The sequence below is a fragment of the Arvicola amphibius genome, chromosome X, assembly GCF_903992535.2.
Source record: "Arvicola amphibius chromosome X, mArvAmp1.2, whole genome shotgun sequence".
Lineage (NCBI taxonomy): Eukaryota > Metazoa > Chordata > Mammalia > Rodentia > Cricetidae > Arvicola > Arvicola amphibius.
The window spans coordinates 51219155-51341050 of record NC_052065.1 but is presented as its reverse complement, the minus strand read 5'-3'; the positions used below and the strand labels follow the sequence as shown (position 1 = coordinate 51341050).

The 121896-nt window shown below is 42.6% G+C and overlaps 1 protein-coding gene across 1 annotated transcript; it reads right to left on the bottom strand.

The window, feature by feature from the left end:
• Positions 1-5708: 5708 nt before the first annotated feature.
• Pcyt1b (phosphate cytidylyltransferase 1B, choline) lies at positions 5709-70690 on the bottom strand. Its single transcript, XM_038317221.1, has 8 exons — positions 70574-70690; positions 44784-44883; positions 38716-38832; positions 28365-28516; positions 25993-26071; positions 19751-19893; positions 16454-16642; positions 5709-5921 (listed from the first exon to the last, which is right to left on the bottom strand). The coding sequence occupies exons 1-8, from the start codon at positions 70688-70690 to the stop codon at positions 5709-5711; spliced, it is 1110 nt and encodes a 369-aa protein (XP_038173149.1).
• Between the last annotated feature and the right edge of the window lie 51206 nt (positions 70691-121896).

The window sequence follows — 121896 nt, the reverse complement described above, 5'->3', positions numbered from 1 at the left end:
GATTAAAAATGGAAAAGTGCTTGAATGGGCCACTTGCCAAAGCTTAGCTCTACTTGAAAGGCATTCTATTTTCAGTGTTTGAGGCGTTGACATACTGATTTCCAGAGTGGTTGTGCCAGTTTCTAGCTTATATTCCCACCAACAGTGGAGAAAGGGTCTCGGGTCTCATCCCCTCCAGCATTTGTTATTGGTTGTCTTAATGGTAGCCATTCTTACTGACGTGAGATGGTAGTATGTCAAAAAGGATTAATTTGCATTTCTCTGTGGCTAAAGATATTGGACACTTTTTTCAGATATTTAATGGCAATTTATATCTATTTTGAGAACAGTTGAGTTAATTCATTAGCCCATTAATTGATTGAATTATTAGGGTTTGGGTGTTTGCCTTTTTTTTTAAGTTCTCTCTCAAAAAGACAACATTACATGTTCTTTTTTCATATGGAGAATCTGTTCAGCATTACAGCTGTGAGGGAAAGGTATCCTGGCAGTTGGGAGCCAATGATTACCATAAAGTCACACCACACAGCAGACCTCACTCAAGAGATTTATTGGGAGGGCAAACCCCAGGAGAGTGGCTACCTCTGCTCAGGCTGAAAAGCAGCAGAGAACTGACCACAAAGAAGATAGGAATTATATAGCATTTCTTGTCTAGGAGGGAGCTTTTCAAGTTAAGGATTGGTGGGACTTCAAGTTCTGAGCTTGGGCTTTTTACTCTGTGGGGTAGGGGCTGGATCCGGCTATTAGGGCAGTTGGAGTGTTCAGTAGGTGGAACCTGGCAGTTGGAGGTCCTCAGGGGAGAGGCCTGGCCACTTGTGTGCCTTGAGGGGCTTATATAATCTATATGTAAGTTTACATATGTATTTGTGTGTGTGTGTGTGTGTGTGTGTGTGTGTGTGTGTGTGTGTGTGTGTGTAGCCCAGAGATTGACATTGGGTGTCTTCATTAATTCTTCTCCACCTTATTTTTTGAGACAGGGTCTCTCATTGAACATGGAGCTCATATAGGGGGAAAGAGACTTAAAAGGGGGAGGAGAAATAAGAGAGAGGAATGGAATACATGTGCCAGGAAAAGAGAAAAGCAGAATGGTTGGAAAGAAGAAACTAATAAGAGTGGGAGGGGAGCCAGGAGAGTAGGGGAGGGGGAACAAATAGGGACAACATATGATTATATGCATAGAATTGCATATGTGTAGAATTGCCATCGTGAGGAGCTGGGGAGACAGCGCAGTAGACTTTGAGCCCCAGAATCCGTGTTAAACAACAGCAAAACCAGATGTGGTGCGCACATGTACTGCCAGCACTGGAGAGGCGAAGACAGCTAGTCTAGTTTACTGGTGGGATCCAGAGCAGTGAGAGTCCCTGCCTCGAAAACCAATGTGGACGGAGTCTGAGGAACACGAACTAGGCTAATCTCAGGCATCCACAAGCATGCATACACACACACACACACACACACACACACACACACACACACGCATACACACACGTGCATGGGCACCCACATACAAATGAACATTCACACACATACACACAGAGTAAGAAATGCTATAATGAAGTTCATTGCATGCTAATTTTACAAGTTAAAGGAAAAAATAGCAAGATAATAAAGTAGATGGAACCTGAGAGCCTTTTATCTTGAGGCTACCAGTGTGGGAACAAGATCACCAGTGCTGCTGGCTGTGGGGTCCCAGGAGGCGTTCTACTTTGTGGGGAGTAAGCGCTTTTTCTTGGTCAGTGTGGTAGCTTGGAAAAACTTGGGGACAATGGAGGCTACCTCGTAAGCCATAGTGCCGCATCAGCAAAGGAGACCTCAGAAGGTAATACCTCAACCCGTCGCCTCATTTTATGAGAATCCACACCGAGGCTGGAGAAGTGAAGTGGTTTGACCAAGGCCATGAAGCAAGCGAGTGGGAAGATCTGTAATTCAGTCCTGACCACCCTTCTGGTGGCTCTGTTCCTATGTTGTAAGTAAAGATGCGGGTCACTTGGTGACTCCAAGACTTGGCTCCCTTTAGCAGAAAGCAAGGTGGGAGCCTTCCAGGTGCTGAAGCCACAGCTGGCCAGGCAGTGGCCCAGGACAGCTGCTACAATGTGTGTATTTCTCACACTGAGTTTGAGCTCCTAGATAGGAACACAGCAACACATGGAAAACAGGGCAATGAAAGTGTGACTCTGTGTCCCTTTATTTAGAAACAAGTTGGGAATACTGTGATCCATTTGGGAGCAGGGGAAGAGGGTTTAGGAGTTTCGGCGGTGGGGGTGGAGTGATTCCAGTAGTTTTCACTATTCAGCACCAGAGCAAATGCTTGGGCATAAGGTCATTCTTGAATCCAGACGAGTCATCGTCTTAGATATATGTACAGTAGAAGTAGATAAGCTGTTCTTATGGCTTTGTCCCCGGACACACTGCAGTGACACAACAGAAAACTAGAGAAGAGGCGGAGTAGAAAATGCCCGATAAGCTCACTCATCACTTTCTGCTTTTCCTTTCTTTCTCCCTTCCGTCCTTCCTCCTTTCTAATCAGATGGTCGGAACAGGACTGGTGCTAAACAGATGTCTGAAAAACAAGCTCATCTGTCGGGTAGGACTGGGCATTAAAGTAAGTCCTGAAGATGGAGGAAAAATTCACTGTGTTCTTCCTGTGCCCGCAACCCACCAGGGTAGCTGCAGTATCTTGTAGCCTAGGTTGTAGCATGCTCGGGGCTCCTGAACCCACAGCAGGTCAGATCACGCTCCATCTGTCACAGGGCTGCTTCACCTTTGTCTCTTCCCTGTAGATCCTGACAGGGAAGGTTCTCGATGGAACTGGACCATTCGGTGTGATTATCACATTACAACTCCACCCCTGTTGCTTGCACGAAGGGAGTCGGCACTTGGTTTCAGGGGGCGCATGGGGGTTGCTAATACGCCGAAGAAGCTGGAGAGGCTGGGACCCCACCTGCTGCATGGGGAGCCACTATCCACGGAAATATTTGATAGGAAGCCTTTCTCCTTCACCTGTTAGGGCCCCAATGATGTCTGGGAAAGTAAAAAATCCGAATCCTCCCATACTCACCAACTTAGTCTCATTTTTCCCATCTTCCCTTTCCCAACCTACTCCATTCCCTAAGTTACTTCCATCACTTTCTGGAGCAAAAAAAAAAAGCGTTTTCCTTGCCTTTTTTTTTTTTTTTTTTGACATTTCTGCTTACTTCCCGGAGCTTGGAGCAGAGTTTATGCTCTCATTGCATTCTTAACTCACTTTTGGTCCTGAGAACTGACCGATTGACTCAATCCCAGCTCCTGCTGGGTATGAGAGAGGTAAGGTAGGATAAAGACTGGCAAAGACAGAGAGATGGCCAAGAAGGGCTGAAGGTTGGATAGCAGACTCCCCCATTTCTTTGTGGAAGGCTTTAGGAAGGCGAGGAGGTGCTGATGGAAATGAGGAGGAGATTTAAACCCACTTATGGATTGTTTGGGCCTCTACCTGGAATGAGTCCAGTGTTGGTCATTTCCCATCATTCATAGCTACCGTGGTAGTCTTTGATGAGTCAGGATGGTATATAGGGCCTGCAAAATTATAGTCACCTGATATATCCACCCTACACTCTCTGCCTCAGAGCAAAACTTAGGTAAAAGTGGATCTCTCCTTCCTGGGTCATGAAGTCAGCTTGTTAAAAAGGCCTCATCAAAGACAGCTCCCCCTCCCCCATGCAGCCTGAAGTGTCTTAAGACAGCAGATTTCCTTTTATCTTTCTTTCCTCTCTCTGAGATCCTCTCTTCCCTTCTCTTGTCCTCCCTATCTTTATTTGCTTGGTTCCTCTATGTGTCCTTTCACGGGCACAAGTGTCGGTTAGCTGAAATGGAAGGATCCGTGCACGACTTGTCCTGGTGGAAGGGCTGAGATCAAACAGATATGATGGGAGAATGGACAGAAGCCCTTGCCTCTGGACAGTGATGCTCTGAGAGGGCCTTGACTATGAAAGGAACTTTCTTTCTCCTAGGCCGTGTTCCCCACCCCCACATCTTCCATGCACTTTACCCAGTTCTGGAAGAACTGCCCAGAACAAGGAGGCTCCCAGCTGGTTTAGCCTCAGAGCTTGGCTTTGCGAGAATCACCACTGATCTCGCAGGTGAGCGGGGAGGTGGCTCAACCCCAACACAAAGGGAAAAGACAGGGTGCTTTCTCCACTGGTTGCCGTCCAGAAGGTGTACTCCAAAGCCTCTGAACAAAGGGATGCTTCCGCCACAAGAGGTGATGGGCTTTGCCCACAAGTCATAGATTATGGCCTTCATTCTGTCAAGTCTCAGCGCTGTCTGACTTTACCAGGAAAATCAGGAACTCTTATTTGTACCTAAGAGATTGACTCTAAACTTTAGCTGGATCTGCACATTCCCTACACATGATTGGGGAACACTAGCCCCAAACGTTCTCCAGTATTCGGAGAGTCTCCATCCCATCCAGAGAAGCTAGGGCCAGACATAACCAGCGTTCCTTAGACCGTTCAAAGGATTGAGCCTCCAATTCTTTGCAAGACTCTTCAGAGCTTCCCTTTACCCAAAGTGGCATGGGTGAAGAAGAACAGGAATTTTCTGGGACAAAACATTTCTACAGGAATCTAACATTTGATTGAGCTTTTGACGAGGCGCCCAAGTCATGAGGGGACCGGTTGGTTCTTTAGATAAAGCATTTCAGCAGGGGGTCAGGGAGAGAGCGGGAGGGGAGTAGATAGCAAAACACCACCACCATATATTCATATTGCGTAAGGTCTACACCCTGGGCTGGCATAGTTGGAGGATACATAGAACAGACACGTGCAGGTAGCACCCCCTATCTGTATACTAAGAGTTTGTTACATCGAAATGTTACTCAAGGACTATGAACTGTGAAGTGGTCAGAATGGAGAGAGCCATCCTTTAAGAAGCTCCAGGAGATAGTTTCTCTTCCATTCATGGAGCCAAAGCAAAGCAGCCCCTGGTTGGTTTGGTGATTTCTTTTTAGACAAGACAGGTTTCCTTCTGTGATTCCGTCAGTTCGGAGAATTTCTGGAAAACAGTGTTATCATGCCAGTGATGGACAGTACAGCCAGAAGCATGGCAGGCCTTAGGTGGCATTCACCTTGACACAACTGTCCTTCGAACGAGAAGTTGAGGTTCACAATTTTTTATCTAGCCAAAGCGAAGCTGGGTGAGAGTCATGGCCCTGGAGTGGGAAAGAGTTGACAGTTGCTTCATCCGCTCTTAGTGGCTGCACTAAGAAGGCTGCAGTGTCGTTCATGTGCCCATTTTAGAAGCACTCAGCCACCTCATCTGGAAGGGAATTCATTCTGGGAGAGTTTGGGAGATAGGAGGCTGCGTGCAAGGCTCTCAGAGGGCCGGAGCTAGCAGGGTGAGGCAGCATGGCTTCTGCAGGTGGCTTATTTGATACGGATGAATGTGTGGACCAAAGCAGAAGTCACCCCACTTCATGGAGTGCTCTGCACCTTTCCATGGCAGGGCTAAAGTAGGGGTGATTCTATGATGCTAAGAAGGTTTGTACGGGTTTTCAGGTTGGGAACCTCCATGCTGAGCCCAGGCCAGGCTGTACGGAGAAGGAAGAGGAGCTGGCCCCAGTTCCTTCCCATGGCTGAACTCCCATCTCCCTGCTGAGCGGCAGCTCTCAACGCCACCCAGGCAGCCCAGGACCCCTTCCCATCCTGTGTGCTGTGGCTCTTCTTGGCCAGGCACCTTTACTTCTCATCCTCATCCCCCTCACTCATGCTGCTGATGGAGGCTGAGGCTGCTTTGGGTGAGGAGGGGGGAGAGGTCTTGTTCGGGAGCCATGAGAAGGTGGGAGATGGTGAGCGGGAAGGGGACCGGCTCCGGGTTGGGCTGCTCACGGGGCTCTGCTTCGGAGATAAGGCCTGTAGCATCCGGCTGCTTCTCTCCTGGAACATCTGCTTCTAGAGAAAAGATTGAGAGACGGTCTCTGTTAACACAAGGATTTCAAGTGCAGTTATGCAGAAAGGAAGGGCAGGATGGCGAGCCGCTTCGCCAAAACACCGGCACCCACAGACTCATACGACATTCCACGTTAGCAAAGGCTATAAATAGGGAGAAATGAGTGGAATCTGGGGCCAGTAAGAAGTAACCTAAGGTTACATTTCCTGCTGATGGATGAGACTTTGCTCCTCTTTTATCTGTACAATTTAACTGCCAGGCAAAGTAGCAATGTCCTAGTTAGTGGTAGGGTCTTATAAAACAAAAACCTTTGCCTTCATGAATATTAGGAGAAATCACACAATGAACAAAGCATGTGGTATAGCAGATGAAAATGTGATCCATGAGAAAATAAGGCAAGAGAAGGTACCACGCCAGACCTGGTGGCTGACACCTACATGCAGATTGCTTGGGAGTCTGAGGCAGGTGGAGTTTGAGACAAGCCTAGGGCTACAAGAGACTATCTCAAAGAGCAAGGTTACCACACTGGGGCGCTGGGCTGCAATTGCTAATGAGCTTCCCGTGGAGGGGCTGGCTGAGAAAATGCTCTCTGGGCAAAGACCTGCAGGAGAGGAGGGAAGAAGGACGAAGCTCTCCAGCAGCAGAAATTAGCGGGAAGCCAGTTCCAGACAGATAGTCCCAAGAAGACAGAAAGCCACAGAGCCAGGAAGAGGAAGCTGACCGCAGGACTGGCGGGGTCTGCTTCCTGGAGAGAGCATGAGGAAAAGAGTTAGGTGGAGATACTGGAGAAGTAGTGGGGGGCTGTCATGGAGGCTCTGGCAACCATTATGGGATGTCTGCATCAAGCCCGCTGTGGAGAACCACTCAGGAGTGTTTAAAGGGACAGAGGGAGGAGCAAGATTGTCCTTCCAGCAACGGAGAGAGCTAGTGGGGAGGGGCGAGTGGGTGGCCTAGGGGAAGTGGTGGGGAGGGGTACTGATTCCCTCAGGACCTTCTCTGAGGGAAAGAGAAACTTCTGGAGCCTTGCAAGCAAAAGAGGAGTACATTTGCTTCAGTCTCTTCCAGTGACCTCCCTAGCTACTGCGCCCGGAAGAGACTGCTGTGAAGACTGTGCTGACATGGAGATTAATGAGGAACCCGTCGCAGTAAGAGTCTAAGACCATGATGGCCCCTGGCTCGGCCTGGTGGCTGGGAAGATAATGAGGAAATGGCCAGCATTTCTCCGCACACTGAAGTGGAGGTCTGCGAAACCCTCCTGTTTTGTGTGCATTTGTGGGAACTCTGACACGTCGTCACAGTTGTGTGACTACCACTACACTCTAGGCATAGGGGACTCTCAGGGCCCTTTGTCACCCATCACCGCCTGTCCCACTCTCAACACAGACTTATTTTCTGTCCCACAAGTTTTGACATTTACCAGAATGGCATTTTAAATGGAGCCCTACAGTATAAGCATGCGGTCTAATAGGTGGGATGCGGCACATAGGAGGAAGACGTCTCAAAGTGACTCTAGTTTCTGCTGCTGGAACTGGGTGGAAAGGGTAGGAGAAAGGAAGATAAAAAAGGCAGAGGGTATTATAAAATGAACTAAAAATGGCCAGCCTCACTATAGTAATCAGAGGATCAGAAGGAGCCACTGTCTCAGTGCCATGCTCTAATAACTGAGCTAATCAGCCAGGGAAGAGACACTTTTTACTGTGTCAGATTGCTAACGTTTCCTTAATTTGTAATGGTGAGTGTGAATGGGCGCACAGGAAGGAGCCACGCTGCTGCCGCTGGGCGGACGCTAACACACACAGCATCTTCCCGGGAGGCAACAGCAAAAGCTTCGTTTTCCCCAAGGGATTGGAGATATAAGTAAATATTTATGAGTATAGATATTGTAGTAGTATAACAGATAAAATTTTAAACTCATGAAACACATTGGACAAAGAATATTTAACTTCAACATGATATACTAAACAGCTGACCAAAAACAGGTTCTTTTTTTTTTTGAAAAAAAAAACCAATTTATTCATTTTATTTAATGTGTGTTTCTCTGCATGTGTGTGTGCACCACGTGACTGCCTGGTGCCCTCAGAGGTCAGAAGAGGGCTTCGGATGCCCTAGAACTGGGGTTACAGATGGGGACGGTTGTGAGCTGCCATGTGGGTGCTGGGAATCAAGCGTGGGCACTCCACAAAAGCACCAAGTGCTTTTAACTTTTGAGATGTCTTTCCGGGCAAGAAAGTCAGGTTCTAACAGAATCCTTACTAATGTGAAAAGTGCTCTGAAAATGCTCTAGAAAACAAGATGGTTTTGGATCACATGGCCTGCATTCCTTCAGTGCTATAGAAGAAATGCTGGAGAAGATTTGTGCAACAGCACAGACCGCAAGGGAGCTTTTTGTCTCTTAGTCTATGTGTATGTGTTTGGGTGCTCAGAACTGAACCCAGAGCCTCACACAAGTGAGACAGGTGCTCTGCCACTAATCTATAGCCCCATCTCCCCTTATATTTTTAGACAGGATCTTTCTGTGGTGCCCTGTCCTGGAATTCAATATGTACACCAGGCTTGCCTCAAAGTCACAGAGATCCATTTGTCTCTGTTTCCAAAGTGCTGGGATTAAAGGTGTGTGCCAACACACCTGGCTTTTTATTTTTACTTTTTGAGACAGGGTAGCTCTAATTTGCCCAGGCTGCCCTTGAACTTGTGATCCTCCTGCCTTGCTCTCTCACATAGCTGGGATTATAATACTGTGTCTCCAGGCCTGTCAAGTCATTACCTTCAGAGTAGTTCTGTAATGAATAAACTCAGTCTCTCATGTGTGCTAGTTCCACATCTGTGGCTTCAACTGTCTACAGATCAAACATGGCATGTACAATGACCATGTACAGACTTTCTCTAGCAATTGTTCCTTGAACAATATAGCACAGTGCCTAATGCATTTACATCATATTAGCTATTATAGGTCATCAAGATCATTTAAAGTATACGGGGGGATGTGTGTAGTTTTTTTGTGCCAACACTATGCCATTTTACCTAAGGGGTTTGAGCATCCCCAGGTTTAGGTATCTGAAGGAAGCCCTGGACTGATCCCCAAGAAATACAAAGCAGTAGGTTCTGCATGTTGCTTTTGCCTTCATAAAACGTATTGTGATAGGAAGAACGAAATTCAACTAGCCTGGCTAGGGAGGTCGGGTGGGCATTTCACTAGTGGTATAGCCGGGAAGACATTAAGACTTGAAGTGCGCCATTAACTCCTCCCCCCTGCACTCATTTTCCTTCCTAAGCCATAGTCTGGCACTTTTTAGAGCCTAAAGTTTCCCCTGGAAAATATAATAGAGAAGCCGTGCTGATCACTGAGATTCTTCCCAGATTGAAAATTCCACCTGTCTACAAATACAGCAATTATTTACCTTCCATTAAGAGCACTGATAATTCTGCCAAAAGACAGCCAACCCCCGTGAAATCAAACAGGAAAAAAAATAGTGCCGCACAACAGCATTACCTGAGATTAAGCCCATTTGTGAGACAAAATCAAATGCCAAAAGGATTGGGTAGCCTATTATTAACAGTAACATTAAAAAAAATCCTTGAACTTCTAGCAGGCACTTTAAAATATGTGTTTTTATTACTATAATCTTTCAGCATATTTTTAGTGGCAGCCATTAGCCCTCCTGCTGTTAATGGATTGTCAGCATTTCCATTAGAAGCCCACTTTCTAAGAAATCTACATCTTGTCTACTGTAGTTTGAATCAAGCTCATAACTTGAGACTATTCCGCCTAAAGGGATGAAAGAATTTGAATCTTTAATGATAAACAGTGGTGTCAGCCTTCACAAAATGTGCTACCCATGCAGAAGCAGCCGGGCCTGGACTTGCAGGTTCTCCGATCTGTTTCTGCTGGACTTTCCAGGGTGGTTCCCCTACAAAGGAGCTGAATTGAATCCAATCAGGAGACAGTTCATAATGAGCTTCCTGGGAAGAAAAGCACTTTAGAAATATAACAAATAATGAAGACCATGGCATGACATTTTCAAAGAGAAAAGGTATTTCAATTCAATCTTTTATTGTATTAACGGGTTTCCATTTAGAAAGTTTTCCCCAAGAAAATAATCCCATTTATAGTCCTGTCCATGTGAAAGTAATTTTCTGTTTGCCTCCTACAAAGTTTTCCCTTTAAGAAGTATTTAGCATCTAGTGTGGCGGGGAATTCTTGCTGAATGCCTTTAAAGGCTTTTGTGTCTCCTATACATCCTGACATGTGAGTCAAAATGAAGTAAAAAAAAAAAAAAACCTAGTATAATCTCGCTTGGACTGCTGGTAAGGAAGATAAAGCCAAGAAGACGGAACAGTTGGTGTTTCCACTCTGGCCAGATGGATAACACCATCATCTACAGTGACCAAGCCTTCGCCGTGGCTGATGTGGTCTTGGTGTCAGGCTCTGTTATGAAGAAATTGTTATGAACTGGCTTAATCCTCTCGACTCACCTAGGAGGGGTAAAGTTGACTTTCCCCTTACAGTTGCTGTGACTGAGGTGCGGATATGGGCTGGGGTCGGGGCTGGGGCTGGGACTAATGTTCGTCATGGAACACTGGAGTAGCGTGTGTAGCACCAAATATACTTTAGAGAAGGAACTCACAAAAAGAAACCATTCATAAAACAACAACAACCACAAAAGAACTTGCCCAAGGCCGCACAGCTAAGAAGTGAGTCCATGCTCGTGAGCACCTCTCCTGTGATTAGGCTCTTTCAGGGCTAAAGGCTTTCATGTTTGCGCAGTCTTTACTTGTATATTTGCTTAAAAATACATTTGTTAGGACTATCAAGTCTTGCGTGGAAAGGCTGGGAATGTGGCTCACCAGTAAAGCACTTGCCGGGTTCTGGGCTCAGTCCCCAGCGTAGAAAGAGGAAAATGTTCCTAATGAGAGATCTAGTTCACACACACACACACACTTCATGTTATCTCTTTTATCAAAATCAAAATGACCCTAAAAATTAGCAGTGTGCCTGAAATGATGATGATCACCATGTGACCCAGCAGTTTGGTGTCTATGTTTGTACCCAAGAGACCTGAAAATGGGGACTCAAAAGGCTATGTGCCAAACACCGAAGGGTTCGTTGCAGCATTATTCATAACTACCCAAAATGGCACAACCCAAGTATCCACCACCAGCGGGATGGACAAAGTAGATATGGTATGTACACGGTGGGGGGGGGATATTACTCAGCTTTTAAAAGCTTCTACAACATTGATCCATGCTACAACACAGGTGAACCTTGTATACTTTAAGTATAATAAATACTGTATGATTCGACTACCTAGAGTAATCCATCAAATTCAGAGAGAGAGAGAGTAGGAGGATATTTTCAAGCAGCTTTTGTGTAGGATGTTTGTGCTTATAAGGTGCAGCATCTTTTTGACACTGTAGAAACATTCTGGAGATAGGTGGGGATGATGCTTACATGCTGGTATGAATGTACTTAATGCCACTGTTGGCTTGAACATGGTTAAAATGGGACTGGTCATGTAGCTCAGTGGTAGAGCACTTATATAGAATGCATGGGGTCCTGATTTTGATATTCAAGCGTGTAAATAAAAAGTTAAACTGGGTGATGGTGGCGCATAAATTTAATTCCAGCAGAGGGAGGCAGAGGCAGGTGAATCTCTGTGAGTTCAAGGCCAGCCTGGGCTACAGAGTGAGTTCCAAGACAGTCTCCAAAGTCTACACAGAGAAACCCTATCTTGAGAAAAAAAAAGTTAAAATGGCAAATTTTATAAATACATATGCCATAATTTAAAAAATAGCAGTGGATCATGCATTATATAAATTCCCCACTCCCAAATCACCTCCATAGTCTTTTTAAAAAACAACAAATAATTGCATGTAACAGATGGCACAGTCTGGTTGGCATGGGATCTACTAGACTAGTCTGGGCCAGAGGATAAGCTCCTGGTCTAAGATAAACTAAAAGTTGCCATTGGACTTGAGACCTTTGTCTTTGGTTATTAAAGGATTCATATCACTGTAAAGCAACAGGGAAGAATTTTCTTTTCGAAGTCAATGAAGTAATATAGTGGCGGACACCAGCCCATGATTGAGGCGCTAATATTTCAATCAATGTTTCTGCTCTGTGAATTGAGATGCTTCAAACAAAAGTAGTGGAACTGCTTTAAGAAGACCAATACCCAAAGCAAAGCCTGCATGCTGGGCCAACATCTCTTATCCCAGCATCCTGTACTAACTGCCATTTTAGAGACAAGCAGCATCAGCCCCAACATAAGCAAGCAAGTTTCCAAGTTAAGTTCATTTAGAGCTCTTCTTTTGAGACAATCAGTCATTAAAAGACAGTCCTCACAAGGAGAGGCAATCCTGAGTCTTTCGTCTGAAAGGTGCTACTGCCTGGATCTGGACCATCTTCCCAGCTGTCCATGTATTAAGGGTTTGTCCTTGCAGACTGGGAGGCTGTCCAGGAACCTTCCAAAAAGAGGCCAGATGAGAAGTCTTCTCATCATTGTGGCTGAACCCTCCTCCCTCTTCTTCCCTTTTGCCCCCTTCTCTTAGGTGTCACAAGGTAAGTGGCTTCATCCCACACGCTTCCACCATGAAGCGCTGCCCTACCAAAAAAGCCCCAAAGCCTCCCAAACAGTGAGCTCAGAGAATTTCTCTCATGTTTTCCTCCCTCTCTTTTTTCTTGTTCTCTTTCCCATAAAATGGCTTTATTTACTATATACATCCTAGGAATGTATTACACATGTGCACATGTTAAAGACAACGGCTACCATGTGTGAAAACTAAGTTTAAAACTTCTGTATAGTTTGGTATTAGTCCTAAAAAGTTCATGTATGATAAATTAAACTCACTTCAGTAGTGTGCATGAAATCAACTTATCTTCAGTAGTCTTAGGTGTTTCGTTACAGTAGTGTAAAACACAGTAACACAGAAGGCTTCTCTTGTCATTGGGAATGGATTATAGACCACCTTCTGAGTATGACTTGATAAAACTTAGAAAAATCAATTAATAGTAGTTAAATAAATAAAGTGATGTAAGTACAAAAAACAAAATAACGATTTGGGCCCTAATCGCCCACCAGTCAGGCTGAGTAAGCGGGAATGGGAGAATCTATTATTGCAGTTAATAGGTTGCTGGTTTTAAATTGTTAAAATTGTCTTTGTGGCAGACAGCCTCTGACAATGCCTCCTAGGGTCCCATTCCTGCTATTTGCATCTTTGTGTAGTGCCCTCCCGTGACAACAGCTAAGGAACAAATTCAAATATTCCTTTGACCCACCTCTGCAGTGTAAATCTATGAGTCAGGTTGGGGGAGGCAGAGGAAGCAGGGGAAATAAGGTCATGAAGAGCTAGCAAGTCCGACTCTTCCAAAAAGAAATAGAAACACCAAGACAACCAAGTCCGTCTGGTTTTGTTTTGGTTGGTCTTTGAGACAGGTCCTCACATGGTAGCCTAGCCTGGCCTGGACGTCACATAGCACAGGCTGGCTTGGAGTTTATTGTAAAGTTCTGCCTATTGGATTTGATCTACTAAACAGTAAGCTGTGTCCAGTGCCATAAGCGAAGGAAGACTGTGTGTGGAGAGTTTGGGCCTCACTGCATCCTTTGCAGATGTGAGGAAGGTCTGTGACTAGGCACTTTTCACAGTCCGTTCCCTCATGCAGGCACTCAATGAAGAAAGGCCTGTGTGGAGTGCCCACCGTGAGCTGCATGCGAAGCCGCATATCAATCCTGCTCTACCAAATGTTGGACCTTAAATCTTCCTATGTTGTGCCTTTCTAAGTCGGGCTGCTTTGGATCAGTACTGTACTTGCAGGTAATGCAGATCCCCTGTTTTAAGAAATGAGTTCCAGTCACAAATCCACAAATAAAGAATTATTATAATAATAGCATATTCATGAAAAGCAAATTACTTATCTTGGCGTTTAACATCCTTGTAACTATTCCTGTCAACAGAAAAAAAACTAATGTCTAAGTTTGGCTGATACAGTAAATTAATGTTAATAACAGTTTTGACACTAATAGCAAGTTTTTCAAAGAAAAAACCTCCAGTCTCTAAGCTGGGTTCTATTTCTTAAAAATCACCTCCGCTCGCTGTCACCAGACTTCCTAAGAACAATTCCAGCTACGTTTTTGCCTTTGCCAGGAGCCTGAAAAGCCTGGGGGTAGAAAGTTCCCATGAAATGATATCCTTGCCTTGCCTTTGCTCACCCCAGGTGGAGAAAGCATCCACCCAGTGAGTCACAAGACGAGGGCTTCTGGCAGAGTTCCTTTTCTGAAGCGCGGTGAGCAAATGAGCTGCTATGTGGCGTCATTAAAAACCACTCACTGGGTCTTCAGAGTCAGAAAACTGTGAAAAAGCCAAGTACGAAGGCATACGCTGGATCAAAAGGGCGAGTTCAGAATTCATATACTAATGATCAGAGAGCAGGGCGTTCACTTGGTCTGTCTTTGTGCTCTTCCATAGTGCTGTGCACAGACAAGAGCACTAATAAATCTAATCATCTGAACTGAAAATGAACCAAAAAAGTGAGGAACCCAGTGCGTGGTTTCTGCTCTCTTGCCAGTCCTCACTGGGAGGTCTTAATGGCTCAGTTAGCCCGTCCCTTTCAAACTCAGCCTGCAGATAGAATATTGGTGGCTTATAACAACTTCTCTAACATGGTCCAGTCCACTAGACTTTAAGCATCTCTTCCAACTCTCAGAACGTTGTTCTTTTCCCATACTAATTGAGTGTTTTACTTTTAGATAACCCTATAATGAATGAGCTCAAATAAGCAAAGACACTAGTAACAATCCATCAAATAAAACAATTAAATAGACATGGATTTCCTTAGAGACTCCTCATATCATAGCAAGAAATCTTGGCTATTTAAGATTAAGGAAAGCAAATGGAATCACTTCTTTGCATTTTCAAAAGAAAGTTGGCTTGAGGCTAGAGAGTCCCAGCAATGTGTCTTGTCTCTCCACACTAGAATGTGGGCTCACAGCCGTGTACGGGATGGCTGGCTCGTTACACAGATGCTGAGGTCCAAACCCAGGTCCTCGTGATTGCATAGCAAGCACTTCTATTTGCTGAGACGGGAGGGTTGCTGGTGTTTTCTGGCTTCCATCTTAGCCAAGAAAACAGGAGTGTTGTGTTCAGGGAGGAACTCTGATTTAAAGGAATAAGTGAGGGGGAGGAGGGGAGGACACCTGACATTTTCTACCTGCCTCTGCACACAGACATCCATATCCCACGCATGTACACGTGTACACATATGAACATATACATAGTATTTCTTTCTAAAAAGGAAGTAAATTTAAAGGTATCTATTTGTCAAAACCCTCATCAGCTCTGCTAATAGTACTGATTATTTAACTCATGGAGAGCATTACCAAGAGAAATACCATTGTAGTTTCCAGAATTTTCTTTTTCTTTTCTACAGTTAGGAATCACAATTGCCTAAAGAATAAAAATGCCTTTCCTTTCTTGAATCATGGCCTCAGTCCCTTAAGACTTTTGGGACCTATACGAACAACTATATAACAAGGGGGAAAATAGAAAATCAAGGTTTTATCAGCACAGTTACAAGGGGAGATTCTGCTGCTTCTCTTTCTCTCTAGTGACAGAGATCTTGATAAGCCTTCTACCTGGGAGCATTGTGCCCCAGGCATAGTAACCTCTATGTACTTAATTAGAGCAGATGCTGAATACCCCCAGGAGACTTTCGATGGCCCAGACTGTTGACACATAGAAAGAGACCAGGAGGATGGTCATTAGACCCTCATCCAAGATTCTGACCATCCCTCCCTGCACCTCCCTGCCAATTGTCATTCTGCCCCGGCTACCTGTGGTCTTGAGAACCGCTAGGATCTGTAAAGTGTGGAAGGCCACCTGAAAGGGAACTGTACCTACTCAGCTATAGGAAATTTGTCACCCAATCTGAGCTGGGACTTTGGCTGATGTACATGTCTTGAAGTCATTCACACACCTGTTAGTAAGCCCTCACTTATTCTCGTTAAACCTGATAAACTCACTGTTTCAGCAAGCCAGAATTGAGCCGAGTTGTTACTTTGGTCTGTCATTGGTACTCTATCTGGGGTGAGTACATGTTTATTCATGTCTCTCCCGAAAAATTTTATGCAACACCTCCCTCGACACGAATGCCTATAGTTGATCTAAGAGCCCTTGGACTTGACTTCCAACACAAGCTCCATGTTGCAGCGACTCACGTTACCTTTAGCCCTAAGCTTTGCATCACCTCCAGCTGGAAGACTGGGATAAACAAAACCAATATCTGTAACACAAGACACTCAAAGGCAAGTGAATGCCTTCCAGATTCTGAAAACAGAAACAGAGAAGACCCCACTTTGTGTGCTATTTGGCACCATTCTGAGGGATAAATCAGTAACTGAATACGGACATGGCCTTGGAGTGACTTGAGATGGGGTCTGAGCAGAGGCCACTGGATATGGGACATCCTTGAGTAGTTCCATTCAAGGAAGATAAGCTGAAAATACCCGCCATATCAATGCCAATTAAAATAGCTACATACCCATGCGCCGTCTGGCCCAAACAGTTCCAGGAAGTTGCCAATGAACTCTCTTGATTTTTCTTCCCACTTTTGAATTAGGTCGTGACTCTTCTCCTCTACTCTGTTAACAAATTCCTTTGATCTTTCCTCCACATTCTTGACCTTCTCCTTCATCTTGTCCACCTGGTTCTGGAAACGGTACTTCTTCTCCTGGTAAAAATTGATGGGATAGATTGGTTCAAGAGGACAGCAGGGAAGTCCATCTCTATTGGTTACGTTTTATAACAAGTTGGGTTTGCTCCTAATATAAAGGGTAGATGTCATTTTCCCCAAGGGCTAGACTTTCCCAGGCACGTCTTGCAATCAGTCTATTTGGATCTATAAAGGGAAGTACAAACGTTGTACTGTGCTCAACACCTATGAGTTGAAATCGTATGAGAACAGAATACAAGACCACAGAACTACCCTTCATTGAGCAAATACCCATACTCAGTTCTTTTGGAACATAGATAAAATGATGCGTTGTATAAAGATCAAGGTCTGCCTGAGAATTCTGTTTTACTGGGGTAGTGCTAAAACCAATACTGTTAATATTAAGTTGTCCACTGACTGGTCTTAGGACCTATGTCTCATGCTAAAATTGTCGTTATCATATTTTTTATGAGGCCAATTAAACTGCATTGGTTTCCTTGGATATAAAGAAAGCTTTCATTTTGATCGCTTCTCTGGATTTTGTGCTTAGAGACTTTATACAAGGATGTTGTCTACCTATGTTCCAGGAAACCATATTGTGTTGAGCAAAACAGTAGTCACCTCTAAGCTTCAGTTTTCTCATCAGTAAATGGGGGTGATAACATCCCTGCCTCGCAGGGTTGTTGTGACAGTCAGGTAAGGTCACGCATGCAGATGTATGGCTCAAAGCCTGGCATTTGTTTCACGTGTGTTGGCTCCGTTGTTGTCATAAAGCACCATGGACATTTATCTGCATTACCTACATTTTATCTCAGTGACAAATATAATATCACACAAAGGGTCTTCCCTTTTGAAATCTCAATATATTGTCTCTAAAGGAGTCATAGGATATTTTTTTCTTTTTGTACTTTAGAATTTTGTAAAAATACTTCAAATATTATGAAACTAGGTCAGAATTCCCCAATTTAGACCTTCCAAAACTGCATTGCAACCTCAGGGTAGGATTGGCTATGAGCGGTGTGTGTTGCTACTGAGCTATACAGCACACCTATGCGCTATAGGAAGGTACTCTGTCTTCTGTCATTTGCAGTGTGGTCTGAGGCGAGCTGTTTAACCTTCTAGACTTCTCCTTTCTCACCTCTAAGTTGGATAGCATCATTACACGCTCCCAGCGGGCTTATCGCCAGTATTTCATGAGATAACGCAGGCAAGACACTCAGATGGGCATCTGATGGGCTCTTGATAAGTGTTAGCTATTGTCTTCATATCGTGCTCTTCCATGTTTTGTTCAGCACTGCAAATGGCTGTTTTGTTTAGTGCTCAATGACAGCACATAACAATAGAGTGAGCACCGGGCTGTGAGGCACGAGATTTGGAGGGGTACCGCCGCTCCACCTCCCCCTTACCCTCCCTTGGCCTTGTCTACTCTCTGGGCTCTGTTTGCCTTATCTCAAAGTCAAGGGACATGGATTGGATGACTGGTCCTCATCAGGTCTCTGCCACTTCTGAGGTTCTGTGATTCATTTACACGCCCATCCACCACATTCAATTTCCTCTCTGAGCTGCAGCCAGGCTTGTTGTCATAGAAAGGCAGTAAGCACACCCCCACTGTCCTCACGGTTCCCTGAGCTAAGTGGCTTATCTAAAGACCATTTAAGAGAGTGAGCAATAACTTTTGGAAATGGCTTGCTATGCTTGGATGGTTGACTGAATTCAATTTAAAAGAACAGACAGTTTAATTTATTGAAATAACCAGGGCTTTATTCTCTCTAAGATACCAAATCATCACGTTAGCTGAGTTCTTTTCAGCCACGTGTTTGGGTGCCACTCGAACCCAGCATTTTCCATTTTGTTGCCTGGCTTGTATGAAGTTAGAGGGGCCTGAAGTCCAACACTCCCTGCTTTATCGGGACAATGAATAATCACCGACTTACAATTAATGAGCCCCTCCTATTTTGAAGGTACCAATGATCAGTTGTGTAAGATGCTGGATAATTAGAGCTGCACATAATTATAAATGCCTCCTTTTGCAGACAAATCACTCTTTGAGAATACAGTATCTATTTGGGGGCTGGAATTCGGTATGCACGGAGAGCGTTTGTTTGGATCAAAATCATGGGCTCCTTGGAAGCCTGGTAACCTCAGTTGTCCAGACTCACTAACATCACCCCCAACCATGCAGTTCCTCTCTTTGCCTTGTAACAGCTTGTTTTGCTTGTTTTAAAGATTGTTTTAACAGCGCTCTATTATTAAACTAACAGCAGCTCTGTGGGAACAATAAGGTAGAAATACAAAAGGAAGCCAAAGGCTTCAGGCTTTATTTAAGCAGCTGTAATTTCTCCGGACAATAAAAAAACGGCTGTTAAGGTTTCTAATGAGCATCTGTAAGGCCTTAATAAAATGAAAATTGTAAAACGTTAAAACAAGAAAGCATTTTCTCCCGGCTTAACATCTCATCGCTTCCGCCCGCCTCCCTTTCCTTTGAGAAGACAACACTTGCCTTTCCCAAGGGGCAGATGTTCCAGAAACCCTTTGCCACATCTGAAAACTAAAGAGGGGTTTGGGGGGCAGGAGAGGGAAGCAAGGAAGCTCCATTATAAAATGTGAAGCTGCCTATGCCCCTTGGTTGATGAATGGTCCCTCTGAGGACACTGATTTCCTTCATTGTGGCTGCCTGCTTTTTTTTTTTTTTTTTTTGGTTTTTCGAGACGGTTTCCCTGTAGTTTCTAGAGCCTGTCCTGGAACTAGCTCTTGTAGACCAGGCTAGCCTCAAACTCAGAGATCCGCCTGCCTCTGCCTCCCGAGTACTGGGATTAAAGGTGTGCGCCACCACCGCCCTGATTTCCTTCATTGTAAATAGATACATCATTACTGAGCCAGGCAGGTGTGGTGGCGCAGGCCTGTGTATCTAGCACTTGGGAAGCTGAAGCCGTCTGGTCATGATTTGGGGGCCAGCCTGGGCAATACAGTGAGACTCTTTCTCAAAAGCTAAAACACACCATTGGGTTTTTGATGTGGATTAAATGTGACAATAATGACATTACGAGCACTACCCAGCGCACAGTAGACAGCAGTCACCATAGTATAATACAGTGGCCCTCAGAGTGCACGGGGAGGCGCACTTACATTTATAAAGCTGACGTTGAGTTCCTTGGCCGTGTATCCTCTCTGAAGATTGCGCCGGGCATACACATCATAGTCACGGACAATTCTGGTGATGATGTCTGATGTTGAGATGCCTTCTGTTCTTTGTGTTGGAACAAACATGCCTGTCCAAGTAAGAATAAAAAGATAAAGGGAAGATCACCTCATTCAGCCTCGTTCCTCTAATGATCCTTTTTTGCTGGATACAATTGGAGCTTCTGGGTAGCCAGGGCAGCCTTCTTTTCTGGCCCCAGCTGAATCTTCAGTCTCAATACCGCATACTTCCTTTACCATGGCACTGCGCAGTCATCATCCCAGGCTTGGTCTAGGAGACACTATCCACTCACCCGGCAACTGACATTTGCTCTTGCTCAGCTCTTCCTTTCTATCCTTGGCACCCATTTCCCACCCCCACCGTCCACAAGAGTTCTTCCTCACCCTCGGCGGTTCACCTTCAAAGCTGTACGTCCGTGATGTCTTTGCTGAAATCAACAAGAGAACTCCCAGAATTTGGAACACAATGGTATCTTCAGTGACCAAAACCGAATGTCTAATACCTGTCTCTGTACAGACATTTGCTTGTGTGTTCTTTGTAGTTTTTTTTAAAAATTTTTTTGCTTCTTTAAATCAAAACAACAATGGACATTTTGAATGCAGTAATGCCTTAATGTCCTTCGCATGGCCAGTGCCCAGAGCAGTCCACAGGAAGATGCTCAGCAAATGCAAAGCGAAGGAGTAGTAACAACTGAGTCAATGAATGAGTCAGATCCCAGCAACGCTTCTTCTCTCTGGAAGTCTGCCTCACTTTATCTCCGCAGGAAAAGAAGGAGTCTTTGTTGTCTCTGCCTAAGGATATGTGTGTGAGGCGCTAGATGATTTTATCTCCTTTAAGAATAGCCTACTCGCAGGTGGTGGTGGCGCATGCCTTTAATCCCAGCACTTGGGAGGCTGAGGCAGGCAAATCTTTGTAAGTTCGAGACCAGCCTGGTCTACAAGAGCTAGTTCCAGGACAGGCTCCAAAGCCACAGAGAAACCCTGTCCAAAAAACAAACAAACAGACAAACAAACAAATAAATAAATAAATAAATGAAAAAATAATAGCCTACTCTGCATGGTGGTTTCACCCTTTCATCTGGAATATGTGGAAAAGCGTAGAAATAAACAAGCCCAAGGGTGCCAAGTTCTAATGGCTACAAACATAGTAAGAACTGGATTCATGCTCAAAATTCTGTTGTCAACCAAAATCATGTGTTGGCAATTGAGATCTTTCTAGTCCATATCATTCCAGTCACTTAGATCTGTCCTGTATCAGCAGCAAGGTAAAGCCGAGGACAAGGGTTCTCAGTTTACAGCAAGTCACTTAAACTTCTGAAGGCAAGCTACTTGGCTTTAGTTTCCCTCACCTAAGAAGTTAGTTACACAGGGTGATCTGGGCTCATCTGGGCCACTTTTCTTCCTCAAATGCTTCCCTAATTCAACCACTTTTCTCCATCTTTAGTCAAACCACCTTCCTCAAAGATTACATCAAGAGCCTCAAAAAGAATCCTTAGCCATGCCTCTCTCTCTCTCTCTCTCTCTCTCTCTCTCTCTCTCTCTCTCTCTCTCTCTCCCTCTCTCTCTCTGCGTGTGTGTGTCTCTGTGTGTGTGTGTGTCTCTGTGTGTGTGTGTGTATGTATACGCGTGCATGTGTATGTGTACATGCATGCAAGCCATGAATGAATGCAGGTACCCAGGGAGGCTAAATGATTCCTGGATCTGTCATTATAAGCAGTTGTGAGCTGACTGGCATGGATGGTAGGAACTGAACCCAGGTCCTTTGCAAGAGCGATATGCACTCTTAACCACTGAGCCATCTCTCCAGCTCGTGGGATGATGTTTTTGTCCACTTAAACACACACAGCCAAGATCCACAGAGTCATCCTTCTAAATGCGTGTTGCATGCCTGCCCATTCCTTTTCCTTGGCTGGCTACGGTGTTTAGAATAAAGCCTTTAACTTGGTTCTGCCACAGCTTACACAGTCCTTTCCTGTACTTCCTTCTCGTCTTAGTCTCATCTCCCAGCCCCTCTCCTCTTTACTCCCCAGTCAAGGCTCCTGCACTCCACTGGGGACTGGGATTGTTTTGCTTGTAGGCTGTGGTAGTTGGAATGTAATTGGCCCCAGTAAGCTCATAGGGAGTGGCACTATTAGGATAGATGCCTAGGTGTGGAGTAGGTGTGGCCTTCTCAGAGGAAATGTGTCACAGTGGGATCTCATTTTGAGATCTCCTTTGCTCAAGCTCTACTCTGTGGGGAACAAGTTCACTTCCTGTTGCCTGCAGATCAAGATGTAGAACTCTGTCTTCTTCAGCACCATGTCTGTCTGCATGCCACCATGTCTTCTTCCACGATGATAATGGACTAAAACCTCTGAAAATGTCAGCCACCTCAATTAAATGTTTTCCCTTTTAAGAGTGGCCATGGTCGTGGTGTTCCTTCGCAGCAATAGAAACTCTAACTATGAAAAGTTTATGAAGCTGGGCCGGTTCCTAGCGACCCCAAACTTCTTCAGTGTCCTAAAACTATCAGCTCTCCTCTTCTCTGTCTGTCACAGTCTCTGTCTGCTTAACTTAGTCACCCACTGGGTTTCAGGTTTAGTGTCGAGGAAATTAAGTCTCAACTCCCAAAGCAGATCTTCCTGTTTGTCAGCCCCACTGCTCTTTTCCTTCAAATATTGCAAGGGCTTTGAGAAAACACCTCCCTGTGCAACTGTCTTTCTTGCCTCTGATCTGTATGAGGGACGAACCACACTCTTCTTGCTTTCCTCGGTAGTCTCGTACCAGGTGACTGGCAGGCACTATTAGACTATTTTGCTGAATGAGTGGCAGGATGAAGACTGACGCTGAGCATCCTTCCAAAGCAAATCCTCTCTGAGTGCGTCTGTCTGGCTGCCCCACAGGGTCCCTTCGGGACCTTTAAAAACATGTCATCTGCACACTCACAGCGTCGACAGCAGGATGATACTGCTGCTCTTGGAGACAGAGCATCGAACTCTGGCCCAGGGCTAGGAGGACAGAGTTGGAGTTGGCCACTAGGTCTGAAACTTCTCTGATCATTTTCTAGAAGGGTGAAACCAAACGCATGAAATGAAAGGTAGAAAACACAAACATATAACCACAGGGAGGCAAAGAGAACTCCAACTCGACCAAGTATGGGAGCAGGGCTTTGGCAGGTGGTGGCTCCCTGTGTGACCCCTGAGTCAGCAGGTCTGGGACAAACAACATCCTCACCTTAACTTGGACATTTGGAGACTGTCTGTGGAAAACCTATCCTGTCTTTCTTCAGGATTGATTAAGTGTGAAGGTTCTTAAGCTAATAATTGATTTTAGCAAGTCACTTACACACCGGGGATACGATCTTGCCCTGTCTGAAGTCAGAGACTTGGGTCTTTACGACAGAGTAACGAGAGCAGATTTGGAGCTGGGGGGATTTGCTTTGGCTGCTTGAGAGGTAGGGCTCTGAAAGAAGCCAAGCCCTCTGTTGACATAATGAGGCACCCAGCTTCCTCCAAATCCTAATTATTGCTCTGCTAAAAATATTCAGTAATGAGCATGATCAGAGAACCGTTTTTATCATGCTTTTCAGAACTGCAGCGTTTGGTTATGGAGGCTATTTTAAGAAGCAGCAAAGCACATGTTAATAAAGCAACTTTCAACAGTCGTAGGCACTATCGGAATGACAATGAGTAACGTGGGCCTCACAGTCTATTTCGTCTCGGCACCATCTTCCTGTCCTTGCTAGAGGATTCTGACGCTTGGCTCTGACAAACAGAGCCCAGTGTTGTGCTGCTTAATTTATACCCATGATGTCTCTGGCTTCTTTTAAAGTGATTTTTGACTTTCCAAATAGCCTGCAGAGTAGAAAAAGCTGTACATGGGTGCTCAGATAATAATTTCTGAGACGCTCTCTTCTGCAGTGGCCACTCTATGGCCTTCTCTATGTATATCCCCACTAGACCTTCCTCCCAGTGAGGAGCCACTAGAGGAGATTCCGGGACCACAAGGAAGGAGCTCTGTGCAAACGAAGTCACATACCCTTACTCAGTCTTAGGCACGCACTTCCAAGGAAACAAAATGCCACCTAACTCTTCATTTCAGAAAGTGAACTGTGATGAAGGGTCACAATGGCAAGCTGCCCATGTTCCATTGCGTGACCCCATGAGCAGCACCATTTGGACTCAGTGGATTATAGTTTTTAAACAGGAAGAGGACATGAAGGTAGAAGATGAGAGTATTGGGGGCCTTGGAAGGCTGTGGAGAGTATTTGGCTTGGCCATGATCAAGATACATAGTATACATGTATGAAACTCTCAAGGAATAAATTTAAGAAAGCAAATGTTTTAGAAAGAGATACACACATACACAAAAGAAGAATATAGAAAAATAACTCTTAAAAGAGGCCCACACTCCTTTGCCCTTGAATTTAGGTTAGCCTCAGCGACTTGCTTATACTTAAAAGTTATATAGATGATGGCCACCGGAAGCCTTATAGAAACGTTAAATTGGCTTGCTCTCTAGACAGTCGCTCCCAGCCTTCATGAAGCTCAAGTAACATGGAGACAATGTGTTTGTGTCCCAGTGACAACCAGAGCTGAGCTCCTGGCTTACAGTTAGGTGAAAGCTGCTTCTTTCAGCATCTAGCTTGAAAGAGTCAAGCAAAAAGCTGTCAGCCTATGGTAGAGGTGGTAGGGGGTTTACCCAGTGTATGGGAAGCTCTAGGCTTAATCTCCTGTACTACATTTTATAAAAACCAGACACAACAAGCATGGTGGCCCATGCCTTTAATCTCAGCTCTTGGGAGGCAGGAACAGGCCAGCTCTGGGAGTTCTAGGCCAGCCAAATGTACATAGTGGTTTCTAGGCCAGCCAGAGCTACAGAGTAAGTCTGTTCAAAAAAAGAGATAAAGATAAAGATAAAAGAAGCATGCAGCCAAGGCTCCTGTTAAGACCCTGCCCCACAAGAGTCATGAACAAAACCAGCATTCTAAAATCACTATCGCCAGATGTGGTGACGCACAACTTTAATCCCAGAACTCAGGAGGCAGAGGCAGGGGGATCTCTGTGAGTTCGAGACCAGCCTGGTCTACAGAGCAAGTTCCAGGACAGCCAGGGCTATTACATAGACAAAACCTGTCTCAAAAAAACAATATCTCTATCTATCTATCTATCTATCTATCTATCTATCTATCTATCTATCTATCTATCTATCAATCATCTATCTATCTATCTCTATCATCTATCTATATCTATATCTATCTATCTATCTCTATCATTTATCTATCTATATCTATCTATCTATCTATCTATCATCTATCTATCTATCATCTATCTATCTATCTATCTATCTTTCTATCTATCTATGTATCTATCTATCTATGTATCTATGTATCTATCTATCTATCATCTATCTATCTATCTATCTCTATCATCTATCTATCTATATCTATATCTATCTATCTATCATCTATCTATCTATCTATCTATCTATCTATCTATCTATCTATCTTTCTATCTACCTATGTATCTATGTATCTATGTATCTATCTATCTATCTATCTATCATCTATCTATCTATCTATCTATCTATCTATCTTTCTATCTATCTATCATCTATCTATCTATATTAAAATCACTACCTTGGGAGTCATTTTGTTGTTATTCCTCCTTTACTGAGACCACTCACGCGGGAAGGAAACTACTACCAGATACTGAGTTCTTGAGCAGCAATACAGTTAACCTTGGGGGTCTCTTAGCTGATCCCAATCCCTGGTCTATGTGTCTGCTGCTATTTTTAAGGAAGGAAGAGTTGGCTTGCAGCTCAGACCTTAAGAAGGTATTTGTCTCCCATGCCCTGACCCATCATGATGGGACTCATGCACCAAGCAGGTTTTCTCTCCCTCCCCTCTGCTGTTCTTTCTCTGCTTCTTTGCAGCTTTCCAAGTTGGAAATGCATGAGATCTCTTCTCTTTGAACTCCTTGCTAGCAAAGTTGAGACCGAAAGGTGGCAGGCCCCCAGTTCTTACCAAGTTCTCCTGAGTTCTGAGGGAGTCCTTGCAAAGAGGAAGGTACAGACCTGGCTGCTCCAGTGACAGCGGCTGTCCCAACACTCTGGATATACACGTTGTAGGCCTAGAGCAGCTGTCGTCTTAGGCTTGCCTGCGTGCTGTAGTGGACAGGAAAATGCCTCACCTGCTTCCTTTATATGCTTATAAACATCGTCAGAGCCAGCAGAGGAGTATGGGATGTCATCATGAGCCACAAAGTCAATCTGTTGAAGGAAGACCAACAGGACATTACCACTGGCACGGAGGGGTAGGTTTAGAGATTTGGAAGGGGCTGGTGACTCCTCCCCTCTCTACCTCAATGGGGTCCCAGAACGCTGTCCTCTGGGCATAACAAACCATGACCATCTTCATCAGAGCTGCTGTGATGCCAACAGCCCCTCAACACCAAGAGCCCCTCAAGATCAGCCTCACAGAGGCAGTCCCTGTCATCTGAGTTGACCCCAACTTCCATCTGGACTTCCTCTCCAAGCTGTCCTGTTGTCAGGTGGGCTGTCCTCCTGGGGTGACTAATCTTTCTTATCAATTCAACAAGATCTAGACTCACCCTGGAAACATCTCTGAGCATGTCTGTGGGGGGGATTCTTGGTTAGGTTGACTGAGGGGCAAGACCAACCCTGAGCGTGGGCGGCACCATTCTCTGGGCTTGGCTCCCGAACCAAAGGAAAAGGAGAGAGTGAGCTGAGCCCAAGCTTTCACTGCTCTCTGCTTCCTGACTCTGGATGCAGTGTGGCCAGCTGCTTCCTGCTTCCTGCTTCCGCTTCCACACATCCATCCATTGTCATGAGGAACTGCATCCCCTGGAATTTACAAAATAAATCCTTCCTTTCTCTCTCCCTGCCTCCCTCCCTCCCTTTCTTCTTTGCTTTGCTGAGATACTTTGTGACAACGATGGGACAAGTAACTAATATGCCTTCTTGAACAATTTTCCTCTGGTCCTCATGCCTGCTAATTTTCACCCCCGTTTCCAACCTCACCAAGTAAACATTTTCTGCACAACTTTTAAAGCTGTTAACAGTGGGCCTTTAGTCCACCTCAAGAAGCAGTTTTGGTTAATAGTTTAATTTTCCAAGGTATCATTCCTATCTAGCACTTACAAGTTATAAAACCCATAAATGGGAAGGAGGAAGTTAATTAGGATTCCTCAGTCTCGATACCGGCAGGGGTTAGGTAATCTGGGGGGGTGGGGTACAGGTGTCCTATGCATTGGAAGACGCTGAGCAGCATCTCATACCTCCACCCACTAGATGTCAGTGGTACCTCCTAGCAATGACAACCGAAATACTTCCAGACAGTCCCCTTTGGGGTGCAAATTCAAAGAATTTCTGTATTAAATGATATGTAATGGTGCTTAAAAATAGAAACCGATACATGGCAAGCACTCAATATCTATTTTATTACCGTTGTTGTTACTAATTGTCTCCTCCATACTCAAGCTTAGTTCCCCCTCTTCAGTGCATAATAATAACAACTCAGGGTAGCCATGACACTGAACCCACTTTTATAATAGCAAAGTCCTTTGCATAGTGTTGGGCATATGGTAAATAATAAATGACATTCAGCATGGTCATTATTAGTATCCTCTAAATTGCCTGTCATATACTGAATATACAATATATGCTAAGTAAAAAAAAGTATGATTGCTGGTAGTAAATCATATTGTAGTTTTTCCTCCTTTCTTTTCATTCTCACCAGGAAATTGTCTCCTCTGCTATTACCCATGCACATTTATCAGTGTTCTCTATTCTCTTCTGCATTGCAAATTTAAAAATAGAAAAGAAAATTCTTAGAACAGCTTAATCTTATTTTTTTGTACTGCTTATAAAAGGAAAGAATAGCTCCTAGTGTGGGGCTGGGAGGGAGATACAAAGAACATAATTTGATGCAGATCAAAAGAATGTCTCATGTTTTCAACTAATAAAATTCTTATGTCAGTAGGAACCTCAGAGTCACAAAATCATAGCTATAAAGTTCTTTCCTTAAAGCCTCACCCCTGACCTCCCAGGTAAGATGTGTGTACATTCGTTCCACGCCTAAGGATGCCTGAGAGTACCAACAAAGATGCTGTTGATGGTAGTAACAATGGCATCCTTGGAGCGCCTGCCATGGACAGCCAGCTTTCCAAGTGTTTTACTTGGATTTTTTTCATTAGCTCCTTAAAATGGTACCACAAGGGGGACAGCAGTCTCATGCAGTTCTGTAGATGAAGTAACGGAGTCCAGAGTGGTTAAGAATCTTGCTCATGGTTCTTTAGAGGAAGAGGGAGGCAGCTTTTGGACCTGGCTAGCCTGGCTCTAAAACCTGCACCCAAGGCAAGGAGAAGATAGCAATCCTTAGCTCTGGACAAAAGAGAAGTGTTACATCAAGTGATGCCACATGTCAGCTCCTAAAGCTTCCCCTTTCAGAAATTGGGAGAGTCTCCAGGTTTCCTGCAGGCTCAGTTACAGAGCCAGGGCCCCTAATCTGGTCCCTGGAAGAATGTGGAAGGAAGAGCGGTACCTTGTGTTTTTCCAGGAACTCTGGCGTGAGAGTCCACGGTGCATCTCTGATGACTTCATCCACATAGCGGCAGTGTCTCAGGGCTTCGTATCTCTCTGCCTCGTTCATCACAGTAAAACCTTTGAACTTGTGAGTAAGGTCATCACTGCAGACTGAAAGAGGCAAAGGTATTAAATGCTGTTGCTACCCAACCTGTGGTAGACCTGGTTTCTTTGGCAAAACAAAAGGAGTGTGCTTTCACTAGGTATCTGACATCAGTGAACTTGGGTTGTTTTAGTTTTGTTTTTACAGGAACAAAGGATTATAAGAGGAAAGCAAACCTAAATCCACTAGGAATTCAGAGTTTCATTTTACTGTTAATTATAGCTGCATTCTCTTCTGAGGCTTTTATCAAAATTATTCTGCATGCTATCTAATGTGACTTTCCTATCTTTTCCTCCTCCTAGCTCACCCTTTGGTGAATGTTATTGTTCAGAAATGAAATGGCCATATGAAACCAGATGAAGAGACAACAGAAAGAGAGAAGAGGAGCCAAGAGGCCTGCACCACGGCTGGACCAATCAATTTCAATTCCATACTTTAACAAAATTGTTGTACTTAGTAACCCAGTTAGGACGGACGGACGGACACACACACACACACACACACACATGGACACACACACGGACACACACATAGGGAGAGAGAGAGAGAGAGAGAGAGAGAGAGAGAGAGAGAGAGAGAGAGAGAGAGAGAGAGAGAGAGAGAGGAGGGAACAGCCAGAGCTACACACAGAGAAACTATGTCTCAAAAAATTATTTTAAAATGAACTAAGCAAAACTCATACTTATTCGCTTACATTTTGGTTAGATAAAGCAGTTTTCCTAATGTTCCCTGTGTACCAGGAAGAAAGGTCACAACGCGTACAGGTCCTGCTGAGCATCTTGCTGAAATTGGTCAGAGCTGCCCTCACTGCTTCTTGTAATGAGATTTTCCCACCCTTTGAAGTATTATGTACACATAGTAAACTCTCTGATCTTAAGGGTTAAGGTGACATTTAAAGATAAAAGTACCCTTTTTTTCTGGAGCTAAATCATGTTCTGTCCCCTGAATCAAATCTGGCCACAGAGTAAGTGTAGCCAACTGCCGTGCTCGGCATCCAGAAAACTTGCCTTTATAGCTCCTTCACATATCTAATGTCCAAGTTATCATTTATGGAAATATTCTTCTGACCTTGGTGCTCTTGATTAAAGAATGCAAAGTTGCAGTTAGATTGGAGGAACACATTTTAGTGATCTCGTGCATTGCACGGTGACCACTTAATAATAAAGTTTGGTCTACTTTAAGATTTCTTTTTTTAAAATATTTATTTATTATGTATACAATATTCTGTCTGTGTGAATGCCTGCTGGCCAGAAGAGGGCACCAGACCTCATTACAGATGGCTGTGAGCCACCATGTGGTTGCTGGGAATTGAACTCAGGACCTTTGGAAGAGCAGGCAATGCTCTTAACCTCTGAGCCATCTCTCCAGCCCCCTACTTTAAGATTTCTAAAACAGATTCTAGATGCTCTCACAACATCAACAAAAAAGTGAGACAGGTAAGGTGATGGATATGTTATCATATGGATATAATTACTATATAATTACCTTGATTTCTATCATGTACATATAGATCAAAACATCAAATTGTACCTAATAAATATACACAATTATTATGTCAATAACAGTCATGTCTCTTAATAACAAGGGCAAGTTCTGAGAAGTGCATTGCTAGTTGATTTCACGGCTGGACAAACACTGATGCATGCATTTATACAAACTTAGATGGTACAGATCAATAACTAGATTCTGCCTTTTGATGCAACCAAAAGACACAGTAAATACAAGATGCACAGGGCTTCCCGTGTAAGACTGAATAATGATTTACAGTAAGCTATTTAAACAAGTAGCTATACTCTAAATTAACAATAGAAAATAGAGTATAACCAGGGTTTGGCGGTACATACCTACAATTCCAGGACCAGGGAGGCTGAGGCAGGAGGATCATGAATTTAAGGCCAGCCTGGGATACAGAACAAAACCCTGTCTCGAACACAAATAGTTGTTTTATACAGTGTATAGACTTTATTTTTTTTAGGTGGGAACTCAATGTGTAGCCCAGGCTGACTTTTACCTTGAGGTCCTCTTGCCTCAATCTTCCAAGTTTTGGGATTATAGGTGCACATCACCATGGCCCGTGTGGCTGCTTCAGGTTCTGATGAATAGTGCCTGGCCAAAGTAGGTTCTTAACAAAGATTTCTTGAGTAAATTCATGGTATCTGATGCATAAAGATGCTCAATAAATGAATTTTTATCAGCAGGTACACTTTAACAACACATATGCACATGAGACTAATGAATCTGTAGGTATACACACAAAAAAGCTACATAGCTTCTATATGTTTATGTCCTCTGTAAATACTTCCTGAGATGCTGTCTGTTGTAGCAGTTTAAATGATCAAAACATCACTGCATGGCTGAATCACTGTAGAGCTTATTAAATAGAAGGATGTCTGAGTCAGCATTCTGGAGGCAGAGGCAGGAGGATCTCTATGAGTTCCAGGCCAGCCTGGTCTACATAGTGAGCTCTAGTCCAGCTTGGGCTACATCCTGAGACCCTGTCTCAAAAGGTAAAAATACCTGTGTGATCACTTATTTATCTCCCATTAATTCACAATGATCCTTTGACTCCAAAATCCATTTCTCTCTGTTTTGAAGATCTCAGAGGAGTCAATGTCAGCTGACCAAAACCACTTTGTTTCGGTCACTTACAGAGGGCCAACATCAAAGCCATGGTGCAGTCTATAAGACTATCTAACTGAGTGTGCAGCAGAGGAAGTAAAGTAGAAGTCGTTAGCAGGGGTGTTGCCTATGGGCCAACATTGCTCCCTTTGTCAGTGTGTGGGACTCTATAGTCCTTTCAATCAAATGGGAAAACAATTTGCATATTATCAGTGTTTTAGTTAAAAGAAAAGTTACCCTGGAGTGAAGACCAGTTTATAATGGCTGTGTCTGTTGTAGCATATTGTCATAGCTGCATGTGTCATATGTATCATGGAATGTTCTTTAGCTGGCCAGCGTAACCTAGAGGCAGCACTTCTTTGCATGGTTAAATAAATCTAATGAGTATTTTTTAAAGATTCTCTCTCTCTCTCTCTCTCTCTCTCTCTCTCTCTCTCTCTCTCTCTGTGTGTGTGTGTGTGTGTGTGTGTGTAGCACAAAACTAGGTCTGGCACAGATCCCCCTCCTTTCTGAACCGCACCTGAGCAGTTTCATATGACTTTTACATGCCCAAGATAATGGCCTCCTGATAGAGCACAAAGAAAACAAGCATCCTGTTTGTGGTAATACACAGCTTCTCTCACACTTGGGAGTGACCTCAAGAAGCAGCTGAGTGTGCCAACCCCCGTATTGTCTAAACATTAATTACGCCCAAAGCAGCATTGTTGTCCTTGAGTCTTGGCAAATGCACTCTGACAACCAGATGGAGAACTCCAAGCAGTGGGATCCCATGGATGCTCGATCTCTGGAAGCTCGGCTGCCACTAACCTAGCCTGGCAGCTCACTGTGCTCCCAGTGAAGCACCTGCAGGAGAGGAAAATAGCATAGGACTTGGATCTGGAACCCCCAAAGACTCGGATTCTAATACCAGCTCTGCTCCTCTCCTACAGGGAAAGTTCTTCTAATAGTCCGGTCTTTGGAATAGGGTGAAATTTTAAGAACTCAGTTTGATGATCCATATGAATGAAGAGTGATGCTTTAAAATATTAGCCATTTATTAATAATAGTAGTAATATAGGGTCATTAGAACTATTCCTTTCGGCTTTGTGCTGTCTTTCCCTTACCCTAACTCCAATTGCTTGTCCGGGTTCTGGCTACAAAGTCTGTGGACAAGTGCTAATGATCGGGATGCTGGCAGACATTGGCTTCCTGGCTAGAGCTCCTTGGCGGACTTGTATAGGGAGAAGGTAACAGAAGAGAAAATTCCTTCAGGCAGTGAGAAAAAGGTCAAATGTCTATGGAAAGCACAAGAAGCAGGGCTAGTGGCAAAACCTTAAGAGAGACGTGGGATGAATGTCTCTTGTAATTGGTGTTCACATTTGGGTGCAGGCTTCAGGTTCTTCCTTTGTTTGAGGCTGGTGTTTGGTGAGACTTAACCTTTAAAAAAAAAGTTCAGGCTTGAGGTTGGAAACTTGACTCTGTGGATAAGAGAGCACTGGTTGTTCTACCAGAGGACCCAGGTTCAATTCCCAGCAGCCACATGGCAGCTCACAACCGTCTGCAACTCTAGTTCCAGGGGATCTGACACCCTCACACAGATACACATGCAAGCAAAACACCAATGCATATAAAATAAAAATAAATAAATAAAAAAGAAAAAGAAAAATGTTTAGGCCTAAAAAAATCCTATCTGCTGCAAAATTTTAAGTTATTGAGCTACACCTTAATATTAAAATGGATAAAAAAGTACTTTGTAAGTAGATATTCTCAGTTTATTAAAATGTTGCCAACATGGTAAGATTGTACAGAAAAAAATTTCAATCATTACTGATTGTGTGCTTAAAATTATACATGCAAGTATTGTAATTGTAATGAAAATATGGAAGTGTCTGTTACTCAAGTTGAAAAGTAAACCTCAGCACTTGTAGCTTCTGGTCCTTTGATGCATTATTTCTGGAGGCCAGTGAAGTGGCTCAGCAGGTAAAAGCACTTGAGGCCACGCCTGACCATCTGAGTTCAGTTTCTGAGACCTCTATGGTAGAACCATCTGCTGCAAGTAATCCTCTGACCTCCGCACATGTGCCATGGCGCACACATGTCCACATGGGTATGCACGCACAGACACACACAAAATAAATAAATAATTTCTGCTGAACACCAAAGACTTCCACCAAGAACCTGTCCGTGTACTTGGACAAACACAGTGGTTTTGTGAATGAAGCCTTAGCTTAGCATCACCCAGAGGAAATGGCAGATGTAATTCATATGACCCACCCTTTCGGTTCGCCACAAGCATCTTTATTTGTTCACACATAAACTTGAGAGTCACCCATTCAACCAATGAGACAGAATAGCTTTTCTTTCAGTGTGTCCTAACTTTCCTGGGGCTAGAGCTGTCTGCTGTTAAGTTAGCTTGTGGCACTCTGAAAAGACAATCAAAGACAAAGGACTCTTTGTACCGGGTACACATAGCCTCAAGGGCCTGCAGAGGTGACCGGGTACTTGAGAACAGGGAGCTTTAAAGGAGCCAATGTCCAGAACATCAACTTCTAGCAGTATAATTTTTTAAAATGAATATGCCAGGGAAAGTCTTTAGATCTGAAACTGCCGTCATCGCAGCTAGGAAAGAGGCATATGCAAACCTCACTATGGAGCCTTGCAAAGGGGGAGGAGCAACACAGTAGCACAAACCTTAAAGACCATGGAGAACGCCAAGAACCTACAGAGCCATGCTTCCCAACCTTGCTAATGCTGTGACCCTTTAAAACAGTTCCTCATGTTGTGCTGACCCCAACCATACAATTATTTTTTTTTTGCTAACTCATAACTTTGCTGCTCTTACAAATCACAATGTAAATATCTGATGTACAGGCTATCTGCTATGCGCTCCCTGTGAAAGGGTCCTTCAGCTGGCGAAGGGGTGGCGACCCACAGGTTGAGAAGCACTGCTCTAGCGCCTCCTTGTCTTTCCCTCCCGCACGCATTTCTATTACAGGTGAAAGCTGCTGTTGGGAAGCAAACAGAGTAGAATGGGAATGATGCAAATTTTGGCCTAACAATTTTGCTTCTGCTTCTCTCATGTATTACCAAAGAACACATGGATCTTGAGGGGCAAAGTCCAGGAATTCAAAAAGCAAAAGGAGCACTGGAAGGAAATATTGAATGTGAAAAATAGCTTTTTCATGTAGTTAACGGTAAGCATTTTTCTGGCTATTCTCAACACTCATATTGAATCCTAAAAATGGCTATTCTCTTGTAGTTAAGAGTAAGCATTTTTTCCAGCTATTCACTTCAAAATCACTTTAATAAGCCAGAGCTGTATGGGCTGGTACTGCTGCATCTCAAAAATATATCTGGAATATTTTCCAGAATTATAAAAATTTTAAGATACACTGGAATAAAGTCTTGGGTAAAACATTTACATTATCTTTATATGCATTACATTATATTTTACATGCATTATTTTAAAGGAAGATAAAAACCTATTTTATTAATTCCCATCATAAAATATTTCATTTAGAGATAGACTTTACTGAATTTTACCTCCTAAAATGTTTCTTTTCTATCTCATCATGATAAAAAATAAAGTTACCTACAATTGGTTTTTAGTAATATGCCTCTTTCTCTCTTTAAATACGTAGTAAACTTTTAATCATGGTACCTAATAAAGATAATTATTTCTGATTTTTATATTTGATTTTATGGAATTATTCATGAAAGCCAAACATTACAATAAGACACACGCACACACACTGTTTAAAGAATGACTAACATGCCTTTTATTTTACTTTGTTTTGTTTATTTATTTATTTGAGATACGGTTTCTCTGTGAATATCTGGCTGTCTTAGAACTCATTCTGTAGACCAGGTTAGCCTCAAACTCAAAGATCCACCTGCCTCTGTCTCCCAAGTTCTGGGATTAAAGGTGTGAACCACTATGCCTAGCTCAGAATAACATGCCTTAAAAAAACATATTTCTCACTGGGTGGTGGTGGTGGCACACACCTTTGATCTCTGCACTAGAAAGCCAGAGAGGCAGGTGGAGTTCGAGGTCACGCTTTTCTACAAAGCGAGTTCCAGGATAGCCAGGACTACACAGAGAAACCCTGTTTCCAAAAACCAAAACTGAAAAAAAATTTCATGTGAGACTCTGTCTCCAAGGTGTGTGTGTGGGGGAGGGGGGGCAAGCAGGATGGAGAGATGGCTTAGCAGTTAGGACCAAGTACTGCTCCTGATTCCCAGCATCCTCATCACGTGGCTTACAACCGGGCTTGCAAACACCTGTAACTTCTGCTCTAGGGACATGCAGCACCTTTGGCTTCCACAGGTGCCTGCTCTCAGGTGCACATACCTTCCCCCCATATATGTACACATCTTTAAAATAGGAAAATAATTCTTAAAAAAGAATATCCATATTTCTCTTTGTATAAATACCCTATAATCTTATCTGTGCATTGTATCACACTGCAAAAAATTAAGGATGCTGGCTCATTGCCTTGTTTATAACATTTGTTGCATCTTTATTATTTTATCTTGAATGATTCTATTTTATATAATATATGTTATGACCATTTCTCAGTATTTTTCATAAGGCTTCCTGGAATGTATTAATAGAGTTGAATTAAAAGTCATTATGTTGGTTTCCAAGTTTTAGTAAATCTGATAGCAAGGGCTCTGTTGTGGGATATTTGTATATTCTGTGAAGACGTACTGCTGTGATTGGTTTAGTAAAAAGCTGAATGGCCAACAGCAAGGCAGGAAGAGGTTAGGTGGGAGTTCTGGGGACAGAAAGGACTCTGGGAAGAAGAGAGGTAGAGAGATGCCAACTCTAAAGAAGTTAAATATATAGTACGGATCAGAAGTAACCAAGCCACGAGGTAAACATAGATTAAAATATGGGCTAGTGAAATTATAAGAGCTAGTTGAGGAAAGTCCTAAGCTAAGGCTAAGCTTTCATAATTAAAAATTTCATAATTAATAATTTCATAATTAATAATTTCTCCATGCCATTTGTGAGCTGGTGGCCCAAAGAAAAATCTGTCTATGGGACTTATTTTGCCAATTAGATTAGAAGGTATGTTCTAATTTGAAGGCAAATTCAGTAGGCCAAAATCCCAACCCCAACACTTTGATTTTTTTAAAAACAAATGTTATAAAAGTAAATACAAAAAAAAACCATTCTTTCAGCAATTGTTAGATCAGCAATGGTGTAACACAGTTACCCATACTTCCATTTCTCTCTCATTTTGCATGTATCTGCTTGAATAAGTTGCTTTCAAGTAGAGACGCAAGGGTGATAATTAAGAGCCATTTGATAAGTCTTGATAAAACATATTGTTATAAATTCCCAGAAAGGGAAAGAATAAATGATTCTAAAAGCTTATAACAAATCTCTTTGCAGGTCAGAGCCATTTTCAGCCCATTCTTTGCGACAAACAAATAGACTGCTTTCGTGATGATAATAATAAAATTGTTTTTGTGAGTTAGGGCAAATAATTCAAGGAGCTGAGTGATATCCCTTTAAACAACTCCTTGCACTCCTACCTGGACATTTGTGGGAACAAATATTTCAGTACTTAGTACAGTAATGGAAACATAAACAAAATTCTTGTTATACTTTGCCTCAATCTGGCAATAAATTATGTTCACCCATAGGTACATCGATAAATAAGAATATCCTATTCATTTTAAGAGAAAATTGCTGATCAAATTTATCTTTATGCTTAATGATCACTTATCAAAATGCATTCTGTGGTACTTGGTTGTGTTCTGAGTTACACACATATTCCTCTTCTAGAGACTATGACAGAGGCAACTAAAAGATTTGCAAGAACTGAAGTATCACACTAGGAAAATTATAGGCAAGAACAAACTTGAGGAGAAAAGGGGAAATTTATAAAGTATTCAAAAATTAATTTTTTTTGTATTCTGTAAATGTATAATGGCACATTTCAAAGTTTTTAGATTCCACTGGAGGCATTTAAGTGATTGAGAAACAACTTTATTTAACCAAATTCATTTAATTGTTTTTAGATAGGCAGGTTTTATTGAGTAGCTCAAACTGGCATGCAACTTGCTACATAGCCCAAGCTAGCCTAAAGCTCATGATTCTCCTACCTTAACCTCCCCAGTTCTGGGATTACAGTTATATACCAGCATATCTGGCTCTGTGTGAATGTTAAAGAGTTTAAATGTCATCACAGGGGGCTGGAGAGATGGCTCAGTGGTTAAGAGCACTGGCTGCTCTTCCAGAGGTCCTGAGTTCAATTCCCAGCAACTACATAGTGGCTCACAACCATCTGTAATGAGATCTCGAGCCCTCCTCTGGCATGTGGGCATAAATGGAGGCAGAATGTTGTATACATAATAAATAAATAAATAAATCTTTTAAAAATGTCATCACAGCATTGTTAAAAGTGTATATGTATATATGTACTCATGTGAACCCATGGGTCACATAGTAAAATGTGACCTACCCATACCAAACCACATCTGAACTCAGATCATCTAAATGACTTGAGCCCACATGCTGCAGACATCTTCCCAGGGCTCCAGTAGCCCAGAAGATTCCAAGTGGCAATATTCTCTCTGGAGACAGGACAAAGGTAAGTGGGAACAAAATAGTTTCTCCTTTGGGTCCCTTCATATGACTTGCCTATTAGCCATTGCTTTTACCAATGTGTCAAAGAATTCCATCCAATAGTCACATGGTTAGCACCCTTATCAAAATCTGCAAGTTTTCTCTCTGAAATCGCTAGAAAATAGTTTAATACTTGCATAACATAACATGATATTAGACGCTAGATTGTCCTGGCTGTACGTGTTTTTCCCTCTTGGAGATCTCAAGGTTTATAGTGCCTAGTCCAATGCAGCACCACAGAAACTGATCCCAGTAGATGGTGATGAAACTAAACACAATGAATGGATGTACTGCTTCAAGAGCTACAGAAGTGACCTGCAAGTCTCCACAGTCAAGTGCTACATTTTCACCAAAATTGGAATAGGTAAGCCTTCTGGAGGATGAAATGTCAGTCCACATCAAGCCATGTTTCTCTTTCTGTACTCTCCGGAAGTATGTCAGCTCCTTCATTGTGATGCTCTGGATGTATAAAGCTCCATTTCCTTATTACACTGTACTTAGTTGTACAGTTAGGCCTCTCTTATTAGCATGACACTGTCCTAAGTGCTACAGGTCACACACAAGTAAAATAGATAACAACTTGTGCCCCACCAATCATCCTAAATCCCTCTAGTTCTCCAAGATTTGAAATCAGAATAATACTGCTTTTTCCTTTATCCTCTAGAAAACTTTGGAAACATAAATTGGATCATGTCACAAATACCAGGAGTAATGGAAAATATGAGGTGGCTACCCTTGGCAGTATCATTAATATCTCTCTCTCTCTCTCTCTCTCTCTCTCTCTCTATCTCTATCTCTATCTCTCTTACAATGGTACACAATCTTATGATGTAATTTCTCCTATAGTTATAAATGTCATTTTAAATTTCAAGTAGTGAACAAGTAAGGAGGTATAGGCTGAACTTGAAACATTAACAATGTCAGATTTATTATAAGGGAGGGTCTGGACAAAGAAAATGCACTTCTTACCTCCTACCAACAAGTAGCTGTTGGGAAACAGTGTTTTTGCTTGCATAAGTGCCCTTGCATGACCTGAGTGGAAGAGGTCAAATATGCCATCTGCATACACTCTAACAGGCCTGTCAACTGTGGAAGAAAGAGACAAGGTTAACACAAACGCAGGATAAGGAAGTCCCAAACCTTCCATCACTACAGTACCATAAGTTTGCCTACAGAAGACACAATAGCCACACGTTATCAGTTTAACATGAGTGCATGAAATTGACTTTTTAAAAATAGACTTTTCTAAAGGTGTCAAAATACAACAAAAAATTAAGAACCCAACACACAGTGTTATCTTCCAAGGAAGACAAACAAAGCACTGGCGGTTCTTTTCACCTCAGATAGACTCTAGATGTCTTGTAGACAATATTTCTGTCCTGCCCAATCCTGTAGCCATTCAGTCCCAAAGAATCATACAGAGGCTTATATTAATTATAAATTGTTTGGCCAATTAGCTCAGGCTTATTATTAACTAGCTCTTATAACTTAAATTAAGCCATAATTTTTATCTATGTTCAGTCATGTGGCTTGGTACCTTTTCTCAGTAAAGCATTCTCATCTTGCTTCCTCTGCATCTGGCTGGTGACTGACTCTCTGCCTTTCTTCTTCCCAGAATTCTCCTAGTCTGGTTTCCCTGCCTATACTTCCTACCTGGCTACTGGTCAATCAGCATTTTATTAAACTAATACAAGTGACAAAGTTTTACAGTGTACAAGAACATTAGCCCACACCAATGTCTGAACCTGTTACTGGGAAAGCTGAGGTTCCCTTTTAGAGTTCTTTATCTTGTTAATTAAAGATTTTAGAAATAACTCAGAAAGAGACCTGAGGACAATGTAGAGTTTAGGGGGAAATCCTGTCAGCCACCAGGAAGACAGATGAAGAAGTAGTCATGCATTTTAAGAGGAGAGTGGGATAGAAATAGATGATTATTAAGAAAGGAAAAAAATCACCCTCAAGAATGGAAGTGAAGGGGTGGAGAGATGGCTCAGAGGTTAAGAGCACTGACTGCTCTTCCAGGGGTCCTGAGTCAAGTCTCAGTAACCACATGGTGACTTACAACCACCTATAATGAGATCTGGTGCCCCTTCTAGTGTGTAGGAGAATATTGTATACATAATAAATAAAATATTTTTTAAAAAAGAATGGAAGTGAACTAATGCACTGAATAGAGACCCCAAAGCATCCAACCATGTAGCACATGGTCTTTTTGAAGTTCCCTCCCCTCTCATTTGTATCTGAGGCTTTATTTCATACAGGCTCTGTCCCTTGAACAATGGCAGTGGTGGGGTAAGAACAGGCTTCTAATTTTCCTCTTCAAACTCTGTTTTTCATGTTAATTTTTTAGATGGGCTCTTTCTATGGAAGCTTGGTTGGCTTGGAATTCACTGTGCAGACCAGACTGGCTTGGAACTCACAGAGATGTGTCTCTCTTTGCCTCCTGAGTCCTGGGATAAAGGCAAGCGCCACCACATGCAACCATGTTTATTTGGATATAGCTTTTAAAGTTCCTACACTTTCTCACATATTTGTTGGGAAATCAAGGCCTCAGGAATGGAAGAACTTGAAGAAAGACCCGAGTCCTGGTCTCAAAGACAGTGATGGTTGTGTGTCTACTCAGTGCTCAGATTGTTGCTCGGTTTTCTTTCCATTGGTGGCTGAAGTGAACTGTGGTAGGGATGTTTTCATGCCAGAAATAGGCAAATGCTACAAAGCAAGGCTCATTTCACCTCAGAAAGCAAAATGTGTCTTAGCATTTTGTGGTATAAGAGAAAAGGGGAGTCATCACCCAGACACAGAGGAAGCAAGATGAGAATGCCCTACTTAGAAAAGGAACCAAGCTATATGGCTAACACAGACAAGAATTATGTGTTAATGTAAGATATAAGAGTTAATAAGAAGCCTGAGCTAAAAGGTCAACCAGTTTATAATTTAAAAAGAGAGGGAGAGAGAAAAGGGGCATGTGGCCCAAAAGAGAAGGCAGTCAATGTATCAATTTTGTATATAGGCTGTATACAGGGTTGGTGCTCTGGGTTAGAAACAACCAATCAGTACTCTAGTCCTCTTTAGTCCTGTAGGATGCTATTGCTGAGCCAGACCAGAGACCCATATTTACTTCTAGTCAGAAGGGAATGCTGAGTGGTTGGGTTTCACCAACATAGTGTATAAAGTGGGCACGAAATGGGGAAGAGTGTTGTTGTTCTTTGGTATCATCATTCTGATGGCCAAGGAGGAGGAGTGAGGAAGAGGAAGGAGAAGGAGGAAAAGGAGAGAGTACATGTATGCACATCACAGTGTGCATGTGGAAGTCAGAGGATAATGTCAGAGATCAGTTCACTTCTACTGGGTTTTAGGGCTCAAAGTCAGTCAGCATGACAATGCAGCAAATATTTTTACCAAATGAATCATCTCACCAGCCTGCTGATTTTCTGTATAAACCTAAGAATTCTACTGGCTTTTAAAAATATAAGCATTTATTTTATTAATGCTATAAAATGAAATATTTAAGGGATGAAGTATGGCCTCATTGTAGATAGAGTGCCTGCTTTGCATGCACAAGGGCCCGAGTTCAAACTTCAGCACCACACACCAAAAAAATGGGGAATCGAAAAAAAAAAACATTGCAAAGTTCTATTAAATGATTTAGGATTTAGATTTATAATTGTGATTAGTTATTGATATAACCCAACCTCATTAATTTAGAACATAAAGAAATATTACATTAATAGATTCAGATGGTACAATGTTGCTAATAAATTAAATTTCTTCAATAAAAAATATGGAGATTTTTATGTCAAATTGAGAACTGCAACTATTTTCAATTATATACTATTTTGAACAAACAGAATTGCTTTCGCAGGATTCTACTGTATTCTAAATAAGTCGCAGTAAACAGAAATGCTCTGAAATAACAAACTGTCTAATGAGGGATCTCAGATTTCAATGCTCTTATTCAATTGCGATTCAATTGAGGAAAATTTGTTTTAAGATCTAAATGCCACAAGAAAGCAGATGGCAGTTTTGTGGAAGTTTTTTGTTAATGATTCAGAGGTGATCAGGATAAATGAATTCAGGAAGCAGAGAGGAAGAAAAGTGAAGAAAGATGATAATTACTGGGGAAAAGGCCATTTGGTAAATTTGAAGACTATCTGCAGAGTTGATTTTGCAGTAAGATCACTTTTTAAAATTGCAATGTGTCAGCAACTTCCAGACTGAGAAACTCCTAAGGCGAAGAGAGGAACCTGGTTTCCTGGTCTCTTCAGGGGGGTGGGGGGAGAAAGAGAAAGGAAGGCAGTGGCAAAGAGGGAGGGGGGAGGGAGAGAGAGAGAGAGAGAGAGAGAGAGAGAGAGAGAGAGAGAGAGAGAGAGAGAGAGAGAGAGAGGAGAGAAGTTGAAAATGCAGAGCAAACGGTTACAATGAAAGCATTGTTTTTCTGCAGTATCCACACACATTTAGGCCTACACCTTTGGCCTCCAGCGCCAGGCCTGAGGCCTCCAGCTCCAGGCCTGAGTCTGTTTTCATTCAGCCCCAAGGCTAGCTGAGGTCAGCACTTCACCTGGAAGGCCCTTCCACTGGCTAAAGTAGTGGTTTGAGGAGAAGAGGATTGGAAGTCCTAGGTCTCCTCAGTTATGACATACACCAATTCTCTAGTCTTCTGGGATTTTTCAAAGATTAGAGGAGACAGGGGACAGGACAGTCTATCAAGTAGAAGGGCATTAACTTCTACAGAAACTTAAGGTCCTTTTCTGCCCACATTTAAAGCTTATCCTTTAACTTCAGGACAATTCCGTTTTCCACGTTGTTTCCATTTGAATCTTTTTTCACCTCTCCTGCCCCCACCCTCATGGCCCACATAGCTCATTTGTTGAAAGCTTGGTTCCCAGAGCACAATTCTCTTGGGAGGTAGTGGAAACAAGGAGGTGAGGCCGAACTAAATCTTGCTTCTTCCTAACTCCTCCTCGGGTATTTTATCAGAGTGATATAAAGCCTACACACCTGAATTTTCTTTTGAAACTCATTTGACATTTTTTGTCGGGCCAGTATTTCTCAGTATGTGCTCTCTAAGCACCAACTTAAGTATTCTCCAGGATGTTTGTTAAAGATGCAGGTGGACACCCCCTACTCCTGGTGTGAGGTCAGAGGAATGGGGGAGACGAGGGAAACTTCTTCAAGGTTTATTTTTATTGTAGGATTTCTATGTGTGCACCTGCCTGTCTGTATGTGTACCATGTGCACGCAGGTGCCCATGAAGGTCAGAAGAGAACATCAGATCTGCTGGGATTGGTGTTATAGACAGTTCGGAGCTACCATGTGGGTGCTAGGAGTTGAACCTGGGTCCCCTGGAAGAGCGGCAATGCTCTTATTGCTGAGCCATCTCTCCAGCCCCTTGGTGGGATTCTTTACACACTTAAGTATAAAAATGGATGAGTGACCTCAGCACTTTTGAGGAGGCAGCCCTTAGAGAGGAGGCAGAGTGTCGTGGCTCAGAGGGTCAAACTCTACAGCGTTCTGGAGCCAAACCCAGGGTGCTACTACTCAACAGGTGTTCCCTGTGTAGCATCATTAGCTGGGAAGTTGTTAGGGCTGCAGCTCCTTGGGTCCCACCTCACGTGAACAGAGTCAGATATTCCAGTGGGGAGTCGCAGCCCTGTGTACGTTCACAAGCGCTCCTGGTGATTCTGCTGCCAGCTCCAATGTTCAGAAGCCCTGGCACTTACCAGCGGAAATACCTCACGCAGTGCACAAACTTGCTAAGCCTTCGTTTCCTTAAGTGTGAAATACTGAAAGCACTGGCCATGTTGAGTTGGGAGAGGAAAATGGCAGGAGACACATGAAGACCTTCGCACTTGTACATATTTAATAAATGGCAATCACTATTAGATAATCAACTGCCCCTTGTCCCATTGATTTCTTTAAGTTTAGGCTGGTGGGTTTTGCAGTGGCGGTAGGAGCTCACTCTGTCATGCCATCGTATGTCTCAAAGCCTAACCCACTTGCCTAGTCCTCTTTTTCACTCCACCCTAACCAATTGGGATGATCCACCTTTACTTCTAGACAACTCTGTCTCTTGGGCTTTCCTACACTGTTCCTATTCTCCCATCCCAGAATAACTTTCTGTTTGGGCCCAAAACATCTCCCAGAAGAACCAGCTAGGTTCTGCTCCCCCCCTGAGATCTTGCCTGACCTCTCCAGGCCACATGACTCTGCTGGTCTCTGTACTGTCGCTTACCATCAGGGCTGTCCATTCATACACGTGCCTGTGGCTTTTCCTTCCTGTCTAATTGGCTCAGCTCTTTAATTAACACGAAAGCCTTTGGGAAGCAGAAATGGTAATTTATGGTTCCTTTTACATCTCTTCCCCCCACTGGCCTTCTGACACTGGCTAAAGGGATGAGTGGAGCTATATACTTCTAGGACAGAACTGTCTTTTTTTTTAAGGGCTCACTTAAAACATAAAATGAAGACATTTCAGAAGAGTTACAATTATACTGGCTTAGTTCTTCAAAACCTTGAAAAGTGGTACTTTTAAAAGAATCTACCTGTCACCAAAAACCAATGGAGCAAGACATTGTCCCTGTTTTGCAAATGAGAAGATAAATCCAGATCTTTTTCACGAATTGCCAGAGTCTGTAGAATTCATAAATGACAGAGCCAGGGTTTAAGCCTCTATATTTGCCCCCATTTTTGCCTGGGCTACTTTGATTTATATGCAAACTATTGTTGTTTTGATTTTTGTTTTGAATTTTTAAAAATAGGATCTCACTCTGCACCCCAGGATGTTCTGGAATACTCGCTACATAACCCATGGTGGCCTCAAACTCACAGTGGCTCTCCTGCTTCAGTCACCCCAGTGCTGAGATACCAGTCGCAAGGGACCATACCCAACTGGTCCTCAGCATTAATTAACGTGCACAGTCCTTGCACTGGGCTAGAATCACAAAACTCCACTCGGAAAGTGAGCACTGCTCACATAATGCTTTGTGATACTCCGAATGTCAAGACGAAGCCCATTTGCAAAATGAGAACTGCCTCACCTGGTGTTCCTAAGCGGGCCTGGGCAATGGTTAGTTTCTCATGAGGCGCTTGACACTGGCAGCTGGATTCATCTGCGAAAGGGGCCGGTGCAGTCAAGGTCTAGAAGAGAAAAGAGAGAAGGGGAATGACTCTTGTCTGAGAAATAATTCTTCGGCATCATCAACCTCCCTTGAAGCATGCTGTTTGGTAGATAGGTACAACCAAGAATAACATAGCAGGCCAGGATGGCTCACACCTGTCGTTCAAGTGGCTCAAGAGGCCAAGACAGGGGGATCACAGTGAGTTCCTCAATATTCCTCAATGGGTCAGGCTTCAAGGAGTGAGACCCAAGGGGCTAGGGGAAGTAGTGGAATACATCTGACGGGCCTGCCAGAGCAACATTGCGCTCCTAGAAACCAAGCGTGGGCACAGTCCCTTCCCCCTCCTCTTTAACTGATGCATCAGGAATATTTAGAGCAAGTCCGGCATAATGGCTCACACATGTAATCCCAACACTCAGGAGGCTAAGGCAGGAGGATGGAGAGTTCAAGGCCAACCTGACTAAGACCCTGTCTTAAGAAATAAGAACAAATAAAATCAAAAGAAGTCCCAGAGCTGCGCAGTGCCTACCATATGCCAGGGGCTGGACCTGGAGCCATCAACTCTTTCTGGCCTCCCAACACACTATGCTGCATACACAGTCCTATCCTTCCATAGGATACCATCATCCTGTGCCTATTTTACAGAAAAGGCAACCGAGGTTCAGTAGGATTAAGAAATATGCTAAGTCATGCCCTTGGAGAATCATAATGCCCGGCTTTGAGCATCTTCCAAGCGACAAGGGCAGTCTTCAGATATTTAGACTCACCCACACCCGGGACACTCGGCTGAAAGGAACCTCATATTCGGAAGCGTGGCACGACATCTCCTGTAATTCACACACACACACACACACACACACACACACGTACACGCACACACACACACCCCAGCCTGGCCAATCACAAATGCTGATGTCTCTTCAATGCAAAGGCCAAGGCTGATATCTGCAACCGGAGAGAGCTAAAAAGCACAGCAATTCTGGCGGGCTGCAGATAACTGCTCCTGTGGTAGCTTCCCCAGCTACCAATGGCTAGAGGCCCCGCCCCAGGCAGCCTGGGCTGACGCTCTGGGGAACGCTGTGAGAAAGATGTAGTCACTTGGAAGCTTGCCCAGGAAGTGGCCCTGCATTTTTTTAGTCAGCCTCTTAAAATGAAAACCTCACTCTCTCCAGACAGAGGAAGACAAAGCGGGTGGTGGTTTTGTAAACAGGGCAATCCAGAGTTGTCCATTTGCAGTCGTCGCGCTATATCATTACCACAGTCACCACTAAAATCTTCCTCGGTGGTTTTGTTTTGTTTTCCAAGCCAAGGTTCACTAGTCACTGTAAACACTGCGCACAGCGCTGCATGAATTGCGTATTAGAGCTGGAGACCGGTGCTAGTCCTTAACTCGGGAAGATTTGACTGAGGACGGATCTAGACATTCGAACAGGGGATGTGGCTTTATTTCTGCCATTCACTTATTCATATTTCTTGAATCACTCATTCATTCACCCAAATAAATGTCAGGTGCTATACTAAAATCTGAGGTTAGATGTACAGATAAGACTAGCCTATCCTTGCCCTTAAAACATTGTTTTTAAAGATAGGGGCTTGTTATATATCCGGAGCTGACCTTGAACTCAGAATCCTCATGCCCGGTCTTCCCGAGTGCAGGGCTAGCAGGCATGTACCTTCATGCCTGGAAGTTAGTCCTTGCTCTTGATGAGACCGTGTTCTCCAAGACACAAGTTCTCTACACTGACAAGAACAGAACCCTGCCCTGGCCCCTATCCTACAGCCCCATTGACACCACCTTCTGCTCTGAAGTAGGAATCCTGCTGCAGTTTTGTCTGGAGATCTCCCAGTTAGCTGCCTGAGACTTCTGAACCTCCCACCTGTCCTTCAGGACTCTGGAAGCAAACCAAGACTTGGGAAAAATAATTGAGAAATGTGATTCCATCTCTTTTGTCCTCAGATACATTGGGGCGACTTTGTGGGCTCTAAAGGACCAGAGAAAGGTGGAATGTGGCACAGGAGTTCCATCTGTGTTTGTAACACTCGTGTTCAAATACCCTTCGTAGCCCCTACTGAGTGCACACACTAATTAGACTCTTCCGGCTAAAAACACTCACTAAAGGTAGCACAAGAGATGGGGCCTTATTTTAAGGCACAGAAGTGGAAAGAGGAAGTAGGCAGAATGTGGCCTTAGCGTGCCAAGAATTCTGCACCAACCTGGCTGTTTGAGCATGGGCTTCTTTCCGCTCCATTTCCACCCCTCTGCAACCTTCTACCACTGTCAAGTCTCTGCTTGCTTTCCATTCCCCAGAACTTCAGCTTACACATGGCTCCCTTCACAAGTTCCCCCTAAGACTGTTTCATTTATTTGCTTGTTCGTTTGTATTTGGGCAAGGGCTTGCCAGGTAGCCCAGGCTGACCTTGAATTTATAATCTTCCTCGGTGGTAGAGTGGTAGGTGGCCTAACAAAGCCCTGGGTACCATCCCTGGTACCATCAAAAAAAATTGTAAAGTAGAATCTGTCTGGCTAAGCTCATATTTTCTTTTTTTTTTTTTTTGCAGTTTGAATCTGAGTGTATTTTGCAGCTCTCAAACGAGGGTTTTTATACAAGTAGAACAGGTATTACAATTCTTAAAAGATGTTTTCAGTAAAGCAGTTACAAAGAACAAATTATCATAATCGCCTGGCACAAGAAGGCACAAAATCAATCAAGTATTACATTTCCTGGTTAGTGGGTAAGCTCATATTTTCAAATCAGGACACAACCAGAATTGTTTGGAGCTGTGGCAGGTGTACTCTTGGGTCCAATATTTGTGGCACAGAAAGTCGGGGCTAACCCAACATTGCCCTATTAGAAGGAACTAGCCAAACGTGTGGTGAGAAAGTTATTTGACTTTGTGTGTCTCTAAAAGCAAGTTCTTTAACTTATCTGACTTCAGTCTCATCTGTGAAAGGGTCACTATCTTGCATGACGGTTGTGAGAAGCGGAGATCATAGGCACACACTACCACTCTATTGTGCCTGCAGTTGCTGTCCTTACTCAGTAAACCACACACAACACTACGTGTCTCTAGACAATGATAGATAATGTAGTTCTCCATACAACCAAGAAAAACAACTAATGAGTACCCTTTTTTTTTTTGGTTTTTCGAGACAGGGTTTCCCTGTAGTTTCTAGAGCCTGTCCTGGAACTAGCTCTTGTAGACCAGGCTGGCCTCCAACTCAGAGAGCCGCCTGCCTCTGCCTTCCGAGTGCTGGGATTAAAGGCGCCACCACCGCCCGGCTAATGAGTACCTTTTGACAACACAACCCAAATTAGTAAGTCGGTTGCAAATGAGTGTCTTTATGTGCGTGCGTGCGTGCGTGCGTGCGTGCGTGTGTGTGTGTGTGTGTGTGTGTGTGTGTGTGTGTGCTCATCATGCACATGTCTGTGGGGGAATAAGCCACATGCTTGTGGGTGCCCGCGGAAGCCAGGAGAGGGCAGTCAATCTCCTGCACTGGAGTTACAGGCAATCGTGAACCTCCTGACAAAGGTACTGCAAACCAAACCTAGGTCTCCTGGGAGAGCAGCAAGTGCTCTTAACCGCTGAGCCATCTCTCCAGACCCAAATGGGAATATCTTCTATTAATGATTCATTACTTGTTTCTGGTTTGCTCTTGCTATTGTGGGGATTTTTAAAGGTAAAGTCTTACTATTATGCTAGGCCAGCTTAGCTGTAACTTGCTAGATAGCCTAAGCTAACCTGGAACTCATAATCCTCCTGCTGCAGTCTTCAAATGTCTGGATTATATGTGTGTGCCACCATACATAGTCATTTCATATGTGTTTATACAAACAGTGAATCTTTATCAAATGATCTAAAATAAACGACTTTAGAAATATTTTATGTACTGGTCACAAATCTTATTAGACACAGCGTTGTCATGGCATAAGGAAGGTGTATTAAGAAGGTGTGGCATTTAAACAGAGAGAAAATTTTGAAATAACCTTTACTGAAAGACGAAGATAGAGTTTATGTGTACTGTGCAGTTTGCTGTTGATTCTTGTGACTTGGAAGCAGGGAAGTGGGAGACCTGAAGCAATGGAAGACAGACAGAATCCTAGGTGCGGTGTAAGGGTGTACTTGTGTGTGCAGCATGCACACAGGGGAGCACCTGCAACAGCAGCTGCCAAGGAAAGGGCCTATGTTCTGTAATATACAAGACAACTACGCTTGGAACAGGGACAATGTAAAACTAAACAAGTGGCAGCCCTGCTTCCCGGAAGATTGCTTTTCAAAGTGATGCAGAAGAACCCTTGGGTTGAGCATTAAACACTCTACTGGAACAGTGAGGTGGCTCAGTGGGTAAACGTACCTTCCATGCAAGTCTGGTAACCTAAGCTCACAGTTCCCAGAACCCACGGAAAGGGAGACGGACAGAACTGAGTCCACAAAGTCATTTTCTACAAGTATGACCTCTACACCCACGAATTAATCATGATAATTGCAAATTTTAAATTAAAAGTAATTAAACTCTATATTCACCAAGACTTAGTGAGGGCCTGGCAAATACCAGCTACCTTCTGTGACCTGAAGTAATATTTGTTCAGTCTGAACATTTCAGACTACATTTTTTTTTAAAAAAAAATCCCTTTTCAGGAGCAGAATAAATCATTTGACTACTAAGGAATGCTCATTAGGTTTTGTTTTCTCCACATATAAGCAATGGACCAACCTCAGAACAATTGGGAATAAGATGTGTGCAGTCTCCTAGGAGGAGGGAGGATGGGGACAAGCTGGCCCTTGAACTATATAGGTGTCTACAAGGGACCAACATCCCTATTTATTCCTCAGCATTTACCAAAGCCCAAAAACTTACTAGTGTACTCGGATGTATTCCAGATATAGGCCTGACATAGGTAAGACATAAAAGTGGGACCCCATAACACAGTAAAACAACTAAGTCTTTGATTGTATACATAGTGATTCATATAAAATGTCAAATTTGTCAAATTTGCTCAATAGTTTGTACAATAGCTCTGTAAGATTTGTACAGTTTCCAGTGAACTATACAGGACCTGTCTTCACAACAGCAGTGGTAGATCCTTGTGACTCAGCTACCTTTCTGGCTCTCTCTGAACTAAGGAAATGCTAAAGATTCTTAGACAGGACAAGGAGACCTCACAGAGAAGATACTGAAGCTCCTGATAACCAGGAAGGGCAAGCCTAAGCAATTAACTGAAGGAGTAAAAGCATGTGGCCGATGTTTTTACCCCAACTTAAAGAAGTATGGCAGATGTCTCGCATGTAGCCTTTGTGAGCCTCATCTTGGACCAACTCTAAGGCACCCATATCCCATTTTCTAGTGTTTATTAGCACAAGCTACACAGGAAGAGATGCATGATGTCTGGAAGGTAGATTTAAAAGAAAGCACAAATTAAGGCAGGAAAGAGAAGTGACTCCGGGCAGCAATCCACCAAAGTGAAGAGCGGCCCTTTCAGAAGAGCCGAAGAGTGTAGCTCAAGAGAAACGCCAACTTTCAGTCATTTCATAGCTGGAACCAAAGTCCCATTCTTGTCAACATAGAAATCTCAGAAATCAAGTGACTAGAATAGTGGGGGCCATTGGAACCATAGCTCATGCCTCCCTGGAGAACTGTGGGCCAAGCTGAAAGCTGGAGAAACACAGGAGACTGCTGTTCAGGGTAAAAATGAGGACTTTCAAGGAATAAGGAGAGGAGCCCTGGCCCAGTGCGCTGAACCTCACATGTACAAGGGCCTTGTGAGACCATAGACTTGGTGCTAGGCCATAGTCAAAGGTCTTCCTGCTCAGTTAAAAGATTTCAGAACACCCAGTCATTGCTTGTGAAAATGCTTCCCTTGTGTCGCGTGTTCCAGTTATGTAAACTATGCCACAGTGTCATAAAAAGCCATACTCCCAAAAGGCTTTCTAAGGGAAGGATATTGTATAGTGGACATTGCTTGTGTAGAATCTCTTTGACTGAGACTTGTATGAAAGAGAGTACTCAAGAGACTGAGCCACACTAGGTCAAATAGGAATTCAAGGGTAGGTAGGGCTACACATCAAGACTTCCGCAAGTTCAGGTGTAGGTGTGTGTATATGCACTTGTGTGCACATGCACACACACACAGACACACATGCTCTTGCACATGAACACACACATACATGCACACACATATACATATGCATGTATGTGTACGTAGGGAGAGCTATTAAGTACTACATCAGGTGTACAATATATCTATTACTCGAGTGTAGACAATGACACAAAGTGCCTGTACTTATGCATTGTGCATCATTGACTGACAGCAGATTGAGAACTGCAAATTGAGAATTAAAAGAAAACTTCATAAAAATTCTATTTTCTCATTTCTGAACATAATTTTAAACCCATATTTAATTAATCACAACAGTTTGAAGTCTTTTTGACGATAGAAAAGAAAGAAAACAAAACACCTAACAGTTGACCAGAGGTCTGACATACACAAGTCACTAGATTTTTGAATTGGATCATTGATTATGGAGAATCCTATGTCAGGCAGCTGATCTGAAAGCCTTACCAGTAGAACTCCATGGAGTGGAGGCTAATGAGGCCCAGAATATGGCTCAACACCGAGAAGTGTACATTTTCTCATTCTGTTAAGTATAGTGTATACATATTAAGAAGTAACAGGCATCATTACAAAGAGTGGGACAGATATATATATATATATATGTATGTGTGTGTGTGTGTGTGTGTGTCACCAAGGAATCATCCCTAAGATTCATATTCACTGAATGCAAAATAAAAATCCATACACAGAATAAATGCATGTTAATACTGTATAATATTATTTTATGATAAAAAGCAGGGAAAGAGTACTATATAAATATATAAAAATTATACTGGCATGATTATGCCATTGTTCACATATGGCTATTTAAACTAACATGATACTTAAAATGAAACAAAATTTAAAACAGAATCTTAGTCATGCTAGCCACATTTGAAGTATTCAGTAATCACATATGGCCAATAGTGATATTAGACAGTGTAGATAGAGAACATTCTTGTCATCATAGAAAGTACTACTTAGCCTAGAAAAAACCTCAGACACTTAATTACCTCTTTAGAGAGAAAATACATGCTGCTATTTTGCTTTGTTCTTATGACCAGAACATATTCATGCAATTTACAAGATATAAAATAAATTTAAAGTATTTCCTCCTCTGTGATTTCAGAGTTGCAGATAATTTAATCAAGGGTCAGTTATCCTGAATATGGAGAGCAGGTCTTTTTTTTTTTCGAGACAGGGTTTCCCTGTAGTTTCTAGAGCCTGTCCTGGAACTAGCTCTTGTAGACCAGGCTAGCCTCGAACTCACAGAGATCCGCCTGCCTCTGCCTCCCGAGTGCTGGGATTAAAGGCGTGCGCCACCACCGCCCGGCTGGAGAGCAGGTCTTACAGGAAAGGAGAACTATTAACCTATTATCTATAAACTAGATGATATAATTCCTATGTATAGGGAAGTTTTAGAACTCATTTGTGCTTTTGAAGGATTTAAATCACTGTCATAATATCTATCCATTATTTATTTGTCCAACATTTTATCCCGCTTGAGTAATACTTGTGTATAAGTACTGCTGGAGATTCTGAGATCACATCAGAGGCCATAAGAGCCAAAAATAAAGTTCTGTCCTCATAACACTAAACAGTAATGATAAACAACAAAAATAGCATAAAATATATAGTGTGTTAAGTGGTGATTTTATGTTATGTAAAAAATAAGGTGAGGAAAGGCAATAGGGAGCTCAGGAGCAAGTGAGATAGAAAAATGGCAGGCCTGTAATCTCGGTTACTTGGGAGGCTGAAGTTCAAGATCTGCCTGGGCTAAAGTGAGTTCAAAGCTAGCCTGGGCCATTTAGTGGGACCTTGTCTCCAAACAAAAGTAAGAAAAGGCTTAGGATGCACCTTAATTGTAGCGTTTGTCTAGGGAGGACAAGAGTTTAGGTTCAATTCTCGGTAGAAAAGGAGGAGAAAGAAGAAGCAAGCAAGCAAGCGAACAAACATGACCTGATCTTTTTGTTTATGTACTTGTGTGAGTGTGGTGTAGGTGTGAGTGTGTGTGCATACCTATGATGTGTATCTAGAGGTCCTCTAGCACTCACTGCCTGTTTTCTTTTAGCCCGGGGTCTCTCACTGAAACTGAAGCTAAGCTGGCAGCTAATAAGCCCTAGTAATCCTCCTATTTCTCCCTACTACTGGATTATACGTGTGTGTGTAACAACATCTGCTTTTGTTTGTTTGCTTGTTTTAACACGGGTGCTGGAATCAAAACCCAAGCTCTCATGCTTGTGCAGCAAGCGCTCTTTCCCAATGAGTCATCTGTTTAGTCTCTGGTCATTGTTCTCTTTTTGAGACAAAGTCTATGTACTTCAGGCTGGTCTTGAACTCACTATTTATTTGGTGAGGGCCTGAATTCTTGATTCTCTTTCCTATGCTGAGATTGCAGATTTCCTTAGCTTCTCCTATGCTGAAATTACAGGCATGCAGCACCACACTTTAGCAGCCAAGTTGAGAATAAACTGTTAAGAGATCTAAGAGAGAAACAAACCTAGTGCAGTAGAGGTAATAAGAAGTCAGAGTTTACACAGATTTTGGATAAATAAAAGTTGGACCAAAGTATGGAAGAGTGGGGAGCTAGGATGATTCCAAAGTAACTGGGCAGAAGAACTGGAGCACCTGGATTACCATTCTCTGGATAGGAAAGACACTAGAACAGGAATTCTGTGGGAGGATGGATTTGAAGATTTGGGGTTCTATTCTCCCTCACTTTGATATTCCTGTTAGATCTCCAGGTCGGGATGTCAGACCTGTATGTGCAAGTCTGAAGTTTATGAATAGGAAAATGACTAAATATAAGTGGTAGTAAGAGCAATTGGAAGAATTTCAAATTATAACACTTAGAACCATGAGTGCAGGTAGAAGAGGGGTCCGAGTTGGCAAATGAGGAGACACTAAATTTGTAGCCAGTCTTTCCCCACCATTATTGAAACTCCAAGAAAGCAAGGACTTGGTCTGCCATTTCCCCAGTGCAGAACCTGATGAAGTAGGATTTCCCCAGTGCAGAACCTGATGAAGTAGGATTTCCCCAGTGCAGAACCTGATGAAGTAGGATTTCCCCAGTGCAGAACCTGATGAAGTAGGATTTCCCCAGTGCAGAACCTGATGAAGTAGGTCCTTAACAAACACTTGTTGAATGATAACTGGGAAAAAGTGATGACAATAAAGACAGAAATAGGCAGGAAACTCAGGAAGGAAGCACACATATTAACAGTGCTATACGAATCTCTTATCATCATCGTATACATTTTAGAAAACTAGGGAAAGCTAACAGAAGAAAACAAGTCTCCAATAATTCTGTTTTCTGGAGTCAACTGCTGCTAATATTTTTTTAGGTTTCGTCTCAGTCTTTCTGATATGCCATGTTACATTGTAACAATTTCAGAATTTCACTGCATAAGCCCCTTTCACCACCCAGCAAAATCATCATTTTACCATATCATTTCAATGATTTACAACCTCACTAATTTGGAAGGCAATAAAATATTACACCGAATAGGAAAATCATAAATAGAGCCAGAGAGATGGCTCAGTGTTTAAAACTGCAGACTGTTCTTGGCAGAGGACCCAAGTTCAGTTCCTAGCACCCACAACAGGCAATTCACAGCAGCCTGTAGCTCCAGATGCAGGGAATGGATAGTGTCTTCTGGATTTCATGGACACTTGTGTGTATACATGCACACACCCATACACAGACATGCACACATACACATAAGTAAAAATAAAGTAAATCTTTAAAAAAGAAAAGTCAAGCCGGGCAGTCGTGGCACACACCATTGATCCCAGCACTCAGAAGGCAGAGGCAGGTGGATCTCTGTGAGTTTGAGGCCAGTCTGGTCTACAGAGCGAGTTCCAGGACAGGTAGGGCTGTTACACAGAGAAACCCTGTCTGGAAAAACAAAAACAAAAACAAAAACAAAAGACGATGATGAAAGAAAAGAAAAAGCCACAAACCCATAAATAGTTCCTCATTGTTGAGGGTTAATTTTAATTTTTCTTTCTTAATTAAAGTAACATTCTAAACATAATTGTGAATCTCTGATTATTTTATTTGGATAGATGCCTAGGAGCTAAATTACTCAGATCAAGGGTGTAAACATTTTGAAGATAAACATTTGTAAAATGTTTTAACATATATTGGTAAATTACCTTCTACAAGAGCTGAATTATTTACACTCACATTACAATGTATGAAAAAATGCCATCTCACTGGCATGAAGTATTATCTTTTTCAATTTTATAGACCAAAAACAGCATCATGCTGTTTCGATTTGCATTATTTTGATTAGAAGAAAGATTGAACATCTTTCAAATGTTTATTAGCCATTTGTATTTTCTTCTGAGAATAACCTATCCTTTGCCCACTTTTCCATTGTTGGGAATAAGTAGGTTGAAACTGTTTAAAAGCAAAACAACATAACACAGTTAAAAAGTTACCTGAAATATCTTTTAAAAATGCATTTGCAACTTTATTTAGATTTGCCTTGTAAGAACTCCATTAAGGAAAAAACCCACACAACTGCTTCATTGCAGTCATCTGGACATATGAGGGTTGTAGTTATGAACACACTGTGACTATGCGCTCATTCACAGAGTTGTGCAAAATCAAGGCAGATAAAGACCTGGCACGAACTGGATCAGGGAGGGAGCCCCAAAGTACCACCACTACCTGAGGAGCTATTGACAGTTAATGGCTGCTGGGAGATGGGGAATTGGTTTTCTTCAGGGATGCAGCACCTAAGAGCCTATTTATGCTCCAGTAAATGGTCCCACGCCCATGTCCACACAGGCAGTAAGTACTAAGTGAACTCAGTGAGCTTAAAAATAAAAAAGCTCATGAAGTTAAGAGGGAAACATGCTGAAGGGGATGCGGGAAGCATTGGAGAAGAGGGAATGGGGGGTGGGGGTGAGTTCGATAGTTTGGTTTTTAAAAGCATAAAAATTAGGCCAATTGTGTGTGGTGGTGCATGACTTTAATCCCAGCTTGAGAGGCAGAAACTGGTGTATTCTGTGAGTTTGAGACCATCCTGAATAGCCGAGGATACAGAGTGAGACCTCATCTCAAAAACAAAACAAAACCACAAATTATAAAACAAAACAAAATAAAGTGAGTGTCTAGGCACATGCATCTAAGTCAGACTAGTAATCACAGTCCTCTGCAGATCTGGGGTGAGATACTATATTGCCCGGGAGTGTGGGCTTTCTAAAAACACTGGCCACCCATAAACTGCAAGGCTCCCATGTGGCTACCTTCAGAACACACACTAGTGGCTTTCAAATAGCATGAAGAATCCTAGAACTAAACCTGAACGCACATAATTTCCCTGATTATGAAATGTCTGTCTTCTTCCCTCACATTTTAATGGGTTCAAGATTAGGAGGTGTCTCCCAATAAATCTTGCTGTATAATCAGTGTTGGCTGGTGTTTCATGTGTGACACCTCTGATGGAAATGCGATTTCTAGTTAACAGATCTCAGATTTGTGGCATTAATAGGCACTGGTACTAAGAAAAGAAGCCTTCCTTGGAGGTAAGAAATTCCTTACTCGAAGTTCTGTTTCCTCAGGCAGTCGAGCTTCAAGGAGCAGGCACAGATTGGATTCCTATTCCCTTTCCACCCCCATCCAAATCCTCAGGTGGCTTAAAAAGAGTAAAAATTGGCAGCTTAAAGCTTGCTTTATTTGGGGGCAAAGAAGGAAATATAGATGAGTTTTTTTATTTTTTTTAATAGACTCTGAGTAAGGGCCGGAAGTGAAGCTCAGCAATAGAATGCTTACCTGGCATGTGCCAGTCTGCGGGTGCTAGCTAAACATCAGAAGATAAGATCAGGTGGGAGGGAAGGACGCCCGCGGGAGTGCGGGAGCGCCTGCTGTAGTCGTCAGCATTTTAGAGGTAGACTACAAAGAAGGCTTTAACTCTAAGCAGTCCCAGCAACGAGGAGAATAAAGGTACCAGGTAGTACCATTGTTCTTCTGTTTAAGAAAAAGAAAAGCTATTGAAAAAAGGCCAGCATTCCTGGTGGCAAGTTCTGGAAGAAATCCTCTGCACCTTGCTGCCTTAAACGGTATGTTGCATGATGTTTTTGCAGCCCCTACAAGTTCAATAACAGCTCCTAGGTGAAGACAGTTTTGTTTTGAAGGTTCGCCTTCATAGCACTCTTCTCCACACAAGGAAGAACCCCAGAACAAAAACAAAAACAACCCCCCCCCCCCAAAAAAAACAAAAACCAAAACAACAAAACAGCTGAGAAGAGCAGTTCTATAATGGACACAACACACAGTCTATAAACGCAGTTCTCCCCATTACAGCACCACCCAGGGGTAAGATTTGGAACATGTAGACTATTGGTTCCTTGTGCAAAAAGCAGAACACAATGCGGTGGACAGTGAGTGACTCTTGTGCATATACATACATACATACATACATACATACATACATACATACATATATTTCCTTTTCATCTCAGTAGTCAAGAAAGGCAGCATCCCTAATACCTAATTCTAACATAGGAATTTATACTGACATTCCATCCCTGTCTTGATAAAGTCTATATATAGTGTCTGTGGCAGTTTGAATGTAATTGGCCCCCTATGGCTCATAGGGAGTGGCATTATTAGGAAGGGTGACTTTGTTGGAGTAGGGGCAGCCTTGTTGGAGGAAGTGTGTCACTGTGGGGGTGGGCTTGGAGGTTTCCCTTGTTCAAGCTTTGCTCAGTGTGACACCCATTTCCTGTTACCCGCAGGCCAAGATGTAAGAACTCTCTCAGCTCCTTCTCCAGCACCATGTCTGCTTACATACTGCCTTGCTTCCCACCATGACAATAATGGACTAAGCCTCTGAACTGCAAGCCACCCCAACTAAATGTTTTCCTTTATAAGAGTTGTCATGGTGTCTCTTCACAGCAAAAAAAAAAAAACCCCTAAGTCACTGTCCTAAGGGGAGAGTTCAAATTGGGTGGCCTGGCTTGTAGGCTTGTAGTTCACCTAGGCTTTGATCAACACCTTTGTAGCAGATACTCACAAGAGCAGCTTAAAACATTTCCTGCAGTGAAGGCCTGGAGAGATGGCTCCATGGTCAAGAGCCCATACTGCTCTTACAGAGGACCTGAACTTGTTTCCCAGCTCCCACATCCAGGCAGCTCACAGATGCCTAGATCTCCAGCTCCAGGAGGATCCCATGCTTCTAACCTCTGAGGGAATCCCCACCCAGGTGCCTATCCCCCACATATACATGATTTAAAATAATGAATCTTTCAAAAACATGTCTTACAACAAAATAGAGAAGCAAGAATAATAGCAGCACAGGTGAAAAACAAGAAAATGGTAGACCTTAGATTGGGGATATAGCTCAATTTTCAGAGGACTTGCCTAGCATATACAAAGCCATGAATTCGATCCCCAGCACCACACAAAACCAGGCTTGATGTCACATGCCTATCATCTCAGGACGGGGGAGGTACAAGCAGGAGGATCCAAAGTCCAAGGTCATCTCTGCCTATACAGAAAGTTGGAGGTCAGTGTGGGATACATTAGACCCTGTCTTAAAACAAAATAAAATGAGGCAAACAAAAATCAGTGAGCCACAGAGGAGGAAGAAGAAGAAAAGGAAGAAGAAAGACAGAGGCTACTCTTACTCCCTGTATGAGTTCTGCATCAACCACATGATTAGGTACAACCAATGATAACTTAACACCATCTGACAAGAAGACAGCTGAAATGAAAATTATTATACAGAAGATTATTAGAAATGCCAAGATGCTCCAGTCTGAGCATATATCATACTTCAAGATATTAGCTAATGGAGGCAATATAAAGCTATTGTAATTATGACAGTACTCTAAAATGAAGCATTCAGAATATGAAGACAAATGATTCTTTTAAGTTTCATGTTTCAAGTCATGGGATACTCAACCCAACACTTTAAACATACTGTCATATGTAATGATAAATATTTAGAAGTATTTTTTCAGTTTCCTGTAATTTAAAAGAGAAAAAAGTCTTCTTCCTGCCACAGTAAAACAAGTAACTCTAACATGTAGGAGGGGGAAAAAAACCCCGATGTCAAACTAAAATGCACTCTTTTGTCAGAAAATATGTTTAGAAGACTTATAGAAAACATTGCTGAGGATTGGAAGAAACAAGCATTAGAACAAATTATGTAGTGTGGGAGTTGTGCTATGCACTCAGACTGAGCACAGCTATTTCTAACGTGTCTCAGCTTGAAGTATGTGCAAGATTGAATTTTAATAATAAAAGTGTTTTTCTAAGCAGTGGACAAATATGCTCCAAAGAAGACAGACTGTGCAAAAATTAAAATAAATTAGCCAAAGCTAATTTATGATTTTATGGGGAAACAATGGAATTATCAATGAGGTGATGGTGTTGTCCTTGGCTCCTGATCACTCATCTATATGAGAAATATCATTCTGTCTTCCTTATGGAAATCTTCCTCTATTAGCCCTCAAAATGTTGCCCCCAGGGTTCCGTCCTGGGAGACTGTGGGAGGGAAGGAGACAGATTTAAGCAGAATTCCTGTAGAGACAGGTGGATGTGGGGAGGATTAGACAGCCTTAACAAATGAGTGCTCTTTGGTTTTCCCCTCTAAGCCTTTACTGTCAATCTATCCCATGCCGCTCCTACTATACTGACTTCTAACATCACTGGTGAGCTGTCTGTCCATCGTCCTTTGTATTTTATGGAAAGGAGACTATGTGCTACATATTACATCATGTCTGACTTGTGAGATTTAGCTGCATTCTGGCTGGTGATTGTCTGTGCTTCTTTCTCATTATCATACAGATATACTAGAACATATTTACCAGACCGTTTCTACTGAGCATTTGGGTAAAACATACTAGGGAGTTGTGTGTGTGGTGGGGGTGTGGTCATCTGTACAAGTTTCTTTGGAGAGGAATTACTGGGTCAAAGTCTTTCCTTTGGTACTGGGATGTAGCTCAGTGATAGACCACATGTTTCAAATGAAAAGGCCCGAGCTCATTCTCCAGCATTGCAAAAAACTAGTACTCACTTTGAATTTCTAATTGTACTGCAAAGTCTAGATATCAGATTTGTTTTCCACCCCCAGTCCTGAAAATTAAAAATGTGTCATGGAAGGGTTAAATACAGCATTCTTCCAACTACAGCCAAACACGTTGTTTCTGAAGCCTTGGGGGCTCGAGCAGGTAACTCACCACGCACTGGTTTGAGACGTATATGTAGCTTAGAAGTCAGGCAGATCTAATTTGAAATCCTTGCTTAATCTGTTAGTATCTAGTGTTTGGGATTTTTTTCCTTGATTTTCTTATAATGTGGGGAATGGTAGTTCTTATTCTATGAGTCTGTGGCCTGTTTAAATGTGTTGAACACATATAGGGCATTCAACACAGTGCCCAATATAGTTGTGACTATGTGTGACTATGAATGGCCATTTCTCCATCACCTACAGAGAAAAATGAGTAAGACCGCCAGCCTGGAACCAGTATAGAACAATTACCTTATAACTAAACAATTTGGTGCTACAATACACTTTATTATGTGACTGTGCCTACAGTCACTATTAGGCATGCTAGAGATGAAGCATAGAAACCTGTGTGTCCTAGGAATGTGCTTTCAACATCATTCATTTGGCAATAAGCTCTACACATCATTCATGATGTTTCTATTAACCTATTATTGCTGTTGTTATTTTTCTTAAATGCCCATTTAAATAACCCTCAGCGTCCTTTTACACTGATGTCAGGTTCAGCACGCATGAATTACGGAGTGGAAAACAAAAACACCAAGTCAAAGACTTTGGCTGGAGGGAGAAGATTATATGAAAATGAATCCCGCTCAATAGGCTAACCCTGTGTGGCCCTGCACATTATTACACAGGCTTACACTACCAGGGCTCACTGCTTTATTTTCTAATCACTGTGTTTTCAAGTCCGCCTTCAAGATCATTGAGTGCTAAACTGTCTTTCCCCAAGCAGGGTCAGCTTCTCCAGCCTCCCTTATAACCCAGTTCATGCTGGGCTAAAGAGGAAGGTAGGAATGTTAAAACAATAATACTATGCTCTGAGGCCAGCAACGGGTAATCAGACCCTAGCAAGGTAGACGCTGTTACCTGGGAGATTATTGGAAGAAAATAGGCCCGGCTTGCAATGCCTTAGCTGGTTCCTTCCTTCCTCCTTTTCTCCTTTTCATCATGCCCCCTGTGATCAGAGGAAATAATTCTTTTTCTATGCATATTTCCCTATGAGTCACTGAGAAGCTTTGCTCGGGCTTTAGCTAAAGACACAGGAACTTAGACTATTGCTTTTCCTGTTGCTGGATTTTAACCCCAAGCACTGAACTTAGATGGACAGCCTCTGTTAAGAAAGCTCCTCCAATTCAATGTGATACTGCCAAGCCTCGAAGAAAGCCAATGTTTCAAACTTCAGTATTATGAAACAGGTAAATTAGGAGGTTATTGTTCACATGAAGAGAAGATTCAACATAGCTTTCTTTAAACAATGAATAGAATATAACAAATACAATTTGGAATACATTCAATCTTTTGAGGAGGCACCTGAGACAAAAAGCAGAAATCAGAAGTGGTTTGTGCAAGATTAATGTACAATTTCAAAGTACTTTGTGAATATTTCTTACACTTATTTAGCCAGTGTGTCTTACCATGAGATTATTCATCCTATCTTGGCCCCAAATGGAGCATCAAGTCAAACACACCTACCACAGTGGCTCCCACTCCACAGCAAACAGTTGCCTATTTCCCTCCTCTGGGCTGCTAGAAGAAAAGTGATTTGCTTGGATCCACACAATAATTGCAGGACAAAACTGTGACCTAATGACACAGCAGGCTTCAGTGAGTGGAGACTAGGTTTTAGCTTCACCAGCCCGCAGCTCTTTCACTGTGGGCCAGTCCAGCTCCCTCTGGCTAATCCTAGGTTCATCTTGTTGGCAGCTCACGGAGCTCCGGAGGCCATGAAGGACCAGGCTTGCTCTCATCATTCTGCCTTATCAAAAACCAACATACCCTTTCCCGTCTCTGTGTGTGTGTGTGTGTGTGTGTGTGTGCGCGCACACACATGTATGAAAATCAAAGGTTGATTTCAGGCGTCCTACTTAATCATTCTCCACTTGGTTTTGTTTGTTTGTTTGTTTGCTTAGTTGGCTGGTTTGTTGGTTCGTTGGTTTGGTTTTGAGACAGAGTCTCACTCTGCTCTTAGAGCTTGTTTAATTGGCTAGATTGGAAGGACAGTCCCAGAGAGCTTCTCCCTCCACAGAGCTGGGATCATAGGCTTGTGCCGCTGTGCCCAATTTCTGGATCAAATGCAGATCTTCATGCCTGTGTGGTAAGTATTTTACCAAATGACCTGTCTCTCCAGCCATGTCTACCTGTCCGACAACCTCTGAAACACTCTGTGACAGGACCCCACATCCCAGAATACTACAGAATGATACTTTTGCACCTGCCAGAACCAAGCCACTATTACGTTCCCTCTCCCTTTAGAGATGCTATCAGATAAGAGGGACCTACAATTTTCTCTATTCTTTCTCATAACTTAATTGAGCCCAAACATTCTTTTCCTACCTGAAGCCAAATTTTCTATATTGCGTGGGTGCCTGACCTCTTGAGGCTCAGGGGAATAACATCCATTGTTGTCTCTGCCACCTTCACCTTCTCCCTCTCCCACTGCCCCTTCCCGATTTACATTTAAGTACAAGTTCTGTCATCTTAAAAGAATGACCCAATCAAAACCTTTGGCATCTTGGGTGAATGGAAGGAAAGAAAACCAGAAGAAAGGAAAGATAGATGGAAGGAGTGAAAGAAAGAAGAAAGGAAAATAGTCTCTGTTGATTCTAAACTCTCGTTTTCCCTCCTCTGGACACTACGGATTCTATTTGCTTTCGCTCTCAGTTAAGCATCCCCTTCCTCTAAAGTGTCCTTAGCCTAATGCCTGCTGTCTGCCCTCTACTCACAGGGCTTTACCAAAACATAACCACTGACCGTTTCCTGAATCCGATGTGAAATTCTTCCCTCTGTCTTTTCACCTCATTTGATCTCTCTGCTGACTTGGGATGTTCTCTCTGGGAACTTACCCTCCCCTTGATACCCTGATCTCTCAGTCATTTAAGCAATATATTTCTCTTTCCTTTCCATAATCCTTTCTCTGTTGGCTCTTTAAATGTCTTCCTTGGGCTTCTGGCATGGAAAGATTTGAGGGTAAAATTAGATTAAATTTAGCCATATTTCATGTACACACAGGCAAGAATTAGGAATATTCTAGTAGATTTAATTGCAGCTCTTCTGTTCTTCCCAAGAACAGACAAGGATGTTTTAGTGTGCATTGATTCTATGCTGGCTGGTTTTCTGTCAGCCTGACTGACACAAGCTAGTCATCTGAGAAGAAGAAACCTCAATTGAGAAAATGCCTCCAGAAGACTGGGCTGTGTGCAACTCTGTGGTGTATTTTCTTGATTGACTGATGTAGAGGGGCCTAGTTTGTTTTCTTAGTTAGTGATTTATGAGGGAGGGTTCATCCCATTGTCAATTGGGACACTCCTTGACTGGTGGGCCTGGGTTCTATAAAAAACCAGGCTGAACAAGCCAGGAAGCAGCTCTCCTCCATGACTTTTGCCTTAACACCTGCCTCCAGAGTCCTGCTTTGGCTTCCCGCAACACACTGTGACCTGGGATATGGGAGCCAAATCAACCCTTTCCTCCCCAAGTTGCTTGTGGTCAGGGTGTTTCACCCCAGCAATAGTAACCCTGACTAAGACAAACCCCTAGAGTTAGCCTTGTCACAGGGCTATCTAGGGTGACCAATGATTGGGTTTGGTTAGATTTGGATTTTGTGTTATTGTTTGGTTAGTTGGCTGGTTTCTGGTTTTTTTGTTTTTGTTTTTGTTGTCAAAAAGACAGGGTTTCTCTGTGTAACAGACCTAGCTGTCCTGGAACTTGCTCTGTAGAACAGGTTGGCCTTGAACTCACAGAGTTCCTCTACCTCCCAAGTGTTGGGATTTAAAGGCATGCACCATCAAGCCTAGTCCAAAGCAAATCTTTTGGAGGCATTTCTTAACTGAGAGTCCTTCTCCCCAAATGACTTCTATTTCGGTCAAGTTGGCATAAATCTAGCCAGGACACCACCTTAGCCTCCAAGTGCTGGTATTACAGGAGTGAGTCACCCACCATTAGTATTATCCTGAGGCATCTTTCCTGATAATTATTTCAATCCACTTCCTTCGAAATCCAGAAGGTGACCCACTTTCACTGTTCTCAATTAGATGTCCATCTCTTCTATGCAGCTTCTACAATCCCTGCCTTCAGTTTAAAAGTCTCCCTGGAGCTCCGCAAACACTCACTAGATAATAGTAAGTGGGAATCCCCGTGGTGTCTTTCCCATCAGCCACACACTCCTCCTTTCTGATGCTCCCCTGCAGTGATGGTACCTGCTTGCTGGAGCTAGGAAAACTAGTCTTCCTTGACCCTGCCCGACTCTCAGACTAAATTAGCAAATCCTGATGCATTTGTCTCTTTGATATCTCCCAATTCTGTCCAGTTCTCTTTCCCCACTTACCCCCATAACCTCAAACTCCTTAGCTCTCATCTAAATTACTGCAATAGCCTACTAACTGAAACAGAATATGTTAACACAGAAAATACAAGAGTACAAAATGGGAGGTGGTGTTCAACTTTTCTTCTGGCTATATGTATGTATGTGTGTATTAAACACCAAAGCTTTCTCTTTTTTGGTAGTACTGGGGTTGGACCTAGGTCCTCATGGATGCTAGGCAAGTGGTCTATCACCGAGCTACAGTCCCAGCCCTACATGAACTGTACACTATAAAAAGTACTTATTATTGTGAATTCTCAGAGCTCATCATGAACTGGACTAGGCAAAAAGGTGTTTGAATTTCCTCTAAAGCTATATGCAGCCACTGTGCCCCTGAAACTCTATTCTGAATTGAGATGTATCTTAAGTGTACTGGATTTTAGACCTTGCATGAATAAACAGTAGCAAATGCCTCAGTGGGTAAGAGTGCATGTTACCCAAGCCTGGTGGCCTGAGTTCAGATCCCCAGAACCCATGTGAATGCTAGATGTGGTGGCACATCTCTGCCATCACATGTGCCAGCTCATGCACACACACATACATCATATGCACACAAATATATGCAAATAATTTTATATGGGTGGCATTTTGACATAATAGTAATGATATAGGACATTAAATAAGATATAGTTTTACAATTGATTTTAGTTTTTAAACTGTGACTGCTAGATTAAATTATATATGTGACTTGATTTGTGTCTCTATTGGATAGAACTGCTCTAAAGGCTGGTGTGTGCCACTCACAACAGGTCAATGAGACCCTAACAAATAGACTGAGCCGCATGTGAGGGTACACTTGTAGGTATGGTACACCAGATATTAACATTGGGTGTCCTCCTCAATTGCCCTTCACATTGTATTTTGAGATAGAGTCTCTTACCAAACCTGAAGATTACCAATTCAGCAAAATTGGCTAGCCAGCAAGTCTGGGAGATCCTCCTGCCTCCACCTTCCCAGTGCTGGGATTATAGATGTGTGCTACCATGCCTAGCTTTTACATGGGTGCTAGGTATCAAACTCAGGTCTTCATGTTTGCAAAACAAGCTCTTTACCAACTGAGTCATTGTCTTAGTTCCAGACTATTTCCTTTCTTGTCCCAAAATATATAAGGCTTGTATAAAAGAGAATCAGGAAATAAAATCTTTCCCTCCAATGGTGGGACTTTTCTTAACTTGGGGATAAGGTTAATAGAGTCTTCCCTGCTAGGAAGTACTGCTCAATGGATAAAATATAGCTTTTAAGAAAGCCCAACCAAGGGCTGCAGGCATGGCTCAGAGGATAAAAGCATGGGACTGCTCTTCCAGAGGCCTTGAGTTCAATTTCCAGCACCCACATGGTGACTCACAACCACCTGTAATGAGATTTGGTGCCCCCTTCTGGTCTGTAAGGACACATGCAGGCAGAACACTATAAAATTCATCTTCAAATTTTTTTTAAAAGAGAGCTTAATATATTGAAGTCACACTTACAAAACATGTTCTTTTAAGGGATTTCAGCATCCTGGCATGCATTCCCATACCAGACTACTGTCTTCTATTAAGTGGGGACCTGGAGTCACTTTTCTCTCCACATCACCTGGTAAATTGCTGTATTTAGAAGTTGTCGGCCCTTGACTGGCTGCGAAGCTGCTTGGTAAGGGATTGAGGTTTCTCCCAGTTACTTTCTAAAGTCCTGTATTATTTGGATACCTTAACTCCCAGCTGTCTGAATGATGACCTATGCATCCTTGCGATTTCTATACGCCCAAACGCCAAAATAAAGCAAAATACTGATCTTTTATCTGACTTAAGCTTTTTTTTCCCATAAGGGATTTAGCATTAGACAAATGGGTGCTTGGAAGAATAGTGAGAGGAATAAATTCATTGATTTCATGGATAATACACCTGACTATTATCTATCTGTAAGAAATGGATGTTGCATTTGTACAGGCATCCAGAAGGAAGATGTCTAACTATAACCTTGGGCAGAATTCCAGTTGGCCAGAGTAAATAACCAAGGAAGCTTATGGTCATTTATTTCCACCAATACAGCACATTGAAAGCCTCTTGCTCTTAAATGCATGCTACTCTAAGTTGCTAAATAGATGATGATGCTAGTGAGGGAAATGTGCTGGTAGCTGGAAGACCAGTCATCTTTTTGAGTACCAGTGGGTGAGTATCTACATCCCAACTGACATAATGCACCTTCTGCAAGACAGCAGTCTCTTGGCACTACTCCACTTTGAAGTAAAACCCCAAATGAACTCCTGCAAATGTGGCATATTGAACCAGCCATTTTTTTTTATTTCCAAAGCCTTCTAAGCTGATCAGTGCCACATCCCTCTTCATGGAAGTGACTATTACAGGCTAGAATTACAGCTTCCTTCTGCCATCAGAATGTACCCCTGGAAGAACTTGACCAAGGTCATTAACTAAATCCTCAAGCAGACAGCTTTTAGGACAGCTGGTCCTTGTTAGGAAGAGTTTCTAGAGCCCCTGCCGGCCCCAGAGGATTTGTCTAGGCGTAGTCAGAGGCCTGGGGAGACTTGAGGACAGTCCTTGCCTGAAAGAAGTGCTCCTCCCTCAGGAGTTAGGTTTCCAGGGACGGTTGTTACATCATATCACCTAAGGCCACTCAGTTTTTCTTCTTCAGGTCCAAACTTCTGAGTCACCTTACATCATATTTTAGCAGAAAACATTAAAGAACAGAAAACCAGTGAAGAATAAATATAATAATGAAAAATTCTTAGAAACATCTCCAACTGTATACTATGGTAATAAGGGCAATAAGGTTATACTACTGAAATATAAACTACCACAAAAGTGAAATAAATTTCAGTGATTACTTTTTTTTGTTTTTTGAGACAGGGTTTCTCTGTAGTTTTGTAGCCTGTCCTGGAACTAGCTCTGTAGACCAGGCTGGCCTCAATCTCACAGAGATCCGCCTGCCTCTGCCTCCCGAGTGCTGGGATTAAAGGCGTGCGCCACCTTGCCTGGCTAGGTGATTACTTTTATAATTTCTTTGCAATGCTAATTTATTCTCTTTAGTCTTTTCCTTTTGATTTTTTCTGCAATGTGGACTAAAGCAGCTTGGAAGACTATGCGTTTCTCCCTTCATAAAAATTTCACCTTGAGTTAGGTGGTGGTGGCGCACTCCTTTAATCCCAGCACTTGGGAGGCAGAGACAGGTGGATCTCTGTGAGTTTGAGGCCTGCCTGGTCTACAGGGTGAATTCCAGGACAGGCTTCAAAGCTACACAGAGAAATCATATCTTAAAAAAGGGGAAAAAATCACCTTGAATTATGATTCAATAGCATCAATACCATTATAGATTTGCACCTAAAATAATATGGATCCCTTTAAAGCCTTGTTTATTCAGGAGATGCCAGCTTCTGTCTTCCTTTTGATGACTGGGGAATTTGAGTATGGAGTTTCATTCCTAAGCAGACCTCCCTCAAATCATTCATGAACTTTCCAAAGATACTTAACGCAACTCAGTATCCACACCCTGTTGACAGATGTATCATGAGTGACCCACATCTGATCAGGGGTCATGGATGAATGGAGTAAATGGAGAAACACAGACTTGATAGCATTTGGATAACAAAGTTATTAGCAGTGCTTCATGATCAACAGAAAGAACTAGGTAACACGAAATGTTTCCCATTTTACTGCGCTTCTCCTCCTTATCCTCATCAAAAATCTTCATCAAGTAGCATGCGCCTTAGTTACTGAAATAAAATCCCAGGCGAAGGAAGCTAGTTGTGATAATGAAATAAAAATGTAGAACATAGCAAACTAGCCAGGCGGTGGTGGTGCATGCTTTTAATCCCAGCACTCGGGAGGCAGAGGCAGGCGGATCTTTGTGAGTTCGAGGCCAGCCTGGTCTACAAGAGCTAGTTCCAGGACAGCTAGGGCTGTTATACAGAGAAACCCCATCTCGAAAAACAAAAACAGCAAACAAGAACATAACACATGAACTCTACAGTGATCAAAGTTTGTTCCTAAGTAAAAAGAATTTTCATAAAATTTAGTTTAAGCTGGAATTTAAACAGTCAATTTCAGCAGCCCATGGAAACTTTTTATCAAAGTAGATCAAAACAATTATTTCAAGAGCTCAGTTTTGGTACCTGCCTCTCATACCTCTGCTGTGTTTGCATCACACACCCCCACCACCAAAAAGACAGAAGAGACTCTATCTCCCTTGAAGAGTATGTCCTACAGGAATGAGCTTATACTCTTCAGGTAGATTGTTCTGGGCTTAGTACCTAGCGGAGATCCTTCAATGTGTCAAAAGAAGTCACTTATATTCTCTGAAGGAATTCTCTCAATTCCTTGTTTCTGAAAGAGGGTGGAAGGTGAAGATGTGGCGCCTGAGAGAAGCTGTGGAAAGAGAACGTGGAAAAGCAAACTGAACCTGATTCTCTGTGCCCACCTCTCTCAGGCCAGCAAACCCCGGAGCAGAGTAGTTTAGAGATGAAAGGGGAAGAAAAGAAGGAGCAGAACTGATCCTGGATCATGCATTTCTCTCCACTTCCCTCTCTGTTCAAACATATATGGTTGCAAGTTTGTGTACTGCATTTACTTAAATACATATTTATATGTCTATATAATATATACATATTCTGGGAGATTTTGTAACAGATCTTTAGTGGTCAATTTTTTTTCCCAGTGCTAATGCGTAAATTGTTTAGTGGCTCAGAGGAATCCTTTAGTAAGCGACTTATCATAACAATTGACATGGCATAAGTGTGCAGATGCTACAGGAGACATGCCATCCAGGCACTGGATAGAGAGATAAGAAGCTGCTAATACTAAACTACCAGAACACGTGCTTCAAAACACAAAAACTGCTCTGCTATAGCGTCCCCTGTTTTTCTGATTTCAGAAAGTTGATCCAAGCCTGCCTTCAAACCCTTATTTAAAGAAATAACACTTTCATAATGGGCTAGCATTGGAATCTATAAGCCCAGATTATGGAGGGGAGGGGCTCACAGAAAATTCTACATCAAAAAAAAATCCTTTTAAAAAACCATCTCTCTAGTCTCTAGACTCCACAGCCAATCAAAACATTTTACATTTTAACTTGGGGGAATCAATGAAGAAAGGATAACTCCTGTGTGTGTCTTGGATTTGGGGGTTCAAAGAGCAGTTTCCCCAACTGCTATAGGACTCCAAGCCACAGGAAACCCACTACCCATTTGACATGTTTTTAATTCCTTGAGGCTACTTTGCTAAAGTGTTGGAAAAGAAACTTCCCCATTTATCTAAGGGATCAGAACCAGTGGCAAAGAAGCTGATCAATGGGGCCGCAGTTGCTGAGAAGGAAGCTCGTACCGTTTCCGTACTTTCATTCTTAAAGGCATACAACCCCATTCTAAATAAATGTAGTGTCTCCAGGTTGCCAGTGCCTGACTAGAAATCTCCAGTACCCTCCGAAAACGTTCATGCTTTATTTTAAATCCCAATTATTTCTATATGCATCCTCGATGGACTATTTATTTTGAAAATATCAAAGGAATGAGGGAGTTGTGCGTCCATGTCGTTTTAATTTTTTCCAAAACAGACATTAGATATAAAAAGAAGAAAAAGAAAAGAGAAGAAAGAAAGAAAAAAACAGTCGAGGAGGACAGATCATTCCCAAGCTAGAATTTAGAACTTCACCAGGGAAGCAGTCCAAGGTTTGTGAAGAAAAAAACCATTTTAAAAACTGTACTGTAGAATTTTTGCCTCTAGATGACAATGCACCTACAAGGGGGAGAAAAGATCATTCTTTCTCCTCCCCAAACCCCCAAAACACAACATATCCCGAGAAGCCCGTTTCCTACCCAGCCAATACAATAATGCCTTGTAAGCTGAGAACTGTGTCCGGTATAGGAGCTAAGTATAAACAGCTGAGAAGGATTAGGCTGCCGCTCCATTCTCATTTACATGAAAATCCTGTAAGCATCGTTTTTTTCCTCGCTGGCTGCGGGCACAGAAGGAACTCTTTTGTGCCATAGCCACGCATTCATTTCCATCCTTTGTCTTTACTTACCAGTCGAGGCTGTGGGCATGTGTGCTCTATTTCCTCCATGGTTTCTGAGGGAGGCTCATTGGAAAGGGATTTTGGGATACCTGTTTCTGACTCAGCATCAGTGGTAAGTACTGGCATGGCCAGTGAATGCTCCCTCCAGCTCTACACCCTCTGGGAGTCTCCTCCCAGGCAGAGAATGTTTTCTTTGTCACGTATTTTTCTCTTCCCTACCCATCCCCCTTCTTCTTCCCTTCTTTTTTGTCTTCCCTGGGGGGGAGAAAAAAGGTTACCCCCCCCCCTCCACACACACACACCACCCCTTTCTTTCTCAGAGAAGCCCAGAGGCAGGGCCTCAGTTTATCACTATAACAACCAGACAGCTCTGGAGCGTCTGGTGCGGATACAGTATCCTCATTTGCATGGAGCGCGCTGGTTGGTTACTGTCATCATAGTACCACTCCACCTGGGAGCGGCCGGGGCCCATTGGCTGGCCTGCTGTACCCACGGGGCCTGAACTTGCTGCTTTTGTTTTTTGTATTGAATTCACTTGTGAAGGTCTCTGTCCCTGCACTTCCTAGATAAGACAAAGCTGTTTCCTGAGGGGCCCCCAAATGCCTCGCTAAAGAGCATAGCTGACGGTGTCCCTGGCATGAGTGTACGATGCAGTTATAGTCAGAATATTTGCTAAACAGGAGTCACTCTGAAGACAGCCCCTTTAAAGCCCCAAGCCCCAAACCACTGGGCCAATTGCCAGCTGCCTCTGAGAGTTTCTCAGGGAATTCACCGAGGGCACCTGAGTGTTCACCTTTTGGACTGTATTAAACAGGAACGCTGGCAGACGCCTAAAGCCTGTCGTAACGGTGGAGTCTCTACCTGGGGCTGCTACAAGAGGAACTTTGAAGGAGGTAGCTTGTCTTTGACAGCCTGCCTCCCAGGTCTGACTGCCCTTTCTTCCTCCCTCAGCCTCTCTTTGCCTCTTAGTCTTACTGTCCTTCGTTCTTCAGTGAACTTACCCAGCATCCCTATAGGATAGGACCTACCTATGCTCTCATTTGATCAGTTTTAAGCCCCTTTTCCTAGGCACCCTGCTCTTCTCCAAGTGCCTATGGCAATCCGAGACAAACCACAGAATGATATGCCTTAGTGTTTACATTGTCCTAGAGCGTCAGTTGAAGAGGAGCATGCTGAAGACATATGTTCAAAGGACAGAACTTGCAAAGGGATTTGTTCTAGTGAAAGGCTATGTTTTAATATTAGTAAGAAATAAAATCACTAGTTTTTATTAAGCACAGATGCAGTGCCAAGTACTTAACTTAGATCTTCCTTAATCTTCGTAAGAACCCAAAGCAGATCCTATTATTATAGCCACTTTATAAGTAAGGAAATTGCAACTTAGAGTAATTGCTTAAGGTCTCAGAGTTCATAAGCAATGAAGCTGACATTTGAAGAATGCAGGGTGGGGAGCAGAGATGCAGCAAGAACAGCAGAAAGAGAACTAAGGAAGACTCCACTTAACACAAATCTTATGCTTCTAAATCTCCCATTTTTGTTTCTAACCATGATTTTTAACCAAGTGTGGTCCCAGACCAGCAGTATATATAACATCACAGTCACCACCAGGGAATGTTTTAGAAATGAAAATTATTAGTCCCATGGCAGATCCAAAACCAAATTTTGTAGGTTTGAGATGTGGCCTGCACTTGCATTTTTAATGAACTTCTTGGTAATTCTGACAACACCAGGTATAGGGACCATAATTTGAGAAACAGTACTTCAAAGGGTGGAATAAAAGTACCCAGTGCTCTGGAGGCAGAAGCAGGTGGATCTCTGTGAGTTTGAGGCCAGCATGGTCCTGGGTGAGTTCCAGGACAGTCAGGGCTATACAGAGAAACCCTGTCTCAAAACAAAACAAACAACAGCAAACAAACAAACAAAAGTCTTTTTCAAGAATTGAGAAGGATCAAGTGGATACATTATCACCCTCCATGAATTCAAACGTGCCCTGCTAATGTAAAGAGACATTGTTTTTATTACTCCTCAAATAGCAAAGAGCTAGCCTTAAAAGAAGAAAAATGGATACTACAGGAGAGTATTACTTAAATTGACTGTTAAGAATCTGTTAATCTAAGCCTGTGTGGTGGTGTGCGCCTTCAATCCCAGCACTCAGGAGGCTGAGACAGGCAGGTGGGTGAATTTGAGGCCAGTCTGGTCTACAAAGTGAGTTCCGGGACAGCTAGAGCTACACAGAAAAACCATGTCTCAAAAAAACAAAACAAACAAAACAAAACAAAAACCTGGCCATGTAAGTCAGGAATACATCACTTGATAGCATATTACCTATGCTTAAGAGAATTCTAGGGGCTGAAAGATGGGGTTAAGGGGTTAAGATGACATACTGCTGCTTTTGCAGAGGACGTGAGTTCAGTTGCCAGCACCTACACTGGACACCTCACAACCATATGTAAGTCCGGCTCCAGGGAGATCCGATGCCTCTGGCTTCCACAAGCACCGTCCTTCACATACATACACCTCCCCACTCCTCAGACATACGTATATACAAACATTTAAAAATAGCCCGAGGAAAAGAGAACACTCTAGTGATGTGAAAAGCCCAGCAACTATTGAGTCATCTCAAGAGGGGTCTTTTCCTTTTGATTCTACCTGCCCTTCTAGAAGCACAAAACTCCTCAAGCTACAGGTTTCAATCTACTGAAGTCATCAGTGTGTAAGAAGCAAACCCTGCACTGTATTTTAAAATAGAAATTGTTTTATTGCAGTGAACTCACAAATAAAAACATCATACAACTAGATTAAAGTAGCCACTCAAACAGCTGGTCCCAAACTCTGTCCATCTCAGTGAATTTCTATATGGTTAGAATAGTCATCTGAAACCCTGGAGCTTCAGTTAGGCTTTTAGGCTTTCCTTTTGATTAAAAGCCCCTTTCCACCTATGGCGGATGACGTGAGAGTGTCATCGTCATTCTTACTCTTGATAATATTTGCCATCTGGATTTTTTTTTTTTTTTGCCTAAGGGAAGTGATTCTCAAAGTACTGTGTCCTGAGGAGCAGTCACAAAAATACCGGCTACTTGTCAGACACTCTCACCCATCTCAGACTGACGGAGAAACTGAGGTAGTGGAGGCCAGGAATCTGGGTTTTTACCAGAAACCCTTGGTTTAGTAGGTATTGTAACAAACGCTAAATTTTGTGAGACTTGAGCTACAGTCATGTGTTCACACTGGAAAGCACCGAACTCCCAGGGCATTCTGGGTCACTGAGATGCCAATTTGGTTCTTAACTGGTCCTTTAATTTCCTCTCTAGAGTAGGAGGCTCACCATAGGGTAGGAAGTTTGCTTGTTCTGATGTCTAGCTGGTTCCTGAAGCTCTCTTGTTCCAGAGCCTGGACCACAGCCTTGTACTCACAGCCTTTTCTGTCTCAAGATGGGCAGATACCCTCCCCTCTCCTGTACTTTCCCTGTCCCAGAAAACCAAAGGCAGCCTCTCCACAAGATGCTGATCTTCATTGAGTAACCAGTGTCAGACTCTTACCCATTCTTAGGTCTTGAACCTGGCAGTTCAAGCTTCTAGTTACCCTGGGAGTCAACTGTATAACCATGGCCATGACTACTCGTCCTATCCCAGCCTATTCTTGGCTTTTTCCAAACCCTTTCCCTGAAGCTGATATCACACAGCCGTGGGCCACCATAAGCGGCCACATTGCCCTTGTAATTGGAACAAGTAACATCAAGAGCTAAAAGGCATTGATGGAGGACTCTCATTGGTTAATGAGGAAACTGCCTTGGCTTTTTGATAGGGCAGGATTTGGGTGGGTGGAGTAGACAAAACAGGAAGAAGGAAGTGAGGCAGATGGCTCAGTCAGATGCCATGCCTCTCCTCTGAGACAGATGCGATGAAGTTCCCGCCGAAAATGGACGTATGCTAGAATTTTCCCAGTAAGACACCACTCGTGGTGTTACATAGATTATTAGATATGGGTTAGTCAAGATGTCAGTAAGAGGCTGAAACTAATGGGCTAGGCAGTGTTTAAATGAATACAGTTTGTGTGTTGTTATTTCGGGTGTAAAGCTAACCATGCAGGAGCCGGGCAGGATGAAAAGCAGGCCTGCCCGCAGCTCAACACTACAGAATGGAGCCCATGTGGATAATTGAATCCACAGAAAGCTTGAGAAAGTTTGGGAAAAAAAAGAGTAAAGCATGTTTTCTTGGTAGCAGCAATTTCTCGGGTTTGGCTCTGCTTGCTAAAGGTAAGAAAGTGCTCTCATCTAAGAGAGGCTTCCTGACTCAGCTTTGCTGCAAAACCCTGCAGCTCTTTTAAGAGGTCCTGCCACGAAACATTTAAATGGCGTTGATAAAAGCTGACTGCATGCTTGTTTGTTTTCAGCCATAGCAGGAAAAAAACTGCGCCGTTTTAAAATGCTGGCGTTCTGGTCCATCCTGCCAGGACAAACTCTCTTTCAGGCAGGCAGTCCAAATGAGTGTGGTCTGTGAGCAGACTGCTGCAGCTTGCTTGCTGGCAGGGACCTTGAAACACTGTAGAGTTGTAGGAATGAACACGTCTCTGGCCTGTATCTCAGCCACAAGGCTGGAATTGCAGAAAGCTAAGGAATGGGCTATATCCAGCTGCCAAAGCCACAGCTTTAGTCCTACCAATATTGCTTGGTAAATTAAAGGCTCATGTGATTTGAAAAAGAGAGAGATATACAGTAAAGATAGATTCAAAGATGAAGAAAATCTCTAAATGGTTTACAGTGTGTTAAAAATATATGCAGGCTAAAAGTTAAAGTTCTTAAAAGTAAAAAAGAAAAAAGGAAGTAGTTGTGTGTGGTAGTACACACCTTTAATCCCAACACTTGGGAGATAGAGGTAGATTGACCTTTGTGACTTGAAGGTGTGGTAGCACACATCTTTAATCCCAATGCCTGGGAGGCAGAGACAGGAGGATCTCTGAGTTCAAGGACAGCCTGGTCTACAGAGTTATTCCAGGACAAAGAACCTGTCTCAAAAAGTAAAAGTAAAAATAAAAGAAATAGAGGTTAAAGTAAAGCCACATAAAGATGGAAAATGCACAGAGAATCTTGATACTGTATGCTATTATGCTCTCTTTGAATTGTTTTATGATTGTGTATTATGATTGTATTATGATTGTGTAGTTCATTTAAAAATGTAATGTGTAATTAGGAAATATAGGTTAATGGATAATCATTGATAGTTGTCAAGCTTGTAGTCATGTTAGTTAGACTTTCTAGATATATAGAGATATATTTCAGTTAGATAGGCATTCCTAATATCTTTCAAAGACGACAGAATATGGCATTTAAATGTTTTAAGAACTTAGGGCTTTTCATGACAATGAGACATGTTTTCTCCTGGCAGCACCAATCTACTTCAAGAGGAAGATGGGCATCAAAGAGGCTCCTTATGGAGTTTGATAGCCATTTGGGCAAGAAACTGCTCTTGCCTGGACTATTGCATAAACTGGACACAGAGAACCCTCAGAGAGAGGACTGCTGAACTTGCCTAAAGGTGAGATGATCTTTCAGGGTTCCTGATTCATGAAAGAGTCTGAGAGACATTCTGCAGGACATAGCAGATACTGACTGAACTGTTTTTGGAATTTCCTGCTTCATGGAAAAGTCTGCTGGATACTGTGGGCCTGAAGGCTGAAGATGGATGCCCCAATAGTACAAAGGAACTTTGGGTGACTGTCCAGGCAGCAAGATTTCTCTGTGATTTCTAGAGTTTTGTAAGTTGCTTACTTCTCATTTAATTAGGTAATATTATATCCTTCTGGAGTCTTTGATGGAGTTGAAGAATAGATAGATAGTTATGGTTTTCCTTAGATATGATAAAGGATAAAATAGATATAAATATTGTAACTGTAATTCTTACTTGATAACTGTTTTGTTATATGTAGTTTTGCTATGTTAAAGTTAAAGCCTTTCTTTTTTGTTTAAACAGAAAAAGGGGAAATGATGGAAGACTCTCATTGGTTAATGAGGAAACTGCCTTGGCTTTTTGATAGGACAGGATTTGGGTGGGTGGAGTAGACAGAACAGGAAGAACGAATTGAGGCAGATGGCTCAGTCAGATGCCTTTCCTCTCTTCTGAGAAAGATGCGATGTAGCTCCGGCCCAAGATGGACGTACGCTAGAATTTTCCCAGTAAGACACCACTCGTGGTGTTACATAGATTATTAGATATGGGTTAGTCAAGATGTCAGTAAGAGGCTGAAACTAATGGGCTAGGCAGTGTTTAAATGAATACAGTTTGTGTGTTGTTATTTCGGGTGTAAAGCTAACCATGCGGGAGCCGAGTGGGACAAAAAGCAGGCCTGCCCGCAGCTCAATACTACAAGGCATCAAGAGCTATGAGTGAGGCAGGATTGGTTAGCACATGTGCAACTAGAAAAACATGTGGATCTCAATGCAAAGAAATAAGAAAGCTAAAGTAAGGGGCAAGAGTGTGGCTTTTTATCTGTAATCACCAGAGGCAGAGGACACAAACTGGGGCAGCTTATTAGAAACCTCCCCCTGAGGCACATCTAGATTTTATAACCTCTCCCTCTCTGGTTGAATTTCATTTGAGTCACATCCCCAGGTGTCCCTCTGTGGCTCAAGGTTATGGGCTAAACCATGACAGTCTAGAGAAAACCAACCATATTAAATAATGAAATTCATGCACAAATTCTTTTCATCTACTCCGGGAAAATTATGGTAATAAACACGTTCCATAATGGGGAGCATCTCGCGCCTTTTGTAGTGTTTTCCCTCATTAGATGATATCGCTGTAGCCCAAAATTTATTGTTGAAAAGTTTCAAATGATTCAGACTGATTAGGTGACTTACCCAGCAATTACATAGGAAATGATAAAAGTCCCGATTAACATTCTTGTCCACTAAGCTACACTGGTTCACTGTTCAGTGTAACCTGATTTACTTTGTCAACAAAATTATTGGGTGATTCCGGTATATCTCTTCACCCATTATATCTTTTATTCATTTTCTATTGAAGTCATGAGACATGAAACACTCTTCAGTTTGATTCATATCATTCATTTCAAATATGTACAACCATGGATCTGAACTTGTTGTGGTGCTCACGTTTCCTCATGATAGAAAAATCAAGCATTTTTGTTAAGAGAAAGGTTCATACAAGGCCATGATCCATAAAGGCCACTGTGGGGTGGGGATGTAACAGAACTTCAAAACTTTTTTAAAAAGAAAAAAATTCAAGAAGGTAGAATTAAAGTGCTTGTTTTATTCTTAAAATGTATTTTCTACTTTTTTCAACTCCAATAGTAACCAAGAAAGAGTTAGCTTTCACTCATTTAACCAAAATATACTGATTCTGAGTGCAGTTTTGTGGTACTAAGGAGCAACTACATAAACCCAAAACCTCAAACCGACTGTATAATCAAAATGTGGCTAACTAACTCTGATGGAACATCTAGTCTCTAAAGGAAACAGGCTGGCTAAGAGGTAAAGGAACTGCCAAACCTGCTAACCCGAGTTGACCTGTGCGTCCCACATGGTATAAGGAAAGAACAACTCCCACATGTCCTCTGACTTCCACACACATGCAGTGGCATGTAAGTGACAGACAGAGAAGCATGTGCGCATACACACACATACACATACACCTCATAAATAAATGTAATTAAAAAACTTTTCAAAAGCCCAAATGTTTGACACCAAAGGGGACAGAGAATAATGGCTGTACCTGTGTTTGAGAAAGTCTTGAAAAGAAAGACATTTTTTTCTCAAAATACAATGCAATTATCTAAATACTGATGATTAAACTCCATAGACTTATGATATATTTTGTTTTGCTATTGTAAACTAGATATAACAGGGATTTGGGGCAGAAATTAGAGTTGCCATTAGCTGTAAAAAATCATTCTTACTGACATTAGCAGCTGTGTAGTCAGTAAAGAATTATTGTTGCTATCACTTGGTGGTATTTATAAACACTTTTATATTCTAAGTGCTTTACAATCACTTATTGTCTAATTAATATCTAATCATCTGTTTACAAGTAATAATCACACATGTAGTGCAGTTTAATCAAAACTCCAAGTGCTGCCGCCATCACACTCAGAATGTTGTGTAAATTTTGGTCCCTCCCTCATGGGATTTGAGTCTAACATGACTGAAACACTTAATGTTATAGAGAAAAATGGGTAAAAATTCCCCAATTGGATTTGCGTATACTTTAAAGGTAAAACTAGGTAAGGCTTTTGCATACTAAATTCACTGATTGGATGTCAGTAGATGTCTTAGGGTTTCTATTGCTGTTAAGAGACTCCATGACCACAGCAACTCGTATAAAGGAAAACATTTTAATTGGGTGGCTTGCTTTCAGTTCAGGGTTCAGTCCATTATCATCATGGTGGGACATGGTGGCATGCAGGCAGACATGGTGCTGGAAAAGTAGCTGAGAGTTCTATATTTTGCAGGCAATAGGAAATGGTCTGAGACATTAGGAAGTATGTTGAGCATGTATGAGACCTCAAAGCCCGCTACCACAATGGTACACTTCCTCCAACAAGGTCACACCTACTCCAAAAAGGCCACACTTCCTAATAGTGTCACTCCCTTTGGGGGGCATTTTCTTTCAAACCACCACAGTAGACAAGTAAAACTCTAGTTTTCTACACATAATAACTTAATTTCATGAATCTATGAAATTTTTGTTTGCTTAACCCAAGATATTGAATGGTAGGTGTTGCATGATTAATAAAAGCTCAGAGACTGATAATGGAATTCAACCTGAAGACCCCAAAAGCAAAGCAGCAAGCCACTGGTTCTTAACTAGACCTCAGTCTGAAAATGGCGATTCTGCCTCCAGAAATCTCAGAAGGAAACTATGACTAGGAGCTGTTTCCTCCCGTTTAATAATCCTCTCTAGGGCTGGGGTTAAAGGCATGCACCATTGGGAATAAAGGGATGCACCGTCTGGTTTCTATGGGAACTAATGTGGCTACAGGGATTAAAGGTGTGTGTTACCACTGCCTGGCTGTAAGGCTGACCCGTGTGGCTATTTTAATCTCCCAAACCCTAGGCAAGCTTTATTTGTTAAAATACAATTGACATGCCACCACAGGTAGTTTCGATAATCGTACAACGCCAGAGAGCAAGTTATTGCAACCACTAGTCACAGTCACAGTGATTTTAGTGAGAATCAAATCTACCAAGAGTGGGTGAAGGTAATTCAACCAGGTTATGGTCTGGACAAAGTGACAACTGGCTTGATCACCTGCCAGTCTTCATTATTTACTTTAAACGGTGTACTCCTGTCTCCCTTCAGTATTGCCACAAGTTATTCTATATGCCATCATGGGAGGCATGAAAGGATTAGACTACATGAATGATATGGATAGTAATCTAGTGTTTCCCATTCCAGTGATTTTTTTCATCAGTAGAAATGTTAAGTCACAGTGCTTGCCTTCTCAAGGGTTTTGACTTGTGTTCTTTTTGATACTGTTATCAAATTATCCCCCAAATATTTGATCACATTTCATTTCCTTATATCCACTTAAACAGCTGTCTTTCTTGTTTAGAATCTGCCATAATCAGTTTTATTATTATTTTTGTTTTTGTTTTTACAAGACATGGTTTCTCTGTGTGTAGTCCTGGCCATTTGGGAACTCATTGTGTAGACCAGGCTGACCGCAAACCCAAAGATCCACCTGCCTCTGCCTCCCAAGTGCTGGATTAAAGGTGTGCACCATCACCTCCAGCCATCTGTTCTTTCTTTAAAAAATGAAGGAGGAGGAGGAGGAGGAGGAGGAGGAGGAGGAGGAGGAGGAGGAGGAGGAGGAGGAGGAGGAGGAGGAGGAGAAGGAGAAGGAGAAGAAGAAGAAGAAGAAGAAGAAGAAGAAGAAGAAGAAGAAGAAGAAGAAGAAGAAGAAGAAGAAGAAGAAGAAGAAGAAGACGACGACGACGACGACGACGACGACGACGACGACGACGACGACGACGACGACGACAGGGTCACACTGTGCAGTTCAAGTATGAATTTACTATCTTACAAATAACCTGACTCTACTTCTTGAGATTTGCTGTTACAGATGTGTGTTACAGACTCAGTTTCCCAATGCTGCAGCATATACTATAGAGTCCCAAGGCTTTTCCCAGGAGTCATGGAAGTATGACACAAATGAGTCTTACAAGCACTAAGCTATCAGGACAAGATGCCAGCATAGATGCATTCATTTATAAGTAGATTGTTGTTATGGTCCTTGGATTTATACTAACAGATTTTTAAATGACCTGGTTTCCGATGTGACTGTCTCGCAAAATCTGACTCAAAATCTTTGAATGCCCACACAGAGTGTGTTGAATCTTCTGTTCGTTTTCTATAACTGCTATAACAATTTATCACAGAGTTAATGGGTTTAAATATACAAATTTATTATCTCAAAGTTCTGGACCAAAGTAAGAAAAACTGAAGTGGGCCTCCCCGTATGAAAAACCAATGTGGTCACGTGACTGCGTTTCTGGAAGCTCGAAGGAATCATCTGGTTCCTCGCCTGTCTGTCTTCTACATGGTGCTCACATTTCTTGGCCTGCTTTCTTCCATGGGAAAGCCAGCCTTCATATCACTCAAGCCTCTGTGTCAATAATCTCATCTTTTTTTTTTTTTTTTTTTTTGGTTTTTCGAGACAGGGTTTCTCTGTGGCTTTGGAGCCTGTCCTGGAACTAGCTCTTGTAGACCAGGCTGGTCTCGAACTCACAGAGATCCGCCTGCCTCTACCTCCCGAGTGCTGGGATTTATGGCGTGCGCCACCACCGCCCGGCTATAATCTCATCTTCTAAATCTCCGACCGCCTCCGTTTACTGAGAAGGACTTTGGGGATTCCTAGGGACGTCTGGATAATCCAGAGCTACTCTGCCCATCTTGAGATCTTAACTGACATCTGCAGAGTCCCTTCTGGCGTGTAGGGTAATGTAGTCCCAGCTTCTTAGGACTAGAGCAGGCATCTTTAGGAGGCTGCTGTCCTCTCGTTCTGCCTGCTGCACATTCCTTAGTGAGAGCCTGACCTGATAGCGCATATTGAGATAGAAGAACACATGGCTTGTAGTTTCAATACCTAGTAATTATGAGACTGTACTCCGTGTCAGGCACAGGACTATGCCTAGTTTGTAGATAACAAGCAACTCTTGGAGACATGAAATGATTTTCCCAGGGTCTCAGAGCTTGTGCAAAACTGATTGGAAGTTCAGGGCTGTGGCACTTCAAAGCCTCTGTCCACTGCACACGGCTTCAGTGCCTCGGCGCTTGCAATGTTCTCGTCAGTTTGCTCTCTTCGGTTAGCCTTTGTACTGAAAGCTTTTCATTTGGTTTAGATGACATTTAATGATACAAATTAGCCAGATAAGAGTTTTTAGGAAGCCCCATATATCTCCTATTTTACTCAATCAAAAGATATCATTGTAGAACATCACTAGGAAGCACACATTGAAGATGATACCCTGGCTAGGGGGTGCAGTTCAGTCTCAGTGGTGTGTACTAGCCTCTGCGCTCCAGCCACAGTCAGAAAAGGAAAACTGCCTTCATAGCCCCTGTAAGCCATTGCCACAACACAAATTACTCGGCACTATGAGATGAAATGGATTCATTAGGTCCTCTTCTCTATGAGTGGTGTGTAAATCTCCAAAAAATAACTGATACTAGCAAAAACTTATCTTTCCCCAGCCCCACCAGTATACTGAATGCCCTGTTTTTGTTTGGTTTGGTTTTGGTTTTGGTTATTGTTTTGGTTTTTCGAGATAAGGTTGTTCTGTGTCTAGCTGTCCTGGAACTCACTCAGTAGACCAGGCTAGCCTCGAACTCACAGAGATCTGACTGCCTGAGTGCTGGGGTTAAAGGTGTGTGCCACCACTGCCTACCAAATGCCCTGTTCTTTTTTATTTTATTAAGAATCTTTTAATAAATCTTTTCTCATTTTACATAGCTTTCCCCATTCCCACTCTCTCCCCTCCTCCCGCTTCCCCCATCTTACCTACCCCCACTCCCCCACCCACTCCTCAGAAAGGGTAAGGTTTCCCATGGAGAGTCAACAAAGTCTGACACTTTACTTTGAGGCATGACCAAGGCCCTCCCTACTATATCTAGGCTGAGCAAGCCCAAAAAGAATGTGCTCCTAGATGCCAGTTCAAGCACTAGGGATAAACCCTGATCCCACTACTGCCAGTGGCCCCACAGGCTGCTCAAGCCTCACAACTGTCCCCCACATTCAGTGGGCCTTATTTAGTCCTATGCAGGTTTCCCCTGCTATCAGTCCAAAGTCAGTGAGCTCTCACTAGCTCAGGTCAGCTGTTTCTGTGGATATTACCACCATGGTCTTGACCCCTTTGGTCATATTATCGTTCCTCCCTGTCTTGGGCTGGTCTCTGGTAGCTCAGCCCGGTGCTTCACTGTAGATCTCTGTATTTGCTTCCATAAGTTGCTGGTTGAAGGTTCTATGATGACAATTAAGGCAGTCATCAATCTGATTACAAGGGAAGGCCAGTTTAGGTGTTCCACTGTTGCTTAGAGTCTTAGCTGGGATCATTCTTGTGGGTTGCTGGGAATTTCCCTAGTGCTATATTTCTCAATAGCCCTTTAATGGCTCCTTCAACCAAGGTATCTCTTTCCTTTCTCTCCCTCACTGTCCTTCTCCCTTCTTGAGCATTCCATTCCCTCATGTTCTCCTCCTCCCTCCCCCTCTCCCCGCCTAATTTTCTCAGGAGATTTTGTCTGTTTCCCTTTCCCAGGGGGATCCATGTATGTCTCTCTTAGGGTTCTCCTTGTTACCTAGCTTCTCTGGGATCATGGACTATAGGCTGCTTACCCTTTGCTTTACATCTAATATCCACTTATGAGTGGTACATACCATGTTTATCTATCTGGGTCTGAGTTACCTCACTCAGGATGTTTTTTTTCTAGTTCCATCTATTTGCATGCATATTTCAAGATGTCATTGTTTTTTACTACTGAGTAGCATTCCATTGTGTAAATGTACCACTCTTTCTTTATCCATTCTTCAGTTATGGGTCATCTAGGTTGTTTCCAGGTTCTGGCTATTACGAATATTGCTGCTATGAACACAGTTGAGCAAATGTTCTTGTGGTATGAGTATGCATCCTTTGGGTATATCACCAAAGTGATATTGCTGGGTCCTGAGGTACAATGATTCTCAATTTTCTGAGAAACCACCATACTGATATCCAAAGTGGCTGTACAAGTTTGCACTCCCACCAGCAATAGAGGAGTGCTCCCCTTACTCCACATCCTCTCCAGAATAAGCTATCATTGGTGTTTTTGATCTTAGCCATTCTGACTGGTATAAGATGGTATCTCAGAGTCGTTTTGATTTGCATTTCCCTGATGGCTAAGGATGTTGAGCAATTCCTTAAGTGTCTTTTGGCCATTTGCAATTATTCTTTTGAGAATTTACATCTGTACCCCATTTTTGATTGTATTTTTGGTAATTTGATGTCTAGTTTCTTGAGTTCTTTATATATTTTGGAGATCAGCCCTCTATCCCATATGAGGTTGGTGAAGATTGTTCCCCATTTGTAGGCTGCCATTTTGTCTTGCTGACCATGTCCTTTGCTTTACAGTGGTTTCTAAGTTTCAGGAAGTCCATTTATTAATTGTTTATCTCAGTGTCTGTGATACTGGTGTTATATTTAGGAAGTGGTCTCCTTTTTTCATGCATTCAATGCTACTTCCTACTTTCTCGTCAGTGAGGTTCAGTGTTACTGGAGTTATGGTGAGGTCTTTGATCCATTTGGACGTAAGTTCTATGCATGAGGATAGATATGGATCTATTTGCATTCTTTTACATTTCGACTTCCAGTTATTCCAGCACCATTTGTTGAAGATGCTTTCTTTTTTTTTCATTATATAATTTTAGCTTCTTTGTCAAAACTCAGGTGTTCATACATATGTGGATCAATATCAGGGTCTTCCATTCAAGTGCTGGAATAAAGGCGTGAGCCACCATTGCCTACCAAATGCCCTGTTCTTACAAAAAAGAGCCTAACACGTCAAGGTTTTAAGTTCATTCCTAAATAAAGCTTTGCATCATCTCTGTTTCACTCCCTAAGGTTCTTATGATATTCTTAGTTGTCAGCTTGACTACATCTGTTTCACTCCCTAAGGTTCTTATGATATTCTTAGTTGTCAGCTTGACTACATCTGGAATCACACTAAAACCCAAATGGCTGGGCACACCTGTGAGGGAATTTCCCTTAATTAAATCGTTTGTAGTGGGCAAACCCACTTCTAATATGTATCTTTTAGGTGGGAAGACACCAGCTCTTTTGAGGTAGAAAGATCTTTTTTTTTTCTTTTTTTTTCAGATAGGGTTTCTCTGTGAACCTTAGCTGTTCTTGGCTGTCCTAGAACGCAATCTATAGACCAGCCTGGCCTTGCAGTCACAGAGATCAGCCTGCCCCTGACTCCCAAGTGCTGGGATTAAAGGCATGTGCCACCATGACTGGGAAAATCCATTTTTAATCTGGGCTACACCTTCTGCAGGCAGCCTATATAAAGAACATGTGAGAAGAACGCTTGCTGTCTCTTTGCCTGCTTGCTCTTGCTCTCTCTAGCAAGTTCATAGCTTCATTGGCATCAGAGCTTACTTCTGGATTCTGGCATATACTAAACACCAGCTGAGACATCTAGCCTCATGGATTGAACAACTGCTGTATTCTTAGGCCATCTCTCTTTAGACAATGGCTATTGTTAGAGTAGCTGGACCATTACCCATAAGCCATTCTAATAAATACCCCATATATATGTGTGTGTGTGTGTGTGTGTGCGTGTGGGTGTGTATGTATGTATATATATGTATGTATGTATATATATATATATATATATATATTCATGTTGCTCTACAATGGTGTTGCTGAACCCCTGTGAACTTGAAAAAATTACAACATATGTGTATATATATATATACATATGTATATACAATGAATATATATATATTCATTATATAAGTTATGTTCCTCTAGAAAACCCTGATTAATACAGTTCTCAATCTTGATTATAAAGAGAATTACTTGGAGAGCTTTCAATAACACAGAGGCTTGTTTTTATTTATTTATTTTTGAAACCAGGTTTCTCTGTAGCTATGGAGCCTGTCCTGGAACTATCTCTTGTAGACCAGACTGGCCTCGAACTCACAGAGATCCACCTGCTTCTGCCTCCCAAGTGCTGAGATTAAAGGCATGCGCCACCACCGCCCGGTTCCGAGGCTTGGTTATTATGCCCTAGAGATTCTGGTCTAATATACTTGGAGCATAACATCTGGAAATCAGACAGGGCAATAGACACCTGTAGCTCCATACTTGGGAAGCTAAGGAGAGAGGGTTGCTGCAAGTTCAGGTCCAGTCTGGCCTATGCTGTGATTTCCAAGCCAGCTTGGGCTATAGAACAAGACCCTTTTCAAAACAAAACAAGCATGGATTTAAACACTTTTTATACTTATTGTGTGTGTGTGTGTGTGTGTGTGTGTGTGTGTGTACTCACATATGCTTGTGTCACCCTGCATACATGGATGTGACAGCTTGTGGGAATTGGTTCTCTCCTTCCACCAGGGGGATTTCTGGAACTGAATTCAGGTTTTACTCAGGTTGGCAGTCTTAATGGCAAGTACTGTTACCCTCTGAGTCTTAATCCCAACCGTTAAATTTTTTCCTCAAGAATCCTCATTATGTTTGCTTCATGAGAAAATAGCTATTATTATTTGTGTTTCCAAAAGTTTTCTATATAAAAAGTTTCAATAGGCACCAAAGCAATAATTTAAACACATAGCCTACTAAAGCATTAGGAGGAGCTATGTAAAATAACTCTAATCGTGAGTAGAGTAACTGCATGCAAGCCAGTGGTCTTCTGCAGAAGCCCATCCTTGCTATAAGCATTTTTCATATTATTTATTTATTTATTTATTTATACACACATACAATATTCTGTCTGTGTGTATGCCTGCAGGCCAGAAGAGGGCACCAGACCCCATTACAGATGGTTGTGAGCCACCATGTGATTGCTGGGAATTGAACTCAGGACCTTTGGAAGAACAGGCAGTGCTCTTAACCTCTGAGCCATTTCTCCCACCCCGCTATAAGCATTTTTTTCTTGAGTAAGTAAATAAGTGAGAATGGGATAAACATAATGTCAAAGAAGAGTAATCTTTTATTCCTGCAAAACAATAAATTGAATAAATTCACTATCATGCAGCCATAGGAACTCACAAGGAAAAAAAACCTACACTTTAGGAATGAAATTTCCATCATGGCAACTCATCAAGGTGACTCATGAAAATCAGAGATTCTAATTCAGTGGACCCATCAATTTGAATCTTGTCCAAGTTCACATGTGTTCAGCAACACCGTTGTAAACAATTATGAAAATATAGTAAGTACAGAGACTCGGGAGGTAAACCTGCAGATAATGATGCTCATGAGTATCATATATCAATCCTTTTGAAAATGATAGAAAATGGCAAAAGCACTTAGGATCCAACTTGAAGAGACATCTGCTAGCCAAGATAGAAAATTCAAACAACAGTAAGAATGAGCATTGCAACGGATTGAAGCCTACCAAATAAGTTTAAGTCTGCAAGTTCATATTAATGTCTCATGAAAAGGAGGGGCACAGAACAGCTGGGGTTTGTCTGTCACCACATCTGCCTGCTGTGATGGTGCAGGCCGGTGACCCCATCACTTGGGAGATAGACAGAAGGATTATGAGTTCAGAGTCATCCTCAGCTACCTACTGTGTTTTCATCCAGCCTGGGCTTATGTGAGACCCTGTCTCCGAAACAAAAAATGAAACAAAACCAGCACACCTTTCACTTGTCTGAACTGAAGTGCTGGATATTTCGAAACTTGGGAGCTAGAGAAAGAATCAAGTGTTTTATCTTTTGTTAAGAACCTTTTCTATCCTAACTGTTCCTCTGAGTCATCAAATGGGGAGGAGGAGTCATCAAATAGAAATCAGCTTTAAATGACTGCTGAAGAAAGTAGTGAATTTGCTCTGCTTCCTCGCCTGCAATGAATGATTAAATCTAGGCATTGAGCACTAACTATGGATAACAGGACAGAGAGACAACCTCAGCTACTCTGTGCTTTGGAACCACCGACAAAATAGTCCTCCAAGGGAACACAACCTGGCTTTGAACCACACCTCTTGTTCTCAGTGCAACTTACAGGAAACACGGAGGGGATAAGCAAGTATGTTAACACCACAGGGACGCAGTCAGCTAAGTCCAGATTGTAGGAAACTCTGCAGAACAAGCTTTGCTTCTTCAGCCAAACAATGGCAAGAAATCCATTGATTACATCGAGTGCATAAAACTGCAACCAGTGTAGAGCACAGTCTTAGAATTTAAAATTCAAAACCCTAAAAAATGATGCTTATGTTTCCACTAGAAATTGTACTAATTTCCGGATGGTATGAAGGCTTTGTTACTTTTTTAGGTGTGACAATGGCATTGTGCTTTTGCTTTCAAAACTATTTTAGAAATACATTGAAGAAACAGAAATACAAACTGAAGTGTTTGCGCTTGTATAATGTTTGGATGTGAGAAGTGGATTAAACTCTACATCCGTGGTTTTCAGTTGGATGAAGTTCTGCCACTAAAAAAACTTTTAGTGATGTCAAGAGACAATTTTTTGTCAACTTGGAGTTTAGTGCTACAAGTACTTATGGAGGGAAGGCACAGATGCTGATGGACGTCCTAGAATGTACAGAGAAGTTGTCCTCCACTAGACGGTGCAGACCTTGGATCCCACAGAGGCTTGAGGTGCAATGTATAAGAATATTGGAGAAGACCTGGCAATCTTCCTAGCCAGGAGATTAGGAGACCTGTGAGGAACTGCCTTCACACTCTCTCCCTCTGGGATCCTTGTTTCTTTTTAGACCATCTTCTGTCACCAGGGTTTCTAAACACTTCTTCCCTTGTTTTGGACACTGGGCTTTCTGTTTTGCTTCTCTCAGTATAGAGCTGCAAAAGCAAAAAGACATAGTTTCAGTCTTCACTGGGCTTCTCAGCAATGGGAGTCAGATTATCTGGCCCATTTTGCTGCAGCATTTTCCTTTCTCCTGTGGGAAACAAGGGCTGTGGGGAGTTAGTGACACCAGCCATTCTTTGTTTTGCTGACTATGTCACTGATAAAGTCTCTGGATCTAAAAGTTGCTTATTGCATTTTTACCAGTCAAGTCAGCCAAACCTTGGCCTAGCTTTTGTGGTGCGCATGTGCATGACAAGTATCCCACCTGGAACATCAATAATATAGGGGTTGAGAATCCTCTAAATGAGCAGGATGGGCTATGAGTTGATCGTACTGAAGCAAGATAGGGAGCACATGCGCATTAAAAATGGGAACGTACAGCGTTCTCTAAATGTGCATAAGTTTGAAACTTTTCTTGAACAAAAATATATTCTTAATTTTTTTTTATTTAAAGAAAAGATAAATACTTCGGGTGGGAGAAATGGCTCAGTGGTTACAAGCAGTGCCTGCTCTTCCAGAGGACCCTGATTTGGTTCCGAGCACCCACGTGGCTGTGTACATTTGCATATGACACTCGGGTTCCAGGAGATCCAATGCCCTCTTCTGTCCTCTGCAGGCACCAGGCCATAGTGTATATTCGTATATGTAGTCACTCACACATACACATAAAATCAAAGCAAATTGTAAAAAAGATAAATACTGGTCTCTTGGCTTTAATAAAGCCAAGGTATCTGACATTCTAAATGCATATATACAGGCACTACGTATACATGTACAAGAGCTGCTGCCAGGCTTCTACTAAGTTCCAAAATATCTGTTCTTGAGCATATCTCTTAACCTCTGTAAACTTCAGTTTCATCAAGATAAAATGAGGTCGGCAACGCCTCTGAGGGGCTTGTGGCAATTAGTAAGAGGCCGAGTATTTACCCAAGTGCCTTCTGTGAACACCTTACTAGATCTACTTGTTCTTTCTGTCTGGTGCTCCCCAGTGCAGAAATACAAAGAACCCTTTCATGTGCTTTTGACCCAGTCCAGTTCTTTTCAAATGGTTCCATGGAAAGTCTAGGTGGCCCTGTTATGAAATGTTTTGTTTTGAGCCTCCAGAACAGCAAACACTATGAGAAGGGAGGTAGTAATTATTTCAATAGGTGATGCATTGGCAATTTTGCCCTAGGAGGGACATTTAACAGTTTCAAGGGACAGTTAATACAACTTAATGAAGAGGGATACTACTGGTTTTTAATGATCTGAGGCCTGGGATCTTTTGAAGCCTCCTTTGATGCACAGCCATTCCGTGCAATACAGAATTACCTGGCCTCACTTTTCTGTAGCGACAACAAGGAGAGACCCTGGGTTAAGGTGCCTGAAATTCTTTGATGAAGCTTTTTCTTAGTACCTAACTTTGCCTTTCTTTGTTCTTTTTACCCAACATGAGCAGGTTATCAGAGGCATGCTCAGGAGAAATCATTCAAAATGTGATTATTTTAGCTTGGTGGCCCTAACTTGTTATCATGTCTTTGCGAGAAAAGGAATCTGAGTGCTGTTCTGATTCCATTGCCTTTGAGTTTCCAGTCACCGAGTTCCACTGACTGCCTTCTTAATTAACAGACTGTGAGAGCAGGGCACCTCTTCATTAACTAGTGGCAAGGATGCTCTTTTCCTGACAGCTCTGTAGTCTTTGTCTTTGCCAGTGGGGAGAATTGGGACGAACATATTCATCACCACAAGGGCTGTCTTTCTTTTGTTTAAATAACCCATTTCAGTCAGGAGCAGTGGTGCACACTTATAATCCTAGCACTCAGGAGGCTGAGTCAGGAGGCTTGCCATTAGTTCAAGGCCAGCCTGGGACATAGAGCAAGGACTTGTCTTTAGGGGGAAAAATGTAATCTCCATTTAGACGCTGGATGCCTACCATGGTCACTATTAAATAGAAACCATTATATATCATTTGCCCTCCATCCCTTTTTATAGTCAAGAAACTTGAAGTTAAGGTCTATAATACTATATGCCTAGAAAGAAAGAGGTTAAATATGTATTCAATTCACAAACAGCATAGCCTTAAATGTGAACTGTGTCTTTAAAAATGTGTCTTTGCAGGCTGGAGAGATGGCTCAGCAGTTAAGAACATTGGTTGCTCTTCCAGAGACCCTGAGTTTAATTCCAAGCAATGACATGGTGGCTCACAACCATCTAAAGTGGGATCTGATACCCTCTTCTAGCATAAAGGCATGTACATATAGATAGGGCACTCGTATACATAAAATAAATAAATAAATCTAAAAAATGTGTCTTTGCGTTTCCTAAGTACTTATCACAAAGTATATAGGTCCTCAGTATACAGTAGACCCGAAGAGTAGCAGTCAGCCACACACAAAAAAAATTGTCCTGTCTGGTTACTAGCCTTTTAACAGTATATATTTGAAGAGCAAATAACTACCAAGTTAACTAAACTGCAAAACAAACCAAAGATGTTGGCCATTTCTTTCAGGAGTCCCAAGAGCTCTCTGAAGGCTTACAACTAGTAGACAAGCTAGTCTAAATTACCAGGTACTTTGGCTGAGCTTTCCTAAAACCTGTGTATGCCCACTGTACTTGCAATTGTCTTAGAGTCTAGTTAACTATTGCTCAACCAGCTAATTATGGTAGCACACTGAGCATTTGGGAGGTCAAGGCAGTAAAATCTTCAGTTTGAGACCTGCCAAGGTTACAGAGACCTTGTCATATTTTTTTTAAAAAATGCAAGACCCTTGTTTTCTCAGGTTTTCTTTCCTTGCTTTTCCTTAATAAATCTACAAGACCCTTGTTTTCTCAGGTTTTCTTTCCTTGCTTTTCCTTAATAAATCTACATTTACTTTGCAAGAAAATATGCAAAAAAGTTATCTTCAACTGAATCGGGAAGATACAGTTATATGACTCTGAAAACTGTCACTGAACTGCTTCTTGAGACCAAGACAACTGTCAAAGTTGAGTGATAAAATTATAAAAGGCTCATCTGGTGATTCTGTACTCAGAATATTTTAGAAGGATCTTAAACTGTCATTCCAATTAGAATAAAACAAAACCAGTAACCATAGACAGTGCATGTGTGTTTGCCTAAAGAAAATAAGACAAGGCTTCAGAACACTGCTTGGTGGCCCGATCAAAGCACTGGGAAATCAATATCTTTTGTATTTCAATAAATGTTTAATGTATGCACTTACCATTTTCAAAATGAGGCTCATTTCTAACCATTTTTTTCAATGGCTCATACTATTACATCTCATTGTATAGATTAATGCCCAGAGCAATGCTTAGAGGTTGCAACTCTCTCCAACTTTGTGCAATGGAGAAAACCCTACAAAACTTTGATGGACATTATCATGAATTATTTGTGTGATAGTTTAAGAAAATCCTTCAAGATGGGTATGATGGTGCATGCTGAATGGAGAGTTGACAGTTTGAGGCCAGCCTGGCCACCTGGCAAGATTGTGTCAAAAAAGGTACTTCAATTGCCACTGTAGACAAAGGTATAGCAGCTGCATGGTATACATATATGTACAAGTCTTATTCCTTTCTCTTGGAGGATGGTCAAGCCCCCACCCTCTGTGGGCTAGCTAAGTAGGAGTTGTGAGTAGATGAGTTTGCCCTCTGTGGTAGCCATAAGCATTCAGACATTATATTCCTATGGTAACCCTTGGAATCACACAGGGTTTGAGGAGAGCCTTTTAAATAACAATCCCAATATCTTGGGTTTTGGTGCCAACGTTAAGGTCAATTAAGTTAGGGGTTACAGTCTAGTTGAAGTTGGTCTACTTAACATTGAACCATGCCTCAAAAGTCTGGGTTGTAACATATTCCTTCTCCTGAATAATCTAGAGATGACCCTTGATGGAGAAACTTCAGAGTATTCCTGGCAAGAAAAAAATATAGAATAAACAGCTATTTAGATTCCTTTTTACTTATTCAACAAAAATTTCCTAAACATTACTAGAAGCCATGATTCCAGATGTAAATCTCTACTTTGAATGTAGAATATGTAGACCAAACACTTAGAAATTGGTTTGGGGTTTGGAGGCATGTAGCTCAATGGTAGATAGTTCAAGGCCCCATGTTCAATCTCGATCATTCTTCCCACAAAAAAACTAAGTGTTTTTTTTTTAGTAAATATATTAAAAACTCTCATCATATTGGGTTTTTATTTCAAAAGAAATCATTTAAATTCTTCCATGATTTTTTTTTCCTTTCCAGTGTGTGTGAGTGTGTGTGTGTGTCTTCCTGTATTGCTCTCCACTTTATTTTTTTGACACAGGGCCTCTAACTGAACCTGAAGATCACCACCATTTTGGCTAAGTTAGCAGTCCAACAAGCTCCTGGGATTTGAACTCAGGTCCTATTGCTGCTAAAGAAAGTTTTTTTTATCCACTGAGTCACTTCCCTAGCCTCTTATGCTTTTATTCATGATTTAACCAATGTTACTAGGAAAACAACAGATTTGAACTGGGTAGTGGTGCTGGTGCATGCCTTTAATCCCAGCACTCAGAAAGCAGAGGCAGGCAGATCTACAAGAGATAGTTCCAGGACAACTAAGCTACACAGAAAAACACTGTATTGAGCCCTCCCCCCGACAAAAAAAAAATTGAAGCAGATATCTCTTTATCCTTGGGCATACTTGCCAATTTTTGAAATTCTTTACCTCTGTGTATAGAACACGTGTGTCTGTCTTTTGTGTGTGTACACACATGTGAGAAAGACTGTCATTCCTGGGAAAACAAAGAAAACTATTTTTGCTGTGGTTTTGAAACAAGCGCTTGCTGTTGCTGTCCATGCTGACCTTGAACTCACAGCAATCCTTCAACTCATGGCAATATTCCATCCTCAACCTCCCAAGAGCTGGGATTATATGCATTCTACATCATGCTGGGCTCAAAGAAAACTTTTAATATCCAAGGCAAGATTGAAATAAAAACATTATTTTATGCCAATTCTTCCATTTTATTTGTTCTGTGATATTTAAGAGCTGACTCCAGGTCCTTCAGAATAAAAACAAAAATGAAGGAAAAGATAAGACTCTTCCCCCACCTCCCTCCTAGCTCTCAATGTCGAGAAACATAGGAGAACTCTGGCCACAAGGCTAGAGCCTCCTGTTCCATGTCTTTTTGCCTGATCACTGGGCCATTTCAGTGAGCAGGGAGGCTTTAGAGAATTTGGACCCACCAAGGCTTGCCTTGGGGACCACAATGGGTGAGGTATAAGGAGAAGTTACTGCATTCTTGAGAGTCAGCTTGTGCTCCACCTGTCAATATCCAGAGGAAGAAGTAGTAGATAGGCAATCTATGGCAGTGATTATAAATTTTCTGATTGTTTGGACCTTGGAGAAATCTACCATAGTATCCAAAGGCCAGCTGACTGGGCTGACGTAGCTGAAGGGCGTACAAATACACACGGTTCCTATGCCATGAAGGTTCATATACAGTGATTACAGAAAGATGGGGAAAAGACGGCCTAATGATATTTTAGAATAAAAAGTTAATAACTTCTTTCCTTTTATATGGCTTTGTTTGTTTTTGAGAAAAGGTTGCATTATGTAGCCCTGTCAGGGCCTGGAATCCCTTAAGTAGACCAGGCTGGCTTTGAACTCACAGAGATCTGTCTGCCTCTGCCTCCAAAAAGTGCTAGGATTTAGGTGTATACCACCACACCTAACTTTGCCTTAGGTGGCTTTTTAAAATGTTCACTTATCTAAAAGTTCTAAATCTTGCAGATTCTAAAGAGTTTAATGACTTCCAGAAAAAGCACAAAGATTTAGTGCACATCACATTAAACTGAGTCTGTTAATTTTTCTTGTCTCACCTTATGGCCTGTGGGCTAGACATTTTCACTAAGGAAAAAGAGGAAACAACAGATAATGTTCTTTGATGCATAGGGAGATGTACTCAAAGTGCATTATATACTTACATGAATATGTCCTTATGAAATCCAGTACAATGAATATATGACAAGAAAAAAGCATTACTGTTTGATATGACTGGTTTTAGCAAGCTGTAAGAAACCAACCACCCCAGCTATGAATTTAAAAATACAAGTGCTTGCCTGGGAGTGCAGCACAGTGGTAAAGTACTTAACAGTGCCCTGGGTTTGATGCCCAGCATGTCAAACACACACACACACACACACACACACACACACACACACACACACACACACACACGCGCGCGCGCGCGCTCGTACACACAAAAAATTAAGGACTGTGTGCTGTTTTCTGAACAAAATATCTTGAAGTTCTTTATTCTTTGTTATCCAGTTCTTCCTTCTAAGGAAGTCAGCCAATTTGCTTTCCAAATCACACTCCTCGTCTCCCTTTCCAATGCCCAGAAGTTAGTTCTTTCTCACCACAAAGCCCAGAAAGCACAGACTGGGTACAAAAGAAGCAAACATGAGGCCGTTCTCCGTTGGATTCTTGGATTCTGTTTGGAAAATCCGAGTCCTCTTGAGCAAGTGGGACCTTGAAAGACCTGTCCCTCAATTAACAGTTAAATCGCATTGTGAGAAGCAGTACACTGGACCCATGGGAACAGACTTCCAGTGTTTCATGGCTTATAATGGAAGAAGTAAGGGTTTTAAAAGTGGTTCCTGAACTGGTCAAAATGTCAGTGCAAAGTAGTTTTATTTTTTTGCTACCAACTTACTGTATGTTCCAAATGAAGAGAACAAAATCAGTAGCATAAAATGATTTTACACAGAATTCAGAAACAGCTAAAGGGTTACTAGAAATAAGTAGGCTAACCACATTATTCTCTACAAGGGCACCTTAGGGGATCCCCATTTTAATGAATAAATAAAAATGATGTGTAATTATCATATCAATTGCTTGCAACTAAGTGAGTGCTTCTGGAGTTATTTGATGGTGCTTAAAAATCTTTGGTCTCTGAAGTGCATTTAACAGTCTCCTTGACTCTTATCTATATTGTTAATTTGCAGATCAAAGTTAACTTGGCACTATGCAAATGAGGTGACTTCCAATGAATGAGATTTTAATGTAAATTTTAAAATATTACTTGTAACAGAACTGCAATGTATTTTCAGAATACGGATCATCATATTTAAAAGAAGTATATAGTTTAAAACCTTACTATTTAATAGAACTTTCTGTGATTATGAAATGTTCTATAATTACATTGTCCAAATAAATATAGTCTCATGAGCTATATGTAGCTACTGAGCATTTGAGATGTGGCTATTGCAGCTGAGGAATTAAATTTTAATTTATATTTAATTTTAATTAACTTACATTTAAATAGTTAGGGCTGGGAGATAGCCTAGCTATTACGAGTCAGCACTTAATGCCTTGGTTCAGTTCCCAGCACCTATATGGTGGTTCACAACCAACTATAGCTCCAGTTCCAGGGGAGCTTATGCCTCTTTTGAACAAATAAAACAGTAATTTTAAATAGTTATGTGTAGCTAGTGGCTGGCTTCCTTGTTTGGCAGGATAGGTTTTGGTTTGGTTTGGTTCTTTAATAGAAATTGGATCCTAGGATCCAGGTCTCCCTTTGCTATCTAGGAGCTTCTATAGGAGCTTGCTATCTAGGAGGCATCCCTGTAGTGACAGCTCTTGGGAGGCAGAGGCAAGGGGATTATGAATTTGAGGCCAACCTTAGTTACATAGTAAAATTAAGTTCAGCTTGAGCTATTAGTAAGACTTTGCCTCAAAAAAGATGAAGATTTTATGACATTTCCACTAGAAAAAGCTATCACTTTGGAAGATGAACATTTTATTAAACTATTTTTCCAATATCCCCCAGGCTCTCTAGGCATTTTTTTTTTTTTGCCGTGAACTACCTACATTTCCTCATACTGATTTGACTTTTTAATCTGTATTTTGGGTTTGGATTTGGGGATTGGACCCAGAGCCTCATGTATGTTAAGCACACACTCAACACTTAGCTGCAAGACCAGCCCTTGCCTTTTATTTTCTTAATGAGAGCTTTGCTATGTAAACCAGGCTGGCCTTGAACCTGAAATTCTTCTGCCTCACTCTCTTGTAAGTACTGCAATTAACAACGTGAGCCTCCACCATAACAATATCCCTGACTATTTTCTAGAAAGCAAGTTTGTCCCTGTTGTCTAAATCTATCCAAGGATCCAACAATAACTTACAAGAGACAAGAGAAACAAACATTAGCCACATTTTGTTTCTCCCTTTTAAAAATCGTCTCAAGATGGACAGGATGTTACTTTCGTTTTCAATGTGGCTGAGACACAGGCCTGCCACATTCACATACATAGGAGTTTATCCTTCCATCAATTTTGATATTTAAAGTCAAAACAAAGAAGAAAGTATTGGCATTACCTTGTGTGAGAATTTGGGAGTGCAGCTAGCCTCATCCATGGTGCATTTCTGATGTCCCACTATGTTCGGCCCCAACTTTCTGTTTTCTCTATGGTCTTCTCCCCTTAAAAGTCCTTTTGAGTCACAGGGCGAAATGTTTGTGGCTCTAGATGTACACGAGACACTTGGCAGCTTACTCTGACCAGTGCTGACAGATAAGCCCCAAAGGACTGGGAGTGTCTAGTTTATTGGATAAGCAGAAGTTCAAGTTGTCCAGTGCCTTTGCTTTATTTGATTTGTCACAAGCGTCCTCTTGTCCCCTCTGGGCTGTTGCTCATTGACAAATGCTGTGCTCTGGACTGGCACTCGGGTGGCTGTGGTGGCTGTTGTGTGGGGATAGGCAGGTTGTGCTGAAAGCTGCAGTTGTAAAGAAGACCATTGTTTGATCTACCCTGTCCCTCCCTGGAGCTATGGCAACAAATTCCAGTTGGTGAATTAACTATGTCATTGTGTGCTGGCTCAACTGATTATGCTCCTGGAATGACAAACATTTTCTTTTTTCCCACTCCAAAGATTAAAAAGTACCAAAAGCCTTGACGTGTTGATGTACTACTCAGCAAGAACTTTTTTAGGTGGGAAAATAAAGCATTTAAATATGCTTTAATTGACTCTGGTAAGATTTTATCCTTTATAAGGAGCCATCTCCTTACTAGCATCTAAGTAAGCACTGCTGACAATGAATTGGTGCTTTTTGGCAATGCGAAGTCTTCCTAATTTGAGTTACAGTAATGCTCCCTCATCCCCCGGACACACGGTGCGTGGAAAGAACTCTAAAGATGTATGTGTTTGAACCAGTTGGGAAAAAGGGTTTTTTTTTTTTTAAAGATGTGGTTGTACCAAAGTACTATGGGAAATTTAGCTGCTGATTCATACCTCTCAATTCAGGATGAAAACAGTTATCCTGAGTCTCCCTTAGCCAAGGTAATGACATCCTCAGCTCCATCCCAGCTGGAAAGCTCTTAGCAGATGTCTCTATATCTGAATTTCTAGCACAGTACTTTTGCTAGATCTATTAAAAGATCCGTGTTAGCCTCGACCAGTCCAGACCGGTATCAACCAGACCAGACAAGTCCAGATCAGTCTCGACCAGACCATTCCGGTCCAGACCAGTTCCAACCAGACCAGACCCATCTCGACCAGTCCCGACAGGAACAGACCAGTTCAGACTGGTCTCCACCAGACCAGAACAGTCTTGACTGGACCAGACTGGTCCCGACCAGACCAGATTGGTCCAGACCGGTTCTCACCAGACCAGACCAGTCCAGACTGGTCCGGACTGGACCAGACCAGTCTAGACTGGACCAGACCGGTCTCGACCAGAAGAGACTGGTCCAGACCGGTTCCAACCAGATCAGACAGGTCCAGACCTGTCCCAACAAGACCAGACCAATCCAGACAAGTTCTGACCAGACCAGACTGGTCCAGACTGGTCCCAACCAAACCACTTCGGTCCCGACCAGACCAGACAGGTCTAGACCAGACAAGACCAGACTTGACCAGACCAGACTGGTACAGACTGGTCCCAACTGGAGCAGACCAGACCAGACCAGACCGCTCCGGACCCGTCTTGACTGGACCGGACCAGTCCCAACTGGACCAGACCAGTCCAGACTGGTCCCAACCAGAACAGATCGCTCTGGACCAGTCTTGACTGGACCAGACGGACCAGACCAGACTTGTCCAGACCGGTTCCAACCAGACCAGACTGGTCCAGCTGGAAGTAGACAGGTCTCGACTAGTTCAGACTGGACCAGACCGGTTTAGACTGGTTTCGACCGGTTCAGAACAGACCAGACCAGTCTTGACTGGTTCAGACCAGACCAGACCGGTTTAGACCAGACTAGACAGGTTTAGACCTGTTTAGACTGGTCTCAACCAGTTCAGATGGGACCAGACCGATTTAGACCAGTTCAGACCGGACCAGACCCGTCTGAAGTTTCTAGAACACCAAATAGGCTAGACAAAAAAGTCCCATCACCACATAATAATTAAACACTAAACATACAGAAGAAAGAATTTTAAGAACTACAAAGGAAAAAGGCCAAGTAACATGTAAAGGCAGAACTATCAGAATTACACCCAACTTTTCCATGGAGACTATAAAAGCCAAAAGGTCCTGAACAGATGTTTTACAGACACTAAGGGACCATGGATAACATACCCAGCAAAACTTTCAATCAACATAGACATAGAAAATAAGATATTTCATGACAAAAGCAGATTTAAACAATACCTATCCACAAATCTAGCCCTACAGAAAGTACTAGAAGGAAAACTTCAACCCAAGGAAGCTAACTGCACCCTCAAAAAAAACCACAGGCAACAGATAACCTTACACCAGCAAACTGCAAACAAGGGAAACACACAAATACTACCACCAAAAATAACAGTAATTAACAATCAGTGGTCACTAATATCTCTTAATATCAATGGACTCAATTCAGCTATAAAAAGACACAGGGTAACAGAATGGATAGAAAAACAGGATCCCTCCTTCTGCTGCATACAAGAAACACACCTCAATCTCAAAGACAGACATTACCTCAGAGAAAAGGATTAGGAAAAGATTTTCCAATCCAATGATCCTAAGAAGCAAGCTGGTGTAGCTATCCTACTATCTAACAAAATAGACTTCAAGCTAAAATTAATTAAAAGAGATAGAGAAGGACATTTTCTATTCATCACAGGAAAAATCAGCCAAGATGAAGTCTCAATTCTAAACATCTATGTCCCAAATACAAGGGCACCCACATTTGTAAAAGACACATACTAAAGCTTAAATTACACATCAAACCACACACACTAATAGTGGGATACTCACCAAAACAGGTCTTCCAGACAGAACCTTAACAGAGCAACAAGGGAATTAACTGATGTTGTGACTCAAATGGACTTAAAAGACATCTTCAGAACTTTTCACCCAATCACAACAGAGTATACCTTCTCTGCACCTCATGGAACTTTCTCTAAAATTGACCACATACTTGGTCATAAAGCAAATCTCAAAATGCACAGAAAAATTGGAGTACCTTGTATCTCATCAGCCCACCATGGACTAGAGTTCAACAACAATACAAACTACAGAACGCCTATAAATCCATGGAAACTGAACACTTCTCAACTAAACTACATCTGTGTAAAGGAAGAAATAGGGAAGAAATTAATAACTTTCTAGAATTCAATGAAAATAAATGCACAATACACCCAAACTTATGGCACACAATGAAAGCAGTGCTAAGGCAAAAGTTTATAGCACTAAAAGCCTACATAAAGGATTTGGAGAAATCTCACAAAAGCGACTTAACAGCACACCTGAAAGCTCTAGAACAACAACAACAAAAACCACACACACACACACACACACACACCTAAGGAGGAGTAGAAGGCAGGAAATAAACTCAGGGCTGAAATCAAAAAATTGAAACAAATAAAATAATACAAAGAATCAATGAAACAAAGAGTTAGTTCTTTGAGAAAATCAACAAGATAGACACTTATCCAAAATACTCAAATTAACAAAATCAGAAACGAAAAGTGGGACATAACGATAGACTCCGAGGAAACAGAGAGTCATCACATCATATTTCAAAAACCTAAACTCCACAAAATTGGAAAATTTAAAAGAAATGGACAACTTTCTTGATAGGTACCACATACCAAAATCATATAATCCCTAAGGAAATAGAAACAGTCATCAAAAGACTCCCCCCCCAAAAAAAGCCCAGTTCCATAGCACAGAATTCTATTAGAATTTCAAAGAAGAGCTAATACCAATACTAAATTGGTCCACACAATAGAAGTAGAAGAAATATTTCCAAATTGTTTTTATGAGACCACAGTTACCCTGATAGCTAAACCAAACAAAGATGCAACAGACAAAGAGAATTACAGACCAATCTTCTTCATGAACATTGATGCAAAAATATTCAACAAAATACTACAAAACTACTGGGTGGTGGTGGTGCATGCCTTTAATTCCAGTACTCGGGAGGCAGAGGCAAGTGGATGGGTCTGAGTTCAAGAGCTAGTTCAAGGACAGCTAGGGTTGTTACACAATAAAACCCTGCCTTGAAAAACAAAAACAAATACTGGCAAGACAAATGCAAGAACACATCCACCCCCCCCAAAAAAAAATCACCATGATCGAGTAGGCTTCATCCCAGAGATGCAGGGATGGTTCTACATATGAAAATCTGTCAATACATCATATAAACAAACTGAAAGAAAAAAAACACAATATTTTCATTAGATGCTGAAAAAGCCTTTGACAAAACCCAACACCCCTTCATGATAAAGGTTCTGGAGAGAACACTGATACAAGGAACATACCTCAACACAATAACGGCAATAATAAGCAAGCCAATAGTCAGTGTCAAATTAAGCGGAGAGAAACTCAAAGTGATTCCACTAAAATCAGGAACAAGACAAGGCTATCCACTTTCTCCATGTCTATTCAATATAGTGCTTGAGGTCCTAGCTACAGCAATACAGCAACAAAAGGAGATCAACGGGATACAAATGGAAAGGAAGAAGTCAAACTTTCACTATTTGTAGATATGATAGTATACATAAATTATACCAGGGAACTCCTACAGCTGATAAACACCTTCAGTAATGTGGCTGGATACAAGATTATCTAAAAAAGTCAGTAGCACTCCTATATACAAATGATAAATGGGATGAGAAAGAAATCAGAGAAACAACACCGTTTGAACCGGTTTAAACCTGTTTGAACCTGTCCGAGCCTGTTTAAACCAGTTTGAGCCAATAGAAACCAGTTTGAACCGGTCTGAACTGGTTTGAGCCAATTTGAATTGGTTTGAGTCGGTTTGAACTGGTCTAAACCGTTCTGAACCTGTCTGAACCTGTTTGAGCCAGTCTGAACAGGTTCGAACCGGTCTGAATCTTAGAGACAAACACCTTAGTCTGGGGTTAAAAGAGACAGGCAGAGAGCTTTTCATTGAGGAAACAATATTGGGAGCAATACATTGACTTAGGGATGCACTACAGTGGTATGTTTAGAAACTTCAGGCCTGTTTCCACCTTGAGCTACCATATTTCTTTGGGCAACTCACTTCAATTCTTGGTCTCTTTGCTCAGACATCAAACAGGAAAATTCGTGGGAACTGAAATAGAAAGTCCTGAGCACAAAGGTGAGAAACAAGTGAACCTACAGTCATTAGCCATTGTTTTTTTTTATAACATTATTTCCCTCAAACTTTGTGCTAGGGTGTGCAACAGTGAATTGATCTATTTTTTTTTAATTCAGCAATTAGTTGTTCATTTCCCATGAGTTCGTAAACTTTCTGTTGTTTCTGTTTTGATTTCCAGTTTCAATATGTCACGGTCTGAAATTATCTCTTCCATTTCTTGTATTCTATTGGTAAGACTTATCTCTGAGGTTCCTGTTCAAGTTTATCAATTTTTCATTCCCAGATTTCCATCAGATTGTCTTTTCTTTTCTTTTCTCTTCTTTTCTCTTCTTTTCTTTTCTCTTCTCTTCTCTTCTCTTCTCTTCTCTTCTCTTCTCTTCTTTTCTTTTCCTTTCCTTTTTTTCTCCTGAGACAGGGTTTTTCTATGTATCCCTGGCAGACCTGGAATTTGCTTTGTAGACTAGGCTGGCCTTGAACTCAAAGATCTGCCTTCCTCTGCTTCTTGAGTGCTGGAATTAAAGGTGAGTACCACCTTGCCCAGAGCAGTTCATGTTTTCTTTCTTTTTTCTTTTCTTCCTTTTTTTTTAAGTTTCTCTGTAGCTTTGGAGTCTGTCCTGGAACTCGCTCTGTAGACCAGGCTGGCCTCCAACTCACAGAGATCCACCTGCCTCTGACTCCTGAGTGCTGGGATTAAAGGCATGTGCCACCACCACCAGGCTTCAGTTTGGGTTTTCTTTAATGATTCTATTTTCACTTTTATATCTTGAACTGTTTCATTCATTTCTTTCCTCTATGTTTTCATAGGTGTCTTTAAGTGATTTCTTTATTTCCTCTATCATATTCATAAAGGCTATCTTATATCTTAAGCTCCTTGTCTTGTGCTTCAGCTAGGTTGCAATTCTCAGGGTTCTCTTGGAGACGTATTTTTCTGGATGTTAATAATTGTGTTGTTATGCTGGTGTTCAGACATCTGCATTTGGGAAGATTGTAGTTCTAGGTGCTGATATTTGGTCTTGTCTTTGTTGGGTGGGTGTTTTGTTCCTTGGTTTCTGTTGTCCCCTCCCATTCTTAGGAGAGTGTGGTGGCTATGTGTTGCATGGTAGGAAATTCTTCTGGGATCCTAATAGGTGTGATTATTTGGAGTTCCAGGAAAATGTGTTTCTAGGTATTGGGAACTGACACAAGAAGGATGGGCTAGGGGCTGGGACTTAGGTCAACAGGAGGGAGAAATGCAGGAGATGCCACCAAGGTCTGATTAGTTCCTTGGCAATAGGAGAAGAGGTCACAGTAGATGATCTGCTATAGAGCTGGGGGTGAGACTGGGGATTGGACTTGGAGAAAAGGAGGAAGATGTAAAGATCTGCAGTTAGCCTACCTGTTTCCCTGCCTGAAGTGCCCTGTGAGTTCTCAGGGAATGCCTGCCGGAGTTGGGGGGATGGGATAATTCGATGCCTCTGGGCAAGGAAGTTTGGAGGGGGATATCTGTGTGATTCACTGGAGATGGGAGCAGGGTGGGATGGGAGCATGCAGCAGGGCACCACAGAGTAGGGTAAGACTGGGGTAGTGGATTTGGAGGAGCAAAGGGAGAGGTAAAGAGCTGCAGTTAGCTTAACTGCTTCTCTGGCTGGGGTCTCATCTTTGTTTTCATTCCCATTGTTGTGGATATGTATTAATTCTCTCTCTCTCTCTCTCTCTCTCTCTCTCTCTCTCTCTCTCTCTCTCTGTGTGTGTGTGTGTGTGTGTGTGTGTGTTTAAAGCTTAGTTGTTTGAATTTTGTTATTTTGGTTTTATATTTTTTTGTATGACTTTGAAATAGTGATACAACAAAAATGTTATGTCAGTTATCAAAGTCTTTCACTATTCCTAATACTGTTTAAGTATTCACTATTCCTAATGTCATGTCCATCTATTTTATATCAAAAGACGGGGACCCTTAGAGATTGCTAAAATTTTTATCGTTTTAGATAATTACCATATTTAAGTGATTATTCTCTTGTAGGAAATTAAATGCTACTTACAAGGCTTTCTTGTTTTTTTTTTATATGTGGCATTCAAATAACTTCTTATTATATGCATGGTCTTCAAAAAATAAATCTTCAAAAGCACACAAAAAAGCAGTAACGACTTTTTCAGACAAATAAAAACAGAAAGAAATTCATCACCAGCCTCCTCCTACAAGAAATGTTAACAGAATTTGGGCAGAAGGAAAATAGGGTAATTCAGTGTGGAGACCCAAAAATGTGAGCCTATTCCACATTATTTGAAGGTCAGAGAGTTTGAGTTTATTTTTGCTCTTTCAAAGTTGTTGACAATAGGTGTGGCTACAAAATAAGATATCCTGACCTAGGGTGTGGTTCCTTGGTGTTTTGGACGTTAAGATGGCCCATATATGTAGATGCACTCTACCTTGACCAAAGGTCAGAGAATTCCAGCATACTTCTGCTCTTTCTTCTAAAATAGGAGGTTTGGCTTAGGGAGTAAAGGCCTGCAGGATACTTGGTCTAGGGTCCATTCACTGCCCCAGACATCAAATGCTTTTCTCAAGAATTAATGGCAAAAGGATATGAAAAATAAACGTTGGTAAACTCGGAATTCAGAATTCAGCATTTAATATTCATTGAGTTGCCCTCCTAGCGCTATCCTATGTCTCTGTGTTTCTTTCTTATCTCTGTTCCTCCTACATAACATTTCTAATCCTCATGCCCCTACCCTGGACTGTACAAACCCACCATGGTAAGGATTGTGGCAGAAGTCACTCCAAAAAGGTAGCTCACAACAGTTCAGAAATTGGGATTTGTATGAAAAAAGAAACATATAAGACACAGAACAAATTAAGCTAAAATACATTTTTTCTACTTTCCTTACTCCTAGTTAATCTAAAACAACCATTTCAAACAGCACAGTGACTATGTAGTGGCTACTTATAGCATATGAATAAATGAAGTGAATGCCACCAATGGACTGAGGCAAGGGGATGAGGAGGTGGGTGAAATTACCTGGCACGAGTGAGAAGGAAACATGGAACACCAACAAACCTGCTTAGGAGTTTATTAGAGAGGGGTGAGTACAGGCCTGGGAATCAGTATGCAGAGAGTATGAGAGATGGCACGTCCAGCTTTTAAAAGCTGCCTAACGTATGTGCACAGTGGGTTGGTGTGACTACGTCACACTGATGACACAGATGACGGGCAACTCATGCATGCGCACAAGGGTTTAGCTGAGTCATACATGGATGTAACCACACATGTGCGCATGTGGGTCATGTGGGGCTCTTTGTAACTGAGGGCCCGTCTGCATGTGCCTGCCTTTAGAACTAGGAAGTACAGCCTTATCTGTGGCTGAATAATTATATTCCACCCTTTCGTTTATTATAACAATGGGGTGGGTTGGGGATCTTAATGGATGGGAATAGGGTGTCGTAAGGTCTCTTGTGACTGTTTCTTGTGTTTGTGGGCGTCAAGGAGTTGAGATGCTTGACCATGTCCTGGGGTGGCTGATTACTGTTGTATTTTCCGGGCTCTGAGGAACTGACTGGCTTGGACCTCACAAGATGCTGGAAAAGCAGAAAATTATGTCTGGAAAAAATTTTGGATCCTGGTGATTAAGAGAGGAGAGTCGCAAAATGGAAGATAGAGGGGGGGTTCTTTTTGGGTGGGGTGGAGGAGGGAATTTCACAGGGGTTCCCGAAACCAGGAATGATAAGGGAAGAATTAAATGATACTTATTCTGGGCGAGTCTGATCCGTTTAGGTAGGTCCAATAGACTCCCAGGAACTTATTTTAAAAATGTTTGAAAAGAAATAAATTTTAGACATATTAAAAGTTTATGATTACAACGATAGGGTGATAAATGGTGGGGAAGAAGGAGGAAATTATTGAAAAGGATAATTGTTAGACACGTTAATGTTTTACCTGAAGTAAATCCTTTTGCATCATGGTATTATTACCTTAACATCCAGGAAACACTGCTGCAGTCAGTGACAAACCTGTGATGATAAAGTCTGTTTTGTGAGTTCCTTGAAGTTTGGGGCTACAAACTCATTATTGTTTCTTACCACCTGGGCTTTTGACCTGGAAATTTAAGCATGACATTGGAGATATGGAGAAGTTGGTAAAGCAGATAGGAGAAAGAGGAAGAGGGAGAGTATATGGAGTTTTTAGCACAGGAGAGTTGAGTAAGGATGAGGCTTTTATTTTTCTGGAACTGGAGAGAGAGTGGCTGATCTTGGTGTCCTCTGGAACTTAAGGGAGCAGGGCCCTGTTTGAGCTACTGTATACGAGGGAGTATCTTGAGCTGGAAGAGTAAAAGGTGAATCCGGTGAGGAAGTCCCTCCAGCTTGACAGCTGTGGGAGTTACAAGAATTACTTTAAAGGGGCCCTGCCATTTTAGGGGAAAGGAGTGAGGGGGGTTGGTCTGTGGGAGAAAATAGTACCTGATACCCTATTTTAATTGGCAGTGGGCATGAATTAACACATGGTTGAGGTAATGAGTAGTCAGTAAAATCCCATAATAGGGAGCGAAGATAGGATAATAGGGGAGAGGTTTTAGGTGAGAGGCCGGGGGTTAAAATTGGCTGACCATACATGAGTTCAAAGGGCGAGATGAAAAGGGGGCCTTTGGGGAGAGCCCTAAGCCTAAGAAGGGCCAGAGGCAAAAATTTTACCCAGTCAAGGTGAAGCTCCTGTGACATTTTAACAAGAACATTTTTTAAAGAATGGTTAGTTCGTTCTACCTTCCCTGAAGACTGAGGGTGGTATGGGATGTGAAAATGCCAGGGGATGTTAAGAGCCTTGGACAAATTTTGGGGAATCAGGGAAGTGAACTCTGGGCCATTATCTGATTGAAGAGAGGCTGAGATTCCAAACTGGGGGATGATTTCTCAGAGAACATTGGAAACTGTCTGGCCCTCTTGTTAGTGTTGGGAAACACTTCAATCTACCCAAACATGGTGTCCAACAAGAGCAGGAGATATTTAACTCTTCTGACCATTGGCATATAAGTAAAATCCAGCTGCCAGTCAGTTCCTGGAAGGGAGCCCCTGGCCTGGTGGATGGGAAAAGGGAAGCTATGGTATTTGGTCTTGGGATCTGACTTTTGACAGAATTGACAAGAGGCAATGATAGCTTTTAAGAACTCTAAGTCCTCAGGGGTGGATTGGATGTGAGCCTTGACAAAATAAATCAGAGCTTTGCTATTTGGATGAAAGAGCTGATGTAGGTAGGACAGAATTTATTGGGTATCAGGGGGAGTCTATGAGAATGCGGGCTGTACTGTATGAACCCCCTGAGGTGATTGAGGTAGGTTTAGGATCTGGAATGCTGCTGTTTTAGCTGCTCAGTCAGCCCAGTTATTTCTTTTGGAAATAATGGAACTGTCGGTCTGATGAAACCGACAGTGAATAATTCCTATAGCTTTGGGGAGATGAGAGGCTTTTAACAGGTCCATAATGTAACCTGAGTTAGTTATGGATCCTCCTTTTGTTGTAAGAACCCCACGCTCCTTCCAGATAGCTGCGTATGACATGAGATTATGAAAGGCATATTTGGAGTCTGTGTAAACGTTTAAAGAGTGTTCTTTTGCTAACTGGAAGGCACGGGTAAGAGTTATCAACTCAGCCTGCTGATTAGTGGTATGGGCAGGGAGTGCCCCTGCCTCCACTACCCCAGTGTCTGATACTGTGGCATAGCCTGCTCTACAGGTCCCATCACATAACGGGTGCCATCTGTGTACCAGCTATAAGTGGCCTGGGACAGTTAGCCCCCCTGTACATGTGTGGTGTGGGGCAGTAGATCCTCTAAGATCTCTATGCCGGAGTGAGATAGGGAGTAATTAATGTCAGGTTGAGGTAGATTTGAGATATTAAGGTGTGGGCAGCATTGGAATGTGAGGGTGGCATCTTCTACCAGTGCCACCTGGAGGGAAAGAACTCGGGAAGGGGGTAGGGTTTGTAAGCCTTTGTAAGTTAAGAGGTTGGACGGATTATGATAAGAGGAGACTGTGGTGGGTGATACAAAGGTTAGTTTCTTTGACTCATGAATAAGAAGCTCAGCGGCCACTAAAGCGCATATGCAGGGTGCCCAGCCCTGAGTGGTGAGGTCCAGCTTCTTTGACAGGTACACTACAGGTGCAAAGGAGGGTCCCAGCTGAGGTCCTAGGACCCCAAGGGCATATCCCTCCTTCTCTGTTACATAGACGGAGAAAGGACGAGTTAAATCTGGGAGATGAAGAGCTGGGGCCTGGATAAGGGCTTGTTGGAGTCTCTAGAAGGGTTTAGTAACAGAATGGAAAAGGGGCTCATGCAGAGAGCCAAGAGCTGCCTCCTATAAGGGACAGGCAAGGAGAGAAAAAGAGGGGATCCAGGAATGCAGGAAGCCAGCTATTCCTAGGAATGATAAAACCTCTTCTTTGGTGGAAGGAACTGCAAGGGACTGAATTAGTTTCTTTCTGTCTAGAGTAATAGCCTTTTGTGTTGGGTTTATAGTTCATCCCAAATAAATGACCTGAGGGGTAGACAGTTGGGCCTTAGAAGGTGAGACTCTATAGCCCCTTTTGGACTGGAAATTTAAAAGAGTGGGGATATCAGTTTTGCTGTTTTCCAATGATGGACTGCAAAGTAAAATGTCATCCACATATTGTATGAGTTTAGACTTAGGGAGAGACAATGAGAGAAGGTCAGAGGCTAAACCCTGGCCAAACAGGTGTGGGCTGTCCCAGAATCCCTGGGGAAGGACAGTGCAGGTGAGCTGTGTGGACAGGTGAGTGTCAGGATCAGTCCAGGTGAAGGCAAAGATGTTTTGAGATTGAGAGCTGAGAGGAATAGAGAAAAAAGCATCCTTGAGATCTAGAACTGAGAAGTGGGAGGTTCATGGAGGAACAGTAGAAAGAAGTGTATAAGGGTTAGGCACTACAGGATGAAGAGGGACTACTGCGGAGTTAATGACCTGGAGGTCTTGAACCAGACTATAGGTTCCATTAGGTTTTTTAACAACAAGTATAGGGGTGTTAAAGGGAGAAGAGGTGGGGCAGAGTAGGTTTTTTCTTAAAAGGTCAGAAATAATAGGCTTAAGTCCCTTAAGGCTCTGGAGAGAGAGGGGGTACTGAGCTTGGGTAATGTACTTAGTAGAATCTTGTAATTGGATAACAGTGGGGGAATGGTGTTTAGCAACGGAGGGGTTTTGGGTGTCCCAGACTTGGGGGTTCACCTAGGAGGCTGGTAGAGGAAAAGTCACATTGGGGTTGGGGGTTGAAGGCTAGGAGAAGGAGGAGTGGAGCTGCTGGTGAGTCTGGGGTAAGGTAAATGGGAGGAGCAAAGGAAATGGAAGCTCCTACTTTTGCTAAGAAATCCCTTCCCATGAGAGGTACTGGACAGGTTGGCATAACTAAAAATGAATGAGTGAGATAAATGTCTCTAAACACACAGTTAAGTGGTAGAGTCTGTTGAGGTAGATATGGCTGTCCCCCCTACCCCAACAATAGGGAAACTAGAAGGAGAGGTAGGCTCCCAGAATTCCGTCAGCACCGAGTATGTGGCTCCAGTGTCCAAGAGAAAGGAGATGGACCATCCTGATACCATGATGTTTACCCATGGCTCCCTGTTACAGATGACGGTTGTGGCTTGGTCAAAGGAGCCTGGGCAGCCTCAGTCATCCATGGACAGACCTAGAAGGTCAACTTGGGAATTTTCTAGGTTTGATGTCTCCATGCCACTGCATGCACGAGGACAATCTACTGCCCGGTGTTCTTCCCTATGGCATCTTGGACAAGGTCTCGCAGGACCAAGATGAGTATTAGGGCATGCTCGAGCCCAGTGACCAGTTCTACCACATTTGAAACATGGGCCTGGCAGTTCTTAAGCCCCGGGGGGGGGCAAGGGAGCAACATGGACAGCACAGATCAGGCAGTCTGTCACCTTGGTGGGTTGGGAGGCTGTGGTTAGCACGTGACGGTGATTTCGGGCTTTGTCATTTCTCGTATGGTACACCTTAAAAGCCAACTCTAAGACGTCTGCCTGTGGGGCCAAGGGGCCTTTCTCCAAACGTTTAAGTTTAGCTCTAATGTCAGAGTAGCACTGATTAAAAAAATGAGTCATGAGTAACTGTCTGCCTTCCATAGTTTCTGGATCTAAGTTAGTATACTGTAACAGAGCTTTTGTGAGGCGTTCCAAAAATGCGGGAGGATTTTTCTTTGTATCTTGAATGATCTCTGGGAGCTTAGTATGGTTTACTAGCTTGAGGGCAGCTTTATGGAGCCCTGCCAGGAGGCAAGTCAAAAACCAGTCCCTAGCTAAAATCCCACTCTGAGTATTATAATCCCAGTGTGGCTCTTGCTCTGAGACTGCCTCTGCTCCGGGAGGGTGGGAAGCAAGAGTTTGGTGAATCTCATCTGCATGTAGTCTGACCTGCTCCCAAACTTGCCTGCGCTCTTCAGGAAGTAGGTTATTAGATGTCATATAGATGTCACGAAAGGTGAGATTAGAGTCTGCCAGAGGATCCATCATTCTTTGGGGTGAGTGAAGAGTGAGTGCCCGAACCGCGGCAGCTGCCCGGAGAGGGACCACCGACATTCCACAACTCCCCCTGCCACCAGCACACTTCCTGCTCTTCCTGCAGGGGTTATTCTCCCCGGATACCACCTCTCTCTTCCTGTCCCTTCCCAGCTTGCACCCAGAATCCACCCCCCCTCCCCCTGCCTCATCCTCCCGTCTTTGGGGCCAAAAAATCCCACAGCTCACCCTGTTTGGGCACTGGGGACCTGGAATTGAGTGCACCCAGGCCGGTGGGAGGTCCCCTCCTTCATTTGACTGCCCGGGGCAAGGTAGGCCTTTGTCTGAGAGCTGCTTGGCCTGCAAGGGGACCTGACAGTCTGCAGGAGGATCCATCATTCTTTGGGGTGAGTGAGGAATGAGTGCCCGAACCGAGGCAGCTGCCCGGAGAGGGACCACCGACATTCCACAACTCCCCCTGCCACCAGCACACTTCCTGCTCTTCCTGCAGGGGTTATTCTCCCCGGATACCGCCTCTTTCTTCCTGTCCCTTCCCAGCTTGCACCCAGAATCCAACCCCCCTCCCCCTGCCTCATCCTCCCGTCTTTGGGGCCACAAAATCCCACAGCTCACCCTGTTTGGGCTCTGGGGACCTGGAATTGAGTGCACCCAGGCCGGTGGGAGGTCCCCTCCTTCATTTGACTGCCCGGGGCAAGGTAGGCCTATGTCTGAGAGCTGCTTGGCCTGCAAGGGGACCTGACAGTCTGCCAGAGAATCCATCATTCTTTGGGACACTGCAGTCCTGATGACGACTTCTGGAGATGCACTTTCATACCTTGCTGACCTCTCAACACAGTAGCACCAGTGATATTTTCTTAGTTGTTCTCAGGTGTCCTGCTCCAGTTCTAAGGCCATCCACCCAAAGGGGTCAGACTCTGGCCTCCAGGCAGGTCTGAGGATTCCTGTGGAGGGGTGCGGGCTCCTTCAGATTGTGCTGCCAGGTTCACTGTGTGGTATTCCATCCCGCCCTGCCCCCACATTGGCCCTTTTGTCTGGGCTGCGACCCTGGGCTGCCTGGAATCCCTGATCCTGTGCACTGACATTCCATCTGAACTGGTGAGTGAATGCGGACCCTGGGGCAACCTGCCCTGGAAGAGAGCACAGACCCCCTACCCCCACTTCCCTCTGCATGCTTGTGTCTGTTTCTCCCGTCCCTGTGTCTCCCAAGCTTTCCCTAGTGTTCTCAGGTGTCCTGCTCCTGTTCTAAGGCCATCCACCCAAAGGGGTCAGACTCTGGCCTCCAGGCAGGTCTGAGGATTCCTGCGGAGGGGTGCGGGCTCCTTCAGATTGTGCTGCCAGGTTCGCTGTGTGGTATTCCACCAGTTCAGTTCCACCTGCACTGGTGTCCTGCTCCTGTTCTAAGGCCATCCACCCAGAGGAATCAGACTCTGGCCTCCAGGCAGGTCTGGGGATTCCTGCAAGGGAGTGCGGGCTTCTTCAGATTGTGACGCAAGGAATAGGTCCTCCTCTGACACTGGGGAGATCCAACCAGTTTCAGTCACAGCAAAGATTGGTCTAGGACACCAAACGCCTCCGGGCTCCTTTTGAAGGAAGAGATGGGCAGGCGCCAATGCAGGAGCTCCTCCAACAACATGAAAGGCAACATGACATCACCACAATCCAGACATCCCGAAACAACAAGAATTGAACACCCTACCCCAGAAGATATAGAAGAATCCGACCTTAAACAGTACTTTATGAAAATAATAGAGGACCTTAAACAGGAGGTAAAAAAACTGCCATAAAGAAATGGAGATGACAAACAAAAAGGTAGACGAAATAAATAAATCTCTCAAAGATACCCAAGAAAAACAAGAAAAACAAGAAAAAGCAATCAAACAGGTAAGGGAAACAGTACAAGACCTGATAAATGAAATGGAGGTATTGAAGAAAACACAATCTGAGGGAAGACTGGAAATGGAAACTCTGAGTAAACGAACAGAAACTTCAGAGACAAGTATTTCCAACCGAATACAAGAGATGGAAGAAAGAATCTCGGACTCTGAAGATACTATAGAGGAAATAAACTCACAGATTAAAGAACTAAACAAATCTAACAAATTCTTAACACAAAACATTCAGGAAATCTGGGACACCATGAAAAGACCAAACCTAAGAATAATTGGGGTAGAAGAAGGAGAAGAATTACAACTCAAAGGCCCAGAAAACATATTCAACAAAATTATAGAAGAAAACTTCCCCAACCTAAAGAAGGATGTTCCTATGAAGGTACAAGAAGCCTACAGAACACCAAATAGACTGGATCAAAAGAAAGCATCCCCACGCCATATAATAATCAAAACACAAAACATACAGAATAAAGAACAGATATTAAGAGCTGCAAAGGAAAAAGGTCAAATAACATATAAAGGGAAACCTATCAGAATTACACCTGATTTCTCAATGGAAACCATGAAAGCCAGAAGAGCTTGGATAGATGTGCTACAGACACTAAGGGAACATGGATGCAAGCCTAGACTACTATACCCAGCAAAGCTTGCATTCACCATTGATGGAGAAAACAAGATATTCCAGGACAAAAACAGATTTAAACAATACGCAGCCACAAATCCAGCCTTGCAGAAAGTAATAGAAGGAAAATCACAAACCAAGGAGTCCAACAACGCCCACAATAACTCAGGCATCTAGCGACCCTTCACCAGCACAACTAGAAGAAGGGAAACACACAAACTCTACTACTAAAAATGACTGAAGATACCAACCACTGGTCATTAATATCACTTAATATCAATGGACTCAATTCACCTATAAAAAGGCACAGGCTAAGAGACTGGATACGAAAACAGAATCCAACATTTTGCTGTTTACAAGAAACACACCTCAACCACAAAGACAGACACCTACTCAGAGGAAAGGGTTGGGAAAAGGTTTATCAAGCAAATGGCCCTAAGAAACAAGCGGGTGTGGCCATACTAATTTCCAACAAAATTGACTTCAAACTAAAATCAATCAGAAGAGATGGAAAGGGACACTTTATACTCATAACAGGAAAAATCCATCAGAATGAAGTCTCAATCCTGAATATCTATGCCCCTAATATAAAAGCTCCCACTTATGTAAAAGAAACACTTCTAGAACTCAAGGCAGCCATCAAACCACACACACTAATATTTGGAGACTTCAACACTCCTCTCTCACCAATGGACAGGTCAGTCAGACAGAAACCTAACAGAGAATTGAAAGACTTAATGGAGGTAATGAACCAAATGGACTTAACAGACATCTATAGAACATTCCACCCAAATAGGAAAGAATATACCTTCTTCTCTGCGGCTCATGGAACCTTTTCGAAAATTGACCATATACTTGGTAACAAAGCAAACTTCCACAGTTACAAAAAAATATTAGTAACCACCTGTGTCTTATCGGATCACCATGGATTAAAATTAGAATTCAACAACAATGCTACCCCCAGAAAGCCCACAAACTCATGGAAACTGAACAGTCAACTACTGACCCACACCTGGGTCAAGGAAGAAATAAAGAAAGAAATTAAAGTCTTTCTTGAATTTAATGAAAACAAAGACACAACATACTCAAACCTATGGGACACAATGAAAGCAGTGCTAAGAGGAAAGTTCATAGCACTAAGTGCCCACTTAAAGAAAACGGAGAAAGCGCTCATTGGTGACTTAACAGCACACCTGAAAGCTCTGGAAAAAAAAGAAGCAGAGTCACCTAGGAGAAGTAGAAGACTGGAAATAATCAAATTGAGGGCAGAAATCAACAAAACAGAAACACAGAAAACAATCCAAAAAATCAATGAAACAAGAAGCTGGTTCTTGGAGAAAATCAACAAGATTGACAAACCCTTAGCCAAACTAATCAAACGGCAGAGGGAGAACACGCAAATTAATAAGATCAGAAATGAAAAGGGGGACATAACCACAGACACAGAGGAAATTCAGAGAATCATTAGATCTTACTACAAAAGCCTGTATGCCACAAAATTGGAAAATGTAAAAGAAATGGACAGTTTTTTAGATAAATACCATATACCAAAGTTAAACCAGGACCAGGTAAATGCTCTAAATCGTCCTGTTAGTCGCGAAGAATTAGAAACTGTTATCAGAAACCTCCCTACCAAAAAGAGCCCAGGACCAGATGGTTTCAATGCGGAGTTCTACCAGAACTTCCAAGAAGACCTAATACCTATACTCCTTAAGGTATTTCATAATATAGAAACACAAGAGTCACTGCCAAATTCCTTCTATGAAGCTACAGTTACCCTGATACCTAAACCACACAAAGACTCAACCAAGAAAGAGAATTACAGGCCAATCTCACTCATGAACATTGATGCAAAAATTCTCAATAAAATACTGGCAAACCGAATCCAAGAACACATTAGAAAAATTATCCATTACGATCAAGTAGGCTTCATCCCAGAGATGCAGGGCTGGTTCAACATACGAAAATCTATCAATGTAATCCATCATATAAATAAACTGAAGGAAAAAAACCATATGGTCATCTCATTAGATGCTGAAAAAGCATTTGACAAAATTCAGCACCCTTTTATGATAAAGGTCTTGGAGAGATTAGGGATACAAGGGTCATTCCTAAATATAATAAAAGCTATTTACAGCAAGCCGACAGCTAACATCAAATTAAACGGAGAGAAACTCAAGGCTATCCCACTAAATTCAGGAACACGACAAGGCTGTCCACTCTCTCCTTATCTCTTCAATATAGTGCTTGAAGTTCTAGCAATAGCAATAAGACAACATAAGGGAATCAAGGGGATTCAATTTGGAAAGGAAGAAGTTAAACTTTCATTATTTGCAGATGATATGATAGTATACATAAGCGACCCCAAAAACTCCACCAAAGAACTCCTACAGCTGATAAACGCCTTCAGTAACGTGGCAGGTTACAAGATCAACTCCAAAAAATCAGTTGCCCTCCTATACACAAAGGATAAGGAAGCAGAGAGGGAAATCAGAGAAGTATCACCTTTCACAATAGCCACAAATAGCATAAGATATCTGGGAGTATCTCTAACCAAGGAAGTGAAGGATTTATTTGACAAGAACTTTAAGTCTTTGAAGAAAGAAATTGAAGAGGATACCAGAAAATGGAAGGATCTCCCCTGCTCGTGGATTGGGAGGATCAACATAGTAAAAATGGCAATTCTACCAAAAGCAATCTATAGATTCAATGCAATCCCAATCAAGGTCCCATTAAAATTCTTCACAGAGATTGAGAGGACAATAATCAACTTTATATGGAAAAACAAGAAACCCAGGATAGCCAAAAAAATCTTATACAATAAAGGTACTTCTGGAGGCATTACCATCCCTGACTTCAAACTCTATTACAAAGCTACAGTACTGAAAACAGCTTGGTATTGGCATAAAAACAGAGAAGTTGACCAATGGAATCGTATAGAAGACCCGGATCTTAAACCACAAACCTACGAACACCTGATTTTTGATAAAGGAGCCAAAAGTACACAATGGAAGAAAGAGGGCATCTTCAACAAATGGTGCTGGCATAACTGGATGTCAACCTGTAGAAGAATGAAAGTAGATCCATATCTATCACCATGCACAAAACTCAAGTCCAAATGGATTAAAGACCTCAATATTAATCTGAACACATTGAGCTTGATAGAGGAGAAAGTGGGAAGTACTCTACAACAAATGGGCACAGGGAATCGTTTCCTGCGCATAACCCCAGCTGCACAGACATTAAGGGCAACATTGAATAAATGGGACCTCCTGAAGTTGAGCAGCTTCTGTAAAGCAAAGGACATTGTCACTAAGACACAAAGGCAGCCTACTGACTGGGAAAAGATCTTCACCAACCCTGCAACTGACAAAGGTCTGATCTCTAAAATATATAAGGAACTCAAGAGACTAGACGGTAAAATGCCAATTAACCCAATTAAAAAATGGGGCGCTGAACTGAACAGAGAATTCTCAACAGAAGAAGTTCGAATGGCCAAAAGACACTTAAGGTCATGCTCAACCTCCCTAGCTATCAGGGAAATGCAAATCAAAACAACTTTGAGATATCATCTTACACCTGTCAGATTGGCTAAAATCCAAAACACCAATAATAACCTTTGCTGGAGAGGTTGTGGGGTAAGGGGTACACTCATCCATTGCTGGTGGGAATGCACACTTGTGCAACCACTTTGGAAAGCAGTGTGGCAGTTTCTCAGGAAATTCGGGATCAACCTACCCCAGGACCCAGCAATTCCACTAATGGGAATCTACCCAAGAGATGCCCAATCATACAACAAAAGCATATGCTCATCTATGTTCATAGCAGCATTATTCGTAATAGCCAGATCCTGGAAACAACCTAGATGCCCTTCAGTGGAAGAATGGATGAAGAAACTGTGGAATATATACATGCTAGAATACTACTCAGCGGTAAAAAACAATGACATCTTGAATTTTGCAGGCAAATGGATGGAAATAGAAAACACTATTCTGAGTGAGGTAACCCAGACCCAAAAAGATGAACATGGGATGTACTCACTCATAATCGGTTTCTAGCCATAATTAAAGGACATTGAGCCTATAAATTTGGGATCCTTGAGAAGATAATAAGAAGGTGAACTCCCCAAAAAAGATATAGTAATCCTCCTGGATATTGGAAGTAGACACGATCACCAGGCAAAATTGGGAACTTGAGGGTTGGGCGAGACTGGGCCAAGGGAAGATGGGGAGAGAAAAGTGTGAAGGGGAGAATGGGGGGAGCTCGGAGGAATGGTGTGCTTGGGATATAGGAAGGGTGGATATGGGAGCAGGGAAGCATATATCTTAATTTAAGGAGCCACCTGAGGGTTGTCAAGAGACTTGACCCTAGAGGGGTTCCCAGGTTTCCAGGGAGATGCCCCCAGTTAGTTCCTTGGGCAGCTGAGGAGAGGGAGCCTGAAAAGGCCAGTTCCTATAGTCATACTGATGAATTTCTTGCATATCACCATAGAACCTCCACCTGACGATAGATGAAGAAAATGACAGAGCCCCACATTGGAGCACCGGACTGAGCTCCCAAGGTCCCGATGAGGAGCAGAAGGAGAGAGAACATGAGAAAGAAAGTCAGGACTGTGAGGGAACCTCCAGCTGGCGACAGATGGGGAAGGTGACTGAGCCCCACATTGAAGCACTGGACTGAGCTCCCAAGGTCCTGATGAGGAGCAGAAGGATCGAGAACATGAGGGGGAAAGTCAGGAACCCGTGAGGGGTGCGTTCACTCATGGAGACGGTGGGACAGAACTAATGGGAGATCACCAACTCCAGTTGGAATGGGACTGATGGATCATGCGACCAAACCCGTCTCTCTGAATGTGGCCAACAGTGGGGGCTGACTGAGAAGCAAAGGACATTGGCGCTGGGCTCTGATTCTTCTGTATGGACGGGCTCTGTGGGAGCCTTCTCAGCTTGGTCGATCACCTTCCTGGACCTGGGGGGAGTTGGGAGGACCTTGGACTTAGCATAGAGTGGGGAACCCTGATGGCTCCTTGGCCTTGAGAGGGAGGGAGGGAAGGTATGGGTGGAGGGAAGGGGAGGGAAGGGGGAGAAGGAGGGGAGGGAAGGGGGAGGAGGAGCGGCGGGAGGGGGGAGGAGGAGGGAAGGAGATGGAAATTTTTAAATATAAAAAAAAATAAACCATGAGAAAAAAAAAGACAAAAAAAAAGAAAGGTGAGATTATAAGACTGGGTAAAATATTGGAATTGTTTTATGAAAGTGGTAGAATTAGATGTATAGGACCCCAGTATTTGTTCTATATGGGAGAGTTCTGAGAGTGAGAAAGGAGCATGTACCCTAATCAATCCATCTATGCCAGCCATCTTTCGCAATGGGAAAACTGTAGCCGGCTTGGCTTGGTTAGGTTCCATTGCAGCATGTGAGCGTGTGAGAGGAGGGGTAAAGGTGGGTGCCAGAGCAGGGCGGCTGCTATGGGCCAGGCACTGGAGAGGAAGGCTACTGGAGCAGGTAGTGGGTAGTGAGGGGAGAGAGCTGAAGAGCAAGCAGAGGGAGGTGGCGAGGCAACAGGAGGTAAAGGAGCAGAAGTATCTGCCTGTTGAGGTTGGGAAGATGTGGATTCCTTAGTGTGTCGGGAGCAGTGGATAAAGGAACCAGCATAGAAACAGGAGAAGGAGCTAAAGGGACAAGGGTAGAAGCTGGGGTTGCAGGAGCTAAAGAGACAGGGGTAGAAGCTGGGGTTGAAGTGACAGGAGTAGGAACTGGGGTTAAAGGAGCGAGGGCAGGGGATGAAGGGACAGGAGCAGGAACTGGGGTTATAGGAGGAACAGCAGGGGCTGAAGGGACAGGAGCAGAAACTGGGGTTAAAGGAGTGACGGCAGGGGCTTAAAGGACACGAGTAGAAACTGGGGGGATTGGGGTAGCTGCCCACTGAGGTCGAAAAGACGCACGGGGGTTCGTTAGCTGGGTCCCCAGCAGAAGTAGAGGGTTTTTCCAGGACAGATGGCATAGCCAGGAACATGTGAGCAGGCGAACAATTTGCAAGGACAGAGGGCTTAGACTTAGAGCTTAAATAGTAAAAGGCTTGGATGTAAGGAAACTCCTTCCATTTGCCTGTGCACTGACAGTAGTTAGAAAGCTCCTGTAAAATATCAGGATCAAAGGTGCCATTAGGCAGCCATTTTAGATTTCCATCTAAATTGTAACGAAGCCATTTTTTTTTTTTAACAAAGGTGGACAAGTGTGGGAATCTGTAGGTAGGGCATTAAGACCTGGTGTTTCAGGGCCTCTAAAAAGCATCCCGGGGGAAGGCTGGATTGATGGGTTTGGATGGCTTGCTTCCCATAGTTGAGACCGTGAAAATCCATGAGATGGCGACACCACAAGGCCCACAGTAAGATGTCTCTCGACTATGGGCAGGGTGTGAATCAGCTTATCACAAGACCTGTGGGAGGGCATCCCCTTGCTATGGGTGGGACGACGCTTAGGCCTGTCTTGATCTGGTCAGGGTGACTCGGAACCCAACAAGGCCAGAGGCTGCTCCAAGTGGCCTCTCATGGTGAGGAAAAAAAGAAAAGAAATGGGAAAAAAGAGAAAGAAGGATCTGAGGGACCCTGGGCCCTCAGTCATGGATGGATTGGTCCCAGGCCATTCCAAACACAATTTCAACTGAGGGAAGCAATCCACAGATGAATGCCAGCGAAGGGAGCAACCTTAGCCTTGAAGACCGTGATTGGGGGCAGTCCCCCGTTTCTAGGAACACCAGAGGATTGCCGGAGCTCATTGGTCAATTCCTCAGGTTTGGAGAAACCGTTAAGCTGGCCAGAATGGGGAAACTCACCAATTGAAGCCGGTGTTGTTCGGAGAAATTGTGCTCAGGCATATGGAACATGTGGTTGTTTTGGAGAAAATCCCCAGTTCTGGATCCCAATCCCAGGAGAGGAGCCTGGGGCGGGAGAGCCTCTTGAGTCTCGGTACTAATAAAAGTACCTGGCATTTGGCTCAACCGGTAAAGGGTGCTTTCTGACGAGTCTAACCTGCATTTATTCATTCCCTGGGATCTATACGGTGAAAGGAGAAAACTCTTTACTAAGTTGTTCCCTGACTAGCATATGCATGACTGACTGACTGTCTGTCTCTCTCTCTCTCTCTCTCTCTCTCTCTCTCTCTCTCTCTCTCTCTCTCTCTCTCTCTCTCTCTCTCACACACACACACACACACACACACACACACACACACACACCACACATGTGTGCACATGCATGATGGAGGATTCTCATTGGCTAATAAACAAACTGCCTTGGCCAGCCCTTAGGTGGGTGGAGTAGACAGAACAGGAAGAAGGAAGTGAGGTAGATGACTCAGTCAGATGCTACGCCTCTCCTAAGTGAAATAAATCGCCATGCCTCTGCTCTCTGAGGCAGACTGCCGTGCCTCTCCTCAGGGAGACAGATGCCATGAAGCCAGCCACCAGGCCAGATGCGATGCAGCTCCGGCCCTAGATGGACGTACATTAGAATCTTTCCAGTAAGGCACCACTTCGTGGTGCTACACAGATTAGCAGATATGGGTTAATCAAGATGAGAGTAAGAGGCTGGAACTAATGGGCCAGGCAGTGGTTAAATGAATATAGTTTGTGTGTTGTTATTTCGTGTATAAAGCTAGCCATGTGGGATCCCGGCAGGACGAAAAGCAGGCCTGCCCGTTGCTCCCCATTACACATGCACATGTAAACACACAATAAATACATAAAATTAAAAAATTTTATTAATTCCTAACAAATTTTATACTATGTATTTTGATCATATCCACCCAACTCCTGTCCTTAATGTTTTCCATCTCCACCCTATCTCTTAACTTTCCTAAATAAGTGAAATAAAATTTTGACAAAAGTTTTATTAATTTTTTGAGAATTTCATACACTGTATTTTAATCATACTCCTCCCAAACTTCTCCCCTTCTTCCATATCCACCACTATCTCCCTGCTTCCTCAACTTTGTGCCTCTTTTTGTTTTTGATAACCTACTAAGTCCAGTTTGGTCACCCATATATTCCTGGGTGTAGGAGTCATCCTCTAGAGTATTGTTGAGCTACCAGTGGTCATACTTTTAAAGAAAACTGACTCTTTCCCACGGAAGCTCCTCAGTTAGTGCTAGGAGTGGTAATAAAAAGCTTTACCCCTTTTCAAGGACACATCTCTTTGCAACAGATAGAGACTACTATAGAACACCATAGCTAATTAAAATGCAGAGTTGTGGAGCCCAGTCCCAATGGGTATATCTAAAAAAAAGGAAATTAAGAAGAAAAGTTACTGCATTTCAGTATAGTTTGGAAGTGGACTTATATTATTTTAATGTGTATATTTGTAAATCTCAAGGCACTCACCTCACTAATAAGTTAAAAATACATTAAATCCTATACCAAAAGAGGAAATAAAAAAGAGACATATGAACTGCTCCATTGAAGCAGAAAACGAAACAATATATGCAGTGAGGGAGAAAAGGTTATGAGTGGCTAACAACACATGTGAAAACTCTCCCTATCAGTAGTCACCTGAGAAGTCCTGCTAAGATTCACGACAGCATATTAATACGCACCACCAGGAAGGAATTTAAAATAGGACCTGACAGTACTGCTGAGGATGCACAATGCCTGGATCTCACATTGCTGGGAGAATGCAAAGTGGCTCAGCCACCTTAAAATTTGCAGTTTGTTTACCATGTATTTACCAGAAATCCCATGCTGTAAGTATTTATCCAAGAGAAATAAAACATGTCTGTATAAATG

Excerpts from the sequence above, each read along its gene's own strand:
- Pcyt1b (XM_038317221.1), bottom strand. The coding sequence starts at position 70,690 with ATGCCAGTACTTACCACTGATGCTGAGTCAGAAACAGGTATCCCAAAA. Across the intron at positions 28,517-38,715 it reads CAGCTACTTGTTGGTAGGAG|TCTGCAGTGATGACCTTACT; the intron begins GTAAGAAGTGCA and ends TGCCTCTTTCAG. Across the intron at positions 19,894-25,992 it reads TAAGCATATAAAGGAAGCAG|GCATGTTTGTTCCAACACAA; the intron begins GTGAGGCATTTT and ends TTACTTGGACAG.